This window comes from Dipodomys spectabilis, unplaced genomic scaffold (genome assembly GCF_019054845.1).
Source record: "Dipodomys spectabilis isolate Male_0828 unplaced genomic scaffold, ASM1905484v1 ptg000075l, whole genome shotgun sequence".
In the NCBI taxonomy this organism is placed as follows: Eukaryota; Metazoa; Chordata; class Mammalia; order Rodentia; family Heteromyidae; genus Dipodomys; species Dipodomys spectabilis.
The window spans coordinates 4,356,813-4,500,991 of NW_024870752.1; the positions used below are offsets into that span (position 1 = coordinate 4,356,813).

Here is a 144,179-nt window from a genome sequence, read left to right on the forward strand (position 1 = left end):
CTATAAATCCATAGCTATAAAAGCAGCTTGCTGCTGGTACATGAATGGGCCTGAGGACCAATGGAACAGAATTGAACACTCAGAAATGAATCCAGAGACCTATAGCCACCTAATCTTTGATATGGGAGCCAAAAACACAGGGTGGAAGAAAGACAGCCTTTTCATCAAATGGTGCTGGACAGATTTGGCTACACTACTGGAGACAATTGAAGGTAGATCCTTATGAATCACCCTGTATCAGAATAAGTTCCAAATGTATCAAACACCATTGGATTTTGTATCACCATCTATTAAATGGTGATATCTAGGAAAAATTACCCACAATGCAATGTCCTATAGGATATTATAAATTATGAAATACATTTCCTTCTTGAAGCAATTTGAAATTGTTGGAAAAGTTAGTTAGTCTTTAATTTCTTGATCTACAAAAGTGATGGATGACCTGTTTAGGACTGCCTTTCTATGGCTAGATCTATGGATAACGCCATTCTGAAAAACAGTCTGAGTGAATGGTTTTCCTACAGCTGTGATTTTTTTTGTCATCCTTTATCATATCACTGAAGAGTAGATGAGTTTTCTGATACATTAGATTAGAGGTAGTATTCAAATAAATGGTTTCATTTCTAAAAGCATAGCTATATGACTAGAAGCTTTATAATCCCAATTATATAGATTCAGTAACTTGACTAATGTGTAGGACTGAAAGTTGAAGAGACAGAATTTTATCTAGGCCAATCAAAGAAGACACTATACTGGAATGATGCTTCAGTAGGAACTATCATATCAAGTAATTTCCTTTCTGCTTTAAAAACCATTTCCCCTGTTAACTTTGGGTTAGTGGTCACATAGAATATGATCACCTTCTAATTTCTATGTTACATGTTTATGATCAAAGGTCCTTTTTTGTTCTGTTAGACAAATGTAAAAATGTATAGGCCAGATATCCATCAGTATATGAAAATATCTGAAATTATTAATGGAGGAGGGAAAACAAATAATTTTACCCAATTGTTGAAAAGTTCCTAAACTTAACCATGGAGAGTGATTTAGTTTAGTCTCTGGTAAGAGTGCTGGATTGCATGAAGCAGATAAAACTGCTTTCACAATGGTCTGAAAGTAAAGGAGAGAGAGAACAGGGCCATGCCCAAAGTCCACTTTAGGGCTACCCCCAAATAAACTAGAGACTCCCAAGAAAGCAATGGCTTAAAAGTTCATAACCCCTTCCCCACTCTGAGTCCAAGTCTTTCAACATATGAATATTGGAAGGCCATTTGGTTTGAATATTATTAGATCTGATAAGTCACATATGAATTGCAAATATGCATTGCTTGTACTAAAGCCTCTTTTTCTTAATGTAATTAAACAAATTATATCGAGTTCTGGTTAGTGTGAGATTATACCCATGTTCCCTGATTCAGGTATGTGTTGTATTAGATGTCCTTATGCTGGAATGCCCAGTGCTGTGTCTTCATTTTTCCTTCTCAATCGTCTGTCTACTAAATCTAACCCAGAGTGGCATTGTATTAGTTTGTCCTAACACCTTACTGTAATTTATTTCAATATACTTCTATTAATTTGTTCTAACATAATGAAACCTAAATTAATCCTCAGAATTACTAATGCTTTTCACATGCTGCAGTTTTAGAAATTCTGAAATAGATAAAAAAAACCTGTGAAAGTGAATAATTTAACAAGCTAGGGATAAAAAGTGTGTCCATTTCTACTTAGGAAAGAATCTATTGTCCATAAGACATCAGGAAGACTATCGCCTAATTAGTTTCATATCATGCATAAAACATAAGACAGACGTTTGGAGAAAGCTCACATTGGCTTGTTACTATGTGATAGCATAGTCAATTATTTATTCCTCTAACCTGTATAAGTTATATTTAGCCTGATAATCAAGTTCTAAACCTGTAAAAGAAGGCAATGACTCCTATAATAAAATTTAAATAGACCTATTTGCTTATTCATTTCTATTCCTAGTTCCTATGTTCTCAGATACATTATGAAATTTGTTAATTTCCTACTAACCACTGCCAGCAAATTGTTTTACATAGTGCTTCTTACTAACTTGACAATTGGCTCTTTATGTTTGGGCAAATAAATTATGTGAATAATTCTTTGTGTTTAAGGAAATTATTTGCATATACTCAAAATTGGTAAAGTGCTTTCATAGACATTATTATCAATGGTCATAAAAATAGTGAGTGAGTTGGAAGTGTGTATTGTGTGTGTGTTTGTGTGTGTGTGTGTGTGTGTTTTCTTCATAAAGAAATACTCCTTTGAACAGCCTTTCTCAGCTGGTCTTGAATTATTCTGCAGAATGCTACACAAAAAACTTCTTACAAATTATTTTATCATATAGCCTCTTATGTAGAGCACTTCAAATAATTGCATCTGAGAAGTGCAGGGACTTCAGTTACTTCTGTTTTATAGTAAGCTACAAGGAAATATTTATTATTTAAATAACTATAAAGCTAGAAATTGTTCCTTCTATTTGTGGGCTAGCACGCTTCTTGCAGTCAAGTAATAAAGCACTTTTTTCCCACTAAAGATTATATCAATCTTCACAACAGTTTAAATAGATCTTGGAAACAAAAGATTTCCATTAGTGTCTTTATTATGGGTCTATACTAAAGAAGATGCATCTGTCTGTAACTAAGGAAAAGGGAAATAATGCCATATTTATATATGGAGTTTCTGTGAAATAAAATATCAGCATTGAAATAACTATGAAATGATGGAATAGAGATATTTTAGTCACAATTTTGGTGTAACCTTTATGTGGTTCAAAATTCATCTCAATAGGAAATGTACTCATTAACTTGCTCATGTAACTTTAACACCTCTTACAGTATTTTTATAATAAAAACATACAAAAAATGAGATAGATAAAAATAACCAAACCCCCACTAGTTCTAGAGGATATATAACACAAAACTGTATTTATTTCAAGCACAGTTTTTAGAAAGAGAGCTACAGTTAATCAAACTATTTTATGCAAATCATGAGATCTTTGTTTCTCTGGGCCTGGGTTACTTCACTTAATATAATTTTTTCCTAGTCTTTCCATTTCCTAAAAAATGGGGTGGTGCCATTCTTTCTGATGGAGGCATAGAATTCCATTGTGTATGTATACCACATTTTCTTGATCCATTCATCTACTGAGGGGCATCAGGGTTGGTGCCATATCTTGGCTATGGTAAATAATGCTGCAATAAGCATAGTTGTGCTGGTAGCTTTAGTATGGTCTTGTTTGTGATCATTCAGGTAAATGCCCAATATGGGATTCCTGGGTCATAGGGGAGCTCTATGTGGAGTCTTTTGAGGAAACTCTGTACTACTTTCCAAAGTGGTTGAACAAATTTACACTCCCACCAACAATGCAGTAGGGTTCCCTTCTGTCCACATCCCCTCCAGCATCTGTTGTTATTAGAGTTCTTGATTATAGCCATTCTAACTGGGGTGAGGTGGTATCTCAATGTTGCTTTGATTTGCATTTCTTTTATGGCTAGAGAGGTTGAGCATTTCTTCATGTGTCTATTGGTCATCCTTCTTTCCTCTTCAGAGAAGTTTCTCTTTAAGCCTTTTGCCCACTTATTTATTGGGCAGTTGTTTGAGGATTTGTTTTTGGGGAATTTAATTTTTTTGAGTTCCATGTATATTTTAGATAGGAGATCTTTGTCCATTGTATGGCTAGTGAAGATCTTCTCCCAATCCGTGGGCTTTATATTGATCTTGCTAGTTATGTCCTTTGCCATGCAGAAGGTCTGCAATCTCAGGCAATCATTTGTCCAACCTTTATTTATTTTTTTTTTTGATTTGTTGTGCTTCTGGGTCTCTATTAAGAAAATTTCGGCCTGAGCCAAGGAGACCTAGGGTTTCTCCTGTTCCATCCTGTAATTTTTTAGGGTGTCTGCTTTGACTCCGAGGTCTTTGATCCATTTGGAGTTGATTCTGGTACGGGGTGATATATAAGAATCTAGATTTAGTTTTCTATAAGTGATTAACCAATTTTGCCAGCACATTTACTGAAGAGGCTGTCTTCCAACCTATTTTTTTTTGGTCCCATATCAAAGATTAGATGGCTGTAGGCCTGTGGGTTCATTTCTGGGTTTTCAATTCTATTCCATTGGTCCTGAGGTCTGTTCTAGTGCCAGTACCAAGCTGTTTTGATTACTATGGCTTTGTAGTAGAGGTTGAAATTTGTTATTGATATTGCTCCAGCACTGTTCTGTTATGGATCGTTTTTGCTATTCAGGGTATTTTGTTGTTCCATATGAATTTTAGGATTGTCTCTTCTATTTTCTTGAAGAATCAACCCCAAGATAAGGACTCAAATTGTTTTTCTTTCTTGTTATTGTTTCTAACATATTTATAAGATAATTTCTTTGTTGTATTATATTGTACAGTATAACCCCTGTTTTCAATGTATTTGATGTTGATATAATTTGTAGATGGGAAGGGAAAAAACAAATTGTTTAAATAGGGATACAGGTGGACTCATTGCAACAATGAGATGCACAAGAAGTTATGTCGAAAAACAAACTTTACAACTTTGGCGTGGGGAGGGCGGGTGAGATCAGAAGGAATGGTAAGGGGAAACAAAGGTGGAGGCAACAATGCTTGATAAGAAATGTACTCATTACCTTGCTCATGTAATTATAACCCCCCTGTACAGTATTTTCACAATAAAAAACTTGTGAAAATAAAAGAATATAAATTGCAGTCACTAGTCAATATCATGAATCATTTTCTGTCACCCTGTCATAATTCGGTTAACACCAAATTCAGTACAATTTTTAAAATATTACAATTCCACCACATAAACTGTGCATCAGAATCAAATGGCTGACCATGAATTCAGGGGGAAAAAAGAAAAAACAAGAAAAAAAAAGATAAATCAGGTTGTTATCCTGTGATCTTTGTGAACTAAATAGAAAAGTAACAGCCAACATGTATTTGGTGGCTGAGGATAGAAGAGTAATAAGACAGCTTTGGGATGCAGGCAATCAGTTCATACAAAAAAAGCACAAATATTATTATTATTATTATATTTTTATTGTAAAAATACAGTACCAAGAGAGAAGAACTATAGTAAGAAGAAAGTTTCTGTCTAATCACATATTTAGTATTTTTTTCTGGTTGGTGGAGAATTTAAGTTAGAGAGCACTTAAAATCATCATGATGCTACTGAATGCATAAGAGTAAGATAATGAACTAGTTCTCAGTATTAGCTAGTCCATCATTTTTTAAAATTTTCAAGCATGAGATCTCATGATATTAAATCACTATTTCACTGGAAATACTTAAGAGTTATATCAGTACATTTGTAAACAGGCTTTTTATATTTCTTTTAAGGAAAGATGTATTCCTGTACTAAAATACCACAAGGTCCTGAATTTTATCAATGTTGTGTCAAACTTAACCCACAACACATCTGATGTTATGGTAATAGAAGCAGATTAGTTTTTTTATAATGTTTAAATTGTTGAAATAAAAATTAGATTTCGTATCCTTGAAGCCACATACATAGAAGCATTTGTAGCTAATATCACAAAAATTGAACAAAGTAGAAAAAAGATATGTTGAATACAAAGATGAGGAAATACATAAAATGAGTGAAAAGAACATAATGCCATTTTAATAGTTTGGGTATATTTTTATTTTTGGTTTTGCTTTGTCTTTCTGAATTATAGTTATTGATGGATGTATGCATTTATATTTTATTCAAATGTAGTATTTCATTGTGAGTTTTATTATTCATACATTTATATTTGATGAATATATTTAAAATCAGCAATTTGTCATCATTTGATGGATTGTTTCTTTGAAAATAATTTAGAAGTGAACCAAACTGAATCTGTCATATGTTTATATGGATGCCAAATAGCTATTTACTTATTTCCATAAATATTGGGATTCTAGATTAAGCTTCACAGTTGTCAAATATTTTAGAGGAATATGCTATGGGGAGAGATTCATGAAGCAATCCAAATATCTTAGAAACCAACTTCAAAATATGGTGCCATTGATTTTATTACTATTTCTTATTGCTGTTATTTGACAGCTATACCTAAATGGAAGCACTGAAAGATCTCAAGTTTTTTTCTAAGAAACTTATGTAGAAATTGTTTATACATTTCTGGGGATTTCCATTAACATTAATTTCCCTTCACAATAAGGTCCTCTGTCATAGTTATAGTCTCTATCAGCTAAGTGCCTATTTGCTGAAATTTGTCTGAAATATCCTGGCTTTTTATTATTTTTCATTATTGAAATGTAGCAGATACAAGAAAGGGGACAGGAACAGGGATGGGAAGAAGAAAGGGGAGGCTGGGTGTGGAGGGAAGAGGAAGAGAGGGACTAATAATTTAGAACTCTGAACATGAAGCTTTATGCTCCTAAACTCTCCCTGCTAATGGGTGTCTTCTAAGCAATTTCTGTAGCACTACAAGTCAGCCCATGTTAGAGTGCATTTACTACTTTGTTCTAGTTAATTATAGGACATATTCAAAGAAAAATAAAATTGGAGAAAAAAGTGTACTTTGGGAAAATGTGATTTTTTTTTGTGAAAATACCATACAGAGGAGTTACAATTACATGGAAAGGTAATGAGTACATTTCTTACCAAGCATTGTTGCTTCCTCCTTTGTTTCCCCTTACCATCCCTTCCCATCTCCCCCCATCCAACCCACCACATCAAAGTTATAAAATTCATTTTCAGCATAACATCTTGTACATCTCATTGTTTCAAGGGGTCCACCTGTATCCCTATTTAAACAATTTGTTTTTCCCTTCCCTTCCACAAATTATACCAACATCAAATATATTCAAAACAGAGATTATACTGTGGGGGAGGGACATACAAAACAAAAAAAAATCATCTTATAAATATGTTAGAAATAAAAATATATTTGAGTACTTAACTTGGGATTCATTTCACTTAACATCAACTTATCTGACCACTTGTCTCAGACATATACTAGTTACTGCAAATAAGGGAAAACATGGGACCTATTTTTTGGGGGGCCTGGCTTACTTCACAATATAATTTTTCCTAGTTTTTCCATTTCCTAACAAATGGGGCAATGTCATTCTTTCTGATGGAGGCATAGAATTCCATTGTGTATATATACCACATTTCCTTGATCCATTCATCTACTGAGGGGCATCTGGATTGGTTCCGTATCTTAGTTATGGTAAATACTGCTGCAATAAACATAGTTGTGCTGGTAGGTTTAGTATGGTCTTCTTTGTGAACATTTGGGTAAATGTCCAAAAGTGGGATTGCTGTGTCATAGGGTAGCTCTATGTGGAGTCTTTTGAGGGACTTCCATACTACTTTCCAAAGTGGTTGAGAAAGTTTACACTCCCACCAACAATGCAGTAGGGTTCTCTTCTGTCCACATACCCTCCAGCATCTGTTGTTATTAGAGTTCTTGATTATAGCCATTCTTACTGGGGTGAGGTAGTATCTCAATGTTGTTTTGATTTGCATTTCTTTTATATCTATAGAGGTTGAGCATTTCTTCTTGGTCATTTTTCTTTCTTCTTCAGAGAAGTTTCTCTTTAAGCCTTTAGCCCACTTATTTATTGGGCAGTTGTTTGTTTGAGGATTTGTTGTTGGGGAATTTAATTTTTTGAGTTCCAGGTATATTTTACATATGAGACCCTTGTCTGTTGTATGGCTAGTGAATATCTTCTCCCAATCTGTGGGCTTTCTATTGATCTTGCTAGCTATGTCCTTTGCCATGCGGAAGCTCTGCAGTTTCATGCAATCCCATTTTTCCAACCTTCTTTGATTTGTTGTGTTTCTGAGTCTCTTTTAAGAAAATTTCGGCCTCTGCTAAGGAGACCTAGGGTTTCTCCTATTCCATCCTATAATCTTTTCAGGGTGTCTGCTTTGATTCTGAGATCTTTGATCCATTTGGAGTTGATTCTGGTCAGGGTGATCTATAAGGATCTAGTTTTAGTTTTCTGCAAGTGGTTAACCAATTTTGCCAGCACCATTTACTGAAGAGGCTGTCTTTCTTTCATTCTATTTTTTTAGTTCGCTTATCGAAGATTAGATGGCTATAGGTCTGTAGGTTTATTTCTGGGTTCTCAATTTTATTCCATTGTTCCTGAGGTCTGTTCTTGTGCCAGTACTATGATTGCTATGATTACTATGGCTTTGTAGTAGAGTTTGAAATTTGGTATTGATATTCATCCAGCACTATTCTTTCTGTTAAGGATCATTTTTGCTATTTGGGTCTTTTATTGTTCCATATGATTTTTTCGATTGCCTCTTCTATTTCCTTGAAGAATGAGGTTGGAATATTGATAGGTTTCTCAATAAATTTTTAGGTAACTTTAGGAAGTATTGCCATTTTCACGATGTTGGTCCTTCCAATCCAGGAGCATGGGAGGTTTTTCCACTGTCTAAGTTTTGTTTTGATTTCCTTTTTCAGGTTTTTAAGGTTTTCATCATACATTTCTCAATACAATAAAGGCTGTATATGACAATTCTACAGCCAGCATTATACTTAATGGTGAAAAACTAAAGCCATTTCCTCTTAACTCGGGAACAAGACAAGGATGTCCACTGTCTCCACTTCTCTTCAATCTAGTATTAGAATGCCTAGCTACCGCAATAAGACAAGATGCAAACTGAAAGGGATGCAAGAAGAGAAAGATGAATCAAAACTCTCCATCTTTGCAGATGACATGATCTTGTATTTAAAGAATCCTACTGACTCCACTTCCAAATTACTCAAGCTGATTCAAATATTTGGCAAAGTAGCAGGGTATAAAATTAACTCTCAAAAATCAATGGCTTTTCTGTATGCCAACAATGAGAAAAGCGTGGTTGAAATCAGGAAAGCAGCTCCATCCATAATAGCCCCACAAAAAAATAAAATTCTTAGGAATTATCCAAAGAAGTGAAGGAAATGTTCTTTTTAAAAATATTTTCATATTTTCATTTATGAGATAGTCCTTCAAAATGTAAATTATTGTTTGGTCTCAAAAGTTTACAGGATAGCTACATGAAAAAGAAGATTTTAATCTAGTCAAAGATCAGATCATAAAAACACAGATTTCAAGAACACACTTTAAAATACAGTTTTTTATAATTGTGTATATGAGCATTCTGTTTCTAATTATATGTGCCAAAGTAGAAATGAATCATGTTTGAATTATGCCATTGTTAAAGTCCTTGTGCCATCCATCTTTAGGTCTACAACAAGCAGATGAAATCTTTCTCCAATATTAATCAACAGAAGCTTTCAGATGACTTCAGATACAACTTAATGAATAAATCTATCTGTATTATTTTGAATTTGTTTTTCTGTATCATCTGTCTGTTCTATGTTTAAAATAATTCAGGTTTGACAATAATAGTCAAAAGAATTCTCTGTCTTATAAATGTGTAGTTTTTGATGATATATATCTCTCCATGATTCTGACATAGCAGTAAAAGTTGTTACTATTGGATTGTATGTCCAAGCCTGGTCTTTCGCAGGTACATGTAATAGAAATGATGCCCTCAAATGATGCCCTTGGAGGGCTGAGTTCTCAATTGGTTCTTGGACAAGATTAATGTGTTCCTTGGAGATTACCCACCATTACTTAACATGAAATAGTTTGATAAAAATAATAGAATCTTCCCCTTGGAAGATCCTGAAAACACTCTGATTTCCTGTCCTGCTGTATATTCTCTCAACCAAGTTTGTATCGTCCATTGTGAGATAGTTCCATAGATGAACAGAAATTGGTGCCTGGTTCTCAGACCTCCAAAGAGGCTGTTAGTTAAATGAGATTTATTTTGATATAAATTTCCTAGCCTCACATGTTTTATTATAACAATGAATAATGGACTAATACAGTTGATATACCTGGGTTATTCAATTTATTCCTCTATAGCTCCATGAAAACTGTATCATTTTTTACCCTCAGATGGAATAATATGTCATTCTAAAACATTAAGTTTCAGGTAAGAGCCCAGAAAGCTGTAATTGAAACTATAAATTACATAATCAATATTTTTCATCATCTGAAAAGTTACAGACTTTTGCAAACAAATGATTGATATGGACTCATTCCAGTGGTTCAATTAATTAACATAAACAAATTTCCTGATTTGTTAACTTGGGAGAGCTTGGTGGAAGATGGGAATTCAATTACAAGGTGACTACTGTGTGGTGTGATCGCCTGTGAATGGCGAGTAAGGATACAGAGAGCATCAACTAAAAGACTAAGAGGAAGCAGTTGTGGAAAGTTGGAACTCTACCTAGTTCCTTAGTCTCCTCATTGAATTGTATAGTGTACCTTGCACTTATTTTAAAATATCCTACCTTATATTTAGTAAACAACAGGAGAATTTTGTAAAAATATCACCTGAATAGTTCAAGAACCCACTAAGGAAGTGATAAAGAAAACTGAAGAAAAACATGTGCTTTTCTTCTCTGAAGAAATATGAAGGAGCCAGAAATTACACCAAATGGGTTAGAAATATTGAAAAATCTGAAATTATATAAACAATTCCACTAAAAAAATAAAAGAAAATCAGTGGTAATTTTATTACTGTTCCAATCTCAATTTTCATTATACTTTTAAGTGGCTGATGACATCTTGGACAATTTATACACAAGTGATACAATCTAGAAATGTACCCATTTTAGATTTTCCAGTTTATTAGAATATATATTGTTTTAAATATTTCCCTCTGATCTTCTGAATTTCATTGGTATTTTTTGTAATATCACCTTTGTCATCTGAATTTTATTAATTTTGTCTTCTCTTTCCTTCTTTTGGTTAAGGTTTTATTAATGATGCTTCTTTACAAAGAACCTTTGGTTTCAAATTCTTTGTTTAATTTTAGTACCAATTCTTTTAATTCATACATTGGCTTTTTCTATCTTTCTTTCTTTCTTTTTTTCTATGACTTTGAGGTGGACCATCAGGTTTTTATATCTGTGATGGTTTCTTTTTTTCTGTTTTGTTTTGTTTTTGTTTGGTCCTAGGACTTTAACTCAAAGCCTGTCGCTGTCCTAGACTTTATTCCACTCAAAGCTAGTGCTCTGCCATTTGAGCCATACCTCTATTTCTGGCTTTTTTGCTAGTTAATTGGAAATAAGAGTCTCAAGGGTTTTCCTGTCCAGGCTGGCTTTGAACCATGATCCACAGATCTCAGCCTCCTGAATAGCTAGGATTACAGATGTGACCTGCTAATACATGGTTCTTGATTTATTAATGTAGGAAGTCATAGCTATAGAGTTTCCCATTAATACTGCCTTTCCCATATCCCAAATATTCTGATAAGGAGTATTTGCCTTTTTACTTGATTCTAGGAATTTCTTAATCTTAGTTAGTAATGTATAATACAGAAAAAAGAGAAAATAGGAACTTGAAGAACACTAAAATGGGGGGGGATAAAATAATAATGTAAAATGTACAAGAATTAATTTTGGCATATAAGGGAAAATATAATTAAATTATCCAATTTAGAGAAAGTGATGGCTTGGAACAGTTCTATAATGATGGAATTGGAAAAATCTGTCAGGAAATAGCCTTGCTGGAATGTGATTAACATAAATAATAGGCATAACTCTTCCAGAAAGATGGTTTTCAAAGTATACTTTTAGGTAAAATCTTACCATACTCAGTATATTTCAATGCACCATTTCATGATGCATATTGTTTCAACTTAATGGTTTACTTCCAAAGAACTATGTATGGAAAGAAAATGGTAACTAGGTTATTTTTGAATAGAGATTTCTGGCTGACAATATCTCACCAGTGACCCTAGTTAGTATGCCTGGTAGTAAATCACATTGACAACTTAAAAAACACTTCTTTTGTCTGTTATTCTTCCTTTACAATTCCATAGCTCCATTATCATGATGAGAAAACACAGGCAATTCAAATTAAGTAGATCAAAGTCATGAAAGACAAGAAAAAAAAGCTGCTATTTGGTTTCTGAAATGGAGCAGCAAAAATTCCATATGTATTGTGTAATGAATTCAGAATGAATAAAGTAATTGTACAGTACAAAAGACAAGAGTCCTTTAACTGAAACTACGGCACTTGGAGGGGAGTGTAAGATTTAATATTTCATATTCTACAAATGAGGGGATTTCCTATACTTATGACTAGAATATTTTGCAGGGATGAAGAACCAGAAACTGAAGGGACAATCAGTCCAGTGCTGCAGAAATTCCAATTAACAGCGAAATCTTCCAGCCTCTAGATTTCTTTTCTCCTTCCACTTAAGTACTGAGTTGAACACTCAAGTAAAAAAGAAGTATGTGGTAAAACAAGGAAAATTAAGATGTGTTCTTTCCCTAACATCCAACATTACCAATGACATCTTACACTTGAATGATAATTAAATGTGTGACTGAGTCTTAAATATTATTTTTAATTTAATATATATGTAAATATATGTATATAATCAATGAGATATGCTACATCTAATATTCAGTCATATCCAGTACACACATTTTCAATAATAAGTTTTATTGAGAGAAGGCTTTAGAAAATATAACCTGTCCTCTATATCTTTGTAGAAGAGGAATAAATAGATATATTATCATTACCATCTTAGGTTTCTACTGTCTCATAAAGAAATTCATATTTCTAAGGGTACCTTCATTCTGAATCAAGCAATTATTTGCAATTCAGCAGAAGTCAGATAGAAGATGCGATTTGTTAATGTCACTGATTAGCATCTGACTCTTTCTTATAGTTTCGAAGGAATAAATATTTCTGCGGGTATGCCATTAGTATTACAAACTTTAAAGTGTCAACTACCTAATGTTTTGCTGAGACAAACTAAAAGTTCACATTTAATTCTTTAGGTGTCCAGAGTCCCTGTAGAAAGAAATCAAATGAAATTATACATTTGTCATCAGACTTCAAACATAATTATTGGTCTTTAATTACTCATAAAAATTTAGGATTCTAAATTTCAAATCTATAAGATGAACTGCCTTAGTATTACCTCATGACCAATTAGTATTAAGTCTCTGTGTCAAGAAATGTTTTGTTGGTGTGTCTGTTACCACATGTGAAATAAAGACTCTCAGCAGTGTTGCAACTTGGTTTCCACTACTAAACAATCAGCACTGAAGTGGATCATACGTCATTATTTATTCTTATGATTTTAATCTTAATCTGGAATAGCATTCAAGATGGATAGTTTTACAACTGCTAACCAGATTCTCTCTATTCATTGTACCATCAAAACCACTTAACCCTGATACAAATATTGAACATATCACTTACATTTTATATTTTGTCAAATATTATTAATTGGCTCAAATACAAGATTTATACAGGCAGGTCCTATGTAAACTCTATGATACATTCCATATGGTCAACTATGCTTCTAGCAATGTAATACTATAATATCAACTTCCTTTCTCTCACTATTTAATATCTGTTACAGACATTTATCTCCATTCCTAGTTGGAACTTACTGTTTGAAAATGTTTAAAAATTTGTATTTCAATATTTTTATCTTAAAAATAGTGTCATATATCATATTAAAGAAAGTATAATTTCTGTATGACAAATTTAAAACATTACTTATGCATTATACTTCGGTTGTGAATGTAATGTTCTTCAACCTCTACAATTTCACCTGTTTGACATTCCTAATGAATAGAGTCTGAAAAATATGTCCAAAATTCTGTAGACTGTAATTGATACATGACATGGGAAATTCTATGTTTGGATATTGAAAATATTATTTGGATAAGAGAAACAATAACTCAGGAAAACTTTCAAAGTAAAAATAAGAAGCAGCTGTTAATACAAGAAATTAACCCTGTCAGTGTCATTATATAAATTCAATGTTGAATGTATCCAAAAGGTTCATGAAAAAAGTCTTGATGGGATATATATGAGGATTGTGCTGTGCTATATAAAACAATATTGAATAATTGAAAAGGATTAAAAAATCCTAAAAATAACAAAATATTGAACAATTGAAAAGACTTAAAGATCATAACTAAGCAAAAGAATGTTGAGGCATAATTTTCATATTATTTTGGTCACATCATTAATATTAGGATATACAGCTATATTTCATATATTATTTTATGGTTTTTATTTAATATAAAATAGAGTTTTCTACTTCAAAAGTTTTTAATTCTTGCTTTAGAAAATGCATGCATCAAGGGCAGGTGGGTCATGTAAAATTCTAGCTACTGAAGATGAGATCTGAGAATATAGGTTTTAAGCCAGCCTGGGCAGATAAATCCCAATTAAGAAAAAATAAGTTTATATGCTCTGAGAGTAGACAAATATTTGCATGCAATACTGCCATTCAAAGAAACAGCATTAGAAACATCAAGTTGTTAGGATAGATATGTAATCAAATGAGTCCATCTAAGGATTACTTTAAATTGGTTACACACTCTCAGAACTGAAGTTGAACTATGGCTACATCTATTTTAAATACAAATAACATGAATTAGTAATATACAAATGGAAGGTGGTTATCCTGAGAGGAAACTAACTCCAGTGTTGAAATCTTGACAAAATAAATGTGTGTGAACTGTTTGCTTCCACATACTTGAATTATTTTATAGATTCAAAAATAGAGGTGTCAATGAATTTATCTTAATCATTGTGTTCCTGTGATAAATAGGATAACTTCACATGTTTTTATTGATGGCAGCAAATAATATGGGTAGTTCCAATACAGAATTCAAAGTCAGTATCCTACAACTTTTTCTCTATATTAATTTCAGGATTCTTTTGGTTTTCACTTGAAGATCAAGTGATTAGTTTACAAACCTTTTCTGTGTTTGACTTGTCTTGTTTTCTTAATGTTCTATATCCTCTCCAGGAAACAGTCATGAATAGCCCTTTGGTTTGTCCACAATTTTATTCATGAGAGCATTAATATTCATTTTATCTGTTTTTGCTTTAGCTCAGGTGGCTGGTTGATAGTCAAAGAGTATCTTAACTCTGGAAATGGAAATGGCTTGCTGCATTAGTAAGATCATCTATAAAGTATATATACACATGTATATTTTCCTGACTTGTTTCCTCTCCTTCCTCTTCCTCCACTTCCTCCTCCTCTTTCACCTCCTGTTCCTCTTCCTTCATCTCCTCCAATTCCTCTTCCTTCTCCTTCTTCAGCTCCTGTTCCTCCTTTTCCTCCTTCTTCTCCCTTCTTCTGAGCTTACTAGTTTCATTTTGAAAGGAAAACAGCCCTTCACCAATAAACAAATACTCATTTATTAACTTTATAATTATTACTATTTGTCTAATGCCATTATCTCCATAACTCAATCTTCTATTTTGGTTAATTTACAGTTAAATGTAACCAGTCTAGCTATATACTAGTCATGAGCTATCATGTCCTAGTTAGCATTCAAATTATTTAAAATTATATTTTAGGGTGGGGGGCAGGGAGGATTGGGTGGGAGGGCAGGGGGAGGAAGGAAAGGGATGGGAAGGGGAAACAAAGGAGAAGGCTACAATGCTTGATAAGAAATGTACTCATTATCTTGCCCATGTAATTGTAACCCCTCTGTACAGTATTTTCTCAATAAAAAAATGAAAAAAATGAAAAAAAAATTTAGATATGCGGTCAATATTATTTATTATTATTATTTTATTATTTCATTATTTACTCTCATGTTATCAAATTATTTAAATTAAGGAAATTAAATTTTTCTTAATTTCAATAATTTTCATTTTTGTGTTTTGTTTGTATTATTTTATTGATTCTATGCTCTTGGTTTCAGGTGTACATTTTTGTTCATTTCTTTTTATTCTAAAGAATCCCATTTAGTATATTTTGGTGGGATTTTATTTTAATATCTCCATCCATATATATATATAATCTATCTACTTATCTATCTATCTACCTATCAACATAATATTCTGCTTATATCATTATTATATTTACCCACCTCCTCCTTTTGACATCTTTAAAACAGTTTGTTATTCTAGTATAAAATGTATATTACTGACTTAGGTAATTATTTGCTGTCATAACATATTTGATTTTTAGAGATATACTAAACGCCACTCCCATATCTAATCTTGTCTGTTCACCATTTTCTCTATCAGTTGATGGCAGCAGCTTCCTTGAATTGACAAATACAATAAACAAATGCATTGTGGTCATCTTGCTTTTTCTCTGTTTTCTTTCTTTAACATTTGCTATCCCTCAAAATATTGTTCATCTCAACTTGTGTCATATTCTCTTCATGTCCACTGTGACGCTTCCTCTATGTCTTCTCATCATTTCTTTTTCTTACAAGCATGGACTCCCACAGGTATCTTAGCTCACAATGGCAAAGCACGACTTATAAATTGAAAAAATAATGTTGTAGATGCATAACACTGTCCAATGGATTCCTACTTCTTTAACCCCAAAATAATCACAGTGGCCCAGGAGACTGTGTTATCTACCTTCTGTTTACTTGCCCTTTGGGCCTCATCTCTACCTATTCTCAGCTCTGCTCACTCTACCCATCCTACCTACTTCCATGTTTTTCAAAACTAGAAAAAAACATTAAAATTATATACTATTTAATATTTAAAATGTTTGTGAATGTTGTTAAAAATATGCTACCTATAACTATACTGCTAAAAGAAAACTGACACTAAATCTCAATTTTTCTTGTTTGTATTAAGGGAATAAATGAGTCAGTATGAGAATACTTATAATATTCTTTATTATATCTCTGTGCATAATGCCATTTATGTTCTGTAGATTATATACCTCCTAGAGCTTTATTGCTAATCTCCCGTAGATTATTAATAAGTTTTTTTCTCTATAAACTAAGAGTCTTTTTCATGGAGCCTTCCTCAAATTTGCCTTGTATCTCCCTTCAAAGTACCATTAGTTTCCACTGATACCCTCATGAATGCATCCTACACTAGTTAAGACTGGGGTCTTATGACTTAGGGACATTTGTGCAAATCCTACAAAGAGGAAAGGTAATCCCAAAACACAGAAGATGGGTCAGATGGTGAGGCATCAGTTCATACACCTACAAAGAGATAACTGAGGCCATTAGAAACCAGCTGAAATGCACCCAGTGTTCCCTTCTTGGAGGCTTTGCATGAAGGGTCTTGCTGAAGTCAATCAGCAAATGACTCCTTGTTATTATAAATTGCCCAGTTTGGAGTCCTTTGTGGTGTCAGCCTTAGGGCAGTGTTAGAGGCAGTTTTGTCAAAATCAATACATGTTCTCAAAGTCTATGATCTGTGCATGCAGGCAAATTAATATGAATGACATATTAATATTGACCATTTGTGAGACAAATATCTTTGTTAGAGAATGACAGAAGGCAATTACATTAAGCATTTTGGAAAAGAAATGTACATGTATCAGTTATTGCAAATAAGGGAAACCATGGGACCTATGTTTCTTTGGGTCTGGCTTAGTTCATTTAATATAATTTTTCCAAGTCTCCATTTCCTAACAACTGGGGCCGTGTCATTCTTTCTTTTTTTTTTTTTTTTTTTTCTTGATCAATTCATCTACTGAGGGCTATCTGTCTGTGTTGTTTTCGTATCTTAGCTATAATGCATAATGTTGTGATAACCAGACAAACAGAAAAGGTCAAAAGCTATGTACATATGACCATACAAAATGATGTTAAGTGAAATGGACCCCAAGATAGAGACACAAGAGGTTTTATCTTTCTTGCTATTGTTTTCAATGTACTTGTAATGTGATTTTTTTTGCTATAACTCCTGTTTTCATTGTATTTGGCTCCAGTGCCCTGCATCTTGTATATAAATTTTTCTAATAGGAGGAGGGGAAGGGAAATAAGAAACAAGGATACAGGTTGCCCCTTATAACAATGAGATGTACAAGACACTATGTTGAAAACAACTTTATGACTTTGAGGGAGAGGAGGGAGGAGTTGGGGAGATGAGGAGGGAATGGTAAAGGAAAAAAATAAGGAGGGGTAACAATGCTTGATAGGAAATATACTCATTACCTTACTCATGTAACTGTAACCCCTCTATACAGCATGTTTGCAATAAAATATATATATTAAAAAGAAAACAAAAATAAATTTACATCAAATTATTTATAGCCGGGCACCACTGGCTCACGCCTGTAGTCCTAGCTATCCAGGCGGCTAAGATCTGAGGATCGTGGTTCAAAGCCAGCCCTGGCAGAAAAGTCAGTGGGACTCTTATCCCCAATAAACCACCAGAAAACCGGAAGTGTCTCTGTGGCTCAAGCAGTAGAGCACTCACCTTGAGCTGAGAAGCACAAGGACAGCTCCCAAGCCCAGAGTTCTAGCCCCACGACCGAAAAAAAAAAATACATATATGTATATATGAAAATTAAAGTTAACAAACTAAGTTAAAAACATTTTTTTGGGGGGGGGAGGGATCCTAAGGTTAATATCCTTTGTTTAAAATACCACCTTGTAAGGTACAAAAAGCAGAAAAATAATATGAAAATATCAATCTGAAATGAAAACATTTATATTATTTTGAAAGAACATGAAATATGGTTCTTCCAAATCTGGTTGAAAAACAGACACATAAATCACTAAACCAAATTATTTAAAATTTGCTGATTTGCTTTTGCAATGTCTCAGTTCTATTTTCTGTCATATTAAAATATAAATGTTATATAGTTTATTCTTTAGTTCTTGCTTCAAGCATAATCTATTATTTAATTCTCTAAATGTCTCTTTTTAAAGCATGTTGGTCCACTGGAGTCCATTCTATCACAGGTTTGCAATATGCAGATGGCTTGGCAACATTATTATAGTAAGGTTAACCTCTAAATATTCCTTGACTAGATAAATGAGGCTACATAGAAGTTTCTTTGTTCTGTATTACTATACCAATTATATGCCCCTTTGTGTCTCAGTTATGTCCAGTCAAGAATAACTTCTCTTTGTAAAAGCTCCATTGCCAATGAGAAAAGCTGAGTTTATACCCATCCCTGTTCTTTATGTCATAGTTAAATGATGATTTACTGTATCATCTTGAAAATCAAGGATGCCAGAAATTCATGACACTAAAGATAGTGATTTTAAGAGAGTGGTATATTTCATATCAGTAGTTTATGTGTAAAGATTACTACATTAAGGTTTATGTGTAAGGATTACTACATTGAGGTTTGCACACTCTTTAATTTTATCAAAGGAAAACCATCTCAACTATTTCTTATGGCCTCAGCGATTTACTGTTATGATAAATTCTGACACTAGTTTCAAAATGCATGTGTCAGCAAGTCACAGGAAAAATATCATAAGACTCATTAAAAATGTATTAAATTTAAGTAATAAATAAATAATAACATACACCTTAGTATCAAGGTATTTATAAATAGCTTTTGATATTTAAAATAAGAGTTTAGGCACTGATAACTGAAGATCAAATAGAAGATTGAAATAATGTGAATAAGGGTAAAAAAAATTTGACCAGAAATGAAATTACAGCTCAGTCATGATGATTAGACATCTCGAAAATAAGAATATTTTCAGAAGGGTTTTATTTGCAGTAGAAATCAGTGACGATTGTTGATAACCCAAACAGGCATGAATGAATGACAGAAAGCTGTGGCTCTGAATTTTAGAGCAACTGGTGTCGATTTGTAAGACAACACTTTCAGAAGATAGACATTTAGCTTAAGACATTAGTAATCTGTAGGGATGGAGGCCAAGGGATCCTCCTGCTTTCTCTTATGGAAGCAGAGAGTACAATGTTGCTTACTGGAGCCCCATATACTAAGGAAAAGGAGAGATGTTGGTCAGAGGTTCCAAGCTTTGTTTCCTTGGATCAAGTTTTATTAAGCTGTAATGGGCAGCAGGCTAACTACAGTTTATAACAGTACAGTGTAACTTTCAAAATAGTCGAGAGAAAATTTCAAATGTTTTCGCCACAAAATCTGAAATTTTGAAGTAACAAGTGTATTCTTAACTTGAATTAAAAAGTTTTTAAAAACTCTTAAAAAGTCTTTTATATGAAATAAAGAACTAAAAGCAAAATAAATATTTTAATATAAAGCATACAGACAAAGAATTGGATTAGTTTGGATTAGTGTCTTTCCTCTAATGTGGGATTCTACTGGCAGTGTCCGGCGGTGAGTAGAAATATATAATTGGACTTTATGGTTCCCGGTATTCATGCTGGTGCTATTGTGGGCTAAGGAAAGCCTGCCAAGGATCAGTGTCAATATTAAGACAGTAAGTGTTCGCTTTAACAGCTTCCATTCCCCAACCATTGGTGCCACCTCTGAACAAGTTCCCCACTAACCACAGGCCCCAAGTTTGTCAGAAAAACATACAAGCTGAGAAATGTTCATTCAATGCATTTGATGGTGAAGGAAGTAAAGAGGGCGCTGAGATGTACACTGGAGGGCAAGAAGGGAGGAAATCTGGTCCTCTGTGTCCTGATCTGGGCGCTTTCAGGTGCTACCCAGCATGGGGCCATTCCTCAGGATGTTTGAGACTGGGAAAATGGAGTCATCCATTAGATCAGAGCCCAGTGCTTTTAGTCTCACCAGGCATCAAGCCACATGCAACAGGAAGGCCAAGTGATCTACTTCCTTTCTTTTATTCCTCTGCACAAATCCACAGGCTCTCTCCTTATCATCGCGGGCTCAGATCTCAGACAGTCCCTTAGGAGGATTTCCATCTCAACATCTCCTTCTCTACAACTGTCTGTCATGGCTCCCTCTTACCAAACACTGTAAAGATATCCTCAGCTTCTGTTGGCTCAATTACTTCTTTTTTATTTTATTTTCGGGTGAATAGAGTAGTACATTCTCTAATAATGCTCATCTATCAAGAACACTTTGAAATATGTGGAGTGATGAAGTGGATTTCTTCACACGGAAGAGACACTGCCAGCCCCAATTCTGCCATTGGATGGAAGGCTTTTGTTAACCCTTTTTTTTTTTTTTTTTTTCCTGTTTCTAGGTCTTCCGTCCCTAGTCAGTTAACTGCCTGGCTTATCTCATTGCTATGATTTAGTCACCCCTTCCCTGTTTGGAAACCAGCACCGGAGATTAACTTTTTTAGGGGTTGCCTTTTTTCCCATGTCTTGTCTGGGTCTCCAATATGCTTCTTTTTAATACTCCTCAGAATAAGGTCTGTGCTTATGATTTGGCTTCTTGTTACTCAGTCACAAGGAGGTAGCTTCCTAAAACCCATCTGTGTACACCAATAGCCAAAAATTAGCACTGCATTTTTTAAAAATCTCTACATTTTTAACTCTTTATCTTTAAATTCAGTGAATTGCTTAAAAAGCTATTTTATAGAGTTGATCCATGGTTCCATGAGAAAGGGAAGGTTATAAAAAAGAGCAGACTTAATAAATAGGTCATAGCAAAAATAAAAATGAAGAATTTACTTTGTTTTCACTGTTTAATAAACTCTACCACTTCAATCACAGCTTGAATTTATTATTGTTTTCCAAGTAATTTTGGTCTGAGTAATGGAAATGAAGGATTAATGCTATGCAAATAATTTGCCTAGTAACTTCTCCTATTCCCCCAGCTCCAACTATGTCTTCATCTACTGAGTTGACACACCTACTCTGTCCTATGTTTTTATACCAGATGATATGTATTTCTTTCACTAATACCTTAAACTTCTCATTATTTTTCCTTTTCTTCTACAATATATTAAAATATTTGCAGTACCTCTGGCAAGTATTTTAACATATTGTAGGAGATAAGGAAAATATATATGAATATATAAATATATATACATATATATTTGAAGTCTAATATGAAAATACCTTTCAATACTAGTCCTGAAGGTCAATTTGACCAATGACTTAAGGCATGGCTCCTTTTAAAATGGGTTGAGTGAGAATATTGAAATTCACTCAGAAACCTGTGACTTACTTTTAACTTTCAGGAAAGTGAAGCTGATCATATTATTCATTGCCTGTAATCTTGGCTACTCAGGAGACAGAAATGCATAGAATCACACTTCGAGGCCAGCCGAGACAAAACTTTGTATAGATCCCATCTCTAGCACCAACTGAAGCATAGTAGAACATGTTTGTATAACAACAGTTCTTCCATGTTCTATATTCAATTTATGCTGAAATAGATTTTACTTGGTCTCAAAACACAGTGTCAAACAATATCTTACTTTAGTGCTGTAATTGCTGTATTTCAGCATAATATTCTTCATATATTGTTTGTGTGTGGCTTATTGCACTCTGTTATATCTTCTGAACTAAACAATGTTCTAAAATAAGAAATGAAATAACATAGGAAATTAAGGAATGACTGTAAGATATGTTATTATTCAGCTTGATTGTGAATCAACCATAATTAGATTTGAATTCACATGTGTTTATTTTATTGGAGTATAATTCTGTGTATACCAGGAACTTGGTGAAGCATGGACAAAAGCCTGAATGAAATCCTGTGTTTTGTAGCATGCTAAAAGGCTGCCCAATCTCCTTATTCAAACACACAGTCATTCTGTAAGATAGTATTCAGGTTGTCTTGAATAAAAAATATGCAAATCTTGATAATTGTTTTGATGCCACTTTTAAACTCAGAAACATGAAGTCTCATTAAGAATACAAATTTTCATGAAGCTATTACACTAAGCAGTATAGACTAACTGACTTGTAACTCAGCTGTTAGCTTCCACAAATGGTGCATGAAGTGGATTAACTGAAATCTCTGCTTTTGATTACATTATTTATTATTTGCATCTCTGGATCACTGTAAAATCAAGAGTAAATGAAGCACACACTTTTGCGGAGGGGGGTGGGGAGGGAGACGGGAGGCAGTTCTCAGACTTGAGATCAGGTCCTGAGTGTTCTCCTTGGGCTTTTTGGTTCATGGTTAATGCTCTACCTCTTGAGTCACAACTCCATTTCTGTTTTTTTGATAGCTAATTCAAGATTAGATCCTCACAGATTTTCCTGCCTGGTCTGACTTACAATGATTTTTAGATCTCAGTTCCCTGAGTATCTGGGATTACAAGTGTGTACCACCTATAAATAGTTACAATTTACATACTTGAATTGTAGCTATTAATTCTACAGAATGTGGAATAATGATTCACTGTTGAAAGAGGTGCATTGTCTGGGCTGGGAATGTAGCTCAGTGATAGAGTGTTCACCTCATATGAATTAAGCCTTAGGTTCAATTCCTCAGTACCACATAAACAGAAAAAGCAAGCCACGTTCTGGTGGCTCAGGCCTGTAATCCTAACTACTCAGGAGGCTGAGATCTGAGGATCACAGTTTAAAGCCAGCCTGGGCAGGAAAGACCATAAGACTCTTATCTCCAATAAACCATCAGAAAATTGAAGTGGCACTGTGGCTCAAGTGGTAGAGCACTAGCCTTGAGTTGAAGAGCTGAGGGACAGCACCCAAGACCAGAGTTCAAACCCCAGGACCAATCACAAAAAAAAAAATCATAGAGAGAGAGAAGTGTTGTAAAAATTATAAATTTGCTTATGATTTAATTATGTCCACACAGTTTCAAGTATGAAAATAATTATGACTTAAAATGTCAACAAAATTATCACCTCATAAAGATGAGGTATATTTGTCAAAATTAAATGACTAAGACTTGCAGATTCTGTATTGTTCTTTTCTTTCTGAAAATACTGTTAAAATAAGGAATTAAACAAATCAAATTGTCCAAAAAGACCAATCAGTGTAGGAAATATGATCTTAATTATATCTGTTTCTTGTCTTGATATGTTCCATTTGAGAAAAATGAAAATATGCAAATAATGATCTTTAAAATACATGGATTTCTTTCCAATTAAAGTAATTAAGAAAGTACTGAGACATGAATATCATTTCCAGTACACTATATACATGCATTATGAAACTGTCCATTATAAATTAATACATATATACATGTATATGTATTATATGTAATTTGATGATAAATGATTAAATGATATTGAAATACCAAAAGGGTAGCAAAACACAGTTTAATGAATGAATTCTGGCATAAATCATGATGTCTCTACACCAGAGACAACGAATTGTATTCCTCAGCATAGCAAGCAAGCATGACCATCACTAAACAATCATCCTTCGGCCATCAGTGTTTGATGACTTTCAGATATACAGGGCAACACACATTGAGAAAATTTACTGACATGTGCTAGTCTTTGAAGTTGTGTGCTCTTTAATTTGAAAAATCCATTATGTTCAGAAGCTTTTGACTAAAGCCTAAAACAAAATTGCATATATTTTATAGTCTTCTAAAAGTCTTCACACCTAATTACTCACGTGCACAGTCTCTCCTTTCAAAAGTTACTGTTCAAAGCTTGTTAATTACTATTACCAATAATTTAAATGAAGAAAAATGAAGTATCACTTAGGGTACAGATGTTGCTGAAGTTACTCAATGATGCACAAACAGATATTACTTCATGGGCTTCAAAAAAGAGTAAAAAGGCATACTAAGACATTTGCACAGACTAAGCCAAAAATTAAAAGCTTCAGGAATTATTCAAGTTTTCCATTAATTTAAGGACATGCTATATTCTGTGCCATCATGTATTACAGGCTTTGATTCACAAATTCATTGTATTTATTAGCTTTTACTTCTGGGATATAACACTAGAGATCAGCATGTGCAGTGAAAATTAACACTCAATTGAAATACTTACACTATTAACTGGACCATGGACACTACAATATATTTTATATGATTTCTAAACAAACTAAAACGTCAAGCAGAAAATGTCTGCATGTGTTTCAATGTTTCAAAAATACCATCTTCAACATTTCAATGGTTTCTTTGTGATTTAAACATATTAAAAAGCAAATGAGAACCATGTCATTAACTGTAATTTTCATTCATTGTGAGATGATATTTTTGTGAGGACCATCCTTATGAAACTATTCACCATAAAAATTACAAATGGAAGATATAAAACATATGAAATTATCAGATTTTTTAGTTGCTAATATGTTATTTTATAAGCTCTAAGAATTCAGTTTATACACTGCCTGCTATTCTCTTATCTTAGCCAGATGACATTGGAATGCAGTTTAAATGAAGATTAGTAGTTAATAGAAGCCAGGCAAGAAGCAACATGATGTATGAAACATGGTTCTCCTTGCCATTCTTGGTAACTTAGCTACTGATCAACAAACAGTGGCAACATACTTGATAACCCAGAGAAAGGTGGAGGTTGTTGAGAAATAGTCTTCCCAGTTACACAGTTAAGTGTATTTCTTTGATTACCTTGCCTATGTAATTGTAACCCCTCTGTATGGTATTTTCACAATAAAAAATTAAAACAGATTGAAAATAATACTTGAAATATATAAATAATCATTATAATAAATTTAATGTATTTTATAAGAGAGACTTCCATTCCATTGTAACAATTGTATTTTCCTTTTGAATAAGAGGGGAATATATAATGCACTATTAAACAAGAGTAACATACAAGTTCTATGATTTCTAATGTAATTAAGTGGCACTTTAATAAATTTTATCATAGGAAAATTGAGTAAAATCTTTCAAGCATTTGGAAACTTGTTAGTAAGCTAATATAAATAGTCTTAGTAAGGCTTTGGACAAAATAATGTATATTAGCTTATTTATGTTTATGTAATTTACCCTCTTTGGGGAAAAAGGAGTGTACTAAGCTTGGAATACAGGACTTTTTTGAGCTTACTAGACAGTCACGACCACCACCACCCCCCTTTTTTAATTTTTGGACATGGTCTCATATATTCAAGAATAGCCTCAAACTCCATATATAGCCAAGACTGGTACAAGACATGGTCCTTCTGAGTAAGTCTATTGGCAACAAGCATTACAGACACTTATCACAACTCCTGGCTTATACTAGATTTATTTTGCTTTTGTCTTTTAATAAAATGAAACAGTAACTGGAAATCCATAGCTATCCAGGAGGCTGAGATCTGAGCATCATAGTTCAAAGCCAAAGCCAGCCGGGTTTAATAAGTATGCAAGACTCCTATCTCCAATTAACTACCAAAAGGGTATATAAGTGGAATTGTGGTTCAATTGTTGGAGCACTAGCTTTGAGTAAAGAAAGAATAAAATCTCAGGAAACATGTCCAGGTTCTGAATTCAAGCTCAGGACAGACAGACAGGCACACACACACACACACACACACACACACACACACACACACACACACACACAGATAAACTACAAATATCATATTTACTTTATCAAACAAGTCAGTTTTATTTAATGGTTCTTTTTTAGTAGAAATTTACTAAAATCTATACTAGTAATTAGCAAATTAATATGAGCTCCTTCAGCTTCATTTTGTTATTTTCATGTTTAAGAAACCAGTTAAGAAGTGTAGCTCTTACTTAGAGTGATCAATATCATGTTTTACCAAGGAAAAAAACTTATTTTTTAAAAATTTAATTCTCTGTAACTTTAATAATGTGCATATTTTTCTTGTTCCATAGAAATAGATTTTCCCTCAGAGTAATCTTTGTCAAGAAGCATATGTTGATTTATCTCTTCAATGCTGAGTCACTAGATGATATGTTGCAAATTGAATGCTCTTTATTAATGCTGTTTAAATGGGGTATCTTTTGTGGTTGGCCACAAATTATTATTTAAATCATTACCTGCTATTATTTTTGTTGGGCTTTGGATTAGTCTTTCTAAAGAATTATACTATTTGTTTTCTCCATAGAGTGAATTCATTTATAATCACTTGGGTAGCACCCAGCATGTTTACTTACAGATTTATAGGCATATTTTAGCAAAACACAAATGTGGGAAAACATGTAGCCTTTGTTTCTCTGGGTCTGGATAACTTCACTTACTATATTTTCCCTAAGTCTTTCCATTTCCTTACAAATGGTACAATATCATTCTTTCTGATGGATGAGTAGAATTCCATTATGTATACATAATACCACATTTTCTTGATCCATTCGTCTATTGAGGTGCATCTGGGCTTATCCGATATCTTGGCTATGTTAAGTAATGTTAAAATAAACATAGTTGTGGTGGTGGCAATAATACATCATTGTTTGTGCTCTATTGGATGAATGCCCAAGAACTGAATTACTGGGTCATGGGGTAGTTCTATGTTTACTTTCTTGAGGAACCCCCATACTGCTTTTGAGAGTTGTTGACTCACCAGCAATGTAATAGAGTTCCCTGGTCACATCTGCACCAGCAATTGTCAATGATAGTTTTCTTGATAATGGCCATTATAAATAGACTCAAGTGGAATCTTAGTTTCATTTTGATTTGCATTTCCTAAACTGCTTTATTAAATGGCAAATAATTCATTGCATAACCTAAAAATTAAGGAAAGAGTGGGGTGGGAAGGGCTGGTGAGTGTTTAAGGGGTGGCAGGTGATCAAGAGATTATCCCTTATTGTCACGGTATTTGATTTTCGTACCCTGGGTATTGTATATACATTTATCTGAATTAGGGAAGGGAACAACAAATTGGTGACCCAAAGGACAAAGGGTGAACCAATGCAACAGCGATTCTCACAATACAATGTGTTGGAAATGAACTGTGGGGGGATTGAGGGGGAGGGGAAGTGGGAGAAAATGAGGGAAGAGGTAACAAATTTGACAAGAAATGTACTCACTGCCTTACATATGTAACTTCAGCTTCTCTACACTCCTCTATACTCCTCTATAAAATTATTTTTAAAAGAGCCACTCTATTCATAAACTCCTCTGGAATTTCAACTCCTTTCTACAACTAGTTAACGGAAAAAATATTTTAAAAATTATGTAATTTAAATATATCTTTACCAATGCTGTGTAGATAATAATAAGAAAATAGTTGCAAGTATATTTCTGATTAATAAACAAAAGTGGTGAAACTGGATAATATAGCACATATAAAAATAACAATTATGCTTCATTACTGACTATAATGAGAATATTGGTCTTTTAGGACTAACATAATGTTAATACTTAGGTTGTCTTTCATTCATTTAACATTTTTATTGCAATTATTCAATTTTCCTTTGATGTTAAACCATGCACACATTGTAACCTAATGATAACATCTTGATAGAATTATGATTGTGATATAACATTTATATAATATATATTATAATATAATAATTGTGATATGATTATAATTATGAGAATAAATTTTATTTATATATTATAAGTTATTTTCATGCTAAAGTCTTATGTTTAATGATTAAATGTTTATTGGATAACTAGAATTAATAATTTCCACTATAACTAATTCCATGAATGAATTTGTGCATATTTCTAACAAACAATGTAATAGAAAAATCTGAGAACCCCTGGAAATTCTTCAAGAACCAATCTGTTATCCTTTCTCAATTTAATTTTATTTTTTACATTGTAATGTTATTGTAGAGGTGTAATACAGAGGGGTTATAGGTACATGATCAGGTAATGAGTACAATTATTTTGAACCAGGTGTCCCTTTTCCTCATTCTCTCCCAGGTCTTCCCTCCTTCCCCACCCACAAGATGTACAGTTCATTTTCCATAGAGTGTACAAGAGACTGTTTTTAGTTGCTGTTGTTGCTGTCTTTGTTTTCTTTTCCTTTTATCTTGTTTGTTTGTCTTGGGGTAAGGCGGGGGAACGTAGAAAAATGGGACAAAGAGTGAACAAATACCAAAGCAATACTCAGTGTGAAATTTTATTTTTTTTCTTTTAATGTAAAAAACAAAAGTTCCCAATTAGGAAATTACCACAATTTATATGCATGCAAACCTACAATCATATGGGCCTTTGCAATTTTCTCCATTTCTTTACTATTTGGAGTTTAGGAAAAAAATAAGGAGCACATGATTCAAATAGAAAGAGCATCTTTTATCTTCAGACAGTCGTGTGTGTGTAAAATAATAATAATTTTATGTATATTCAAAGAGCAAGTGCTATTTGGAAAACATGAAAAAAGAATGAAAGCAGATCAAAGATGTCAGCAATGTGCCAGAAGTTATTCATTAATTCAGAACTGACACTGTAGTTTAAACAGATCTACCTGTCTAATGGGGCATACCATTATGGATATGTCAGATGAAAGACAAATTTTTCTAGAGAGACTCAGCAACAGTTTTTGTGAAGCTAAGCATGCAGTACACAGTGATATGTGTTACATGATATGTGTGCATCCCTTAGCACATTGATGTTGATTTTCCTTATTTATACAGAATACAGAAATATTATTTTCTGAGAGTGGAAACCAAAGAAAACCAGGTCAGATAAGGATACAGATAAATATATTTAACAGAATAGGGAAAAGTCTGCTTATGCATTCACCCTGAACCCTTGCCTCTTTCCTCTGAGCAGTTACAGTTTGCAATTATTTTTGTGACTTTATGGTAAAAAGAAAAAAATATTAAAATTATGTTCCACCTGAATATAGAGGCTCATCTTTATGACCTCAGCATCTCTAGAGGCATATTTGGAAGCAGCACAGTTAAGGTTGGCCCAGGCAAATAAGCAAGCATGGCCCCATCTGCACAGGAATACCCAAATGAACAAAAAAAAAAAAAAACAAGAAACTCATGTTGTGGTACACACCTTACATTTCAGCTATTGCATTTACATACAGTGCCCGCAGTTTCAGAAACACAGAATCTAGAACACTTCAGATACATATGAATTGAGCGAAGGCTCCAAGCTCAAGTGGTGGAAGTGTGCTCTACTGGCAAATAAGTTTAGACCAGAATATACTGTGAATGCATACAAAATGTTAACTGTTTTCTAAGGGATAGATATGCTTAAAGAACTCGATCATTTCCTTTGTTTTCATTGTTTTTCCTTGTAATATTTAAGCTTGTTTTAAAATGATGACATGAAAGGAAAGGAAGCATTAGATATCATGCATTCCCCTTGTTTTTCATGTTTTCCCCTGTAATAGTTAATAAATTGTTTTAAAATAATGACATGAAAGGAAAGGAAAGGAAGTATTAGATATCCTTTTATTTATCCTTCTTATTTATAAACAAGTGATAATATGAACACTCATTAGATCTGTGTGGTGTTTTTACAGTTCTGATAACAATAAATCCAGTGTACCCTTCTTAGAAATGAAATAAGACTCAAGTAAATTTGGTGATAATTCATATCAGTTAAAACATTATATACAGTGACAACAGAGGATATACTTAGCCTGAAGAATATACAAAAGAAACAAAAAAATCACATAGTACATTAAAAACAACTACAACAAAATAAAACCTCTTGTGTCCATGTCTTAGAGTTCATTCACTTATATGGTCATAGTACATATCTATTGAGCTATTCTGCTCCTCTGCTAAGATTATCTTAAAAGTATTAGTACCCTATTATTTTACATACATTTATCTGAACTAGGGGGAACGACAGAATGGTGAGACCAAGGACAAGGGGGAACTATTGCAACAGTGATATACACAAGGCAATATGCTGGAAATGATCTGTACAACTTGAGGGGAGGTAATGGGGAAGAGAAAATAGGAGATAAAAAGAGAGAGAGGGAGTAAAAATTTTTCAATAGTTTGACAAGTTGGCACACAGCTATTGAACCTTTGCAATTCTCTCCTAAGAACATCCTCCTTTGTTATCATTGTATGAATGTTTAGAGTGATGTTTAATTGAGCATGTCCAAATATAGTTATTTGGCTTTTACTGTCCATTGGGTTTACTTGTAAATTTATATTCACATTCTAGTTATTTCAAATGAGGAAGCCACCCAGTCTATGTTTCGTTGGGTCTGGCTTACTTTGTTTAGTATAATTTTTCAAGTCTTCCCATTTCCATCTAAATAGGACAATGCCATTCTTTCTAATGGAAGCATAGAATTCCATTCTGTATACAGCACATTTTATTGATCCATTAGTCCACTGTAGGGCATCTGGATTGATTCTTTATCCTGACTATGGTAAAAATGCTGCAATGCTGCAATGAACGTGTTCATGCTGGTTTACTCCCTTCTGACACCGTTTTTGATTTCTGTATCCTTTGTCTTGTATAGAAGTTTATCTGATTTGAGGAGGAGGGGAAGCACAGCAATGGTGAGACAAAGGGTAAACCAATTCAGCAGTGAAACCTGGTAGACACTATATTGGAAATGAACTATACAACTTTGGAGGAAGGAAAGTCTGGAGGAGAAAAAGTGGGAGAGAATGAAGGACTGGGTGACACTATTCAAAAGGAAATGTACTCATTACCCAAATCATGCAACTGTAACCCTTCTGTACGTCAGTTTTACAGTAAAATTAAAAGAAAATGTAGTATATGTACACAATGGAATTTACTTATTTCATAGAAAGTATGGTATTTTTGTCAGTGATGTAAGTTCAGAGAAGCAAAGAATGCCTGTCTTCCTTCATATACGGGAGCTAATTTTTTCTTATAACCTTATAAGCAAATATATTGGAGGGTATGCAAGTATATGCAAATATTCTAATGGAAATATGGTAGATTCAAGGGAGTACTCCAATAGTGTAATTCCTTAAAAGGCATAATCGAAGTTCAGCAAAATAAACACCAGGAAGTGGGTATTTGGAAGGTGTGGAATGGGGTCATGGGAACGTGGTTTAGAAATAAAGAGAAGAAGAGAGGGTGGCTGAAGCCAGTAATCTAATACATATCCTACAAAATTAAGAGGAAGTGTGCCTGGGAATCTCATAAGCGTGCATTTTGATTCATATTTTAGGGTTACATTTCAGACATAGTAAGTTGTGTAAAAAAAGTTTCTCAGTGAGTGTGATGCATTTTTGTCTTCAGTAGTCATGAAAGAAGGAAGGCATGGGAAGGGGATGATTGGGTGATAATATTGAAAGGTGTGACATTGATCAAGATGCATTTTATTTATAAACTTCTTTGATAAATGGGAACTCCTTTGTACAGCTACTTGAAGATAATTTTAAGAAGGAGGTACCCTACCTAAAAAGATGAGAATTATAATTTATGTAAATAGTTTATTTTATTTCTACTTGGAATGATATTAAAAGGAACCACAAATTGGAAGAGAGAAAAACATCCCATAAAAGAGGATGAGCAGTTTACTTTTTAGTGCTGCTATTTCCCCCTTCCCTTTCTCTAGGCATTTGAGGGAAATTTTCCAAATATTCTATTACAAAAAAAAAAAAAAAACAAACCAAAACAAACCATAAACAAACAAAAAAATAACTGGATTCAACAAACTCTACCATCAGCTAGGTCCTAATACCAGCTAAGGATCACAAAAGAGTATACATTAATTTAATGTAAGATAAATCCTTCTAAATCATTGTCCAGGAATGTATGCAGAAATGAAATGGACTGTTCAGTAAAAGGCAAAACAAAAGTGACTATTATTTGGACTATTGGAATATATAGGATAGCTGTGTTCTTCCGGAGGAAGCGGGCTAGAAGAATAGCTAACCTTAATTACTAAAACAAATATGTGAAAATAAAAGACACACTGCCATTAACGTCAAGTGTCAGTTTTCGCAATAATAGAGAGCAAACATATTCCACATATCACTGCTAACAGGGAGTTGGAAAACTCTGATATCTTGGGGATATTTTTAGACAATATTAGATGATTTTTTGCCTCAGCTCCCACTAAAGGACTATGGTCATAACCTTTGAAAATGTGTCTGGGAATCTCATAAGTGTGCATTTCGATTCAGGGTTACATTTCAGACACAATAAGTCAAGTAAAAAAAGTTTCTCAGTGAGTGTGATGTATTTTTGTTTTCAGTAGTCATCACCATGTTTCTGCTGTTGGCCAGATGCTCACAGACACACATGGAAATGTAAACACCATGTATTGACTTGACTAACCTCCATGGTAAACAGCAATGTTGAATTATATAAAAACGTTTCTACCCACAGGGAGAAGCATAAAAGAGCTAATATCTCAATTGCACAGGAGGATATGAATAAAATATTCTTAAAATAGGAAAATTATTTATATAAAGACTATTGGTTGAAATATGAACAATGTCATCTTGAAGAATTCACTGAGTTTCATTGTTGCAGTTCAAAATAACTACTTTGTCAATACCCTTAATTCAACAAGGGAATTTATAAAAGTTCATGGCATTAAATTATGTGAAGCAAGGAATTGTAAGTTAGAAACAGTACATATTTTTAAACACAGTCTCCATTTTCTTGATTGATTAACCATGGTAGACATCAATTGATCTGGACAATAGTCATCAATTTGAAGTAAAAATTATATTTTTGGATCTATATGTAAGTCAGCAATAGATATCAGATACCTGCACGTGAATAAATATGAATAACTATTATAAACTATCTGTATTAATAGCAAAATAATTGAAAGATACATGTAGATTAGAATATATGTGTGTTTGTATATGTTTTTATTTATTTATATGTCTGTGTTTCTTTATAGGTGTGGATTGATTTCATGTGTGTACAGTGAAAGCAAATAATACAATTTTTTTCATTGTATTCTCTACAAAAAATATGTATTTTTTACTGCCTTGATTGTAAATCCACAAAGGAAAATAATTTAACCAAGAAAATTTCTTTATTTTCTCTGGTACATTTTAATAGTATTCAACATGTGTCATTTCTTTTCTTTGGCAAAAGAATAAGCAAAATTATAGGATGTTTTAAGACAATGGTTTGTGTTGGTTCAAAACCAAATTTCAGTTAAGTTCCAGACATTTCAAATTAAGCATCATTTAAATAACAACAACATAAATAATAATAACAAGAGAACTAACATCCATATGGTTCTGCATGGAGTAATAAAACATTTCCTTTCAACTTTGTTTGCTTGATGTATCCATTAGCCAACTCCTTACGGCACAAGATACAAAATTCCTTTTTCATCTTTTTGTGCTAAGCAAAAAAATAAAACTAGAAGATACACAATTTTCACCCTACATTCTTTCTTTGACATTTTCTGCTTTAAGCCCAGATGTATGTAAACAAAGACAGATGTCCTTACTCATAATGTCAAGTTATGTTTCTATTAATTCTTCTCAAAGTGAAATTGTGCTGTGCATCATAGTGTGGGGGTGATAGAAATCACACATTTTTTAACATGTCTTGTAATACATCATAAATCCCGATTATTTTTAGATGAGATATCTTAACTACAGATGTAAACATAAATGGTCAGACCAATTAGTTTTCACAGTGAAAAGTCTTAGAAATTGAATTTAAAAAAAAAAAAGAGAGAGAGAAAAAAAATAAAAAAAAAACCAAGTTTTGGCCTAATCATTGTTTAGAATAATGTTCATGTAATCTGTGATCAATTTAGAACCAATGATAGAGTTATAGTTCAAACTTTGTATACAATCACCTATCTATCTATATCTATCTATCTATCTTTCTGTCTATCTATCTGTCTGTCTCTTATCTGTCTTCATCATCATCATCATCATCATCATCATCATCATCATCATCATCTATGTATGGATTTACCTATTGTCTGCCTATGTATCTTTTTGGTTGTCAGTCCCTCTCTCTCTCTTCTCTGTTTTCTCTCTGTCTCTCTCTCTCTCTTTATCTGTAAATCATATAGGTAAAGATATATGGTGATATAGAGCAATTTTCAATATTTATATAAATCACAAAGACTTTTGGGAATCTAATCGATCTTGTTTAAATTCTTCTGACTTTATGAATCAGATCTTATGTTGAATATGAGGTACTATAATTTTGCAATTACTGTTTATGATATTGTAACTATTTATTATTTTTTCAATTTTTTCCTAAAGGAATATAATGAGTATGTATTGTTTTCTCTATTCTGAAACTTGCTTATAATAATATGCTTATAATATATAATATTACATATTATATGTTGCACTACAATATATAATATATTTATAATATATAATATGGTTATAATACATTATGAAATTATTTACAATCCAGATAATTAGATAAATGCAGATATTATTGAAATTAATATCAACACTAATTACAAGTCCTTTTGGTTGTTGATGTTTTAGTAGTGATGTTTGAATTGAGAGCATCTTGCTTGCTAAGCTGGTGCTCTACTATTTGAGCTATAGTCCATTTACCCTTTTATTTTTTAGCTAATGTCTCTAGTTTTCTGCTTTTGGTTTTTTGTGTTTTGGTTTCTTTTGACCCTGGAGAAGGCTTAGATAAAGATATTCCTATGCATGGCCTTTCACATCGCTTTCACTATGTGTGTACACCACCATGATCGGCTCACTGGTTATGTTCTCACTAATATTTTAAACCTGACTGGCTTGGATTTTGATCTTCTTTGTTACAGGTGTAATTGGAACAAATTTGAGCAGTCATGTCTGACCACAATGAATATAATTATATAATTTCAATTCTATCTCCTTGTCTCACCACTACATACACTTTTGCTAGAAGAGCCCTCTAAGATGGGGGCTGGGAAGGTGGCTCAGTGGTAGAGCACTTGCCTTGCATGCATGAGGCCCTGGGTTCGATTCCCCAGCACCACGTAAGCAAAAAGAAAAAAAGCTGGAAGTGGCGGTGTGGCTCAAGTGGTAGAGCACTAGCCTTGAGCTGAAGAGCTGAGGGCCCAGGCCCAGAGTTCAGGCCCCACGAATGGACCTAAAAAAAAAGAAAAAAAAAAGAATCTTCTAAGATGACAGTGCTCTACCACATGATATTATCATCAACTGACATCAAAGCCTCATACTTCTCTCAGGTGTGAAGAACAATTTTCCTCAGGGTTCTGTCTCACAAAGCCATCTGTGTCCTTAGCAGCCATACGATTCTAGGACAAGCAATCTGAAGTCATTTGACAAGAAATTTGAAGGCACTGGAAAAACAAAGACTACAAAAGGTACATCTAAGTAAAAATTCTTGAATAATATATTTATTTACCTCTATATCATTTACTCATTATTTAAGAGAGGCATGAATGTAAAATGTTGAGTAAAGCATAATTTTTATTTATGAAAAAATCGCCTGCTTTCAACATGCACATAAACTATGAGACAATCAATTATCGGTGCTCATAGAGGTTTATCTGTTTAGACAGAGCTCTCTTAATGACATTTTGCCTTTCAAAATAGACAGTTCCCAGTGACACATGTGCATAGCAAGAAGAAATTATTCGCTTTTCTAATATATTAACTTCTTAGTGTTATATCCACTAATTCTCCAAAACAATGACAACAATGATTTAGAAAACACTTCATAGATTACCTCAGAATCAAAAGAAAAGGAAAGCAAACATCAAACCTGGAATTTGAAAAAGTAAAACAAATTATCTCTACCTAAGGTATCTTTTCTTTTTGCTTCCCAATGAAATACATATGTAACAATTTTGACATATGTGAATAGCACAATAAATACATCAGCACCTATCTATTTAGAGACTTGGTAAAGAACCTATTAGTTTCCCTTGTAAGAAGGTAGAGCCCTATGCTTGTGAGGGCTTTTGTTAGTGGTTGAAGTATGATTTGGGCTCTTTATTTCAGATAACACTCTTGTTTTTGTTGCTGTGTATTTTACTGTTTAGGAAAGACTTATTTTCAGTTGTAAAGTTAGCAAACATTATGTGCTGAAAAAAACTTGAATCAATACAAATGAGCAAGTCACATTCTTTTGTTGTTGTTGTTGGTCATGGGCCTTGAACTCTGGGCCTGGACGCTGTCTCTCAGCATTTCAGCTCAAGGCTAGCACTCTACCACTTGAGCTACAGGGCCACTTCCAGTTTTCTGGTGGTTTATTAGAGATAAGAGATTCACAAATTTTCCTGCCTGTGCTGGCTTTAAATCGCGATCCTCAAATCGCAGCCTCCTGACTAGTTAGGATTAGTAGTGAGCCACAGGCACCCAGTTTAGCAAGTCACATTCTTATTTTTACTATATACATAAATGTAGAGAAAATAATAGAACACTTTAGAACATAGAGATGAATTTTTCACATATACAAAAATTTGAGCTGCAAGATTAGAATTTTTCATTTAAAACTAACTGCAATGAACATAGTTGTACTGGTAGTTTTAATGTGGCCTAGCTTGTGATCATTTGGATAAATGCCCAGGAGTGGGATTGCTGGATCATAGGAGATTTCCATGTTTAGTTTTTGAGGAACATCCTTACTGCCTTCCGTAGTGGTTGAACCAGCTTACACTTCCACTAACAGTGTAGTAATGTTCCCTTTTGGCCACATCCTCACCAGCGTCTGTTATTATTTATTTTCTTGATAATGGAAATTCTAAATGGGGTGAGGTGGAATCTCAATGGGGTTTTGATTTGCGTTTCTTTTATGGCCAGCAATATTGATTATTTCTTCATGTGTCTATTGGACATTTTTACTTCCTCTCCAGAGAAGTCTGTTTTTAATTCTTTAGCCTACATATTGATGGGGTGGTTGTTTCTTTGGGGATTTGTTATAGAGGGGTTATATTATATATTATATTATATTATGTAGAGAGATAGAAATTATATTACATATATAGGTATATTTTTTATATGAGACCCTTGTCTGTTGTATAGCTAGTGAAGACCTTTTCTGAATCTGTGGGCTTTCTATTTATTTTGCTAGCAATGTCCTTTGCCATACAGAAGTTCTGCAGTTTAATATGGTCCCATTTTTCCACCTTTTCTTTAATTTGTTGTGTTTCTGGATCTTTATTTAGGAAGTTCAACCTGCATGTTTATTACTACTAAGTAACTTTCATTAATTAATTAAGTTGTAGAAAATCTTAGAAACTCTAAAGCAATGTATCCCTTGTCAGAAAGAATTTTTAATAGGTACAAAAATATTTAAAGCCATTTAATCTCTCTCAAGCAATAAAAAGAGACCTGTGAAAATGTACAAAATAAACAATAAATGTTTACTTTAATTCATGTACAACATAAGCTATAGAAGTGCTTTGTTATGACATTATTGTAAAATATTTACAGTATAACAATATAGCGTTTGTCTGTAATTAAAATATGTTTACAAAAGTTATTGTGGGGAAATGCAGATGAATCTGGGCACTAGTGGAAGGCTCATTCTTGTAATTCTAGCTTCTCAGTAGTCTACTATCTAAAAAACAGCAGTTCAAAGCCAACCCAGGCAGAGAAGTCTACAACTCCATTTCCATTTAACGAAATAAAAGACAAGCACCAGTTGTGCTTCAAGTGGTGGAGCTCTAGCTATGAACAAGTTATCCAAATAAGCTCAAGGTCTTTTGAGTTCAAGTGTCAGTACTGCTAAAACCAAACATAACAAAAATGTAGACAAGTAAACAAGAAGATCATCAATAGAGTCAGGACAGGCTTATTAACAAAATATGAAATTAATATCTCTAAACATATTAGGACAAATTATGGAACAAAATGCCCTCATGTTGAAATATATATCAGAAGTGTTCAATTTCACCTAGTACATTTGGTTAATTTATTTTGATTAGCTAATATGCCCCTAGGAAAAGGAAGAAGTTATTTCCCTAAAGATAAAAAATATATATTATCTTGCTGCTTGTTAATATTTCACAGTAAATTAAAGTAACATCTTATAACTGGACTAGAAATAACCTTGTCAAATCCATCTATGTAATGACCAAATTACTGCTGAGCAAATATCTTGTAAGTGGAACGGCAGAATGATATAGTACTCAAATGAAATTTTATAAGGAGCAGAAAAAGCTATGTCTGAATAAAGTTGCAAATTTGCCACTTGACACCTGTGCTTGGTGATGACTTTAATATTACAAGGCTTTCTGTGGCACTAATGGACTACGTCATACACATTTTTCTTTCTTTAATATAACTGGGCATAAATCTTTTACAATCTTGGACTGTTTTTCTATCACAGATCACCAATGAACATACAGAATTTGAAACAAAACAAAATATGGATAAGTCAGTGTACACAATTTTTTAATAAGCATGTATAAAGCAGTCAGCTAAGGATCACTATAATAATCTAGTAACATGAAAGTCTGATGCTGTTGACATCACCATTTAAGGCCAGCATATGTTCAAAATATCTCAGTAGATACCTTCTCACGGAAGAGCTGGAGGTGATGGTACAGCTAATAGGAAACCTAATGTATTTGGACTGGACAATACCCAGGTGAGAGTTTAGACAGGAAAGAGACTAGATATCTATGCTGAGTCATTTTATGAAATTAAGTGAAAATTATATGCATAAAGTAGTTAGGGCAATAAAAATACTCTGTGTAATGGCAACTTTTTTCATCTGTGAAATCACACAAAATACACAATAAACAGGGTGAGGTATCCAGGGAAGATGTGAGGAGGTAAGTGAGAATTGCTTGTTATCTTTCTTTATCTGCTCAATATGTTGCTATAAATTATCAAGTTAATCAGTTTAACGGAACTCAAAAAAATTAGGCAAATAAAGCATGCAACCCGGACATGAACTATATGGAAATTTGAAATTAGAAGCTTGGATCCTTCAAGGACTACCATTTAGAAATCCATTCCTCTATGTGAAACACATAAAAGTATCCTGTATTATCTCTATAGGTATGAATTTACTACACACAAACATTTACTTTTTTTTTGGAGGAGGGTCCAGTCCTGGGGCCTGAACTCTGGGCCTGGGCGCTGTCCCTCAGCTCTTCAGCTGAAGGCTAGCGCCCTACCACTTGAGCCACAGCACCACTTTTGGCTTTTTTCTTTTTGCTTATGTGGTACTGAGGAATCGAACCTAGGGCCTCATGCATGCAAGGCAAGCGCTCTACCACTGAGCCACCTTCCCAGCCCCCAACATTTACTTTTTGTTATAGAAATTAGCACTAAATACACTTTTTTTAATGATTCCCAGGACAATGGAAAGTAAGCAGAAAAAAATTTATTCTGAAGAGAAGTATCTCAGTTAAAGGCCTAGGAAAGGCTTGCCGTGTGTTCTCCTAGTTGAAACCACTTAAGGTTTTGTATAACATGGACAGTGGTCTGACTCACTGTCCTTTTATAATTAGGTCTTTAGAAAGTTTTTTTATTGTTTGTAGATTACAATATGTGATTGGCTATTAATTTCTAATCATTTATTTTGCAAGTCTCAGTGTCATGGAAGATTATCAAACTAGAAAGCTAGTGAGGGGCAGAGGCAAGATATCTTGAAATAATAACTGCTTACTATTTGGTTTTGGTTTGCTAAGCAAAGATGTTCTTCAGAAATTCTGGGTTCTAGTAATCTCCCTTTTCAATATCTTCTCACTCCCTGCTCCTTATTCTAACTCTGTGTGTGTGTGTGTGTGTGTGTGTGTGTGTGTGTGTGTTGAACTCGAGGCCTGTGTGCTTTCCCTGAGCTTTATTGCTCAAGACTGGCTCTGTACCACTTGAGCCATAGCTCTACTTTGGGCCTTTTGGATATTTAATTGAAGACAAGAATTGTCAGAGATTTTCTTCCCAGGCTGGCTTTAAACCTCAATCCTTACATCTCAGCTTCCTGGGTAGCTAGGATGACAGGAGTCAGCCACCAGCAACCAGCTCAAATTCTCTCTTTTTAACCTACGGCCAATGTCTATAACCTTGAAGACAGTGAACAATGGCTGAAAATGGGCTATCGTATTCTCTTCCTATGCCTTGTCTATGCCACACAACTTATTTTCTGCCATATTTCTTTCCTAATAACCTTTCCTATTACTTTTGCTGTGTTAAATTATATGAAAGTATTTTATTTTGTAAAATGGAATGATTATTGCTGAAAGTAACTCAAGAAATATGATTTAACATTTTTATGACACATCCAAGGACATATTTCTTTTCTAAATGAAAAAGCAGTAGCTCAGAATTTTTTGAGGAAATAATTAGAAGAAAGTGCTGATCCCCTTGGGTACAGATGTCTGTGCCACAAGAAACAGGGCCATCTGTGTGTACTCTTGCTTGATTATTCTGCGACAATTTCCTGATGAATTAAACACAGCTATGTCTACAGTAATCTTAATAACATTTTCAAGTATATTAGTCATTTATTTTGTTTTCAGGAAACATTTCTATTTGTTGTGGAGTTTCATGTCCCCAGTAGTTTAATCATATATTTAAGCAAAAAAAAAATCATCATCATTATTCTCTGCATTTGATTGCTTTGACACATGATTCAAACTTATAATTCATGATAACTTAATTGTATTTTCCAATAAGTTCCTAAGTAATAGTATTCAAGTAATAACATTCACATATGAATTATGATGGGAATGATAGTATATCTTTTAATGTATACAACTGTCTTCTTTGCAAGTTCTTCATAAATAATATTCACAAATAATAGCCAGTAAAGTAAAGCACCTTTAACAACTTAACCCATTGAAAGTGTGTAAACAGTTTATATCATACTGTGCAATTAGAATTAGCAAATATTATAAAAGATTTAAATTTGAGTTAGTGGAACTGGGACTCGACTCCTCTCACACGGTTCTCTTCCCATTATACTAATTTGTTTGTGGCAAAAATTGTATTTATGTCTCTCTCCTACCTATTTTTTGCTGATTTCCATTAAAATGACATTGTTCTGTGCATAATTTTACTGCTATTCACTATGTTTCTGTACTGTACTTGACAGACTCATTCTTGATTCAGTATTCCAATCATGCAAAATGACCTGTGACCATATTGTCCACTGGCAAATAGAATGTTTTTTAAGTGTTTTGTAATTTCCCTTCCCCTCCCCAAATTAGAAAATGTATATACAAGATGCAGGGCACCAGAATCAAATACAGTGAAAACAGGGGTTATACCATGGTGGAAGAACATAAAAAAGAAACAAAAAAAAAATCACAGTACATTATACATACCTTAAAACACCAGCAAGGAAGATAAAACCACTTGTGTCCCTATCGTGGGGTTCATTTCGCTTAGCATCATCTTATATGGTCATAGGTACATAGCTTTTGACTTTTTCGGCTTCTCCAAAAACATAGGTCTCATGTTTTCCCTTATTGGCAAATATAAGTTTATTCATTTGATATTTCTTGCGACAACCTTATGTATGCAGATGGTAGTTTTCTTGAACATTCAATACCTTAGTGAAAAGTTCTTTCAAACTATTAGATCACTTATTACATACTCACATAAATCCTGAAGTCACCCATTCTTATTATCTCAGATATATGCTTAAATAGCAAATTTTCATTCCAGTTTATTCAAAAATGTGAATTTCTATTTTCCCCTCTTAGGTATTTTTAAATTCTCACTTTCTTCATGTATTAGTAAATTGTTTTCTTGTCTTAATAAATAATAAATTGTTTTTGTTGTTGTTGTTTGTTTGAAGAAGCTTCCTTAGGTTGTCAAGGCTGACCTTGAACCTGAAAACACAGCTCAAGCTCTGGGTGATTGGGATTATATGGATACACTATCATGAAAATAATTTATTTTTAATTTTATATTTGACAAGTACTTGTGCTTTACATTATTCATATAAACCAACATATGTAATGTATGATACGTTGTGACTTTCTTTCACTTGTATGACCTGGGTTTTTTGTTTGTTTGTTTGTTTTTGACTAGCAATCTGTATCTTTTTTTCCCTTGCAAAACTGACTCAAACCACTTCCATGCTGGCTAGGGATTTGACATAAGTATTTATGTGTCTATTCCCTTCTTTGTGAATTAATTTTGCCAGTGTATCCCTTCCTTCTTCTCACACCTACAACTGACCAGGCATCTGCTAGAATCATTTCCTAGAATCAAATCAGCAACATCCAACTCACTATTTATTCTCAAATTGCAAACACATTTTCAGGTCTAACTCCTTCAACTACATCTTTTTAAATAGTGAACCAGCTGGAAATTAAAAGTGTACTTTGCCATAAAAATATTTGGGTACAATAGACTATTTAAGATCCATGAATCCAAATCTCTTAATGAAAAAAATAGAGTTCCTTTAGTGTTTGTTTGTTTGTTTTTGTGATCATGTGGAATGTCTAGATTTGTCTATGAAGATATTCAATAGCTGAAGAAGAGAACTTTTCAAGTGCTGGAGGAGGAATGTATTTGTTATATAAGATCACAACCCTGTCACTTGATTATTTCCCCTTAGAATTACCAAAGAATGTATCTTTGAGGTACTGAAGTGGAAAAGGGAGATTTAACACTTGTGAAAATGTGCGGCACAGCAATTATCGACATGGTAGATATTTTAGTGGAAGGAGGATGCTTTCTAAAATGGAGTTATGTGGTAAAATTGTAAAATGAAAGAATTAAATTATAGAATGAAATTATATAGAATTATAGAATGAAAGATATTAATTGTAATTAAAATATTCAAAGACATGAAATCCAAACTTAATATAAGCAACAATAAAATCCAAGAAAACATCAAGATGGCTTACTTCTCAGAACTTTTTGAAGATGAATAAACACAGTTTTCCTAAAGAAGTGATAGCTAATTAAAGTTAGTGTAAATTGAATTATATAATGAAAATCTAAAATACTGGTGAATATAAATTTATTTTAAGGATAGATTTCTTTCTAAGTGTTCTTACTACTCAACATATAAACACATAGAACACAAGAACATTTTTAGAACTGACAAAAATGTTTATTATAGTGGAGATGATAATAATCCATCAAATTATGTATAATATTATGAGACTTTTTTTGTAAACCAATAATATTTCAATAAATTTTTAAAAACATAGAAACAACTCTGAAAACTTTTGTATTTCTGCTTCTACGTACAATCCATCATACCTTTCTTAGAGCAAAAGTCCAAATCTTCTTAATTCAGAACATTTTAAATCCAAATGATATGCCTAGATTTCCACACATACTCATGAAAAAGAAAGAAAAACTACCAAGGATTTCAAGTACATGTTTACTACATTATCTTTACTTAACAGTGATCAGAGCAACAAGAGGTCTATCATAGATCTTGGAAGAAGTAGAAGCTCGTGATAGCCAATGGTAAGGATGTTTAGTTTATTTCTTTATGGATTTGAAACTGAAGGTTCACATTTTCACTGTAGATATTTCCCCTAGACCAACATTTAAAAATGTGGCATTAAGATACTAGCTATAGCAGGACACTGGTGGCTCATGCCTGTAATCCTAGCTACTAAAGAGGCTGAGATCTGAGGTTAGCAGTTCAAAGCCAGCCTGGGCAAGAAAGTCTATGAAACTCTTATCTCCAACAAACCACCAGAAAACCAGAAGTGGCATTGTACCTCAAGTGATAGAGCGTTAGCCTTGAGCTAGAGATCTGTGGGAGAGTGCTCAGGCCCAGAGTTCAAGCTTCCCCACCCCCCAAAAAAGATAATAGCTATAGATAAAAAAATTAGTGCCTGCTTTGTAATATACAATTTGTTAGAAATATATATATATATATTAGAAATATATATATATATATATATATATATATATATATATATATATATATATAGCATGATTATGCCCATCATGCCTCTTTTTAAGTTGCTGTCCAATCTAGGAAAACATTAGACACATGAAATAAACAACATCAAACTTAACCAATTATCAACTTGGGATTCAGCAGCAATGTTACCTGCTTTACCTCACAGCAGTATAAATTTTCTTTCTACATGAACAAGTGTGTCAGCAGGGATGGCAACTTGGAGTTTCATTGATTGTTACTCTGTTACATTTCTCACATTATGCTAACTGGGTCCACAGTGCCTGGCTGGCATTCTACTAAGTCAGCTAGAAAAGAAATGCCTTCAAGGAGTTACCAAACAGGTGGACACCTGATTTATACCCATAATCCTAGCAACTTGGGAGTCTAGGATCCTAAAGACCAGTCATCCAAGCCAGCCCATGCAAAAATTACCATGAGAATCCATCATCAAATAACTATCAAAAGGACAGTGTGGCAGGGCACTAGTGTCTCAAGCCTATAACCCTACTTACTCAGCAGGCTGAGACCTGAGGATCGCAGTTCAAAGCCAGCCCAGGCAGGAAAATCCACGAGATTCTTATCTCCAATTAGCCATCAAAAAACCCGAAGTGGTGCTGTGGCTCAAGTGGTAGAGCACTTGCTGAAGTATTCAGGGGCAGTGCCCAGGTCCAGTTAGGAGGTGTGCTTAAGTGGTAGAGTAGCAACCCAACAATCAAAGCCTAGCAAATACAGGCTTGAGTTCAAACATCATTAATATCTAAAATGAATATATGAATGTGAAATGTGAATAAGTTAAACATATATTAAGTGTGCATTTCTAACCCTGAACTCTTTAGACACAAATGACTGTGGCTTCTGGGAATGTGCTTTCTCTAAAATAGGACAGATTATCTTTTCCTCTCACACACTTTATATATTCATGAAAGAATCACAGTTCTTGGAGGAGATTTTAGGATTTTATTTGGAGAAATAAAATACCTTACCTGAGGGTATTATTCAGACCCATTTATTGGGTAAAATCTGGAAGTGGAAATTATTTTTATAAGTGAGATTCAGTCTGTAAGCAAATGAAACACATGAGGAAGGAGGAGATAAATTACCACTTTCAGCAGATGACCTAGCATATTGAGATAATAATGGACAGGGATCTGACATTGGTAGAACCTGATAAGGTAATGATGGGAGGATCTGATAAAGCTTGGTAGGAGAAACATGCCACGATATTCCACTGTGTTAGAGAAAGGTTATAACTTTCAGCCCTGATAATATCTTCTCTCTTTAAAAAAATCTGGAATACTTCTGGGTAAATGTAAACACAAATAATTGAAAAGTCGTCTACTTCCTATATCCATCAGTTCATAGAGTTATTTATGGCTAGTTTTAATCTATGTGCTAGAGTCCAAGGTCAAACACATTCAGAAGTCACAGTAAATTATCTGACTAAATGTTACAGGCTCTCAGGTGACCTTTCTCCGTTTTTTCTTAAGCTTTTTTCCTTAGTCTCCTAGATTTCTTGCAATTAACTGACAGGAAAAAAAAAGGTATTGGCTTGGGTTAAATAATTGGTTTGTGCATTAAGTTGGCACTAGCTAGGATGAGCTTTCATCATTTTATATCTCCACTGACAGTGTCCCTAAATGACCACAATAAGAGAAGTCTGTTCATTAGCTAGAGCTCAGAATAGTGCACCAAACAAGAGCTGAAATGTGCGTGTGCAATGAATACTAGACAGTGAGAAACACCTTGACTAATTTTATATGCAGATCCTAAAGAAAAAAACACGGGACAATTTGATCAAAGAATTCTAAATAAGATATTAAAAAATGAGTCCATGAGAAGGCATAAAAATAGTTTTCTTTTGGATTGCTAGTTAATATTATTGTTTTATATTATCAGGATTATAAACCTTCCATTATTATGAGGGTTAGGAGAATTATATCTAAAACTGTATATTTATTTGGTCATTTTGCCCAGGTTTTGGTTATCAAATATTACAGTAGAAACAGATGACTTTATCTTTACTTTCAGCTTCTGTGGCCATTGGTTTTATGTGAATAGAGTCCTGGGAATATTCTAACAGCAGGTCTAAAATGAATGTTCTTTGCTGTGATCTACTCTCCTGTGCAGCACTTCTTCATGTGCTTCAGTATCTTGATTTCCTCCTCTTTTCTTTTGTGGTATGAGGCCAATAAAGGCATATTAGTGTCTGATTGCCTCAATCCCCCTTCTTATTTTCCTTAACCTTGCCCTTGACTTTGCCCTGCAGTAAATGCTTTCTCTGGAAAAGATTCTTGACAAAACCAAAATGGAAATCGGGCTCCTACTAGAACCTTGTGTGATGCTGTACCTAACATTTTCAATAAAGGTATTTTTCAGTTGCATATAAAAAAGAGAGGTTGACAGGACTACAGAAATTGTATGTCCTACCTTTGTATAAACTTAACCCTGGACATACAAGGTTTCTCATACTTTGAGGTCTTCAAAAGAATCTATATAAATCCAATGCTTCTCCTTGTAATTCTTGTTTTCTTTGAACTTACTAAAAGTTTAAATCCCTGCAGCAGTGCTAGGCAGGAGGGCTCCAAACAGACCTTTGCTGTTTTAATAAAAGGAACTGAAAAAAAAGGATAAAATAATGAAGTAAAAGCACTGAGATATAACTGTGTGAGTCTAGGATATTTTTCAAGGAAAAAAATGTGAAATAACAAAGTAGATATTAAAACCTGACATTCTTGTTATAAAAATATACTCTTTTTTCACTTTAGGTTAATTTTTGGTATTTTTGTGGGAAACTGAGTTTTGTAAAATGTATGTTTTTTAATTTATATTACCATATATCATAATGAGAGCAAATTGTGCTCTAATTTTTTTTATAATACCAAATGTTAAAAAATGTTCTAATCTCTGTAGGTACTGAAATCATAGACACTGTAGGGGAATTGTGTTATTATAAAAATAGTTATAGAAATTCTAGCCTTATTACTTTTAAATCTTTGATCTATCCAGCCAAATAGGTTAATAAAATCAGGAATTGAGGGTGGATTTTTCTTCCAGTAAAAAGGCTAAAAACAGATTAAAGGTAGACAATTCTGAAGCATTATAAGATTAAAGGACAGTCTGCAGCTTAAAGTCAAGTTTTCTCCACATAAAATTCCAACAGCGTAGCATTGGAAGTCCTGGCTTGCCATGTTTCTGACATTTTCGAAAGTGAGAATTATGATCACAATGTCTTGGTTGGATACTTTAGAGAAAGCAAATGTTGTGCTCGTTTTTCCTCAAAGAAGCAAAACTAATGATCTCTCAGTGAAATTAACCAACGTAAATGGTACAAGGAGAGTCACCATAAAAAACATTACAACTGGAAAATGAGTATATGATGGGATTTGAGAGATTGCAGAATCACAATGCTAGAAAAGGTCAATTTCAACCCAGGTTGAAGAATTCATCTCTAAATTATAATTTCAACTCGAGTTTTTGGTATTGTCTGTATAATTTTATATGTGATTTGGTAAGGATATTTTTTTTTATTTTATACTTCTTTCTATTAAAAGTAAGAAAATTTACATATTTTTCTCTCTTTTTAAACATAAAGAAATATCAGATGATATTAGTTTGATGACAGATAACTGGCTCAAAAATCATCAGAAATTCATACTACTTTTATATCAAATTTTGATTTAATATTTATAAATCTATAAATTAAATTTATAAATCTGAAGCATGTTTTTATCAATAGATGCTTATTTACTTGCAGTTAGAATAAAGAGTAAAGTGATCACTTTAATCAACGTTCTATTACCATGAAACACTAACTTAGCAAATTGATTTTAGTGATTCCATTGTCAGTTCTGGACCCCTGAAACAGAGATCATTATGATTAGGGCATCTAAAGGAGACGTATTTGGAGCCCAGACACAATGACATAAATACCTTACACTGGGATCCACCTACTAAGTTTCTGAGTTGCTTCCACTATCACCACCCTCATGGCCAAGATTATCACACTTGAATTTTTGTTTTCCAAATCTAAATTTTCATAGATCAGCAGAAAAATATTCTCAGTAATCATGTCACATGATCATTTCATAGACCAGCAGAAAAATATTCTCAGTAATCATGTCACATGATCATTCTGTTTTTCAAATTTAGTCTTCTTGGCAACAACCTTAGGACATGTCCTGTCCCAGAGTTATCTTCTATGCTTACATGATAGTTCTGACAAAGGTTCAGAAGTATGATAGAAACAGAGACACCTGTATTTATATATTCCTCATGGAATATCACACATTTTCACACTGGTGAAAAATGTTCACAGAGTATTTTCTTGCGGGTAACAGGTAATTTGACATATTCCAAAAATACATGGTTTCTTACACAAACATGAACTTCCATTAAAATTGACCCTAATATTCAGAAGACACAAGATTGAGTATAATAATAGACTGATAGTTATTTAAATTACATAGTCTATATTTTATCCTAGATCTTGGATAAAATGGAGAAAGATAAAAAGATTAGGTTGAAGGTAGATAAATGAGAATGAGATTTCACTGGATGTTTTGCTTTTACAAATGGATTAGACAAATTAATGCATTGTTTGGTCTTTATCTGCTATTTCTCTACCTTCTGGGTCAGTCTTCTGGTACTATATATATGAGTACCAATGTTTTCTATAGTGGCCTAATTCCAAGAGATTGTATTTTTACTCATGTCTGAAAACAGGTCTTGTTAGGGCAGCAAAAGCAGAGAGCTAGCAGGGTTCATTTGTGAGAATATGGTTGTCATAGCAATATTTGTGCTAAAAGATGTGTCATAAACTAAAATGCAGGGAGAGCAAAAGAGGTTTTTGAAATGTTCATTGAATCTTTGTCAACTTGGACATCTCTACTTTCCTCTATGTTCCACAATTTTGGTTTATACATTGGTCACTTCTTGTACTTGGAATATTTTGGACATTAAATGAGTAGGTCTTCCTTAATATTCAGGTATTAGTTAAATAAAGTAATCTCTAGCCACTACCTGTAAGTATCCACTCAGCCTTTCTGCACACTATATTTTAAAGTCAATTACCTGCTTCCTTATCTTATTCATATATTTTCTCTCTTTTAAAATTGTGTGTTTAATGAAAGTGATGATTGCTTTCTTGTCCATTATTACGTGCAAACTTCTGATGATTTCTGACAGAGAATACTGTTTATATGAATATTTTGTGAAGGGAATGCATAGATGAAGGCCCCTTATAGATTGATTATGAGTACACACATATATAAGAAAAAATGTTGACTTGCCAATAGAAAACTTAGAAGTGGAAAAGAGATCAATTCTGCTTTTAAATGTGTTGATAGCTATATTTTAGATCTCTAGACTTTCATGATTTTGTATAACTCAAGGTTTATAATTATTGAATATCAACTCCTCTGACTTTCTCCCCTAAGATTATAAAATGATATCTGTATTTCTAGATTAATTTCTTATGTTGTTCCAAATATGCAATTACTCAAGAGGCTGTGGCAAACAGGTAGCAGGTTTCAGAGTAGTCAATGTTATATACCAGCAAAAGCTTTCACAATGATCAGAAAATAATCAAGATGTAGAAACTAAACAGTGTAATATGCATACAATGGAGTGTTTCGTGGATTTTCAAAAGGAAATTCTGCTGTCATAGGTAATATTTTTATCACAAGAAATACATTAATTGTAATCCTAATCATTGATGCATTGGTATTTGGAGAGATCTTTGGGCAGCACTAAGATCCTAAGGGTGAAGCCTTCAGACAAGACAGAACTTGCTTTATCTTCCTATGTCTGTACATAATACATCCCAGGAACCCCCCATAAGCAGTATTTTGATGTCAGATGTCCATGTATCCCAAACAGCTAGAAATACTGTTTAAAGTGTGCAGCCATAGGATCTTGTTATAGAGCCTGAATTAATGTAAACACTTGGTGTTTGTTACATCATAGATAAACCAAGAAAGTATTGTCCATAGTGAAATAATCCAGGCTAAAGTGGTAAAATGCCTGCCTAACAGATGCAAGACACCTGTCTGACAGGCACAAGAATTCTAGCCATGGTACCTCCAAAAGGAGGAGGCTAAAATGCTTGATAAGATATGTACTCATTATCTTGCCCATGCAATTGTAACCCCTCTGTACAGTATTTTCACAATAAAAAAAAGAAAAAAAAAGAAAAAAATTGAGAGCTTTAAAACTAAAATTACTTAAAGACTCCATTTCTATAAAGTATTGAAAAATTAGGTAAGACAAAATAATTTCACTCTTTTTTTTTGTTGTTTTGTTTTTTGTCGGCCGTGGGGCTTGAACTCTGTGCCTGGGCACTGTCCCTGTGCTCTTCAGCTCAAGGAGAGGCTGTCCCACTTGAGCCACAACGCCACTTCCGGTTTTCTAGTGGTTTATTGGAGATAAGAGTCACATGGATGTTCCTGCCTGGGCTGGCTTTGAACCACGATCCTCAGATCTCAGCCTCCTGAGTAGCTAGGGATTACAGGCATGAGCCACAGGCGCCCGGCTTAATTTCACTCTTAAAGAAAGTTAAAATTTAGCTGGCCACTAGTGGCTTATGCCTATAATCCTAGCTTCCCAGGATGCTGAGATCTAAGAATGGTGGTACAAGGCAGCCACAGATAAAAATGTCTGTGAGACTCTTACCTTGAATAAACCACCAGAAAACTGGGAGTGGCACTGTGGCTCAAGTGGTAGAGCACTAGCCTTGAGCTGCAGAGGTAAAAGGACAGCTCCCAGACCCAGAGTTCAAGCCCCATGACTAAAAGGAAGGACAAAAATAAAATCTTAAATCTTAGTTATTTAACTACCTAGAACAAATAATATTGAAATCATTTAAGTGCAAGTATTGAGTTTATAAAAATATATAACTAAATTTTGTTAATTATTATTCATTTTAATTTAGTTTTAAAAATCCTGAGATGTTTATATATTATTTATTTATTTATTTATTGTCGGTTGTGGGGCTTGGGCTTGAACTCTGGACCTTTGTGCTGTCCCTCATCTCTTCAGCCCATGGCAAGCACTCTACAACTTTAGCCACAGCGCCACTTCTGGTTTTCCATTGATTAATTGGAGATCAGAATATCATTGACTTTCCTGCTGGGCTGGATTTGAACTGCTATCTTCAGACCTCAGCCTCCTAGCTAGGATTACAGGAGTGAGCCACCAGTGCCTGGCAGATTTATAATGTTTATGTTAAATATGTATATATGGGTCTTTATTTCCTTTCTTTACAACTGTTTCAATATCTAGAAAAGAAAGTGAGATATCTTCTCTTGTTTTGACTGTTGTCCAGTGGAGGTTATTTGGGCCAGGTAAAGGCTTGTCCTGATGGTTAGGTGTAAGTAGGCTAGTAAGTAGAACTATCCCTTCATTATTACTTATATTAAGATATTCTATTACATGTTAATAAATGTCCACATAAGATCATCTCTGTACTAATTCAAAATATTGATATGCCAGAGATATAATTTCATATAACATATCAGAAAATAAAGATTATGGGTAGCTGATGTAGATTTCATTCAAGTAGGATTTTTTTTTCTTTTTTTTTTTCTTTTTTACTGTCAAGGTGGCGTACAGAGGAATTACAGTTGCCTAAGTAAGGTAGTAAGTACATTTCTCATCAAACTTGTCACCTCTTCCCCCATTTTTCTCCTATGTTCCCTACCCAATAATCTCCCCCCAAGTTGTACAGATCATTTCCAACATATTGTCTTGTGTATATCGCGGTTGCATTGGTTCCCCCTTGTCCTTTGTCTCATCATTCTGTTGTTCCCCTTCCCTTCCCTAATTCAGGTAAATGTATATATAACACTAGGTACCAAAATGAAATACAATAACAATGATATACCATAGGGGGCAGAGCAGAACTTACAAAAGAAACAAAATAATCACATAGTTCATTTAAAACAATAACCTCAAAAGAAAACCTCTTGTGTTCATATTTTAGAGTTTATTTTGCTTGGCATCATCTTCTATCATCATATGTATGTACCTATTGAGCTATTCTGCTCATTTTCTAAGTTTATCCTAGACATATTCAAGTAGGATCTTATTGTTAGAACTCGTTTGAGTAAGGCCAATAAACAAACAAACAAAAAAATCTCAATTTTCCAAGATTTTCTGAGTACAGACTTAAATTAGAGGAAAAGCAATGTAGCTTTCTATTTTGCAACATGTGTTTACGTTTATTTTAATTCTAGGGCTGTGCTTCTATCTTTAGTGTCTGACATAATGGCATAGGAAACAATTATGTAAACACTGTGAAGATTACAGGCAAGCAGCAGCCTACAGTAAAGGCAGGTTGGGTTAAGTCAAAAGTTCCAACACAAGTGAATGTCTGAGGTCTGGATTTGGTAAAAATCATTTGATATGCTTGATACAACATAGCTCTCTCTAAGCAATACTTTGTTTTTGATCTTGGTCTTTCATTACTTTCTTTAGCTTCCCTCAGTCCATTCATGATTCTGCTGATGATCCCCTGTCAGTTCCTAGTCATCCTTGCCACACTGGTGACAAGCTATAATTGAATTCCAAAGAATTCTAAGAGTTTGGGCTATAGAATGATAAGTCACATGGGGTAGACCTGCAAATAAATCCAGTTTAAATTATGCCAAACTTAACTATAGCAAGTTTTTAAGATTCACTGCATTTTAATAATTTTCTTTAAAGAGAATACTAAATCCTAAAGAGGTTTGTTATACTTGCATATATTCTTAAAATGAATGTGATTCATAAAATGGAAAATTCTAACCTATTGGCTAGTTTCTCTAATTATAGAGATTTCTCACTTAAAGTTAAATGATAGGTGCTCAACTCAGTCACTGTAATTCAATATTTAAGCAAAAGAGTTTTAATCTCCACTCTATATTTAAAAACAAAACAAAACAAAAAACAGAATACTTACCGCCAAAGAGATAGCAGATATAATTGTCCTTCCTGATGGATTAATCAAGAATATAAAGTGGATTTGTTAAAGATAATTTAGTGAGAAAATTGCCAAAGAAGATTCCTACAAAGGGTATATTATTGTATGTGCATAAACATATTTTAGACTGCTACCATTTGTCTTTTTTTCCTCCTGGCAAGATATATGACTTACTTGCAAAGTTGCTCTCTACAAATTATGGTAAATAAAAGAAAATAAGGATTTGCTACCAATTTCATTGATACTTTTATGGATCTTAGTACCAATGATATCTCTAAAAATTCATATTTCTGGAATACTTAAAATATTTCCCAGCCAATATTTCTTGAATATTGAATAATACATGAGTTGAAGGTTTGTGGTGAGAATTACCAAAGCTGATAATGTTCTAGCTTTTTAATCAATGCAGCAATAAGGACATTTCTGTCTTCCCAATGAATACTTTAAATACAACTCACAAATGACCAATTTATTTTTCTTTAGGTGTAAGAACCATATAGTTGGGTCTGATGTTAGAATATGACCAAATATAAGTAAGTGTAGACCTTTTAAATGAGAAAATGTGTGCACAGTTTTGAGATACAACACTCTCCACAGTTTATCTTTTTGTATGATGTTGGTTTACTGTATTTTCTACTGAAATAGGCAAGAAGTTCAGTCATTTCTTCCATCACCTAAGGATACCAGTTTTGTTAAGGTGCAGTCTTGTTAAGATAGAAAAAATATTTGTACAGCCAACAAAATTAAGAAAAATGAAGGAAAAGTTGGGTTGGAAGGGATGTGTGTTGATAAAGATAAAAGTGAGATTTACAAGCATAAAACAATACACAACAAACAAAATATCTATATATAACTTTAAAAATTTCATACATATTTACTTTTGTGCATCTGCCTATCTATCTATCTATCTATCTCTAGCTAGCTAGCTAGCTAGCTATCATATCTCATCAATAATCTTTCTATTTTCATTTGTAGTAAAGCAAATCCAGAAAGATGTTGCTTTTAGCCATTCAACAGACAAGGGTCTCATATCTAAAATATACATAGAACTCAAAAAATTAAATCCCCCAACAACAAATCATCAAGGAAACAATTGCTCAATAAATAAGTAGGCTAAAGAGAAACTTCTCTGAAGAGGAAAGAAGGATGGCCAACAGACACATGAAGAAATGCTCAACCTCCCTAGCCATAAAAGAAATGCGGATCAAAACAACAGAGATACCACCTCACCCCAGTTAGAATGGCTATGATCAAAAACTCTAATAACAACAGATGCTGGAGGGGATGTGGACAGAAGGGAACCTTACTGCATTGTTGAGAATGTAAACTTGTTCAACCACTTTGGAAAGCAGTATGGAGGTTCCTCAAAAGACTCCACATAGAGCTCTGCCATGACTCAGCAATCCCACTTTGGGGCATTTACCCAAATGATTACAAAGAAGACCATACTAAAGCTACCAGCACAACTATGTTTATTTACAATAGCTAAGACATGGAACCAACCCAGATGCCCCTCAGTAGATAAATGGATCAAGAAAATGTGGTATATATACACAATGGAATTCTACGCCTCCAACAGAAAGAATGACATTGCCCCATTTGTTAAGAAATGGAAAGACTTGGAAAAAATTATATTAACTGAAGTAAGCCAGGCCCAAAGAAACATAGGTCCTATGGTTTCCCTTATTCTCAATAACTAGTATATGTCTGAGGCAAGCAGAAACAGTCAGATAATTTGATGTTAGGTGAAATGAACCCCAAGATCAGGACTCAAATGGCTTTTCTTTCTTGTGATTGTTTCTAACATATTTATAAGATGATTTCTTCGTTGCATTGTATTTCCCTCCCCTACGGTATAAGCCCTGCTTTCACTGTATTTGAAGTTGGTATAAAATTTGTAGAAGGGAAGGGAAAAATAATCCTTTAAATAGCTATACAGGTGGACCCATTGCAACAATGAGATGTACAAGACGTTAGGTTGAAAACGAACTTTACAACTTTGGTTGGGGGGGGGAGGGACGAGGATTGTGTGGGGGGACAAGGGAGAGGATGGGAAGGGGATACAAAGGAGGCGGCTACAATGCTTGATAAGAAATGTACTCATTATCTTGCCCATGTAATTGTAACCCCTCTATATGGTATTTTCACAATAAAAAATAAAATAAAATAAAATAAAATAAAAGATGGATCATTTACCTTCAAACATTTTCATGCATCTTGACTTTAAGCATTATTCTTGTATATTCAAAGTAGAATATTAATGTTTTTTATTTAAACTAACCTCTAGTATTTCTACTATTTGTTACAGGGAGCATAAAGATTGCAACATATCTTTATGTTAACTTCATACTAAAAGTTTACTATCAAACTATATAAATTAACATAAAAATACCGTGGGTGTGGGTGTGGTGGATGGGGGACTAATACACACTGTTCTAGGATATTAGAGGTTCATGAATATCAATGGAAAGGTAAAAGTATTCTTTGTATTGTTTTGCTTGGCTTTGGGGACAGAAGGTTTAAGTTCTTGACTTGCCTTGTGGAGTAAATTTTCTTTCTGTAATTTGCTTTGGTGAAAGAAGAAGGAAGAAGGAGAAGAAAGAAGTAAGTCTAATAGACTTTACATCTGAGGCTCTTCCAACATCCATGAAAGATGCCAAGATGCAATATTTTGGAGTACTTTTACTGATCCCTGCTATTAAATGTCATATGTGTTATTGTTGCTGTTGCTATGATTACTAATAATTAATGTTAATGCTAATTGAAAGAATTAATTTTCTATGAAAAAATTGTTATGTGTACTTTAATGTAATTCATAAAAGATGAAAAGTAAATCCCTAGAATCTTCCAACATCCATGAAAGATGCCAAGATGCAATATTTTGGAGTACTTTTACTGATCCCTGCTATTAAATGTCATATGTGTTATTGTTGCTGTTGCTATGATTACTAATAATTAATTTTAATGCTAATTGAAAGAATTAATTTTCTATGAAAAAATTGTTATGTGTACTTTAATGTAATTCATAAAAGATGAAAAGTAAATCCCTAGAATCCATGTGTTAGAATTGTTTATTTATTTGCAAACTATTTGATTAATGATGAGATAGAAATAAAAATATTTTATTTTTATTTCACCCAGTCTGAAAAGCTGCTTTAGATTTTGGTGTTGGTTCTCTTTGTTTCTTCTCTTTTGTTAAATTCTATTCTTTCTACCACTATTTAATTGTAGCTAATTATCAAATAAATATTGCTACTATATAGAACATGTTCCCTTTCATCTTCAGTTACTTTACTTTCATTTGATCTTTCTCTTTTATTTCTTTTGTATTTTTTTTATCCTTATTGCTTTACGGTTACATCTAGGTTTCTATTACATAAGTTCTGAATATTTTTAGATATTATCAGCCGGTAGAAAGCATATTTACGAGCAGATACTTCAGAGATCTATTTCATTTGATTATCTTCTCTGTAGCCTTAGATTTCCTCTAAAAGCTTTCAAAACAATAAATGACTTGTTTCTGATTTTCTCCTTGGTCAGATACCATACACAAGGTAATTTTATAAACATTTATTCTAGATACTTCCAATTCTTGTGGATACTAATCTACCTATAATGAATATGGTGAAATAGCAGTATGTACTAATATTAAAACTTTCTGGAATTTATTAAAAACTGATCATACATAAATATTCAACCATACTTGGCCTATCTTTTTTTGTCCCCTTTCCTGTTTCCCTTCATTCTTCCTTTTTCCTCCCTCTTTGATCTATGTGCACTTTACTGTAGGATATAATTTTGTTTTTTGCTTTTATGGAAGATTTTCTTTGGTCTCCTCGGTTTCACATTTAGCGGGTTTAAAAAGAGGATGAAGAATGATTACCTTGAGAGATAATCTTCAAATTTGAAGTGTTCAATTTTTGACTTTATATTTGTTTAAAAGATATATGTATTTAGTAGAAACAGTATTTAAATTTTGAATTTTGATTTTTTAAAGCTATTGATCTGTGGTTAGGTACGCTCACTACCACAATGTTGTATATCACAGGTAGCTGTAGCTCCAGTCACTCTCAAGTTCATAAGGGGAAACAACAGATTCTCTCTTCTGTGTTGTGAAGATCTATTATCTTCATTTTAACTTATATGTTGTCTGCCAATGAATATGTAGGATATAACTCTACTGTACACAGAAAGCATCTGTATATAAATACAGATGTATATAAATGGAAGCACCCAAGTGCATACAACATAGGATAAATATATGCACATATATATTCATGGTACTTGTACTTTTGAGAACATGAGGATGCCATGTTTTCTATACACTCCAGTGTTATAAAATAAAGTCCTCCATAAACTCTAGTGACCCCCATACACATGGGGGGAAATGCATTGTACACTGTTGAAGTGAACGAAATTCTTATTTGAAAGTATGCAGAACTCACTAACTCTTTAGGCCATTTCTTGATTTTAACTGAAGCAAATAATCATGCTGAAATGCTAATACATCTTTTATCAGTAAGAATATGAAGCGAATTCTTTCACTCTTTCAAGGCCATTCCTAAACAAATTATCATGCTGAAATGCTAATACATCTTTTATCAGTAAGAATATGAAACCAATCCTTTCATTTTTCTTTCATTTTTATTTATATGTAATAACAGTAACCATTATGAGTCTATATTAGTAGATAGTGTACTTTGGTAATATCTACACCATTACCCTCTACTGTCCTATTTCCCCTTCACATTACTCCTTTCTTCTTCCACTTCTACTTCATTTTTTTTAATTCAGTCTTTAAAAAAAAACTGTACAGGTGATATACAGTGGGGTTACAATTAGGTAAGTAAGGTAATGAAGAGATTTCTTTTTGAATAATATTACCAACCCCCTCATTTTGTCCTGCTCCCCCTACCCCAAACCCTTCTCCATATGTTGTAAGGTTCATTTCCAACATAATGTCTACTGAGTATCACTGTTGCATTGGTTCACTATTTGCCCCACCATTTCTGTGGTTCCCCTTCCCTACAAAAATCAGATAAAGTTATATAAAAGACAAAGGATACAGGAATAAAAAATAACAACAGGGAATAAACCAAAGAGGAAAAAATAAGAAGAAAAAGGAGAAAGAAAAACTGCAAACAATACACATGCACACTCACAAAATTCTTGTTTCCATTTTTTGAGTTCATCTCAATAAGCATAATTTTATATAGTCATACCCACATAGTTATTGAGCTATTATATATATACATATATACATATATACATATATATATATATATATATATATATATATATATACTTAGAAGTAGATGTATGGTAACTAAACTTTATAGTTTTTTGAGGAAAAATGCATATATGCTGATTTTTATAAAAATACATATATGCTGATTCCTTGGCAGGCTAATGTATCTTCTCAGCATCAGTACTTTAGGGCTATTATGTCTTTTGTACACTTTCCAGAATCTTTTATTGTTGCTTGTTTTCTTCCTAAAACTATTATGATGAGATAAGCTGAAATTTTGGCAGAGTTTTCATTTGCATTGTCTTGGTGGAGAAAGATGTGATCATCCTAGTGCCTGAAAACTGAGCTTGAGCTTTTTTGATCAAAGCTGGCACTCTAACACTTGAGCCGTAGTTCAACTTCCAACATTTTTTTTTCTGGTTTAAATTTTTTAAACATTTTTTTAATTGTGAAAATACCAAACAGGGGTTACAATTACATGAGCAAGGTAATGAGTACATTTCTTATCAAGCATTGTTGCCTTGTCCTCTGTATTTCCCCTACCATCCCTTCCCTCCCATCTCCACAACTACACTCCCCCCCACCTAAATTGTAAAGTTTGTTTTTCAATACAGAATCTTGTACATCTCATTGTTGCAATGGGTCCACCTGTATCCCTATTTAAATAATTTCTTTTTCCCCTTCCCCTCCTCAAATTATACCAACATCAAATACAGTGAAAACAGGGGTTATACTGTGGGGGAGAGACATACAAAGCAACAAAGAACTCATCTTATAAATACGTTAGAAAAAATAGCAAGCAAGAAAAAACATTGGAGTCCTTATTTTGCCTAACATCAACTTATCTGTCCGTTTCTGCTTGAAGTGTAGATGAGTCTCAAGGACTTTCCTGCTTAGGCTGGCTCTGAACCATGATCTCAGCCTCTTGAGTAGCTAAGATTACAGTCAGGAGCCACTTGCGCCAGGCTCCATCTTTAATCTTATGGTCCTTTCAGTGGGCCCTTTTCACATTCCTGACAATTCCAATGCAGACAAATTTCTTCCTTTTCTTTAATAGCTGAATGAGATTTGCAGCAAAACATCCGTAATTTAATTCTTTTTAGAATCAGGAATTAAATCTAGCATTGTTGCATGATAGATAGCAGTGACTTATGGAGCTATATAGCAGCCTCTTACATTAGTTCCTCATTAATTGAAATTTATTATTAGAAATGAAGGTTTCAACATCACTAAAATATTATTTTAAATACTTAGCAAAACCCAAGTATATACAGATCCTCAATAATTCTTGCTGTTAAACTAGGTGTGAAGACAAATATATGTGTGCATATGTCTGTGAATGTATGTGTGTATGTGAGAAAGAGACAGAAATAATAGAAAATGACTATTCTTTGTTTTACTTCAAGGTACTTTTTCATTGAGTCCATTTTGTATGAGTGGAAACTGCAATTCAAATGCAAATTACCATTTTCAGTTTTATTTCTGATTTTCCAATCCATAGGTGAACTATTTGTATGGTTTTGAACAATGAGAGCGTCATTATTGCTTGCTAGGCTGAAACAAATTTCCAGGTTTCTTTCAGGTTCCAAGGTGAGTGTTTCCAAATCAGAACTAATGCTGAGAGGTCATGCACTATAATTAAAATAAATACATCTTCCCAATATAACACATTATGTTTCATCTTTTTACCACTATAACATGTCAAAACAACCTATCAAAATTATGTCAATGTCTATATAAATATATTTTTAAAGTATATAAACAGCATTGCATGTCCTTTATATTTGTTTAGACTTACCCTGCCAATGTAAAAGTTTTACTGTAATTTCTGATTGTGATGCTTAAAACCTTCATCCCATCACATGTACTTCTACAGTGACACTCTCCTTCTTACCCTCTATTCTCTTTTATTAGCTCAAAGTTAACTGGATAATGAAATCCCACCCCACAAATAGATTCAACCTTCCTGAATTAAATCAGTTATTTGTCACGAAACTTGGCTAAAACTAGTGAATATAAAAATATCACTTTTAAACTCTCCATTGATGGAGTATTTATATACTATTATAAAACTGCAGATTATTATCTATATATCATTAGGGGTCCTAATCTTTGTGACTACTTTTCCATCAGAGGAAGAAGACCATGTTTATATCACTTGAAGAATTTTAACCTGTTTCATCTTCCTAATCATGTAATATAATCATGCAATCTCTATTACTTTAATGAATTTTCCTCTATCAAATAAGACAGAACATATATTTACCTATTAAATCAATGAATGTCTCTGAAATTTGCTTCCAATGTCCACATTTGATATCTCATTGCCTTTCATAACACCACAAGATCATTATCCTTCATCTTAAGACATATGTTTTTTGGCTTCCGTTAGGAAGAAAATTCAAAGTTCATTTTAATGAGTGTCTCCCTAATTTCCTCTTAGTGTATTCTCATCCATTGACATCCTACTTCTTTGCTACACACCCTTTTCTCTATTAATTTTGAGTTGAAGACATACATTTTTTAATATAATTTACCTTATCATTTTTTAAGTTTGTCAGAACTTATTTTATCATAGTGGGTTTGCATTTTTGTGTGTATACTAAATATTCATAGTGCTTTCACTGTGATAATTCACATATGCATATATAATAATTACATTTGTATCTACATTATTGCTTTTATTCAATGGCTTTTTGTGAGTTATGTTTTGCTATCTCCAGGTAAATATTAAAATATGTTTCACTATTGTTCAGCCTCTAACATCTTTTTTTTTTCTCCTCCAAAAACTCACATAGACAGAGACAGACACATGTGGAGAGGGGAGAGAGACAGAGGTAAAGAGAGACAGAGAGACAGAAACAGAGACAGCGAGACAGAGAGACATTGACAGAGAGACAGAGAAAGAAAGAGAGAAATTCAATGTGTTTTGCAAATATTTGTCTAGATAGCTTGCACATGTGAAAAAAATGACATTTGTCTTGAATCTAGGTTACTGCACTTAACATGATATCCAGCTACACCCATTTCCCTGCAAATGGGAATAATTTGGTTATTCTTTAATTTTGAATAGGTGTCCATTTTGGGTGTGTACATTTCCTGTCTTATATATCTATTGTAGGGTAGGTACCTGGGCTGTTTCCATAGTTTGCCTCTTCAAATAGTTCAGCAATGAACATGGGAGTATTAGTAACTCTATAGTATGTTGATTTACATTACTCTGTGCATATGCCCTATAGAAATTATGGTGGGATCATGTTAGAATTCAGACTTTTGAAGAACCATGTCAATTTGCATGCTAGTAGTGTCCTTAGTTTACATTCTTATTAACATTTTGTTAGGGTCACTTTCTCTTTTATTTTACCCAGAGTTTGTTATTTGTGCTCTTAATGATAGTCATTCTAATTAGAATTATATGAAATAAGTTCTGTTGCATTTCCTTTATGATCTGTGATATTGAGTGTTTCTACATATATTTATTATTCATTTTTACTTCTTTGTGAATTATCTGTTTAATTCACTTTACCATTTATTAATTGGGTTATGGATTGTTTAGGAGTCTAATTCTGTAGTTTCCTTTAGATTCTTTTTACTGATCCTTTGTCAGAAGTTTCTTGAGTAATAAAAGTTCCAGAGTTCTAGCATCTTCCTATTTCTAATGTATAGATATAACTCTATTTGAGAGATAAAATCACAGCAGCTTTCATAGGAAAACAATGTAGTTTTGACTTATGAGATTTATTGCACCTTTATATAGCATACATTAAAATGAACACTAATCATCTACAGAATGGGATAATGAAATGCATATGTTTTTTAAAAGCCAGCGAAAATAACTTCAATATCAGTCAGATGTTGGAAATAGAAGATAATAGCATCAACCTCCCTCATGTATACATTTTGTAATAAAAAAAAAGTAGCCCTAAGAAAAAACATGGATTACTATAGCAAATAGAAACCAAATGTAAATTACAGAGATACTCAAAACTAAAAAATAATCAAGACATAAACATTAACATAAATTATGAGAAGACACACCCTTACAATAAATGTGAATGGATAAATAACTAAATCAAATAAGTATGAGCAAAATTAAAATCACCAATGATTTAAACGACAGTCTATTCTAAAGAATGGAAAATTGAAAAAAATGAAACTCATTTTTATGATAAATTGAAAAGATTCAGACCTATGGATTACAAGCAACATATGCTATGTGTACGCAGTTTCAAACAAAGAAATGATGAATGGAAGTAAAGAATGAAATAAAGTGAAAGGAAGAACAAAAAGAAAAGTTAAGCATATGCCCATAATAACTGATTCAAAATTGAAATTTTAAAATTTTATTTGGTAATATAGAACATCATCATACAGATTACTATAGAAGAAACCTGAAAATGTTTATAATAAATAACACTATGATTAGAAAGAAAATGGAAAATAGATTAAATCAAACATAAATATTAACATTTTAACCCAATCCCTGAAAAACAAATTACTTAGAAACTTATACAAAATGGTAATTTTCCCCAATAGGAACAATGCATGTCAGAAGATAATGTAATAACACCTGAAAATGCTGATGATATTATAATATTACATAAAGAATTTCTTATGGGGTTAAAATATCCATTACATTTGTGTAATAAAAGACAATCAAATGCTATGAAAGTGAGTCAACTACAGAACTGTACTACAATAATAATGGTAAAGAACACAATGCAGAATAAAGGGGAAGACAATTGATAGAAACCAAATCTATGGAACACAAAATTTGTGGATTGAAAATGTATAACAATGCCAAATTTATAAAAGGTGGTAAAAGGCACATTTATATTGAAAGCTCTTAAAATTTGCAAGATTTTATATGACAATGACATTAAATAATGACAATACAGTAAATATATTGCGATCTATGGAACACTGATTGCAAAAAAATGAGCTATGTTAAAAGCTACAAATAGTGAATAATTGAACATGATGATTGTAATATAGTTAGATACACAGAAGTAATAGAATCAGAAAATGATTCTCCTTTGTGACAAGTCAAATCCATCAAATCATTACCTTTGAACAAACTGAAACTACATGAACATGTAATTTGTCCAAGCCATAGGAATGTTATGCATATGTAAGACAATTGAAAAGCAGTAAGAGACACATGATCCAACATGGAGTATGTATATATCTACTGGTTCCTATATGCAGGTAACCAGTCACTTTGATAAATCCAAATCATAGAGGAAAGGATATGAGAAGGAATTTTAAATGAAGTGTATTTCCTTGTATTACAATTCATTTGCATAATTTAAAAATATCACAAATAAAACATTGCATACTTGTAAATATGGCATGAAAATGAGGATTACAGGCGTCCAGGACCACTTGGTGAGCAGAGATTTCCATTTGACTATTAGAAAATAGAAAAATGTAAATAATTCCAATTATTAATGCTTCAAAATCTTTTTCAAATTATTAGAATAAAGCTCCCATTTTACTTCACAATATAGATATATAGATATATCTATGTAGGTATATACAGATATAGATATAGATATGTATATATAGATATAGATCTATATCTGTGTCTATATAGATCTATGTCTATATATCTATATCTGTGAAGCCGATGCTTACTGACAGCTAATGGGTTGAAAACCAGGAGCACAGGTATGTCCCCCCATGTACACACATGATGACCTCTGAGGCCTTTGGAAAGTGGTTGTTGCATAAGGGTAGAGCCCTCATGAATAAGATTAATTCCCTTATGAAAAAAGACCCAGATCTTCCTTTCTCTTGGCTCTCCTCCATGAGAAAATATGGGCAGAAACAGCCTATCTGCGAACTAGGAATCAGGCTTTCACCAACCACCAAATCTTTCCGATGCTTGCACTTGCAGATTCCAGAAATATGAAAAACAAAAAATTATTGTTTATGTAAAAGATAGAGAAAAGGGGTACTACGAAGGGCTGTTTTTACACTTAATATGTGCAAATGTTAAAAATTAAAATTTTAAATCATATTGAGTTTGAGATAAAATTAATTTAAAAAATTTGTCTTGTGCTTAATTTTCCTCACAAAATAACCTGAATTTTATTTAGATAGTTACTTGTATTTGCCATGAATGTCTCTGCCTATGGTATATTCCAAGTTAATTATTTGGTATTGATTTAATCTCAAGGAATGAGTTAGATTTTCCACTTGAATAAACTTTTTCTTAGCTATTAAAGAATTCCTAACTATACCTTACTATATTTATAATTTTCTAAAATATATGTTTAGGCTTCTGAAATTTGCTTGCAATAAATTAGTTATCAGATTTCAGTTCACATTTGTATCTTATTTTCAATAAAATATGAATTTTGTTATATGGATAGAAGAATGTTTACATGAAGTTCATTTGAATCTGAATAAAACTTTTGTTTACCACAAAATATTTATGTTTTCAGAAATGAATGGACTAACAAGGCAAAAATAAATTGGAACTTGAAGTTTGTAAATAATTATCTCAATTTTCTATATCACATGAATATATAAACAAAATCAGAGAAATAAAAAAGTCATTCTGGCACATATATCCATTCTTAGATTTTAGAGTTTTAATTTCTTTATCAAAAAATAATTATTTTTGTATTTCATTTTACATGCCAGCATAATGTAACTTCCTGGTTTTAATAAAATGACTTATAAAGTGGCTCAGAATTGTGTGGACATCAAATGCCTTCTAAAACAGAGTACTTTTATTAGTTGAATGCAAACGGATCAAAACCACATGACAATCATTTCCTTTAAATGAAATACACATGCTAAAAACACAAAAGCAAAAAGTCCAAGGCAGAAATCTTATCAATGTAGCCTCTGAATTTGTACCTTTGATACTGCCTTTTCTCCTGTAATGAGAAAAGAATGCAGACCAACATGAAGAACTGCACTCTTCTACTTACATTGAAGAGCTACTTAATGAAGAATGTAAAGTAAATGCATATAGCTACAGGTTTTCCATCTCCTCAAAACACTTCTAAGTTAGGCTTTTTAAAAACCAGTATTTCCAGTTCTTTTTTGTTTTGTACTTTTCTACATGTTGGCAATTATCACCATATCAAAACAAATGAATGCGAAGAGCACATTTTGGAGCGAAGAGAAATAAAAATTCCTTAAAGCAGAACATACCCTCAGTATTTCAGTTTCAGATTTTATTTTTTGTGGGGAGAAAGGCATTATAGATTTTTCCCCCCTGTGGAAATATTTTTTTTACTGTTTTGCAAAATGGATATCTCCATTTGTATACTTCCTAATTCAACCTTTTGAGCTGAATCTTGAAAGAAATCTTAATGTCAAATAAAAACATGCCTATATTCTTGAGATGCATATCAATTATTTCAACTACCCCCACCCTAGCATATTATAGTTTCTGGCAGATACTAAGTCTTCACTTCAACAGGTAGTTGATAAGTTATTATTTGCTGTTTACAAGTCCCCCTGTCATTCCTTTTTAAAGGACAATATTAAAATAGCCTTTTCTTATTTGACCTGCCATGGAAGGTTTTGCATCCATAAAAATGATTTTCAGAAGAGTGAGGGAAGAGATGTTTGGAGGGACGATGGGAAAGAATGTTGAAAATGATGCCACTGCTTAAGATAATAGAGTATTCATAAACTTCAGCTCCTTTGTACAGTCCCTTGAGCAAACATTTTTAACAGTAAAAAAAATGATGCTTAATTTTGAACTAACTATAATTGACAAGGGGAACAGAGCTGGCTATACTACTTGAGATGCTCAGTGCAAGATCAACAATGCAGACCTTACATTGTCCAAGATGAATTAAAATTTAACAATGAAGAATAAAAGCATCATTCTAGGTTGTTAAGATAATAGGACACTATCCTAAAAAGGGAACTCTGTCCTATGACGAGTAACTTGTCTGTGAAGTATACACACACACATATATATATATATATATATATATATGCATGTTATATATGTGTGTATCAATACATATACACATGTCACAAGCTAGGTAGCTATGTAGCATCTATCTGTGAGAGTATTGTTTCGATTGTCTGACAAGTTTAGAATCTGAATACCCTTCCAATGATTGCAAACTGGAAAGACAGGGAAGTCATTAGATCCTCAGCCCAAGAATTTGGGAGCTTCAGAAGGAGAGAGAAGCCAGGCAGGCATACAGTCCCAGTCTAAGTCTAAAAGCTTGAAATACTCCCGATAAGTTACTGATGAAATTCTGCATTTACCTTTTTTTTGCAAAGGCTAACAAAGATAAATCTAATGTGGCATGGACCGAAACATGTCCTCTACCATAAAGTGTAGAATGTAAGAGAACCGACCTTTTTTTCTGAAGGCCCACTGTGGCTTCTTCCTTCCCCTTAGTCTGCTGGATGGTGCTCATTCTCTTTTATGGGAAATCTTTGCCCCACAGTTCCCTGACTCAGACTTCTTGGAAAAACATATATATGAAGTTGTTTTATTATACTTTGTAGGCACACTCATCCTGTCTTGGTACTTTTCATTCCTGTCAAATTTACAATAAACATTATTCATCCCAATCATGCTTGATGAAGTGCTCTCCTTGAGCACAATACTTTTTGAAAGGTTTCAAAGAATATTTGTCTTTTACTTCATTAATTTTACAATGAAGCAGTAGCAAAAGGAAGTATCTTTTTAAAATGTTTTAAATTATTTATAACATTTTATAATGATCCCATGTCCAGTTCACACTTAAATATAAAATGTTAAGGTAAAGTGTGTTTAAAGCCATATAGTTGATTAAAGGATCCGTGGGCCTTAAGTTTTCCTGTAAAATAGTGTTTTAGTCTGGCTCAAGTCCTCATTATTATCTTTGAATGTCATCATGTATAGTTTTTCTTTGTATCTTATTGTGCTTATGAAACACACTAATTGGTTATTTCCCAAGTGATTTTTTTTTAGTATTTGACATTGCTGAACCTGTAAATGTGGCCTGAAAATGATCACTTTAAAAATACAAAGTTATTTGTGATATTATGAACTTCAAAATCATTGGTATTTAATTTCAGTATATTTTTTCTGACTTGTTAGCCTACACACATAGTATGGTAAATAACACAATATTATTTGATACATTTTCTGACTTTATGCTATCTGGAAAGAATGAATTGAAATGATATTTTACACTCCAGTATTGTCTCTATAAATTAGTAAAACATCTGTGAAAAAATACGTAAGCTAGATTTTTTATTTCTTTCTTTTGTTATATGTGGTATTTGAGACATATCTATATCAAATATTTACAAGTTGTGCCTCTGTAAATCAAATTTAGTTGAATCTCATATTTTATCTACTATATAATCATGTGTTTATTTAAGAAAATATTTATTGACATTGTTAATGTTTCTGGAATGTGAGCTTATAGTAGGTTTCTTCTGTTTCATAGACTAACCATGTAAAAGCACAATTAATAATCATTTTGCAATTTTAAAATAATCTTTTAATAGTTTCAATTGAAAGAAAAAGGTTTACAATTTAACTTAATTTTGGCTGAAAACAATACAATATAAATTATGGTACTGCAGGATAGAAGATCCTGGGTTGAAATTAAAGCATGAGCTACAAATATATGTTTGCTTTTGAAGTCTAGAGAATCGTTCCTTTTCTATTTCCTAAGTTTCTCCTACATTTCTTCATGAATTATGGATTGCTTCTCTCTTAAACAGCAAACTTACTTTCCTTGGTTTTCTTTGGTACTGACCTACACCCCTGATTACAGCATAAACACTACTTGTGAAATTATATATATATATATATATATATATATATATATATATATAACTGTAAAGAGGGGTTACATTTACATGAGTAAGGTAATGAGTCCATTTCCTATCAAACATTATCACCTCTCCTTCCCTTTCCCCTACTATTTCTTCCCTCCCCACCTCCCCAATTCCTCCCTCCCCCCACAAGTTGTAAAATCCGTTTTCAATATAGTGTTTTGTACATCTCATTGTTACAATGGGTCAACCTGTATCCTTACTTCAGCATTTTGTTATTTCCCTTCCCCTTCCCAAATTAGAAAAATGTATATACAAGATGCAGGGCACCAGAATCAAATACAGTGAAAACTGTCATTTCTTGTTTTTATGCACCCACTAGCATGTGGTTGATTTTTTCACATAATCCAGGACATTTTTCCCATGCCTAGGCCTTTAATGACATTATAATTATGTTTATATATAAGGCATATTGTCACAGAATTTTCCACATATTTCTGGAATTCAGACGGGGACATTAATGGTTTGAAGATGGACTCTGGAACTAAGAAGGATCACTGTAGATTGTTAGTGATTGATTCTTCATAGGTGTAAATCCGGTTTACCCAATGAACAGCAAACAAGCAGCATCCCTCACTGTCTGAAACCTGTATCTCAGGGGACAGCTCCTAATATTGGCAGTTTTGGTTTCCCAAGTAGTTGCAATGTGCAAGATGACTTCACTGTCTTTGAGAACAAATATAGTCAAGTAACTATTGGAGACTATATTGTTATTTCATCATGATGTTTTCTGTTGAGATATAATCTGTATACCACAGAATATATTCAATTAAATAAATATTAAAATATTTTTTAAGGATTGTACAACAATTTTCACTGTTTATTTCCAGAATATTTCAATCATACCATAAAAAGCCTTGTATTAATTAACATTCACTACCCATGCCATCTTTCAAATCTAGCTTTGGAACCTAATAATGCATGGTTGTATAATTTTACCCATTTCAGACATTATTAATTAATAAAATTGTGTAATGTATGATAAAAATATGTCAGCCAGGAAGCAAATCTAGTATTTTATAAGCCAAAGAAAACCTGAATTATAGACATGTTTCAGCCCACAGAGCCTGGATGAACAGGAGACCAAAAAAAAAAAAAGTTCAGGCAAAAGGGGATTAGAGTCCTGATAATAAAAGGTTAAAAACATCAAGTCCTAAGAAAAACCTATGGGGATAAAAAAAGAGAACTCATCTGAAAATGAGCTTGTACATATTTTGTGTGGTTTTACAAGCACATATACACACTTTCAATTTCTTAAAAATATGCAAACTGTACATGCTGTTATAAAATATTTAAGAAAATTAAGTGGAAATAATGGTGAGTCAGCAAGATTGAATGAGTTTAGTACTGAAGATAGTAAACAGCAGTATTGATGACCTTTGTTCTTTTATATTCATATAAGACAGTTTACTGAGCTCTTGTTACTCCCGTAACTGATATTGCCCATTTGACCATTTAATGGGCTGCTTCTCCAACTACATTATCAACAAATTTTGTTGGGTTAAAGTTCCTACTAAAGAGGTGAGACACATATTGGCATGGCAAATATATTCTGTAGTCTGAAATCCATCCCTGCACTTATTTCAACTGCTTCATAATATAAAAATCATCTATCATCTGCCAACAAAAATATCAAACCAATTAACATTTCCTGCATAAACTCTGAGGATGAGACATTGAACAATTGCTCTAAAACAGATAATTTTTGCTCAGTTATAGTCAAAAATTGAATAACCCTCTGGGATAGATTAAAAAAAACAATGTTGTTATTACAACCCTCCTAGCAACTTAATTAGTAGCTTGACAATGATATATGTGAAGCATACATGAACTTTATGAGCAAAGGATTAAACAAGAGGAAGAAAGGAATATCATCTTTCATTTTGTTTGTTTTTGTCGGTTGTGGGGCTTGAACTCTGGGCTTGGGCGCTGTCCCTGCGCTCTTCAGCTCAAGGAGAGAGCTCTACCACATGAGGCACAGCGCCACTTCCAGTTTTCTACTGGTTTATTGGAGATAAGAGTCTCCCAGCCTTTCCTGCCCAGGCTGGCTTTCAACCGTGATCCTCAGATCTCAGTCTTCTGAGTAGCTAAGATTACAGGCATAAGCCACTGGTGCCAGGCTTCATCTTTCACTTTTGAAGTATGAAGAACGTAATTTTTGACAGAGCAGTCTTAAATTGGTATTGAAGTAAGGTTGGACCTAATTATGGAGAGAAGAAATGAGACATTGAAGGTGATAATCTGACATAAAGATGATTATTAGTCATGGGTTTTTCAGAAAATGATTTTTGCCAAAAATTATTCTTTTGTAATGTTTCAATAAAGTCAAACTTGAAAATACTCTTTAAAAAATCGGCACAGCAAAAATATTTTATAATGTCCTTAATTCACAATATTTTAAAAATCAGAGTCAATTACTTATTTGGTAATAAATTGTTGGCACAATGCCAAATCATTAAAACAGAAACTTCACTGTATTGACAATTTGAACCTATTTTTTTCTGTATCTCCTCCTCACATAGATTATTTCCCTCCCAAAACCAAACATTTGTCATCATACTCTGGAGATTTTCTTTCTAGAAATCATCATTCTTCCTGTATTCTCAGCCAGCATGAATTGCTACTCATGAAATTTTTGTATTTGCTGTAAACCAGTATTTGGAACAAAAATGGTTTCTACTCCAATTTAAACATAATGGAACCTAAACTCATTTAGTTCTGTCAAAATCTCATTATCAGGCTTGTCAGAGAAAATGCTAGAGATAAGCACAAAACATATTTGTAAATTTTAATTGCTATTTATTTCAAAAGTTTCAACTGTGTATAGAAACAAAGGAAAGCAATTAAAATATCAGCAGAAGTTGGCAGAGCAGAAGAAATAGCAATTGTCAGCCACAAATGATCAACCAGAGCCTGTTAATAGGAAAACGTGTGCCCGGTGCCATAATTATGTGAGAGAAGAGGATAAATAACAATGTTCCTCATGAATTGAGACAGTAGGGGAATTTCAGCCACATTTTAAATATAAATATGCACGTGTAAATTCCTGCATAGGTATGTCTATGTGCATATGTGTGCATGCATGTGTATACATACGGCAGGTATCTATTTTATTTTATTTATCTTTTTTGTTAGTCTTGGGGCTTGAACTCTGGACCTGGGTAATGTCCCTGAACTCTGCAGCTCAAGACAAGCATTCTACCACTTGATCCACAGTGTCACTTCTGATTTTCGGTTGTTTTATTGGAGATAAGAGTCCCATGGAATTTTCCTGACTGGGCTGGCTTTGAACTGTGATCCTCAGATCTCAGCCTCCAGAGTAGCTAGGATTACAGGTATGAGCCACCAGCGCCAGGCCAAATATCTATTTTAATGGCAGCTTTTCTTAATAATTTCAGCAACCTACAAAAGGAACAATGTTCACTATTCTCTTGCCAATCTCTAAAAATAGTCTAGGATTGAACAAATGGTAGTCTCTGAAATTCCCTTGCCAACATGAAGACATTTGATTTTGACTCACATCTAATGGATGTTTACTTGTGGATCTCTACTATGTGAAAGGAGATTCCTGAGTAAGTTATTTCAGGGAGATGAAGATGTGGTCACAATTCCATCCCTTACAGAGCCTTTTTTTCATAAACAGCCTACTTCTGTGCTGACAATTCTCAATGTTGAAATGAAAGTTATTTCCAGTAAATGATATGATTATATCAATGCTTGGTAGGAAAGATTCCTGGCTAGTAAGCTAGTGGACTTCCTTTAGGAGTTGCAATATTGCAACTACTGCCCTCATGCCATCATAGTTCAGAATAAGGGCAAATTTTACTTGTGCCAGGAATTGTGGATCTATAGGTACTGTTTATTTGTAAAACTGGGGAAGTAGCAATTTAAGGCATCAAATATAGTATAAAATGACACAAGCAAACATAACAACAATCTGTTATAAACTGAAAATGTAAGTCCTGTTAAAAATGGCATCTCATGACATATTCATACATGAATACAATGCTCTTCAATCTTAAGCATCCTACCTCTCTTCTCCTTCACACTCACCTCTTATCTTACCACATGGATAGGTAGATAGATAACAGACAGATAGATAGACTTTCTGTGATAGCTATCTACATTCAGTCTTCTAAATAAGGATATCTACTTTCTCCAATATCATTTTATAAAAGATATTCTTTCTTTCTGTGTTTCTTTCTGAAACTTTTGTGAAAAAGTAGATGACCATAGCTACATAAAATTGAATTCTGGATTCATAATTTTATTACTACTGAGTGTACTTATGTTATTAATTCATTTTTGTGCCTGTAACATGCTATTTTGTTGTGAATATGCCTCTGATTTTTTGTTTCTTCCTTACTCATGTAACTGTAACCCCTCAGTACAGTGTCTTTACAATTAAAAAAATAAAAAAACCACAGTCTTTTTAAAATAATATTTGTTTATTTGCTTATAATAGAATTTGTAGTGATATTTGAGGAAACAAAACTAATGTGAAAACATATGCTTATATATAAAGGAAAATATTTGTAAATCATCTATTATTTAAGAATTTTCTAAAATTTTATTGTATGGTGAATGATAGAGGAATTACAGTTACATGAGGTAATGAGTACATTTCCTTTTTTTTATTGTGAAAATACTGTACAGAAGGGTTACAATTACATGGGCAAGGTAATAAGTACATTTCTTATCAAGCATTGTTGCCTCCTCCTTTGTTTCTGCTTCCCATCTCTTCCCATCCTCCCCAACCCCCCTCCCCCACCCTGGCCAAAGTTGTAAAGTTCGTTTTTCGACATAACTATACATCTCATTGTTGCAATGGGTCTACCTTCCCCTCCACAAAGAATACCTACATCAAATACAGTGAAAACAGGTGTTATACCAGGCGGGGGGGGGGGGGGGGGGGGGGACATACAAAGCAACAAAGAAATAGCTTATACATATGTTAGAAACAATAGCAAGAAAGAAAAACCATTTGAGTCTTGATCTTGGGGTTCATTTCGCCTAACATCAACTTATCTGACCGTTTCTGCTTGTCTCAGACATACACTAGTTATTGCAAATAAGGGAAACCATGAGACCTATGTTTCTTTGGTCTTGTCTTACTTCACTTGAACAGTATCACCTACCCCTCCTTCATTTTTTCGTGCTTCTCCCCCCCACTATACTTTCCTCACCCCAAGCTATAAAGTGTCTAGTGATTACCTATGGCTCTGTCAGAAATAATGACACTGCTCCATTCATAAGTAAATGGAAAGATTTGGGGGAAAATATATTAAGCAAAACAAACCAGACCCAAAGAAACATTGGCTGTATGGTTTTCCTCTCAAATTAGCTACTATAATATTCCCAGCATATTTTCGTTGTTGTTGTTGTTCAGCATTGGTTTTCCTGGTTTTATTCATTTAATTATTTTTGTAGTTATGTGTTTCCATACAAAGTTTAGGTTTTTTTTTTCTATTTATATAAAAATGTTATTGGAATTTTGATATATAGAAAAGCTATTGATTGTTGTAATTATCTTAATATCAAATTTTGATATTAAGAGAAATCTTTCCCACATGTCCATAGCACCCTACCCAATTTCCTCAAAACCAAACAAGAGCATTTCAAACAATACAGGAAATCCTATCCAAGCTGGGATCTCAGTTTGGGCCCCTTTACCAATAACAAGAGAACTGTTTCCTACATGATCTAACAGGAAAGTAAAACACACAAGCACCCAGTCTACCAGAGTCCAATACTTAAGACTGTTTACACATTCAAAGTTAAAATAACTCCAACTTTTATAGCTATACATATTGATTTAAAGTAATTTAGTATAAAAATTGAAGATTTTTATATAAACTCTCAAATGTTTTTCAGGTGAGATGTAAACAATGTCTAATGAAAAAGTTTCAATATTTCAAACAACAAATTCACAGCATACACTGAATTTTCAGCCATAAAACTCACTATTTTCCTACATTCACTAACACAGTGGAAGTCCAGGCCCAACGAATGGTTGCTTTTAGAAGGGTTACTTCCATACAGGTTGGAAACACACACTCAGAACTAGAAAGGGGCTAGACTCTCCCTAGCCCTCCTTCAGCCTTTTGAACACTCCTAAAATTCACCAGACAGAAAAAGGGACCCTCACTTGAACTCAATAGACACCTGCTGTTTACACTCAGGGAACAAATCATTTTCAAAATTCAGTTCCTCCATGATAGTTGTTCTGTGCCTGTGTATGCTTGTCTTCTTTGTGAACTTTTGGCATTATTCTCCCATCTGTGTTGTGATGTTAAGAAATTCAATCCCAACTGTATAAAAAGTACAGCCCAGGGTCTTAATTTAAGCTACAGTAAATGCCTTTGCTGAGTCAGGGGATCATAGGAGGCCCACACAATTTAACTGAAACTCAGAGGCCAAGTTTTATTTTCTTTTTAGGCCTCAAACTTTCAGAAAGAGTTCAAGGCAAGGGTGTGATCTAGGCTGCTCTAAAACAAATCTAACATTCCTTTAAAGACCTTTCTGGTTCTTCCCACTGTTGACATTATTGTGGTCAACCTTGTAGGTGTTAAGCTGAGCTCCTTTTGCCTGTCTTGGGATTTTTGGATTTTGGTTTTGTATCCAATATTCTGCTGAAACTTCATGATATCAAGGAGTCTTCTTTTGCAGTCAGTTGGATCTTTTAAGCATATGAGCATGTCTTCTAAATGCAAATATTTAATTGCTTCTTTTTCTATTTATATCTGGTTTATTTATATTTCCTGCATTATTATCGTGACTTGAAATTCAAATACTATAATGAGAGAACATGGAGAAGGGACAACCTCACCTTCTTCCTGATTTTAGGAAAAATGTTTTAGAAGGTTGTGATATGAGCCATTCAGAGGAGGGCACACAGAGGAAACCAACTTCCAACTTGGATAATCAGGTAATTCAAATAGTGCTGGTGATCAAACTCAGGGTCTTGTGTATATCAGGCCACTGCTTTACTACTCTCCTTCATTCCCAGTGTAAGGCTCATTCACTCATTAGTGAAGCATGATTGAGCAAATTAACCTGGGTCAAGAATTTGAAGATACTTTTAATATAGAGAGGAAGGAAACATTCAATTGGGGATCTCCAATATTCGTCCAATCACAGAAATTATAGCCTCTGTTTAACTGCTGTCCTCAAATCAGAATATACTCCAACTGCTTTGGAATTCCTATGATCTCACCTACGGAGCAGCCTGGCACAACTGGAGATTGGTCATCAACGGTGGGGCTGACTTACATTTTGAAGGAAATATTTATCCATTGCTGCAGAATATAACTGAAAACCAATTGGTACCACCTGCTGTTTTCCAGCAAAAAGGAGGAAAAGGCAGGAAGAAACTGAGATTATTTGCAAACCTTCACAAATCCTTGTGAAATCCTAAAATGTCATCTTGTATTCAGTGTGTTGATAAAAATAAAGGGATCTTTCAGTTTATATCCAAAAACAAAGAAACACTTGTGGCCTTGGGGGAAAAGGAAAGGCAACATGACCTATCAGAAAATGGCAGGAGCCTTGAGGAATTATGCATAGATCGGAGAAATTATTAAAATCCGGAGAAAACTCACATACCAGTTCAGAGATAACATCCTCAGACACTTTCACTACCTCCTTTTTTGGGGAAAGAGATGTTCTACTCATAGGTTGTCCAACCAAGTCAAAAATATCTCAGTTTAAATAACTGGCATGTTAGTTGCAACTATGCCTCTGCCAATTACCAGACTAAACTACCCAGTATGCTAACTATACTCTGCTATTTCCTGGTCTCCCAACATCAGAAAACACTACAGACTTCAGGATTGTTTTCCTTAAAACAAGCGCATCTCACCTTCCATATTCGTTAAGTTCCACATCAAGAATACAGGTTGACCCATTGTAGCAATGAGTGTACAAGAAACTGTGAAAACAAACTTGACAACATCGGGGTGGGAGAGGGAGCAGTTAGGAGGTGGGGAAGGAAGGGCTGGTAGGGGAAAAACAAAGGAGGGGGTAACAATGCTACATAGGAAAGGTACTCCTTACCTTACTCGTGTAACTATAACCCCTCTGTACAGTATCTTTACAATACAATAAATTTAAACAACCATGGAACAAAATATTAAAAACTAAATTGTAACTCTTTTAAAAAAGTATTAGATATTACATCCTCAGAGTTACGTGGGCTCTAAGTTTGTCAAAGAATATTATTATTGGGGCTGGGAAGGTGGCTCAATGGTAGAGCGCATGCTCTGCATGCCAGAGGCCCTGAGTTCGATTCCTCAGCACCACATAAGCAAAAAGAATATTATTATTATTGATGGCTAAAGATGAAAAGATCCAAAGGAAATTATTAAATGTGAACACATGATTATATCAGAATATACTCTTTTTTTTTTTTTTGTCAGTGGTGGGGGGCTTGAACTCTAGGCTTGGGCGCTATCCCTCAGCTCTTCAGCCAAGGAGAGCACTCTAGCTACAGAGCCACTTCTGGTTTTCTAGTGGTTTATAGGAGGTAAGAGTCTCATGGACTTTCCTGTCCAGGTTGGATTTGAACTGTGATCCTCAGATCTCAGCATTCTGAGTAGCTTGGATTATAGGTGTGATCCAGGGGCACTGGCTTGAATATACTTTTCTTATATAACCATCACCATTATTCTGGAAAAGACAAATAATTTTACTTTTTCTATGTTTATCTTATTCTGTAACTTCCCATTTGCGTTTTCTTCATTTAATTGTGATTAATTTAAACTTTCATATGTATTTCATTTACAGGCTTATTTTCCTTTCCTGCATATTTTTTAACATTTTTTTCTTTTTATTTTTTTTCACTCTACTTAGGTATTTAACATTTTTCTCCACTAGAAAAACTTACAGATGTCAATACATTGTTTAATTCATATTACTTGCAAAACCTACAACTCTGTTCCTTATTATCTCATTTTGCTTTGAGGCAATAGACTTTCATTGTATATGTCTTCTTCATATATGGGTGCTTGAAAAACACTGGACTTCTGAGTAAATTGCTAATTATCATTAAGTTAATCCTACATAAATGTATTTATGTTAGCCATACTCTTATTATTAAGTGAACATGCAGTTAATAGTTCTTGATAAGTAACTAGAAGCCATTTGATCATGTTTCAAGATAAGAAAAGCCATATGAAAATAGAAAGGTACTGTGGGTATTCCCTTTGAAATCCGAAAGGCCTGACAACCTACAGATGTGGATTAGAGTAATATCATGTGACTAATCAAGTCTGTCTTAGTTGAGTGATTTTCTTTCTTTCTTTTTTTTTTTCGTTCTTTTTTTTTTTAGTTGAGCGATTTTCAATCCTCCTCAGTATATAATGGGAAAGATAACAAAACTAACTAAATTCAAGACACAGAGAATAAAGTATATGGCCATAATAAACCTACTTCTTAAGATGCTTCTATAGAAGATAGAAATGAACTCTAAGTCAATACAAACAATCTTAAACAAGTCTCTCGGCAGAGAGATTTTCAATTTCTCCTTTCCATATAATGGAAAGATAACAAAACCCAAGGCACACAGAGTATAGTATATGGCTGTAATAAAACTACTTTCTATAGAAGAGAGAAATGAACTCTATGTCATTAAAAAAATCTTAAACAATTACAACATGTTAGAAAAAGGTTGAATAGAAAATCTAACCTTGGCAAATGTAAATTTCATGATCATAAATCAAGCACTAAGCTGGTTGTAAAATGTTTGGTTTTACAAATGAAGAGATGACATCAAGATTGAAAAGCTTTAGAAATCTTAAAATAGATTTACCTAAACACAATTAAACTGATGGTATTTCTTTTTCTAATTTGTCAGTGATCAGATATATGCATGCTAGCTAAATAAATATTTCACCTCTGGAATCTTTAGAGTGCTGATATTTATTTATGTTAAGTTTTTCCTTCTTAAAGGCATAAGTTTGTCTTGCTATCCACACATTTTATTCCTTGAAGCTTAATTTTGAAGAAAACTAAAAATTATAGTTTTTGTAAAATAAAGTAAAATGTACTGAAACAGCAAATGAAAACCATTCTAGTACAACCCCACCCCTTAGAGAGGTGAATGAATATTATAGCTATGCAACAGTAATCACCCTGACCAAAAGCACAGATGTTATGATGCATCATTTATATTCCGAAATCATTTTTACATGTCTTTCTCCTCCCACAATAAGGTTATCACACAGACTAGGTCTCCAAACAGGACTATTTATATGTTAGCCTTTAATCAGTAATAGTGGCTAGTTTACAATGTAGTACCATGGTGACCGAGAGATGTTTGACAGATCCAAGCATGCTACAACCACCAAAATATGCCTTTGTTTACATTTAGTACTGCTCATTGGAGATTAGTTTCTACACACTGGATTTTCATTCTTGATTTTTCAACTATCTTTATGGCTTTCAATTGGATTCATTTTCTCTCCAATCTGGAAGATGGGAATTGAAAGAATAATGTTCTTTACAAAAATGTAAAATATAGACAGACTAAAGCTTCTGAAAGACCTAAAAAACAGCCAATGGGTATTTGTTTTAGTAATGTTTTAGCCTGTTATCATAGCTAGGCTGGATTTATAAAGGAGAGTATCTGAGTCCAGGATGTCTAGGCTATAAAGATAACCACACCAGAAAGGTCTGGGGGCACAGCTAAGGGGGTGAAATACTTTCCTGGCCAGGACAATGCTCTGAGTTTTTCAAAACAGCAAGAAAATCTTTCAGAGCTAATTAACACAAGGGTGGGTGGAAGTACTAGGATTTGAGAAAGTCCATTTTATTTTATTTTTTCAGTTATGGCGGGGCTATCATATAACTACTTCTAAAAATAAATTAAACTCTTGGGAAGGATAATTGGTTTTGATAACAGAAAGTTCACACAATTCTTTTCACCCTCTCAATAAAATTACTAAAGTCTTCTGATTCTCAAGGATAAATTAAGGTAGAATATTTACATGATGGGAAGTTTGAGGATGTTAAATAGTTATAGGAAAAAAAAAACCTGGTCTTTTTTTTGGCATAATGAATCCTTTCTGTAAATATCTTCTTATCTTAGTCATGTTTTATTGACTATTACTGAAACTTGGATTTTTTTTTCCATCTCCACTCAACACCCTGTCCTGATCACTAAACAGTTTGGAACAAATTGTTTCAGAAGCCTACTAAAATTGTTTCTGTCTTCCAAACACTGTACTTTGTAGGTAAACATTTCAAATGTTTCTTTAAAAAATTAAAATCTGATTTTCTTTAACTTGTCTGTTTAAAAACAATGTACTCTATTGCTAAAGACCCAGGTAATTCATGTCAGACACTAAGTTAACCTTATCTACCTTTGTTGTTTATTATTTGCTGTTATTAAATGCACAGACTTTATGTCTACCTAGGTGATTTGCTTTTATTCCAATATAATTTTATTTCATTATTTCTTTTTCTAACCCTTTACACAAAATTTACAGGCTTTCTCTTTTTTTTTTTTTTTTTTTTTTTTTAATTTTATTTTATTTTATTTGAGAACATACTGTACAGAGGGGTTACAATTACATGGGCAGGATAATGCATACATTTCTTACCAAGCATTGCATCCTCCTCCTTTGTTTACCCTTCACCTCCCTTCCCAGCCTCCCCCCTCCCTCCCACCCAATCATACCCCCCCTCCCCCCCCCCCCCACCGACATTGTAAAGCTGGTTTTGACATGACATTTTGTACTTCTCATTGTTGCAACAGGTCCACCTGAATCCTTAAACGACTTGTTTGTCCCCGTCTCCTCCACATGTTATACTGACATCAAATATAGTGAAAGCAGGGGTTACACTGTGGGGGAGGGACATACAAAGCAACAAAGAAATAATCTTATAAATGCGTTAGAAACCCATGCATGAAAGAAACAAAAACATTAAAATACATATTTGAGGTTTTGTTTTCCTAACATCACATTATCTGACTTTTTCCGCTTGACTCATACCTATACTAGATATTGCAAATAAGGGAAACCATGGGACCTATGTTTCTTTGGGCCTGGCTTACTTCACTTAATATAATTTTTTCCAAGCCTTTCCATTTCCTAACAAATGGGGAAATGTCATTCTTTCTGATGGAGGCATAGAATTCCATTGTGTATAAATACCACATCTTCTTGATCCATTCATCTACTGAGGGGCATCTGGGTTGGTTCCATGTCTTAGCTATGGTAAATAATGCTGCAATAAACATAGTTGTGCTGGTAGCTTTAGTGTGGCCTTGTTTGTGATCATTTGGGTAAATGCCCAAAAGTGGGATTGCTGGGTCGTTGGGGAGCTCTATGTGGAGTCTTTTGAGGAACCTCCATACTGCTTTCCAAAGTGGTTGAACAAGTTTACATTCCCACCAACAATGAAGTAAGGTTCCTTTCTGTCCACATCCCCTCCAGCATCTGTTGTTGTTAGAGTTCTTGATTTTTGCTGTTCTAACTGGAGTGAGGTGATATCTCAATGTTGTTTTGATTTGCATTTCTTTTATGGCTAGGGATGTTGAAAATAGAAGAGGCAATCCAAAAATTCATATGGAACAATAAAAGACCCCGAATAGCAAAAACGCTCCTCAACGGAAAGAATACTGCTGGAGGAATATCAATACCAAATTTCAAACTCTACTATAAAGCCATAGTAATCAAAACAGCTTGGTATTGGCATAAGAACAGACCTCAGGACCAATGGAATAGAATTGAAAACCCAGAAATGAACCTACAGACCTATAGCCATCTAATCTTCGATAAGGGAGCTAAAACAATAGAATGGAAGACAGACAGCCTCTTCAGTAAATGGTGCTGGCAAAACTGGTTAACTACATGTAGAAAACTAAAGCTAGATCCTTATATATCACCCTGCACCAGAATCAACTCCAAATGGATCAAAGACCTTGAACTCAAAGCAGACACTCTGAAAACATTACAGGATGGAATAGGAGAAACCCTGGGTCTCCTTGGCTCAGGCCGAAATTTTCTGAATAGAGACCCGGAAACACAACAAATCAAAGAAAGGCTGGACAAATGGGATTGTATAAGGTTGCAGAGCTTCTGCAGGGCAAATGACATAGCTAGCAAGATCAATAGAAAGCCCACGGACTGGGAGAAGATCTTTACTAGCCATACAACGGACAAGGGTCTCATATCTAAAATATACTTGGAACTCAAAAAATTAAACCACCCAACAACAAATCCTCAAAGAAACAACTGCCCAATAAGTAAGTGGGCGAAAGACTTAAAGAGAAGCTTCTCTGAAGAAGAAAGAAGGATGGCCAATAGACACATACAGGCTTTCTCTTATCCACGCCTGCATATCTGTTTATCCTCCACATTTGACTATCACTGAACCAACTAATTTTTCCCAAAATCCAGTTCTTATCATCAAATAATATATTAAACTTAGTAAGAGTTCCTATTATCTTCCCCATGTATCCTTTGCAAGATTTATTCTCCTTGTTTTGATTTGTTTAGTTCACATAATTTTTCTTAGCCATGTAGTTTGGTTTGGCAATTGGATGATAAGGAAATGCTTATTTCTTACATACTTAGACTTGGGCTGGGACATATATGTCTCTTATGAAATTATGATGATCTATTAACTACACTACAAGTTTTAAGAAGTAAGTAACATGCGGAGAAGATAGGAGAATGACCCCTGGCTTGGAGTCAGCCTCTGAAAATTTCAGGAAAATACGAACTCTGCAATCCAGCTACCCAGCAGAGATAAAGAAGCACATGCTATTGAATATATTGCTATTTGTTTCTGTGTGTGTGTGTGTGTGTAAAAGAAGTCTATCTATGTATGTATCTACTGAGAATCTATCACATACATATTTTTCTATCTATTAATGTACTTAATGCTTTTATTAAAGGCAGTCAATCATGAATGTTCAACTATAGAATAATATCAGAAATGTATTTAACTCGATATTAGGAATATATTTCTATAGCATTTATATTTCTAACATATATTCAATATAATGTATATTATAAATATTAGAAATAAATATTAGAAATATTAGAAATAAGTTGATACAAAATATTTTATTTGGCAGAGAAAACATATGTCCCACCAAGACATATTTTTAAAAACAAGTTTGCATGACCCTGTTTCTGTATCCCAACTTGTAACCTAGAATTAAAGTTAGAATTGAAAAGGAAAAGAATGTTGGCAGTATACTTACTAGTCTCGACTGATTGCTGTTTGGATAACTTTAAGTGAAACTTAATACTTTGTTATTTCATCTTTAGAGATTTATATGTGAAACATTATAATGATTTGTCATTTGTTGACTTGATTTGTGTTCATTTACATATTGTTTAGCATAAGGTAAGGGTTAATTATCTGAACCTTCATAAACATTGCGTGGTGAATTCACTAAGACTTCATGCACCCATTTATCAATGAACAAACAACTATTTATGATAAACTGACCCTTAACAGATACAGAAAAATAAACATATCTGATCCTTGGCCATTAATGTATTTCACAAAAGGTTAAAATCCTGTCATATAAAGCAAAATCAAATTCCATTATCAAAGATCCATATAAGTATGACTACCTGCAGATATTTTGGGAGTTTACCTTACACTCCATAAACCACTTTTTTATAAATACATTCTCCTTGTAAAATGATGAAAGGAATATTGTCTACATAGAAATTAAATATTTATATTTCAGGAAGAGATAAATAGATTACAAGGCCAAAAAAGTGAAGTAAATTGCAAGTGAAAGAATATTTTCCATTCTCTAATCATAACTGTTTTCTTTTTTTGGAAATTTCTTGTGTTATAAGTTTGTTATTGGTATATTAAAGTTTTTGTTTCAAGTAAAGTTATTTTTGACATTGAGGAACTGGCTTGCATTTCGGTTCTCAAATGACTAATCTGAATTTCTTCAATATTGTTTTGTAAAAACAGAAAAATGAAATAATATTACACAACAGTGTAGTGCCTTTAGAAGGATAGAAAAATACACTTGGAATTTAGATTTCTAAAAACTTGATCAGGTATTATCTAGGTCCAATTAAAATGATGCCTTTTTTTCCTCAGGTTTGGACTGAAATCATTTACTGTTTTTAAGCCTTTTTTTTTTTTTCTCTGTCGGTCGTGGGGCTTGAACTCTGGACCTGAGTACTGTCCCTGCGCTCTTCAGCCCAAGGCTTGTGCTCTACCACTTGAGCTACAGCACCAATTCCTCGTGTATTCTTTTGTTTTGATATTTCCATTGAATTTTCTGTTCAAAAAATCTGTATTTGAAACAGATATATATTTTAATGATCAGGTTATTATTTTTTTAGTATGACTTCTCCAGAATGATTTTTATTGTGATTTGAGAAGATAGTATAACAATTTCCTTAATGTCTTTGGCCTCATTCTTCAAAAAATTTTTTATTATAAAAATGGTGTACAGAGGGGTTACAGTTACATGAGTAAGGTAATGAGTTCATTTCCTATTGAGCATTATTACCTGCTCCTTTGTTTTTCCCCTACATCCCATTCCTCCCACCTCCCCGCCTCAAGTTGTAAAGTTAATTTTCTACATAGTGTCTTGTACAAAATCTCATTGTTACCATGGGTCAACCTGAATCCTTGTTTCAGCATTTTGTTTTTTCCCTTCTCCTCTCCAAATTAGAAAAATGTATATACAAGATGCATGGTACCGATGTCAAATACAGTGAAAACAAGAGTTATATCATGGGGGAAGAACATACAAGAGGAACAAAAAAAATCACATAATGTATTTTAGATACATTAAATACAATAGTATGAAAGAGAAAATAAGTTGTGTCCCTATCTTGGGGTTCATTTCACTTAACATCATATTATATGGTTATATGCACATAGATTTTTGACCTTTTCTGCTTGAAGCCTTTAAGTACAAGTTAACCTAAACTCAAAAGAATAGCTTGCTCTACATAGAAAATAATTTTATAATTCTGCTTGAGGAAAAAATGTATATATAGTTTGAAGAAAATCAAGGCATATGTGAATATAGTTATTTTAATATTTTAAAATACATATATTTAGGATATATTCAAATTACTGCATCATGTTTTTTTGTTTGTTTTTTTGAGTCCCGTCATGGGGCCTGAGCTCTGGGCCTGGGCGCTGTCCCTCAGCTCTTCAGCTCAAAGCTAGCACTCTACCACTTGAGCCACAGCGCCACTTCCGGCTTTTTTTTTTCTGCTTATGTGGTGCTGAGGAATCAATCCTAGCGCCTCAGGCATGCAAGGCAAGCGCTCTACCACTGAGCCACCTTCCCAGCCCCCATGTTTTCTATTAGAGTTCCTAATTGTAATTGTAATTGGGGTTGGCTTAAAATACAAAATATTTAGAAAGTGTTGGACAATATCATCTGATGAGAGTTTCATGGGCTTGTGGAAAACCCCATGTGATCACTGTTCAAAGTAAATGTTTCTTTTGCATTAGAAAGCCTCCGTTCCTTTCTGGGTCTTAATAGGAAGACATATGACTTTCAATGGAAAACTGTGTCCAAAAAGGGGGAAGCAGAGTGTCATAATGTACATGAGTAGAAGTAGAATTACTATCAATTCTTCCATCACTCATAACAACTGGAATCCACCAGTTGTTGATATCTATCACTTATATATATCCCTAGGTCATTGCATCAAATAGGGCATGCATCTCTTATAAATCATCACTAAAGTGACAACTCATTAAAAATATGCTGTTATAATCACGTAGAAAAAATTTTGTTCATGCAATGCTCAATAACAAAGGAAATGACCAAACTAATGTTATTCATACAATATTTTACTCTACCAAATTCCAAAGAAGCACTTATTCTACCAAATTCTTGACAAAGAAATTTAGAGATTTAAATCCAGACTCTAATGTTTATCTTTTTATTTCCCCAGTAAATTTGAGTTAATAAAACTTTAGTTTTAAACATTGCTTATATATTCTAATTTATCATTTTTATCATAAGATTTTATTTTTCTTACAATTAAATGTATAGAGGAAGAAATATAGTTTCTGTTAAAAGTGTTTATGTACTTTAGAGTTATGACTCAAAAATTATGTTTTAAAAATGTTTATATAATATTATAAAAATAAAAATCAAATAAAATATAAATATATATTGATGTATATAAATACATGTTTTCTTACATTGTATATATTTTCTCATATAAACCCTAATTTTTCATACAGAGATGCAGCATCTCAAGTAAAATATGTTTAATTTTTTTAAAGGTACACATTTTATATTGAAAAAAAATTTTATTCAACCTAAGAAATAGAGAATTATTTCTTAAGATTCTATAATATGAAGCTAATTGTATTTTAATCCAAAACTCACCTAAAGCTTCTAAGTGAAATGCCTTGGAGCATTGAACATTAATGGTTCAGGTTGAAAAATTACTATGCATTTTATTTCTGTTGTAATAATACAGTGCAAAATATTTTTAAAAAACTAACATTTAATTCAAACACATATTTCCTTTTATTGCAAATGGTAAAATCCAATAAGCTATCAAAAACCAAATGATCAAATTGTAAGCCAAGTTTTTGTGATGAAAACTAAATGGTAATCAAATCTAAATTTACATGTGTTTTCCATAACTAGTTCCATAAATATGAAATGAAACAGTTTTTATTAGTTGAGATAAAGAGCTTTGAATACAAAAAAATGTGATTTTGTTTTTAATTCACTGTAGAATAAAGGTAACACCATTAATATGTAATAATATATCAAATGCTTCTAAATGGTTTACTGTATAATGATGAATAAAGTTTAGATTATTATTTAGAAGGAAAATTACATTAATGTGAAAACTGAATCCTAAATTTAAAAAAGTCCGACTTTCCTACATAATCTAGAATAGATAAACGTTAAAATAAAATACAATTAAAGCAAACATTATTTTCATCCATATATGTAACATAATTTTTTAAAACCAGTATATCTAACTTTGTCAGGTAAAAATTTCAGCAAAAATATCTATCAAGTTAAAGATAATTTACATACAAATAGATGTTTGAATCCCTGAATGAAACAGAGCTAAATTAACATTACAAAATATGCTTACAAGCATATTTCTTATAGGATTTAAAGTGTAAAAGTTCATGCTGTTAGATTCTTTCAAAATGGGCACAAAGAAACAACTGGTAGAATGGATTTCCCTTGATATTTATATTACAAGTGATGAAATATTCTCCTCAAATACCCAGATACCGAATAAGAACTGTTTCATCATTGGACCATTCCTTTGATCCAGAAGAATTGCTTACACCAGACAGTTAAAGGATATTCTCAGTCTGTAGCTAATGGAATGTAACAGGAGCTTAATGACTCCCTTCCAAGTATCTCTGTGAGTTGTATTGGTGAATAATTCCGAAAGAAAGGAAATTAACTGACTATTGGGTTGTCCTTGTTTGGGGGTTCAGGAAGTAGACTGTCACTTAGTAAAGATGATCATATTATATCCTGAACCTAACTCAGAAATAGGAACTAATGTGCTCATATGTATGAGGTCATTGCTTTGCTAGTGTTATTTTGTTTGTATTATTTTGTCAGTCTGTAGTAAGAACCTTAGCTTGGAATGATTTGCAGCTCAGACGTTTTTGTCATTCCTTGTTAACATGAAGAGAGAACTGAGCTCACAAATACACATTCTCAGACCCCTGTTCTTTCTGTTACTGGCAATGTTAGAGTTAAAAGTCTTTACGATCTGTTCTAAAGGTTTTAATCATGGAAGTCATGTTTTGAGTTTATATCAAGTGGAGAAAAAGGGACTTACATTAAGGTACATTCTAAATACTCAAGTTTGAAAAGACTATTTTCAATCTTTTAAACAACTCTGAGTTTCACAACTTGTAAGCTGCAATGTGATGATACTCCATATAAATACACCTGGGTGGTTTGGGAGTCTGTTTTCAGGATGAGAAATGAGACAATATATTATATTTTCATGTGTGGAATGTCTTAGAAATATATAAAAATACATCCATTCAAATTCATCTCTGTAAAGTTAGAAAAACAGTTTTATACACATGTAATTCAAAGCCATCTGCTTGTTGTTAATTAGCTGAAGGCAATGGGGTGTGTTGCTATCTTTCCTAAAGCCCTTTTAAAACAGTTTTGTGGTCACTAGACTGTTTGAATAAAAGACTAGTTACTGACTCAGTGTGTGTGATCCTCCCACATACTATTAATACATAATTATGTAGTTTGTCTCAGTTATGTCTAACATCCTTCTACTACTTAACTAGTAGTTAAGAGTTTAAATTTATTCATCTCTTTCTAAATGTCCTTAGCTTTCCCTATTGCCTTCATTGTATAATTAAAGTATTGCAACATTCTTTGTATTCTTTGTATTTTTTAGCAAAATATACAAGCCCATTACAGGAAGATCACATAGTTTGATGAAAATTACACTGATCTCTCTTTCTCTGTTTGTAATGAATATACACAGATTTCATACTTAGAGGTGTCATTTATGCATAATGAAAAACTTGTAATGTGCAAGGATTTTCATATGACAAACATGAGCCTAAACATAATAAAGAGCTGCTCTTCATGACTCATGTCTACAGGAGAAGAGTTTCCACTTCTCCAAATGCTGTTTGCTTCTCTACTCTTATACCAATGAATCAGTCTTGGAATTCTCCTCCACACCTGCAGGCCTTTATTATAATAGTTTCATGTTTCATAGTTACTCTAAAAGTCTTGTTGTTTAAACAAGACTTTAATTATGACATTATTTAAAAATAATGTCATACATGCTCGTAGTTACCTTATCTGAAAGAAACAAACTCACTTCATGTATTGTTGAGAAAATCAAAGTAGCTTAGTAAAACATACTTGTGGAGGAAGATGGGAAAGGATGGGAAGGGGAAACAAAAGAGGAGGCAACAATGCTTGATAAGAAATGTACTCGTTACCTTGCTCATGTCATTGTAACCCCTCTGTACAGTATTTTCACAATAAAAGAAACAACATACTTTAATAGCCAGTTGTTGTCTGAAGTAAAAATGGAATTTTGTAAAAATTCTAGTACTGTAAGTCACATTGCAAACCATTACAGAAAAGGTGGATTCAGGCTTTTCATTTGTATACAGTGGATCTTTGAGCAATGTTAACTTAGGAACCAGGAATTAATAAAGTTAAACAAACAAACAGCCATGATGAATATTTTATTGTTGATATATTTTCATTAGGACTTATCTTACATTTTCCTTTTCTCCTGCACTGCTGAAAGGTGGTAACTGCTTCTTTTCTCTTCAGAGGTCCCGGCTACGTTGCACAGTGCACCCCTTTTTTGTTTTTATTTTTTTAAGATGAGTGGAAAGGTCAACACTGTGACAACAAAAATATTGCCTCAGTATTATAAGGAAAATAGTTTGGACTTGGCATCAATTGAAAGTGTTCTGCTGATAAACAGAAGTGGGAGGACCACATGTAAGGGGAAATGAGGGCACTTGAGATCTTGGCTCTGTCTCTTGTTCTGCAGTTCCAGTAGTTGAATGCTGAGTAGCTTTTGTCCCATGGTGTGCTTTCCTTTTTCATGGAAGTATCCCAGCATAATAAGCCAAAGTTAATTCTGGCAGAAAAGACATCCCTGTGGGATCAGGTGAAACTCCAGAGCAGTTGTTCTCTACTGGCAGAATGTCTGCTTAATCTGTTAGCGCAAGATCAACTCTAAACACAGGCTTTCAAGATCACTAGAGCAAAGGAAAAGTGCCAGAGGGCTTGCAATAGAAACTAATAGACTTGACCCAATAGTGATACTCATTACGTCCACTAATTAAGCATTGATTAGAAAAGATCATATGACCCGTAGCTAACATCCAGGCTATTGGAAACATAATAACCCCAGAACACCAGCCAGACAGGTCAATCTGCTAAGAACACTAAACGGCTCTAGGACATGTTATCATTCAGTCATGAGAGCAGTTATTCTGACGTGTCAGTACATGCTAAAAACTGAGCCAGATATATTTGGGAAGGGACTAAATGACGTAGTTATTGATCTCTCTGAAAGAACTCAGATATGACGAGATAGTATAATATAAATAGAATAAATAATAGAGCAGATGCATGACATTATTTCTGTTTTTTACTGAAAAGTGTAGAAACAGACAGAACTCTGGGTTTGGGAAGCTTGCTGATGCTTTTACCTTCCAAACTAAAGTTTCCATGGAATATGATATTTAAAATGTCTTCTGTGAAAAAGATAAATAATAAATAAATAATTTGATAAATTCATGAAGAATAGACTTCTAGAGAGTATTTTTAAAGAAAGCTGGAGGGAAATTTGAAGAACTTTCTCAAAGGCAATGAAGGACCAACAAAGGCCAGATATTTGTCAAGATAATTGTCAAAGAGCAGAATGTAAATTGAGGTCTGAAGAAGGCATTCTTGTTGCTTAGGAGGATATTGTAGTTTTGGGGGGAAATGCCAACTTCCAGATACTAATCAAATCATTTCCTTAGAATTAAAGCTTTTTTTTCCTTCTTTTCTTTTTCTAATTCAGTGTCTGCTAAGAGTGCTCAACATGAACTTGAATGTCAAATCTCTGCCTTACTTTGTTTAGAGATGGGACATTGTTTGGCAATGAGATGAAGTTTAAGCTCTTCAACAGAGGCTTTCTGCTGAAATTGGAGAAGCACGCTCTTCTGTCAGTAAAACACAGAAGGGGTTTTGTGTGAGGCCACATAAGCATAAAGCTGGCAGATGCCCTTAATTTCAGTAGCTTAAAGTTTTCCGTCTGAACAAAACATTCATCATAGGGCACACAATGAGGACTTCAAGTGTCAAAGGAAGAGATGGTTGGATGATTGGGTTGCCATTTCACCAAACAAAATAGACTACTTTCATTCAATTTCAGTGTAAACATCCTTTATTCTTAAATTTCGTGACATTATCTCACTTGAAATAAAACAAATAACAAAGCATTGATTGTAAGTACTATTTTTAATTACTGTCTAAATAAGAAATAAGTTGACAATCAGCTAAAATTGTCAATATTTTTTTTCTTGGCGATTGAAGTGAATTTTAAGAAAAGGGTAATTATTTTGAAAAAATGTATACTATTTTAAGTGAAAGTTGTCAAGTATCACATGACTTTGTAACTCTACAGGATGGTGATGATTAAACAAAATGAAACTGTGGTGGGTACATTTTTAATTACTTGTGAGTTCTGTAGTAACAAGGCTTTTACATTTTTCATGTGTTACAAGAAAGCAAAGTATGGGATTTCCTATATAAAATAATTGTCTCCATAATTTCTTTTCAGTTCTAAATGTAATAGCATTTCTGCATATAATGATTTAAATTTATCATTTCTGATGCTTGAGTAAATGCCACAATAACTAGAAAACAGTATCAGTAGCTAATATTTCTTTATTTCAGAAAAATATAATTAATCTATGATCCAATTATTTATATTTAAAATTAAACTGTTGTGATATTTTAATATTCTAAGTCATTCTAGTTACTGTTTTTATTCATTTATTCATTCATTTTCCCTGTATTTATTATTTTATAAACAGTATTGGGCTTGGAACTAAGAGCATTGATACAGTGTACTTCAATCCTTGAGCCATGCATTCAGCCCTTTTAGTTTCAGTTATTTTTCAAGCAGGGTATTATTGCTTTTGGCCTAGGCAGGCCTACATTATCATTTTCTATGTAGGTGGAATGACAGGTGCAGATTAGCATTCCCTTGGTTTAGGTGGGTGATATCCCATACACTTTTTGATCTGGGATATCTCAGACTGTCATCCTCAAAATCTCTCCTTTCTGAGTAACTAAAGTCAGAGGGAAGAGCTCCAGCTCCTGGATAACTTCACTCATTTTGATTTTCCCCTTTTTGTATATCATATATTTAGCAATGATATATTTCCTTGTATTTATCCCCAGAAAAATAAAGTTTATTCTTAACTTCTAATGTGTCAAAGCATGCCATTATGTCTTCACGTAAAAGTTTAAGCAGAAATATTGTTAATTTGCTAAGTTGAATCTCCTAGCATGTACACTTCTACTATTCTATCACTGCTATCGCAGCTTTTAGTAATTCCAATGTATTGTCGAGATTAACCTTCATGGAATCAGATAAGATTCTTAATAATACTCTAAACTCTATACTTATATTTGAACCTCACATGACCTACGTAACATTATACAATCTGTCAAGATGATAGAATCAACTAACCTAGAGATAACTTGATTCATCATATGTGTTTCAAAAAGCACAGAAATATATTAAGATTTTGATGAACTATAGCCACTTTACTTAGTGATGTTAACTTTAAGACAAAGCAAGCTTATTTGGAATAAGACTATAGAAATGTGAAAATATAGAAAAGGATCTATGACACTTTTAAAGGTAAAATAGCTGTTCTGGAAATAGGGACTTTTATTTTTTATTTGGTTTGACCTGGACTATGGTATTATTTAGCCTTCCCATGTAACTGGAATGACCTACATTGGCCAAGCTATAGTTTGAGATGGAATCTTACTGTCTTTATGCCTGGTAACTTTCTCATCCCTAAGTATTTGTTGAGGTTTTCAGTTAAACCATATACTAAGAATAAATGTATGGCAGCTTAAATAGCAACATACATGTGGTCTGGAAGAATATGCAGCTTGGGGCTGGGAAGGTGGTTCAGTGGTAGAGCGCTTGCCTTGCATGCCTGAGGCCCTGGATTCTATTCCTCAGCACCACATAAGCAAAAAGAAAAAAGCCAGAAGTGGCACTGTGGCTCAAGTGGTAGAGCGCTAGCCTTGAGCTAAAGAGCTGAGGGACAGTGACCAGGCCCAGAGTTCAGGCCACACAACCAGCCTAAAAAAAAAAAAAAAAAAAGAATATGCAGCTTTGATTTGGGGGAGGAGGGGCTGGTACTGGAGCCACATCCTCTCACTTGGCAGTTCCTACTCAAAGCAGAAGCTCCAGCATTTGAGCCATACCTCAACTTCCAGGTCTTCATTTTAATTGGATGTGGTGGACATAGCTAGCTAATATCAGGGCTGAAATGCAAGGAGACAGAACTGGTTTAATTAATTATGTGTTATCAAGGTGGGAAATCCAAAATATGCTTATTTTAAGTAAGTGATAATTAATAAATTATAAATTGGTAAAATCAGTCATCAAACTATTTGCACCTGAATTTCAAACACTGTGTTTTTAGGATTCTATCTTTCTTGTTGAAACAACAAGAAGCAACTTAAAATTGAGTGAGTTTCTCATGAAAAACTACTATGACAATTCTTGGGTCAAAATTCTGCAAGTTTTAACTTGGTAGGAGACACTATTATCTATATTCTTGCTAAAATAAACTCATTCAATATGTGAGGTGCTTTTAACAAAGATATTGCTTGTAGATTTTTATTTATTTTATTTATTTATTTTTGTTGGACATGGGGCTTGAAATCTGTGTCCTCCATACTGTCCCTAATCTCTTCAACTCAAGGCTAGCACTCTACCACTTTGAGCCACAAAGCCACCTCCAGTTTTCTGCTAGTTAATTGGAGATAAGTGTCTCATGCACTTTCTTGCCAGGCTGGCTTTGAACCATGATCATCAGGTCTCAGTCTCCTGAGTGTCTAGGATTAGAGACATGAAACACTGGTACCACTGGCTTAGATTTTTTTTTTAATTTTTAAAATTAGTATGCTTTTACTCTATTCTGTGTTTTATTAACATTCATTCATTTGGCTTGAGCAGAAGAGCTCTTGTGTGTTCTTTTTTATTCATGGCTGGTGCTCTAACACTTGTACAACATCCATTTTTCCAGCATTTTGATGGTTAATTGGAAATAAAATCTCAAGGACTTTAGTTCTAAAACTATGTGCAAGTCACTATGCTCGAGATACCAGACTCCTAGTAGATATCATAAAGCTGAGCCTATAACTGTCCAGCAACAATATAGCATTTCAATCATGGCAGACTCATATGATTTTGCAGAACAAAGAAAGCTATTACCTAAGAATGAAAATTTGGAAAACTGTCATCAGATTTGAAAAAGTCTTTCATCACGGGCTGGGAAGGTGGCTCAATGATAGAGCGCTTGCCTTGCATGTCTGAGGCCCTGGGTTCGATTCCTCAGCACCACATAAGCAAAAAGAAAAAGCCGGAAGTGGTGCTGTGGCTCAAGTGGTAGAGCACTAGCCTTGAGCTGAAGAGCTGAGGGACAGCGCCCAGGCCCAGAGTTCAGGCTCCACGACTGGACCCAAAAAAAAAAAGAAAAAGAAAAAGTCTTTCATCACAGTATTTCTTTTATTTTTCTCCTAGAAGCAAAAATTCATAAAAAGACAAATGAGGAAATCATTTATGTTCCTTTGAAATACCTACTTTATTAATAATTTAGTGAAGAGTGCACAGAATTGGGGTGTAAAATGCATTTGTGTTATCTTTAAATAGATTTATGAAGGAGTTCCCATTGAACAAAGGAGCATATGATTACAAAGTGTCTTGATCAAGTAGATTATACAAAATGAAGAAAATGCTCTCAGTAGTGAAATATGTTTACTTTGCCTTTCTATTACAGGCACATACAGAAAATTAAACTTGGAAATATTTAAATTTGAATATATACATTTTAAAAACGTTCATCTATCTGTAGTTTATTACTATAATATCATGATGCCAAAGTATAATACATTATTTATCTATTTAATCTTAAACACAGGGTGCTTGTTTCACATTCTCTAAATAAAGTTACTAATGATTATTGAAAATTAATTAAGAATATTGCTCTATTTTAAGTTTTTTCAAAAATTTATCCAGTTTAAATCATAAAAATGTATCTATCTCTATCTATAAGCAGATAGAGATAGATATTCACAAACAAAACTTAAAAAAGCAACACCACGTTCTTTATGTGTACACATTTTTCCTATCACACATTTAAACTATTTAGTTTGCATTATAACAGGCTTGTGCCTAGGCCACTATCACTATTAGCAAAATAGATGTATGCAAGGCTTAATTTTACAGAAAAAAGTATTGTTTACATAAAATGTCTAAGAACATGTCTATAAACGAAAGACTTCCTTACTGTTTGAAAAATCTGTTTTTTACTGTAGGCCCGTTAAGCCTGTATCCATTACAGAGTACAATAGAAGTTTTTGATGTCATCCTTCCTAGCACAATTCCACATATTATGGAAATAGAATACAGCTTCTTTCAGAAAGCTATTATAGCACTGATATCCATATCAAAGTCTACTTCCCTAATTTCCTTTCCTTGATAAGATGTCGACTCATTTTTGATAAAAACTGTGCTGATCAAATGCTGAGAACATAATAGTGCTATATTATCTCAGGCATCCAGAAGGGAAAAAAAATACTTTCAGAAATACAATGAGATTGTGTCTCCTATATCTTGCCTCTTCTTCATTTTTGGAGAGAATTTTCCCACTACACTTTTCAAAATGAAGACTCATAGTACAAAATTTCTCACTAAATCTGGAAGATCTGCAAACTATTTTCTATTTTTAGTCTGCAACAGCAACAAGAACATGGTATTTCATGCATGGTTTATTGTAGTTCAAAGTGTTTTTGAAGGGATTACAAGTGATGACTAAGTGTTAAACAACACCTTGTAAAATGGTTCTGGTCAAGGTCTTTGCAAATTATAGTTATGATTTTATCATCACCTAACTCATGTAATCCATCTTGCAACTTTGTTTGGGAGACACAACCCTAAATTTGACATAAGTTAAAATAATCTTAGACATAACTTAAAATAATAAAGCTTCAACTTCAAAATCTACTTGGCTAGCTTCCAATTCTATTTTCAGAGCTCAGGCTCCTGAGTAGGTAGAATTATAGGTGTGAACCACCAGCACATACTTAAAAAATAAAGTTTATTTATATCTAGACAATTATGGCTCATGCTTGTAATCCTAGCCATTCAGGGAGCTGAGTCCAGAAGATAGTGGTCTAACCCAGTCAGGTTAGAAAAAGCTATTAGATTCCTTATCTCCAAGTAATCACCAAAAATACAGAAGTGTAGATGTGGCTAAAGTTGCAGAGAGTTAACTAGCTTTGAACTATAAAAAGAAAAAAAAAAAACTAAACGAAAATAAATAAAAATAAAAAGCCCAGCAAGAGCACTCAGGCTCTTTTTAGTTCAAACTCAGGACTTGTACAAAAATAAAATATAGTAATAAAAACAAAATTTAAATTCAAAAATGTATAATAACGTACTAGATTTTCAGCAGCATGTGAAGCAAGATTTTTCTTTCATTTAGGCTTAGAAGTGGAAAAGGCAGGACATAATAATGTGAATTTTGGTAATCAGAATAATAAAAAAAATTTATGAAGAATTTCTTACTCAAAAATTTTTATTACATTCATATTGTGCTCTCCAAAATTGGCTTTTACAACTATGAATTTTTGTAATTTCATATAATTCAATTTTGGAGTTTAAAAGTTAATGAATTTTAAGGCATATTTATGCAAATTTATAGGGTAATGTTTCATTATATATTGAAATACTTATGATGAAATATTTCTGATGCTTCAAAATAAGCAGTTATGTGAACCATATCACATATAATGTAACTTTGATACAATTAAAATTAAAATCATTTCTATAGAAAAGTAACCCTTTATAAAAACATTAGCAGAATAATTTATCTAAATATAATTTACAAGGTTATACACATATATTTTCAATTTAAAACATTGTAAAATAAAAAAATCTCAATAGCTAATTACTGATGTACAGCCTGTGATCATAATTAAGAGCAATTCACAATTTATGCATTCATACTACAAATTGACATATAAAACGATACATGTAATTAACTCTTCAGCTTCACCACATCATCTTCCAACAAAATCTGGTTTTACAAGGATCATTCACTGAAGCCAATTTTCTTTCAAGCTATACCCAAGAATGTCTTTTATTAAATTCCAAGACATTATTGTGCTAAAATTAGACAAATTACATATCACATCAATCCTGAACTCTCATTGCATATCAAATGAGATCATGTAATTCTTTTGGGGTAACTAAATTTCCTCTAAAATACTGTGTCTGAGAGTTCACATCAGTGCAATCAACCATTTTTCCCATGATGAGAATCCAGTTGTTAATTATAACCCATTGTTAATTGTGAGACATTTCTTGCTGATTTTTATGATACTTATTCACCCATTAAAAGGCAAATGAAAACATAGTTCAAATCACAACTAAAGTCTTTTACCATTCTAATGTCATTTACTCTATTTTATTAAGTATGGATAATCTAAAGATTTTAAGAGTATCTATATATATTTAAATATAATTATGATTAAAAACAAAAAAATAAATATTCTGTGAATGCACTTTTTTGTACTTTGCATTTTACTCACTTATCTATACATGTCAACTTGGATTTATTAAAATTCTGTAGGCTTGAAAGTAAAATTTGCATGGGTGTTTGGTAGTTATCTAGTTATCCTAAAAAAATGTGATTTTCTTACAGTTATCATTGTAGAAATCAAGTATTTATGTTCTGGGAAGAAAATGTCTTGAGAACAGTTTCTTGGTTAATTCACTAAGCTGTCCAACGAATATATTTTACCTCAGTAATTACATAAAATATAATGAACAACAGTAAAGTTTTACACAACAAGCCAAAAAATCTAAATCACATCACTGTAAGAACACAATCAAATCAGATGCCTTTCATGATCCATCACTGAGGCTGTATATGTGTGAGGAATGAAAGAAGAGATGTTGAATAGGAGGGTGAATAGGCAAAGTTACAAATCCCATTAACAACTTTTCATAATTTATTTTATTTTCATTCACAGTAAAAGAAAAACTGTTTTATACGAAGATGAAAATGCAGAACCAAGTTGAAACAGCTGGATTGTGGAAGGTTCAGGAGTTTTCCTTTCATGTTCTCCACAGCTGGTGCCACTGCTTAAACAGGTCTCATCCTTTCTTCAGATTTCTAATCTCAGCCTAGGGTTGAGCAGACAGGGCCTGTAAATCAGCAAGTTTATCACTGCTTAGCAGCTTCTATCACTGGAAGTTTGGGGCATTTTCTGTCATATACAGGAACAAGATGGCTGCTCCACTTTCAAATCCACTTTCAAATGTTTGATACCCGGCTGATCATTGGACATTTGAAAATGGAGAAATGTATCATCACCATAATGAACTATACTCATCTTGTAAGATACAGGAATACTTCAGGATAGATGGCTGGATGCTGAAGCACTAACCCAATGCTGGGATTAAATTATGGGGCTTGTGTTAGCATCCTAGCGAGCTCCGTTGAGCTGGACTGCACTACAAGAGAACACTGGTTTCCTGAGTTCAGACACCTCGATGCTGCAGAAAAGACTGTTAGCGCAGACACTTTGAAAACACTGTTTTGAAAACACAGATTGAGGTTGTGCAGGGCCACCAGGTTATTTATTTTTAATGTGTGTGTTCAGATACATTTTTGATATGAGGAGATTTCACTGTGATATTTTTATACATGGAGTTCACTCCCGTCTTCATTTTTGTTCCATTGTTCTTTCTTCTTCAGCCATCATTTGGTAGTTTCTTTATACCATATCCAAATTGGTGTGTGTGTGTGTGTGTGTGTGTGTGTGTGTGTGTGTGTGTGTGTGTGTGTGTGTGTGTGCCAGTCTATCTATCCATTGGTCGTTCGATCTATCACCTATCATCTAACTACATTTTATGTATAAATACATATGATAGATAGAGAAACAAATCATTCCTTAATCATCTTCACCCTTCAGTTGCTCCTCTCCTCTTTTCATCCTCCCAGTTGCTCCTCTCCTCTTTTCATCCTCCCAGCTCATACTTTCCAACAGATCCCTTCCTACATAGTCTCTCCTTGAGAACTTGCAACCAGTAACAGCTGAACTAGAGCCTGGTAATTTCTGTGAGTAGTAACTGAAGTTGTTCGAAGTAGAATTAATACAATCTGAAACCTAAATAGGAAACAAGAAGTCGAGGAGGGAATCCCTGTCCATATAGAATAGAACACTGTCAGGATTATCAGGAATCAGAGGTTCTGAGGCCTTCTGCTGGTTGTCCTTTCACATCTATCTTTCTTCCAAGGCACCCAGGAAATAACCTCTTGCAGTCCTAATGAACATCTGTTGAAATCCATTAGGAACATCTGTTCCTATGAACACAGCACTGTTGGCAAAGCTGACTGTAAACAATCATCTCTTATTCAGTTCTGGATATGAAGACAGTAAGATGGAGTGGGGCTTATTTTTGGAAACATCAAAGAAAACTCTGAGTGTCTATGTTTTAGTAGAAAATGTATATATACAACAGTGCACCCTGACATATCTCCATCATAGTTTGTTTTATATTGCAATTGTCAATGTTCATTCTTTAAAAAGAAAGTTTAGTAGTGCTAGTGATGGAACTCAGGTAAGTGCTCTATTGTGATATACACCTGAAATCCAATATCAGTCCATATGTTTGCTTGTGCATAAACACACACACACATACACAGACAAATAAACAAAAAAAACATACACACACAGGTACTCTCAACAGTTTTCTAAAAATTCTAATCATTGAAATTTGTTTAGGGCCCAGATTGCAGTGGTCGTGTTTTCTTATAATATTGATTTTTGAGTGAAAGTATTCTATTTAGAGTATTCCAAAGACTTTAAATCTTTGGGATGTCATTTATTCTAGCCATTACTATGTTTTAAAAATCTTTGAACCAGTAAGCAATTTTAATTTGCATATTAATAAGTAAGAAGTAATGTTACACTTACATAATGATAATTCTAAGAATAAAAAAATTGATAGAGCTCAAGGTATGTTGTGCAAAACATGTATTGTTTCATAACTAAACTATGATCTCATGTGCCACATTACTGTTTTTTCAATAGTAAATTCTGTTTCCAAATATTCTTCTTCATGATGTTAACACAAAAAAAGCTCAAAATAAAGTACTGCTTCATAAATGTTTGAATGACAGATGCAAGGTTATTCATCAGAGAATTCTAAAATATTATATACTATTCTGTCTACTATCTCCCAAAAATTTAGACTACCAACTACTGCAGGATCAGAAAAAATGGTTTTGGAAAAGTTTAAGGAACATTCATCTTTTGTGTGTGTGTGTGAGAATACTGTACAGAGGAGTTACAATTACATGGGCAAGATAACAAGTACATTTCTTATAAAGCATTGTTGTCTCCTCTTTGTTTCCCCTTCCCATATTCCTCCCCTCCCCCCACCCAATCTGCCCCCCCCCCACCAAAGTTGTAAAATTCATTTTTTGGCATAAGGACTTGTACATCTCATTGTTGCAATGGGTCCACCTGTATCCCTAGTTAAACGATTTGTTTTTTTTTTCCCTTCCCCTCTACAAATTATACCAACATCAGATACAGTGAAAGCATGGTTTATACTGTGGGGGAGGGACATACAAAGCAACAAAGAAATCATCTTATAAATATGTTAGAAACAATTGCATGAAATGAAAAAAAAACAAACAAAAAAACCATTTGAATACTTATCTTGGGTTCATTCCCCTAACATCAACTTATCTGACCTTGCTGCTTGACTCAGACATATACCAGTTATCACAAATAATGGAAAATATGGGACCTATGTTTCTTTGGGCCTGGCTTACTTCACTTAATTTTTTCCAAGTCTTTCCATTTCCTGACAAATGGAGTCGTTCTTTCTCATGGAGGCATAGAATTCCATTGTGTATATATATCACATTTTCTTGATTCATTCATCTACTGAGGGGCATCTGGGTTGGTTCCATATCTTAGCTATGGTAAATAATGCTGCAATAAACATAGTCGTGATGGTAGCTTTAGTGTGGTCTTGTTTGTGAACATTTGGGTAAATGCCCAAAAGTGGAATTGCTGGGTCATATGGGAGCTCTATGTGGAGTCTTTTGAGGAACCTCCATACTGTTTTCCAAAGTGGTTGAACAAGTTCATACTCCCACCAACAATGCAGTAATTTTCCCTTCTGTCCACATCCCCTCCATCATCTGTTGTTGTTATTAGAGTTCTTGATTATAGCCACTCTAACTGAGATGAGGTGGTCTCTCAATGTTGTTTTGATTTGCATTTCTTTTATGGCTAGAGAGGTTGAGCATTACTTTATGTGTCTACTGGCCATTCTTCTTTCTTCTTCAGAGAAGTTTTTCTTTAAGTCTTGAGCCCACTTATTTATTGGGCAGTTGTTTCTTTGAAGATTTGTTTTTTGGGGATTTAATTTTTTAAGTTCCAGTTATATTTTAGATATGAGACCCTTGTCTGTTGTATGGCTAGTGAAGATCTTCTCCCAATTTGTGATGGGCTTTCTATTGATCTTGCGAGCTATTTCCTTTGCCACGCAGAAGCTCTGCAATTTCATGCAATCCCATTTGTCCAACTTTTCTTTGATTTCTTGTGTTTCTGGGTCTGTATTAAGAAAATTTTGGCCTGTGCCAAAGAAACCTAGTGTTTCTCCTATTCCATCCTTTAATGTTTTCAGAGTGTCTGCTTTGACTCCGAGATCTTTGATCCATTTGGAGTTGATTCTGTTGCAAGGTGATATATATGAATCTAGCTTTAATTTTCTACACGTAGTTAACCAATTTTGCAAGTGCCATTTACTGAAGAGGCTGTCTTTCTTCCATTGTATTTTTTTAGCTCCTTTATCGAAGATTAGATGGCTATAGGTCTTTAGGTTCATTTCTGGGTTTTCAAGTCTATTCCACTGGTCCTGAGGTCTGTTCTTGTGCCAGTACCAAGCTATTTTCATTACTATGGCTTTGTAGTAGAGTTTGAAATTTGGTATTGACATTCCTCCAGCACTGTTCTTTCTGTTAAGGATTGTTTTTGCTACTCGGGGTCTTTTATTGTTCCATATGAATTTTTGGATTGTCTCTTTTATTTCCTTGAAGAATGAGGTTGGAATATTGATAGGTATTGCATTGAATTTGTAGATAGCCTTGGGAAGTATTGCCATTTTCACGATGTTGATCTTTCCAACCCAGGAATATGGGAGTGTTTTGCCACTTTCTGAGTTCTGTTTTAATTTCCTTTTTCAGGTTTTTAAAATTTTCATCATAGAGTGTGACGGACCAGCTTGGCCGGAGCACTGGAACTGACCGGACAGGGATCTCGGGATAGGTCGGCAAGGCGTTGGCGAAGTGACAAACAGACCCAGACTCAAAAGAGTTGCATGTGAGTGTATCTTTATTGAGGAGAATTAACATTTTTATACAGTGTGTGATTATGACATAGATTCTTTATTTAAGCAGGTAATCAATTTTTTTAATTTAAATTTTTATTTTTTGTGAACATACTGTACAGAGGGGTTACAATTACATCGGCAAGATAATGAGTACATTTCTTTTCAAGCATTATAGCCTCCTCCTTTGTTTACCCTTCACATCCCTTCCCAGCCTCCCCTCGCCCCCCACCCAATCCCGCTCCCCCCCACCCCCCCCACCCCCCCACCCCGCACCAAAGTTGTAAAGTTCGTTTTTGACATGACAACTTGTACTTCTCATAGTTGCATCAGGTCCACGGTTTTGGAAAAATTAGGAATCCATGGAACATTCCTCAATACAATAAACCTACAGCCAGCATTATACTTAATGGTGAAAAACTAAAGCCATTTCCTCTTAACTCAGGAACAAGACAAGGATGTCCACTCTCTCCACTTCTCTTCAATCTAGTATTAGAATGCTTAGCTACAGCAATAAGACAAGATGCAAACATAAAGGGGATCCAAATAGGGAAAGAATAAAAAAAAACTCTCCCTCTTTGCAGATGACATGATCTCATAATCAATTTTTTAAAAAGACAAAGCATTGATGAAAATTGATGACTATCCCACCAACTGTTTAAGCTAAGTGGTGCGAAACAAGTCTAGCATATTTTTTAATAGAATGCATCATCTATTCAGCCTTTCTATGTTTAATAATTAACAAACCTAAGACAGGGCTGTACTTATATTGTACTCTTTTTATTTTTTTAATATATTTTTAAGTCCCTTTGAAACCATCCTAAAAACCACTTTCAGGTTAAGTCAGGCACTCTCCGTTTCTTATGATTTTATTTTTTTTTAATTTTTTGGGGGGGTCTGGTCGTGGGGCCTGAACTCTGGGCCTGGGCACTGTCCCTCAGCTCTTCAGCTCAAGGCTAGCGCTCTACCACTTGAGCCACAGCACCACTTCCGGCTTTTTTCTTTTTGCTTATGTGGTGCTGTGGAATCGAACCCAGGGCCTCAGGCATGCAAGGCAAGCGCTCTACCACTGAGCCACCTTCCAGCCCTCTTATGATTTTAATCCCAATATTCATACACATAAATTTCTAATTGTTGTTTTAAACTATCTTATTGTTGTTTAAATAATAAACACCACAATAATCTAGATCTACCTAACCTTTGTACAAAATCTAATGAGTTTTAAAATACTCTTTTTCCTTTTACGTTTATCCAACTATTTTCATCTTTATAAGCTCCTGTATAAGGAAATGGTTTATCAGTTGGTTCAGGAAATATGATGTCACTAACTTTATATTTTGTGTGAAACCACCATCTATTCCCTATAATGTAAGTTGGACTAAACTTAATGGTAACTGTTGGGAGAATCTTTCTTTTTCTTTTATAATCAGAGGTCCCTTTTTTTTAGAACGCTCTGAACTACTGGGAAAACTCTTTCTAACTTAGTTTAATTCATTGATTTTGTCTGTTGGACATATCTGGAAATTTTAAGTCTCTATATTTACTATGCATGAGCTGCAAAACCGCTTGTAAAGTTGTAGGAGTTTCTGGAGGCAGCGTCACATCAGATGATAGATTGATTGGGGCATTGCCCACATTTAATCTTTGGTCTTAGTCTTTATTACATAGAGAAGCCCTCTCTATTGGACTGGAAAGATACAACACGCTCTGTTCGCGGATCAATAGAAAAATAGCCAAAATGAGAATAAAGGCAACGAATGTACAGCCAAGAAGAATATAGTAAGAATAAAGGTAGAGGCTATAAAGTTGCAGCCAAGTGTATGGGAAGCCTTGAACCAACACCTCCTTCCTGACGGCATGCTTCCTTGAAGCTTTTTCTAACGTGATCTCTCACGCAGACTCCGCAGGAGGTGGCGTGGCAATAGAGTCCTTCACTTCTTTGGTTAAGTTGATTCCTAGGTATTTTATTTTTTGTGGGGCTATTACAAATGGAGTTGCTTTCCTAATTTCAGCCACACTTTTCTCATTGTTGGAATATAGAAAAGCCATTGATTTTTGAGGGTTAATTTTATACCCTGCTACTTTGCCAAAGTTTTGAATCACCTTGAGTAATTTATTTCCTCTAAACTCAGGAACGAGACAAGGATGCCCACTCTCTCCACTGCTCTTCAATCTAGTATTAGAATGCCTAGCTACAGCAATAAGACAAGATAGAAGCATAAAAGGGATCCAAATAGGGAAAGAAGAAGTAAAACTCTCCCTTTTTGCAGAAAACATGATCTTGTATTTAAAGAATCCCATGGAACATTCATCTTATACAATGAATTTTTAATGTGTTTAAATAAAAGAACATAACATAAAAAATGAAATATATGCTTTAAAAGTTATGAGACTTAATCTTATCTTGTTCAGTGACTATTTTTATATGATTTGAGAAAATAGTTTGTCTCCTTTAGAACTCAATTTTGCATACCTGTAATGAATACAAAGACTAAACTAGATTTATTTTAAATAATTTCAATAGCTTCAAAATTCTTAATGGTTATATTCATCAAGAAGCATAGCCAAAATTTTATATAAGAGTTATCCTATTATAATAATAAAATCAGGTCACAAGGCAATATTCTTGAAGAATTAAGAGAACAAGTTTGGGTAAACCAAGTTATCCTACAATTCCAGCTACTCTGATGCAGATATTAGAAGGTTTAGGCAAGAAACAAAATTAAAGGACCTGGCAACGTGAAGAAGACAAGGATTTTTCTAATTTTATGCCAATATAATTTTGAAGTGATTGCATTAAAACTTTCCCAGGACACATTTCATAGAAATTAAAGTGTTTTTAAGATTATTTATAGTTAAATGAATTTGTTCAACATAAAGTATCAATATGTGTCCTTTGTTTAAGATGTTCCATCGATGATAAAGATACCATATTTTTAGGCTATTCATACAACCTTCTTCTACAATTGTGACTGATAAATAGACAAACAAAATATTAAGATACAAATATACTCACTCTCTTTCTATTCAAGTGACATTGACATTGTACCAGACAGTGAAAAAGCAGGCGTAACATGAATTATATCAAAAGGTGATTCATCAATAATGTGGGCTAAACTTCTGTTTGTCATGCATTTTATGATCTATCTGTCATTTATTTTATTTTTACTTTTACTTTGAAATGGGGTATTTACTCTGGACATTGCAAAAATATTTATTGCTACTAAGAAAATGTTTTATTTGGGTAACCCCTTACAATCCAAATGCTTGTGTCAGTAGCAAACATTTATTCTTCCCAAACCAGTTCCAAAATGGACAATTACTTTCAAGGGTTTTGGCAAGTATGTATTGTGGACAGTCGGTTTTGCCAACTGTCTTTCCATCTGCTATGCCTGCTTCCTTCCAGTGCTTTCCCAATTAGCAGAAACACTTCAGAGTTTCCAGTGGCTTCCTGGGGGGGAAAAACATATTTAAACATTGTTCCAATGGTGCACATCAAGCGTTTTCAACAATACCTGCTAACTAAATCTTTACCAGAAAATATCACATATTACTTGAATACTTCTGAAAATAGCACATATTTTCATACTTTTCCTTTTCAAATAAATATTTAACTGTTAAATACTGTTGAAATTTTAAACTGTCAAACACTGTTAAAAACTATATATATATATACATATATATATGAAAATCAACACTTATTAGCAAATGTTAGTATTTGTTTTTCCAACTAGATTTCCTCTCCATGAAAATTTGTAGCATGTCTCTGACAGAAATATCATGCATAACAAAACTGGATCAAATCTGCAACCAATCCATTGTTTTTTCCTGTTTTTAATTATAATTTTGATTGTTATTTTAAAGGTGATATACAGAAGTGTTAAATAAGTCAGGGCATGAAGACATTTAGTTTTGAACAGTGTCATTTCTTTCTTCATTTCCTCCCTCATTTCCTGACTGTCTTCCCCTACATAGTTCATTTTTACATAGTTCATTTTTAACATATATATACATAGTTCATTTTTAACATATATATATACACACACATATATATATACATATGTATACATGTGTATATATATATAACAAATATCTTAAGAAGATTATATTTATTAATCTGTTGCTGTGAGGAAGGAGCATCCAATCACTTTTCTTCTCCCTTAGAGCTCTTAGGGAAATTTGGTGATTGTCCTTTGTTAAGCATTTAAAGGAGATGTGTCACTGAACTTGTGTCACATTGCTATCTCACCTTCCCCATACATGATAAGATTTACCTTCATTTCTGCCTATCCCTTGGACTCAAGTCCTGGATGTCCTATTTTATAAATGACCACAAGTTCCACTTCAACTGTTTGAATAGTAATAGATGTAGGAAGGCATGAAGGATGAGGCAAATGAAATCATGGTGCAGGCTACAGATGCTGTCCTTTTTCTACCTGTATGGTGTAAGAAAACAAGCAAATGGAGCAGTGAAGATTCAAACACTAAATCATACAGCACATTTTTCAGACTTTTTTCCATGAATTCCGTTCTACCATAAACAAACTTTAAACCCAGCAGTACATTAGTTTGCGATATCTAGAATCATATAGTTTGATTCAAAAATAAACAATTCCAAAGTAAATCCTGACCAAATATGCTAGATCATAAAGATAATTGCTTTTGCCACAATAATACAGTATGTTTCTCTCTTGGTTATTTCTTCTAATCAGCCTCTGAATTCTTGTTAGAGTAAAATATGGATACATTTTTGATGCCTAAGATTTGCTTAGCAAAATTCATGTCTTTAAAATCTGATCAAGTCTTAAGTTCTCAAAAACAACAACAGCAACAACAACAAAAATAACAAAAATCCTCCAAAATCAAATATCCTCCTTGTTCCCATTAAGTTAAGGGATTTAATTGTAAGTATGTGACATCCTTAAAATATTAGCAATCTCATTTTGATTATGAATATGGTTGAGGTTCAGTTTTACCTTTTTTCTTTAAATTTTATTTATTTATTTTTTAAATCCGGCTACCACAAGAATCCTAAAATGGGCAGATCATTTCCTGGGCATGATATGTAACCGTATTTTAAAAATAACCGTTGACAGAGGTACAGCATTTGATGGGGTATTTCCTTAGCACTGGTCCTGATTTGAAAACACCATACATTAAAACAGAAATGAAATGCCAAAACACTTGATGAGTGTGAGTTCAGATATCTCTGGCTTCTTACAAATTTAAGAAGATAAGATATTTGGAATCTTGGTGTTTTTTTAAAATAATTCAATAGTATTATAACACTTTGATACACAAAGAATATCTGATCTTATACTAATTGGAGAATAATGTGGAGAAGGCATCCATTTAAATGAACATGGAAAACAGAGAAATACCAGAGTCTGAGTAAAACGTATATGAGCCAAGCCCACAAAATAGGCCAGGTGGACTGAGGAAGTGAGGCGTGCCAACACAATGAGCCAGATGGAATGCAAATAAGGAACCGAAATACTAAGGTCATTCCTGAGCTGAAAAAAAAAATTAAACATGAACATCAAAAACTGCACCTCGTATATACATTGTTCTAATTTGGGGAAGGGAAGAGAAATAACAAAATGCTGAAACAAGGATACAGGTTGACCCATTGTAGCAATGAGATGTACAAGACACTATGTTGAAAACGAACCTAACAACTTCTGGGTGGGGTCGGGGGAGGGAGGATTTAGAGAAGTGGGGAGTGAAAGGATGGTAGGGGAAAATCAAAGCAGGGGGTAACAATGCATGATAGGAAATTTATTCATTACCTTACTCATGTAGCTGTAATCCCTCTGTACAGTATCTTTACAATAAAAATATATTTTAAAATACAGTCAATAATGTCCATAAAATGATATCCAGTCAACAAAATTCTCCCTGCATAGAAGCCTGTTCTGAGCCCCACAGCAGTGCGGAAGGAGCAGCAGCAAATCTATTCTCTGCCCAACTTCAGAAGAGAACTGTATGTTAGTTATCACTATGACCTAGCTGTCTGCCAAAACTCTCTTCTCTTTTATGGGTAGCCTAGAAAACTTTGGATTCCCATTTCTCCATCTTGGTAAATTTTTTTTTTTTTTTTTTTTGTCGGTCGTGGGGCTTGAACTCTAGGCCTGGGCGCTGTCCCTCAGCTCTTCAGCTCAAGGCGAGCGCTCTACCACTTGAGCTACAGCGCCACTTCCGGTTTTCTGGTGGTTTACTGGAGATAGGAGTCTCACGGTCTTTCTTGCCCGGGCTGGCTTTGAACCGCGATCCTCAGATCTCAGCCTCCTGAGTAGCTAGGATTACAGGCGTGAGCCACCAGCGCCAGGCCTTGGTAAATTTTTTTTACCAACCCAAAGCTTCAAAAATATCCATGATAAGAATTTCAAGAACCAAAATAAGTATCCAGAAATAAAAATCTTCTACTTAAACTACCTTTTTATTTAATATAAGCCAATAATTTGGAGGCAGTAAGCTTTAATCAGTAAAGCTTTACTATAATTAAGGCTTCCATTTGTCTATAAATTTAAAATACCTTGGAGAATATAATTTTCATAAGAGCTACTCATCTGAGAGCCCTCATATTTCTCATCAATTTAGTTAGCAACCTTTTTTTTTATTCTGCTACAAAGTCTCCTTAATTAAAAAAAGACAAGAAAGGAAAAACTTACTTCCAGTACAGCTAGTACCTCCTGTTTATATGTGTAAATTCAAATATGATATAGAATGTAATGTATCTGCATTTCTATAAATACATAAAATGAAAGGTTTTCCTTTCAAATACTTGTCAGATCTATAAGTTATACTTTGCAATTTAGTGGAGAATTGCAGAAAAGTATGTATTCAATCTTAGGCAAAAGCCGAAACAGAAATCTTTTATCATCTGTTCCCAAGCTACAGAGTAATTCAGCCTATAGAAAAAAAAAAAGAACGAAAATGAGATATGCTTATGTAGGTTGCGTTACTCCTGCTGGATGTCAAGGCTCTTACAAGTGACCCATTTTTACTACAAGCTTGGTATTTTATAAAGAAAACCTACCTTATAAGGCCCTGTAACAATAGCTAATTGTGGGTTCATAAAATAGTATTCTATAAAGTGACTTGATTGTGTCGTTAAAGCGGAAAACAATGTTGATTGATAAATATCTTGAAAAATTCTGACTATGGCATATACCAATTAGACACAATACATAGATGTAATAGAAAATTCAATTTCTGAAAGTGTTTTAAGTCATAGTAAAAGCTATTCCTAAGATCCTTATTCGTCCTATAGTTATGACTGCTATGATGGAATCACAAGACTCCACTGAAAAGCTCTTAGAAAATTATCTTTAGGCAATACTAAAATTTGGAACAGAAAAAAATATTTGATAATTAGTTTGTGCTAGTACAACTCTTTTCTTATTGTGGTAAAGAAAATGTGCATGTAACACAAATGAAGCACATTTTTTTAAAAATTTGGATAACAGAATATCAATCTATTTATGATTCCCATTGTTATTTCTTTCTCTCCTTTTTCTCCTCTACTTTATAAGATGGATATTCATTTTGTCCTGGCTTTGAAAGGTAATCTTAGATTCTTACATGTTAACATATAAAAAAGGTGATATCTAATATTTCATGTATTAAAACAGATGCAAGTAGTCATTTTTAAATTTGTCACTTAAAAGATATATCAATAAATTAAATATGTTATTGTATTAAATATACAAAGGTATATTTAAAAATATCCTTTACTAAAGTTTATATTTATGAGTATGTGTATTAAAAAACCAGCTTTCAAATAAACAGCCTAATGAAAAATAAGAAGAAAATTAAGAACTAGCCAAACCCCATACTAGCAGATCAAAGTTAATAACAAATTTTAGAGAAGAAATTGACAAAAGAGAGACTTAAAAACCTATAGGAACACTCAATAAAACATGCACGTGTTTTACTTATAAAGAATTCCCCTTTTTCAGGTTTTTAAAGTTTTGAGGTCCTTTACTTCTTTAGTTAAACTAACTCATAGGTATTTTATTTTTTGTGGGGTTTCCCTATTTCCAATAAATATTATATGTCTGGAACAAGCAGAAAAGGTCCAAAACTAAGTACATATGATCATATAAGATGATGCTAAGTGAAATGCATCCCAAGATTGGGACATAAGTGATTTTATCCTTCTTGCTTTCGGTTTTAATATATTTATAATGTACCATGTGATTTTTTTGGTTTCTTTTGTATGTTCTTCCCCCATGGTATAACCCCTGTTTTCACTGTATTTTATTCCCATGGCCTGCATCTTGTATATAAATTTTTTCAAATTTGGGGAGGGGAAGGGAAATAACAAAAAGCTGAAATCACTTATTGTAACAATGAGATGTACAAGACACTACCTTGAAAACAAACTTTATAATTTCGGGTGGGGGAGGGAGGAATTGGGGGAGGTAGGGATGGAAGGGATGGTAGGGGAAACAGAAAGGAGGAGGTAATGGTTGAAACAGACTCATGTTACTGTATTCATGTAATTGTAACCCCTCTGTACAATATCTTTACAATCTACATATATATATATATATATATATATATATATATATATATATATATATATGAAAGAATCCTCCAATAAAGAAAAGCCTAGGAAACAAAATATGAATTTTAAATTCAGAATTTAAGTACTGAGATGATTGTATTTGAAATTTGATTTAATGATATTTCATTGAACACAGAATTTAGGATTACAGAATCCAATCTTTTTTTTTCTTGATTCATTTTTATGTAAAAATCTACCACAATCTAATATTGAACCTTTATGATTTTTATGATATATTTCAATAATTTCTGTCTTTTTTCCTGTAACTAAATTGTGATGTTTACCTAGACCTAGAGCTTTTTTAAGTAGTTCTTATGTTGAGTTTTGAAGCTTTGTAAATTCTAGGAAAAAGTGTTTAAAAGCCATTTATGAAATAATTACATTGTGTCTGAAAACTGCACACAAGTGCTTTCCTGTAACCACCTGGGAAAACTCACATGGTGGGAGTTTAAAAGTACAAGAAGATGGTAATGACATCTTACATTGGTTACACCAAAGCTTTGCACTTTTATTTAGAATCAGGTACAGGGAGGTAAAAAGATACTATTCATTTTAGAACAAGGTTAATCTTCAGAAGGAACCAGATATACCATACTGTCTAGGAATTGTCATGCAAAATTAATCAATTTATGAAACAGTTACTTATATTCTTGCAAAGCAAGCGCTCTACCACTGAGACACCTTCCCAGCCCAGTTATTTATATTCTTAATTACTATATTAATCCTTGCAACTACTAACAACATGTTTCAATTATTCTTTGGATGTGAAGGAGTTTCTCCCATATCAGCTTTTGTTCACTGTAGCATTACAATTACAGCATGAATTTGGCATTTAATGTTTCCACCTCTTGATAGAAAATAATGCTGTGATATTAGAGTTAATTCTAGGTGTTGGAGCACTAACTATACTATTTACAAATATCTTGCAGCATCAGAATGATGTGGAATGAGAATCACAGGGCTAGAAAAGTTTAACTTACAGCAAGTGGGAAAGCAGGCCATGAGGGAGTGAAAAAAGTTTCAGCTCTGATGTACTGGACCAGACATTCTCCATTTTAGCTTCTCTTTGCCTGTCTCTGCTCTTCCTCTCTGACTGTATCCATCATTAACACTGCTACCCTACATTCTTGAAATGGTTTTTCCATATGAGTAATTCAGATATCAAGAGTGTGTAATACACTGCCAAAACCATCTGTTAGAATTTAATGTTGAATTTTCCACTCACATTATGTCAGGAGTTTTTAAGGGAATCTTATTCTTAGTCTCTGATCCATGTAAATCAAGAGATGACTATTTAAAATTTGTAGAAAACTGATGAGAATTATACTAATAGCAATAATATTCATGTATTGAATATCTCCTTGTTGCTTGGAAATTGCTTTTAAACAGATCGTCAAGTAGTTCTTTGACAAGATGATAAACTTCTTTTCATTCATGAGGAAATGGGGGCTCATCTAAATATATTCAAACACATACCTGGGCACTGATAATATTAAGGAAATATGTTTCTTTACCTAATTGTTACCTAATAATGTTCTTAAATTTTAAGTCAATAAAAATTGCACTGAAATTATCAAATTTACATTATAAATGTTATGTAAAATTGGGAGCAGATCAAGACCTGATGTCCTTTTCATCCCCTTAAATGTCATTTATTGGGTGATTTTGTTCAATGTCTTGAATCACTTGTATGACTATGGCAAAATATGCCCTTACATTTCTTACTAGGGATAAATATATATATATATATATTTTTTTTTTTTTTTTGATCGGTCTTGGGGCTTGAACTCTGGGCCTGGGAGCTGTCCCTCAGCTCTTCAGCTCAAGGCTAGCGCTCTACCACTTGAGCTACAGCACCACTTCCGGTTTTCTGGTGGTTTATTGGAGATAGGAGTCTCAAGGTCTCTCTTGCCAGGGCTGGCTTTGCACCGCCATTCTCAGATCTCAGCTTCCTGAGTAGCTAGGATTATAGGCGTGAGCCACCAGCGCACGGCTTAGGGATTATATTTTTAAACATTTATAATGTTTTGCAATTCAGGGTTTCTGGAATTTCCTTTTAGTTTGGTATTCTAACTTGAACTTCTTAGTGGCCATAGTATACCAAGCTTGGAAGAATATGAAAGACAACTTTTTGAAATGTGGATAATATGTGAAAATTAAGAGACATAAAATATTCTGATCTATGAATTTATTTTCTATATGGTAGTTTACTGAGAGTAGAGAAAGTCTAATGTTTAAATTTAGGAGGAGGTAGTTAAATGAGAGCGAAAAAATTGCTGAAAATTAATTAAAAAATAAGATACCAGAATGTTAGGTAATATAGAGGATGATAACTCAGATCAGTAATAATGCCATATTCATTAAAATAGACGTTATGAAAGTTTCCGAGAAATGAGACTTGTTTTTCAATGACCAGAACACTGAATCGTTGCCACAAAATGGGATTTCAAAAATATAGTAATAATAAGATAAAAACTAGACTTGTCACTAAGAAATGTGTAGGAAATATATTTCATCTAAATGTTCTGGTATGTGAGATATTGGTATTATAATAATGATGTCTTATAAAAAATTACAGTGAAAGCAGGGGATATTATACCGTGGGGGAGGGACATACAAAGCAACAAAGAAATAATCTTATAAATGTGTTACAAACAATCGCATGAAAGAAAAAAAAAAAACATTTGAATACATCGTTTAAATAGGGATACAGGTGGACCCATTGCAACAATGAGATGTACAAGTCGTTATGTCGAAAAAGAACTTTACAACTTTCGTGGGGGGGGGAAGGAAAATTGGGGAGGAGGATAAGAAGGGATGGGAAGGGGAAACAAAGGAGGAGGCAACAATGCTTGATAAGAAATGTACTCATTATCTTGCCCATGTAATTGTAACCCCTCTGTACAGTATTTTCACAATAAAAAAAAAAAAAATTACAAGCAAGCAGGGCACCGGTTTCTCATGCCTGTATCCTACCTATTCAAGAGGCTGAGATCTGAGGGTTGCAGTTTAAATCCAGCCTGGGAAGGAAAGTCTGCGAGAACCTTATCTCCAATTAACCATCAGAAAACGGGAAGTGGTGCTGTGGCTTAAGTGGTAGAGAACTTGCCTTGAGTTGAATTGCTAAGGGACAGTGCCCAGGCCCAGAGTTCAAGCCCCACCTCCCAAAAAAACCCCAAAATTACAAGCATGTCACTTAAATTAATATGGCAGAGTAGTTTTTGCTAAGAGTTGAAGATTATGGAAAATTATATATGATATGTCGAGAATTTCCTTGTCTCTTGTTGAATGGCTAAAATTTTGAGGAAAATTTTCATGAGTAGATTCAGATTTTTTATGAACTAATTAGTGATAGCAGTAATGGTAAAATCTGATGCTATAAAGAACTTATATTTCAAGGTGTAGGTAAGGAAATAACATGAGGAGTCATATAATCCCTCTATTGAAGTTTTAAAGTAGGCAAGTATACCTAGTGCTGTGGGTTTTTTTGGAATAATATCTTTGTACCCAAATATAAACCCATATGTCCTGCAGAATATATGAATTTTTGGGCTCATGTGTCTGGGAGTAAATAGAGATCTTAGGTCTTGCTTTAAAGATTCTCGTCCTTGCTTGTATGTCTGTGTGAGGTACAGAGTTTCTGTGTTTCACCTGAAAATTTGCTGAGGATAGAGGAGGTGGGGACATACTAAGAAAATGCAGATTTCTAGAATTACGTACCTCTGGGTGCAGTCACCATATATTGTGTTACTCTATCCCTGAATTCTAGAGAATTCCATCAAATTGTTTTTCTAGATATCTGGATCACTGATTATTTAGTGAGTAATTAATATATATATATATATATATATACATATCTTCAGCACAATTTTGTCACTTAGAAAAATAACATGGAAGTTAATGTTATTAAGATAAAACATGGAAAAAAGCAGTGTCATAGTATAGTATATTTAATAGTATATATGGTATACAGTATATAATATATACAGTACATATACTATATATAGTATATATTATATACTATATAGTACATATAGTATATAATATATAGTATATATCCAAAATTATTGATATTCTCTTCTACAAAATAAACAAATAGTTATAAGCCAAAATAATTTTTTATCAACCTAAATCAGGTGATTCTTCCACATACCAAAAACGTGGTGCATTTTATTCAACATAGGTTAGATGTACACTACAAAACCTGTGTCAATTAAAGATTTGATATTCAGACTATAGTTACTTGTTCTAATGTTATATAGGAAAAAGCCTGTCACTTCTTTGGGTATTATTTTAACAAAGAAGCACAAAATATCACAGTAAAATAACGGAATATTGTAAAAAACATATATTATGTTTAGTACCAATAAAGTTTTAAGAAAACTAATTTCAGAATAAATAAACTCTGAAGCTTGATTATGAGTATGAGTTTAAAGAAAAAAATAACCATCATTCTTTATCTTAAGTACAATATTTTAAGTCAATGAAAGTTGTACTCATCCTTACCCTTAGTTGTATGTTGTGGTAGGAAGAAAAGCTCAAGGTGACTTAACATATGGCATAATAAATTTGTCATACTTTTGGACAAACTTTTATTTTGTCATTTCAGAAAAAATACCTCCTATGTTCCCTTGTTGAAATCATAAAGTGAATCATAAAAAGATTGTGTGATGGAAACTGCTTACACAGTCATATTCCTGCCCAAATGGAATTTTGCTGCAATATAGTTTTATCTCTTGATTAATGTTCCGTCAAGGTGGAAGTCACATTGTTTGTGATTTCTATGCTTGATAACATGAATCATGCTCATAGCAAATGCAAACGTTCAGAATGCTATCTGTTTGTTGTGCTTTGTTTGATGAGGGACTCTGCAGTGTTCAATTGTGACATAAATCTTCTCTCTACTTAGTACCAAACTACCTTGAACTAAAGTTCTGATGGTAATGGTAGATGATGAAAGAATATAAATAGATGTTTCTGTCTGCTGATGTCGGTATCTTTGTTTCAAAAACAGTATTCATTTAAAAGCATAAACTTGTCTAAAAGCCTCCTTGTTTCTAGTATTTTGTTTTTGAATATTTTTTTTCTAAAATAAACTGAAATACATTATTAACTTGCTTTTTAGGCCATATTTTTTAAATTCTTTTAACATAAAACAATCAGAAAGTCTGACTAGAGTATTCTCTATATTATTAAAAGAATAAATGAGAAAATGTTGGTTACAAGAATCATTACCAGAATCATGACTATCTAAATTGGTATTATTTTTAGTAGTATTATCAAATTATTTTATTATTTATTTTTCTTAAGTTCTATTTTCAGGAAAACATTTTGGCTGTTCTTATAACACTTAGAAATGAAAATTTATGTGAATTTGTAAGAAAAAAATCTTGTGAAGAATTTTGCTTCACTCTCTGTGCTCTCTCTGCTCTCTCTGTTCTTTTCTAGCTCTTTCCTTCTCTTTCCCAGCTCTCTGCTCTTTTCTACCTATTTTCTCTCTTTTCTAGCTCTCTCTTAGCTCTTTCACCCAGCTCTCTCTCTTCCTCTCTCTTTCCCAGCTCTCTCTTTCCCAGGCTTTCCCCACTGCGTGGAGGACCAAGATGGCCTGGTGCAAGCCTGAAGGATGAATAAACCTACCCCTTACCTGAAAAAAAAAAAAAAGAATTTTGCTTCACATAGAAAGCTGGCATGATCAAAAATCTGAACTTATTATACCCCGATTTGTATTTTTCTTCCACTGTCAGAAAAATCCTTATCAACACCTAAAGTGTTGTAGATCTCAAACATCTGCTGCCATACCTTTGTGGAATTTCATTTCCTATACATAATTCATAGGAAGCATCAAGTATTTCTCACTTTTTGACTGACCTTTTCCACCACATTATATTATTATATTTATTATTTTAGCATTCCTTCCATTTTGACAAATCGTTCTCATTCTTGCCATTATTTTAGAATCTTTCATCAAATAGCATTCATTTAATAATTCATCCATCCAATTAAGATCATGCATACCAATTATATATTCTCATGCTCTAGACTTCTCTTACACATATAAAATAAAAAAAAAATAATGGGACTTATTCATTTGTTGAGTGGGAGTTGCCATTCAACTAAGAAGTTTATGAATACAATACATGTTGATCAATGCATACCATCATTCTTCCCTATCCCTTCCTCCTAACCCTCCCCTCCCCTCAGTTTCCTTAATTTTGTAGGACATACGCTGAATGTTATAATTACACTCTTCCCTATTCCCCCCCCCTCACTCTCTCTCTCTCTCTCTCTCTCTCTCTATCTCTCTTTACTTCCACACATCTTCTTGATCCCTATTCCACTTTCCAGATACACTTTTTTCTGGTCTTTATTTTGATGTGAGTCAGCCTCTCTAATAAATTACACCCTTTGAGTTCTCCCCTGAAATCTACCATATCTCAGGTAATACATTTAAACAGACTTGGGGGAAAATATTTGTTCTCAGCTGGTGTCATAAATGGAAATCAGAAAACAAAGGGCAGTGAGAGTGATTGTTAATTCTTTGTGTTCAGAGCACAGGGACTGCTGACTGTCAAAGTTAGGAGCATCCTACAGCATGTAGGACAATGGAAAACTCAACCCTATACTCAGAAAGCCTATATTCTTATGAAGATGTCCTTAGTGTTTAGCATAAAATAATGCATATGGCATCATCCACAAGAGTTTGTTAAATATATTATTGTGCTCTGAAATGAAAGGATGTTAGAATTTACTATTGTTTCTGAATTTGAGTACCATTATTGTGCCACTGTGATTTATGAAGTCCTCCATATATAAAAGGCATACTGCACATGGTTCTACTTGTATGCCATAGGGAATTCTCACAATGGTTAGGAATTGTGCTATTGCCATGCATTGAACTCTTACTTACTTATAAGGCAAAAGTACATAAGACTCTTATCTCTAATTAAGTACCCCAAAAGGCCAGAAATGGAGCTGTGTCTCAACTGATAAGGTGCCAGTCTTGAGTACAAAAACTCAGTGACAGCAACAGTCCAGATGAATCCTCAGACCAACATACAGAGAGAGAGAGAGAGAGAGAGAGAGAGAGAGAGAGAGAGAGAGAGAGGAAGGAAGGAAGGAAGGAAGGAAGGAAGGAAGGAGGAAAAAAGAAAAACAACAAGCGTGCTATTATAAATAGCATGCCTTGGTTACAAATAAGTATTTTAGGATGTGTGAATATTCCAAGTAATACAATTATAGAAATAAAGATTTATTCAAATATATTTAATTAAGATCTATGATTATAATTTACTTAAGATAATGAACTCGTTCGTAGAGGACGCACATCACTTACAAAACATTCAACTCAGAAATTCATTGTTTACTCTTTTAGATACGTTTTTCTAAGAGGATATAATATCGCATATGAGAAGCATAACACTGTAAAATGAAATGTATACTTATTTAAATATATCCATTCCCTTCCTCTATCTCTCTTTACTCTTTTCATTAGTTATTATTTACTGTTAATTTGCCAAACTATGCTAATCATTTATTATATCCACATGAAAGACTTGCTAGCATAAAAAGCAATGCAGAATAAGAAGGATAATATTTTATCAACATAAGATAAATAAGAAATTGTCGATTTTTTTTTCTTTTTTTCCTCCTTATCTTTATTAGTTCCAAATCTCTTGCCACAAAAAGTAAAATGTAAAGCTGCAAAGTATCTTGTGTTCTTAGTGGTCTAACTTGGTGCCTAGAGAGGAGGAGGAAGAGAAGGGGAGGGACATTTAAATTACCTACATTATTAATACAATTACTTTTATTAAATTAAAAGTAGAATAGCCTAACACAATGGTAAAGAGAATACAAAGTTTTAATGATAAGACTTTAAATATCCAAATAAGAGATAACAATTAACCTATTAACAATTTGGATTTTAGTTTCAAAATAATCCGTTTAAACATTTCATTAATACTGTTTATATTTAAAACATTCAATACTTAAAAATGAACTGTGCAACAATATATGTGACAAAATATAAAATATGCATCTGTTAATGTCAACGTAATTTATTTGAATAATAGAAATTTAAATTCTCTCCTTTCTAATTAGAATTTGTGAATTACAGAATTTTTTCCACTGAAACTGTTAACTACGGAAAGTTAAAAACTTTTTCTCAAAATTTGGAACTGCTACTCCTAGGAGAAAAAAAGATTGTTAACATCAACATTCAAATTTCACAAGCCAACCAGATATAAAAGATTGAATGTATCAGCTGTAACTTTTTAAGGAATCTCCTTACATTCTCTTGAGTAATTACATGTTTTCAGAGTGTTAGAGAAAGAACACTTACATCTGATGCTATTGGGATATGTTTTAACCTGATTAAAAGTCTAAGGATAATAAAACTAGAATGTGAAGTTATATTTGCCTCCTGACTACTATCAGTTTTGAGGGCAATCATCCATCACAAAGATAAAGAAATGTTCTCAGAATATTTAATTTAAGGAAATCTGCAGTGTTACACTCTGTGACAACTCCAGGGAGTTCTTAGGAAGATTAGATATTGCAGATGAAAATAGTACACAAAAATTTACCTTTTGATTTTTTTTCATTTTCCAACAGAGATACATATACACATAGACAAACACACACATCTATCATCTATCTGTCTATCTATCTAAGATTTATATTCATATCTTTTTTTTTTTTTTTTTGTCGGTCATGGGGCTTGAACTCTGGGCCTGGGCGCTGTCCCTCAGCTCTTCAGCTCAAGGGGAACACTCTACCACTTGAGCTACAGCGCCACTTCCGGTTTTCTGGTGGTTTATTGGAGATAGGAGTCTCACGGTCTCTCCTGCCCGGGCTGGCTTTGAACCGCGATTCTCAGATCTCAGCTTCCTGAGTAGCTAGGATTACAGGCGTGAGCCACCGGCGCCCGGCTATATTCATATCTTAAGAAGAAGGTGAATATGTGAATATAAATTCATGAAATTAGTTTGGTATATTGGAGAAAAAATAATAATGCTATATTTTAAATGTAGCACCGTTCTTTATAAATAATTCAAAATGTGTTTTTCTTGAAAATCTGAAATAGAAAATCTAGATGTAGTTATTGTATATTTAATATGCATAAAATGTATCTATACATGAATGCATGAAAATGCATATATAGGTAAGCATGCATGTATAAATGTGTATATGCACATAAACATGCCTCTGTCTATGCATGCATGTGCATAATTGTATATGCATACATATATGTTCATATAAATACATATATGAATATATACATATGTTTGCGTATATGTATACATACCTATATTAGTGTTTAAGTGTCTGTACACATATGTATACACATGTATAGGCATGTACACATTATATATTCATATGTACATATGTGTATATGTATGGAGTATAAATATATTGTATATGTTATTGTACACATTATGTATGTACCCAATGTATCATTTGATATTTTATGTCTACAAGCATTTTAGAAAATGATAGGGATTCAGTAAATGTGTCCTTCAGCTTGAGTTATTGGCTTTGATGAAATGAGAAAATTGGGGTTTCATTTTATGTGAGATCTTAAAATGATCTATGGAAACACTGGCTATGTAACTTTGAAAAATGATATATTTAAATCACCTGCTCTTAAGAGGATACAAGATTTTTAAAGTTGAGTGAAGTTCTATATTTAATCTGTTTCCTATAATATACTCTCAATACCAGACTTTTTGGGGGGAGGTCCGGTCGTGGGGCCTGAACTCTGAACTACTGTCCCTCAGCTCTTCAGCTCAAGGCTAGCACTCTATCACTTGAGCCACAGAGCTACTTCCGGCTTTTTTTCTTTTTGCTTATGTGGTGCTGAGGAATCGAACCCAGGGCCTCAGGCATGCAAGGCAAACGCTCTACCACTCAGTCACCTTCCCAGCCCCTAATATCAGACTTTGTAAATATGGATTTATTGAAGTATAATTGTCATGAAATAACTTCATACTCCAAATGAATTAGAAGTATGACTGTGCATACAATTCAAAATTATCAACACTGAATATTATATCTACCACCCTGAAAAGATGTTTTCTGCCTCTTTATAAATCTTCCTTTTCTTTCTTTAAAGTGTATTTATTGTTATTGTAAAGGTAATGAACAAAAGGGTTATGGGTACATAGGTCAGATAAAGAGTACATTGAACGAAGTGATCCCTTCCCTTCCTTTCTTCCAGTTTCCCTCCCATCCTCACACGCAAGTTTTATAGTTCATTTTAAACACATTATCTAGTATTACCACTGTATTTGTCCATCTTTTTTCCCATCATTTCTGTGTCTCCCCTTACCCTCCCAAAGACAGATAAATGAACAAGCAAGAAAACAAGAAATAAGGAAATGAAAATTAAAAAAGAAAAATAGAAGAAAAACCATCTTGTTTCCATCCCCAAACTTATTCATTCCTATCCTTGATTGCTCCCTATCACTAGAAAGCAGTAAGTATATTCTAAAATTTTAAACATATAAATTGAATTATTCAGTATAAAATCTGTGTCTATTTTCAAACAGCTTTATTATTTTGAAATGTAACCAGGCTATCCCTTGCATTAATTATGCATTAATATTATTGCTAAATAACAAATCTTCAAAAGTTTAAAATACATTTATCCTGTACCTAGCAATTGGCATTTGCATTGCTTCTAGTGTGTTGTAAGACCACGTAGACATAAAATGTTATAACCTAGCTATTCTGTAAGATATAACATTACTTCATTCCATTTGTATTTCCTTAATGATTAATGTTGCTGTGCAATTTTTCAATATGTATTATGAAATTTGTGTCTTCCTATGAGATCTTAATGTTTTAATATTATTATATACAGTGGATACTTAAACCATAGTGACTTCAATATAATTAAGCAGGCCATATTTTTCATTAAGATTATTTTTCTACATATTTAAGACAATGAATTTTTCATCTATTGACTTATTTTATTTTGTTCGTCATGCGGCTTGAACTCTGGGGTTGAATGCTGTCCCTCAGCTCTTCAACTCAAGGCTAGCACTGTACCATATGAGCCACAGTGCCACTTCCAAATTTTCTAGTGATTTATTGGAGATAAGAATCTCAAGGACTTTCCCGCCGGGGCTGGCTTTGAACTGTGATCCTCAGATCTCAGCCTCCTGAATAGCTAGGATTACAGGCATGAGCCAGGGCGCCAGGATCATCTATTGACTTTTAAAAATAAACATTTTCTTTTGCAATGAAATTTTATACAAATCAAACAGACAGCAAAGACATTTTTATATACCCAACACCCATCATTCCCTAGTACCATCTCACAATTCTCTGTCACATTTGTCAAGATAATTGAATTCTGCTATTTAAAATCCATATATTATTCATATCTCAGTTTGTACCCAATTCCCTTTTCTGTTCCAAATTCTCATCAAAATACCCTTTTGCATTTAATTCTTAATTGTGTCTGGGCTTCTCTTGTTTTTTATTGTAGCTGAAACTTCCCTTTCTTATATGACCTTCTGAGTTTTGAGAATTACATACCAGTTATTATTCAGCAAAGATTTGAATTTTCTCTCATAAAGCATCAGAGGTTATCAATTTTTGAGATGAAGTACGTCTATCATACATTATTAATATGATGTACAACCAGACATCACTATCACTATCATGAAAACTTTTAGAGGTTATAACATTGAATGATTCATATTATGAGAATGCTGAATTATTTTTAACATGGATACAATTGGGCTCTAATTTCTCAGAAAATTTATTTGAAAATAGAATAAAAAATTTTATTTAAATTTGTCAGTTTACAAACGAAGTATAATTGATTTTAAAAAGGACAAAAGCATCTAAATAAGTGATCTGCTATTAGTATAACTTTCTAAATTTAGTTTTATAACTAATACAGAAATATATATATACACACTCATACATATAAGTATTTCAAAATTTAAAAGCATTATTTCTATCCCAATAGAAATTTGAGAATTATTCCTAAATCTTCCTTAAATTCTGATTTTTTTGTTTGTTTCTAATGATTGTTTCTAATGATTTAGATTACTTTGATTTTCATTTAAAGCAAAATACTAGGGTATGTGGCATTACAAATATGATTACTTGGTACAAGTTCTGCCGACCTAGATTTGAAGGTGAAGACTCTTAATTGCTGTTGGATATTTACTGAAATCTGCTTAATCAAAGCTTTAAGATGTACCTCATTTTACTGATTAAAAGTAATTAAATGTTTCTTGTTTGCCAGATAATCTAAAGGAAAACAAGATGGAAATTTCAAATGAGACCTCATGTGTATTGCTAATGATGTGTCTATTCTAGGCCAAACATCTGATATTTAAGTTTAGGGAAAAAATAAAAATACCAAACAGACTCAATCTTATTGGGTATGAATTCATTTCCTGAAAAATTATGTTTAATCACTATCCTCACTATGTTTTTTAAAAAAATCTCATCTTTATAATTCTTAGTATATTGAACAGATATATTCATATTTCAATCTGATAACATTTATTTTTTGCGCATTCAGGAAGTAATTAGTTCATGAGACTGGAGATCTCACCATGAGATCAATGACTTCTTAAGAAGATATAGAGAAATGCCTTCATTCCTTTTCTTTCCACACATTGAGAGGAAGGGTGTCTGCAAACCAAGAAGAGCCCTCAGTCAAAACACCCTTCAGAAGTATGACAAATTCCACTGTACTTGGTTTTGGTACCCTGAATCTTGTGTGTGTGTGTGTATTTGTCTAATCTGGGGAGGGGAAGGGGCATAACAACAAAGTGCTGAAACAAGGACAGAAGGGATGAGGTGGGAGAGGTGTTGGAGGGGGGGGGAGGGAAGTGATGGTAGGACAACAAGAAGGAAGGGAAGGGGTACCAATGATCAACAAGTAACATACTCACTGCCTTACTCATGTAACTGTAACCCCTCTGTACAGCAACTTTACAATAAAATTAAATTAAATTTAAAAAGAAATATGACATTCATTTCCCTTGTTTAATCCACCCATTCTTCGCATCCTGTTAGAGTAGCATAAGCATCCCCAGATATGTACATTCTGATGGCCTTAAAATTATAATTGACACCCTGGTCTTCATGAGAATGATGGTTATTAAAGCATGCTATTCATTAAATTAGTATCAATAAGCATACAGAGACAAAAAACTGAATAGGAAATTTTCATTGGATGAATGTGAGAGACAAGTAGTCTGTTACTTTCTTTTTTTTTCCCTAGCTTTCTCTTCAGTAGTGTAACAATGGAATTTTAAGTTTAAGATGGGATGATGACCTCTGAAGTTACAATCAGTCCTTGTTTTCTTTGTGCTACTATTTTTATTCTCTTTGCTGTTCAATACCTTGTACCTGGTGCTTAACAAGAAATACTGATTCCAGGTATAGCCAGAGCAATGAAAGGTTGGAACTATCTAAGGAAAATACAACATTTAATGTTGTAATTCAGCATGACACAAGAGAAATTACTTAGGTTTTTTTTTTTTTAGGGGGGGGGGGGTGTCCGGTCGTGGGGTCTGAACTCTAGGCACTGGGTGCTGTCCCTCAGCTCTTCAGCTCAAGGCTAGCACTCTACCACTTGAGCCACAGCGCCACTTCCGGCTTTTTTTTTTTTTCTGCTTATGTGGGGCTGATGAATCAAACCCAGGGCCTCAAGCATTCAAGGCAAGCGCTCTACCACAGAGCCACCTTCCCAGCCCCGTGCTTAGTATTTTTTAAGACCTAGTATACTGAAGTTACTCTGTCATTCTGTGGTCAAGACCTGCTCACAGCCTGGTACAGAAAGGACCAGAATTTTCACTAGTCTCAGTAATAATACCCTGGCTCATAGAACCTGGCAGAACAATAAAAAAAAAAGAAAAGCATGGGATGGAAAGATGAAAAGAAATAATTCAAGAACTTACACACAAAAAATTTCATCCCATAGACTGTCAGAATAACATACTGAATGACTCAAATGGATCTGTACTTCTGAAATAAGGCAGAGATCTAAGCCTTTCTGTAGAGACTAACATATCTAAACAAGTTTATCTAAAATAAAACCATTCAATTTAAAAATTATTAGAAAACATTTAAAACATATGTCAAGGGTGACATCTTGTTTTGAATATATTAACAGGAAATATGAAAACATTAACATATATATAAAAATGGATCATTAAAAATATCCAAACAAAAAGCAACAAAAATGATGTTAATTCACTATATATTATCAAGTTAATAATTTTAGAACAATGGTAATAGTTCGAGTAGATGCTTTGTTGTTCAGCATGTTCGAATTGTGATATATCTTAAATATTTTATCCTGCTACACATGCAAAAATGAAATTATCAATATATAGGAAACTCTTCAATGAATAAAACAGTGAAAACTGACCTTGAATATAAATGTAAATTATTTTCCTTATTAGCAGTTATTTGCAAAAGAAATAACAACAATTGGAATCCTAAAAGTCCTATAAAATTTACAAAATTTTGTTAAGCATTTGATTGATTCGAAATACATGCAGCATATAGACAGTTCAATGATCACAAATTCCTTTTATATTTACTAACAATGACATCTTGTTTAAATATCTCTATTTTCAAAATCATTAACCTAAAAATCATGTATTTTATTTGTTGAATGGAAATGTTCATTTCTCTGTTACAACTATAACAATAATCAACTAATTCGCTAAGTAAATATGTGTGTGTGTGAGTGAGTGTTCCAGGAATGCATTCAACTGCTTAATTTTTCTTCATTGAGATTTTTCTTTTTTACCATGCTTTTATGTCTTGAATAATTAGCAGATGACTTTGTATTCTGTATTCCTGACATAACAGAGGCCATAGAGAAGGATTTTCCTTAAGGACAATTATTTCTTTTTTATTACCTCCATTCATATCTCAATCCAGTGGAACAAAGTCTCTGAAACTTTGACTCCAACAAAATTACTTAACAAACTTACCAACAAAGATATCCAATATTCTTCCTGTTGCTCTGTAGCATTTGTTTATATTGATCATTTTCCACTCACTGCTTCTGCAGCAATATGTTCCAGCTTTGGCCTTGAACCTTAAAAATATACTGTGTAGGACTGGGAAGGTGGCTCAGTGGTAGAGTGCTTGCCTTGCAAGCATGAGGCCCTGGGTTCAATTCCTCAGCAACATATAAGCAGAAAAAGCCAGAAGTGATGGTGCTGTGGCTTAAGGTTTGCTGTGAGCTGAAGAGCTGAGGGACAGCATCCAGGCCCAGAGTTCAGGCCCCACAACAGACAGAAAGAAAAACATACTGTATATTTTGATAGCTATTCCTTTTCCTTTCTTGTCATACTATTTATTTTTGTCAGTAGACCTCCACTGTGATTTAGGTTTGCATCAACCTTTATGTCACAAGCTCAACCTTTATGTCACAAGCTTCATCTTAATCTTCAGAATTATTTGGAAAATTGCTCCTCAGACATAATCCAGAGGATGTCTCACACAGGTGTCTCAGACTTCTCCAAATCTCTAATGATTATTCATTATGAATAATGAATAATTATTTTGTAGAGTTTGGCATACATCTAAAATTAAGGCAACTTCTTTAAATACACTACTACTTAACATTCCAGGTTAATGTATTCAAAAGTAAATTTATCATTGTTCACTATCACTAGTTACATTTCAATAAAACTAAGGCATACAGATAATAGTGACAAGTTCTGAACTTTTATTTAATGCTTACTTTAAATCATTGAGTTGATTAACCTCTACAATGAACCTAAAGATAAAAGGCTTCTTCAAAAGACTGAGAGAGACATTTTGCATGTGGATAGTCAAATAAATTCCTGTCAGAAAACCTAAGGGAATTCTTGATTTTCACATTATGCAATAATTTAAAGCTTGCTGAAGATTAAATCACTGGATTATTTTTTCACCCCAAGAAATCTATAACCTAACAGTAAATAATTATGGACAAATAAGCACACAAATCAATAATGTATAGTGCTTATGACCACAATTTGCTCTATAACACATACAATAGAAACAAGGTGAATTTTGACTTCACAAATAGAACAAGAGACATTCTACAGAGCAAGAATCTTTAAATGATTACTTTAAAAGCAAATAATACAGGCAATCATAAAATATTTCACACGGAGGGCAACATAGAAATGAAATAAAAGCATTCAGAGTTAGCAAGTTGATGCATGTACATTTAAGGTATAGTATAAATGGCTCAGGTATGTCAGAAGTCTAGAAAAATCAGGAGCTCAGTTGGGAATGGCCTTTTGTGCTAAGGTACTACATTTGAATTTCATTCTGGAAGGATTGGGTGGTTTCTTGACATCATGTCAGAAAATGGCATGTTTTTCAAATCTACTTAAATATAACTCTGACCAACCTGGGAGCTCCCAAAGAGATAATCATGCTCAGGTTGAGGGGGTCTCTCGATTCCTGGCAGAATTCTGGATATTGCAGGCACTTCAGGCAGGAAATACAGCTCATTAAATTCTGCCTCAAGGGTTGCTGAAACTTTGTCTAAAGATGTTATAGAAACACAGCACGCTGAAGCAAATGATTACTTCAGCCTTATTCAATGCCGTTCACATTCTGAAAATGTCAAAATACTATTATAATCAATGAGAAAAGTATGACTGTACAAAAATGTATGTTCTATACATAGCAATAACAATGACAATTAGGCCATCCTGAACACCTGTGTAGATATTCATGATTAATTCTTCCTCTACCTCCTTCTCCATTCATGACTTTTTATATTCACTTAACCTCTAGAAGCCACATATAAAATGGGTAGACTATTGTTGCTCTTTTAAAAATATATGTACTGTAAAGGTGATTTACCGAGGGGTTACAGTTACATAAGTCAGATAATGAGTACATTTCCTTCTGAACTGTCACCTCCTCCTCTTTCCCAGGTTTTCCCTTTTCCCTCTCTCTCCCTGAGTGTATAGTTCATTTCCAACATGGTGTCTGTTACTATCACTGTTGAATTGGTTCACCCTTTGTCCCACCATTTCTGTGCTACCCCTTCCCTTCCCTAAATCAGATATACTTATATACAAGACAAAGGGTACAGAAATCAAAATATTGACAAAAGGCTATAACCCAAAGATGAAAGGAAAGACAGGAAAAAAACCTGCAATTATACAATTAGGTGAAATATAAGTTTTAAGTAATTATTTTGTTAGGCACATGGAATCATTTATTTACTAAAAAGAAGATGCTTAGTATTATAATAAATATACATTTAGGGGAGGAATGAGTAAGAATGATGAAAAGAGGTGACCTGATCGAGATATATTGTATTTTATAAACTCTTTTTTAAATGGGAACTCCTTTGTACAAGTACTTAAAGATAATAAAAATATATTCATCTTGAGGAATTTATATAATAATTTTACTGGATATGTTCATTTTTCCATGAATAAGTAAAAATTAATAGAATGAAATTTGAAGAGTTAAACTGAGATATTATCCTGAGTAGATAAATGATATCCTACTACTAAAAGAAGATAATATCTACAATGAATTTACAAAGACAGCCCCAGGATTCCTTCTGGAACATTTTTCTTAAGGTTCCATATTCCTTGATATTTTAATGTGGATTCTTCTATTTGCCTAGAAGAATTGGTGAGACTCAATTTCAGAACTATTGAAAGGAAAATTCACATGAAGTAAAAATGTTAATTTGTTTTCCCATGTGTATAAATGTATATTTTTTTCATTCTAATCCTAAATGTTTTGCACTCCCCTCATCAAAATATAATTGAAAATAACATTTGTTTTAATTGGACAAGGACCAAATGCCTTTTCAATTAGCAACTATTACATAACCAAGTGGACATATTCTGTATTAAATATTATAGAAAAATTTCCAAAAACCAAAAACTGAGATGGATATTGGGTTTTGAACACCAGGCCTTGAGTTTGGGATGCAATTGATCTACCACTGGAGTCATGGCCCTGTTCCATTTTGCTTTAATTACTTCTCAGACAAAAACTTAACTTTTTCTTTTCCCTCCTTCCCTCCCTCTCCTCCTCTCTCTTTCCCAGAACTGGCCTTAGTCTGCAATCCTCCGATTTACACATTCCATCTAATTGGTATTATAGACATGTACAACTATAATCACTTTTTATATTATTTTATTGGCAGTCATGTGACTTGAACTCTGGGCCTGGGTGCCCTTCCTCAGCTCTTCAGCTCAAGGCTAGCACTCTACCACTTGAGCCACTTCTGGTTTTCTGAATGGTTTATTGGAGATTAGAGTCTCACAGACTTTTGTGCCCAGCTGACTGAACCTCGATCCTCAAATCTCAGCCTCCTGAGTAGCTAGGATTACAGGAGTGAGCCACCAGTACCTGTCTTATAATAACTTTTTTTAGGTAACTTCTTGGTAATATTTTGCCAAGGCTGGGTTCAAACTTCAAGTTTCCTATCCCATTTTTCCCCTAGCATAGCTGGGGTTATGGGATTGAGCCACATTGTCTGGCTGTTTGTAATTATGCTTTATTCATAAAATATTACAGTGTTTATTATGTTCAACACTGAAACATTGAAGTAAACATATTGTATATATTTTATTTTACTATTTTTGTAGTGCTGGAGGCCTCAATTTTCTTAATGTTTACCCATCAGTGTAAGAATCTGTTACAAACTGATCTCAAAAATCAACTATTAACCAGGATCCACTTCCGTTTAAACTGTACTTCTTGCTCTACAACAGTGGGAAGTTGTGACGCATTGAGCAAATCATGTTTCCTTCCAATGAGTTTGATAATTATTTCCATTGCTCAGAAGCAGAGTTAAATCTCATTCCTTTACACGCATCTAAACAAAGCTAGATTTGGAATAGAATTGATTCATAATGGTACAGGGATAATTTGGAGAGATTATTCTGCATAGCTATTCATTCCTCAGAGGCCGTTTCTACTGAACCTACCAGTCACCCTCGCATTTCTCTCTGGAGAGAGAGATGGGTACCATCACATGACCGAGATGCTCCATTCCATACCTGTCAGGGTGTTTGATGTCTGCCATGCTTTTGTAGTGGCTTTTACTCTACACTGTAGCTGTGTGTTCTCATTGTTTGCACCATCATTGGCCACATTGGAGTGTCAGTGCTTGATTTTCTTTTAATTCCTCTCTCTCACACACACCCTTTCAATCAGGAACGTTTAAGATACTTAGATTGCAAATAAGAGGTAAAATTACAAGTCCTTCCTCAAAAGGAAGGGAGAAATTTTTTTTTTTAAATGTACCTGTGAAGTTTGAAAAAGACCCCTGAATATTCTGACGACAGCAACAGCTGGACAAGTATCTTTCAAATTGTCAGTGTTTTGAATAGTATCAGCTTGAAATCACAGAAAATGCTTCCAGTTTTTTTTTTTTTCTGAAAAGACACTTTTTTATTATGAGAAATGAGAATACGAAAGGATGTGTTATGATTAAAGCATTTGAACCTTAAGATTCTAAGGAAATGGTGAAATTAATATAACTAAAAGGAAAGACACTGGGAAAAGAACATGGTTTAATTTTTTTTTCTTGTTCCTTTATCTGAGGTTTAAATTATGAAGACTACCATTTCCAATAGCACACACTCTGAGAAGGACAGATTAATGGAGCTTGACAGAAGCTTAGGAAATCTTCGCTGCAGCACCCAGCCTCCAGGCAGCACATGTCTAACCCATCTAGGACGGTTCATTGTCTTCGCTTCTCTAGAATATCTCACAATGCAGACACCGGAACCTACATTGAGAATTCCACACTCCAGTGGCCTGCAAGTTGTTTTCCGTCACCTGACAAAAACAACTTAAGTCTTAGCAAAACTTTTATCCATTAAAACAAATAAGTCCTTAGAAAACTGATTTGTTTATTCTCTCTCTCTCTCTTCTTTTGGAAACATATTCACCCAAACATGATAGACAGATAGATAGATGATAGATATTGTCAAATATGAATTATTAGCTCAATAACTTTCCCAAGAAGAACTGATTATAAAAATAATATTTATGTAAATATTTTTAAATTTGAGATTTGTTTTTTCATTCTTTATAATTACATATAACTATCTCTTTAAACATTCTCAATTTGTTCTTATGGATTATTTTTCAGCCTATGGAAAGCACGGTTACTGCTTATAATATGCTTTGGTGGTGCTTTATGTAGTATCTTATGGGAAACAAGGCATTTTATTAAGCTTTGTTACGAAAACATAATTTCAATCAGTTGTAAAAAAATAATTATTTTATTTTTGCATAGATGCAACTCTTTCCAAGAGTCTCAGGAGCATTGTTATAAATCTGTTGTGTTCTTTTTGTTAAGTTACTGAAGCATGACAGAAGCTTCTGTTTCCAAACAGAGAAATATATATTCTCGGAGAGGCAATTCTGCCAGTGAAAAGCTATTGGACGAAAACCTCACTTTTCAACTGTTACTTTAGCTGTCTGTGGTGATCTAGGAGCTGCAATCCTAATCCAAAAAAAAAAAGAAAGAAAGAAAGAAAAGAAAAGAAAATACTTTATCTGGCAACACATGTGCTATATTAAGAATACATGATGTATAATGAAATATACCTTGTTTTTCTCAATTGCTTTTTCCCTCTTTTTCCATCCCAAGCTATTGGAGGAACATCATGCTTAGTTGAAACTAAGGGCAGTTTTAATTACTAAGGGCAGTTTTAATTACTGTGACTGGTGTTTGATAAAATTGATTTTAGAGACAGTTGTGTCATGGAATCAGCATTGCAAATAACTACAAAACTTTGCCAGCACTGAATATGTTAAAAGAAACATACAGCCTCACATTTGTTAAGGAACCATACAAACAAATAGTACCATGTTTGTTAACCAAGGGGCCAATAGAGATTATACTGTCAAGAAAGTATCAAAAGGAATAGAATTTATAATTTATAAACGTGTTTCTTTTGGAGATTATATGTATCTGAGTAACAATATACTTAGGTTCTTTTTGAAATGAGAATAGAATTCAGTCAGTGGTGAGCAGAATGTTTCTATCTTTTATGGCTGTTAAAGCCATAAAATTAAAACAAAAATAATGTGTTTCTATGTGATAAGTTTGAAATGAGGTTAAATTTCCTGACAATACTTGTTAAAATAATATGGTTCCCAGAAATGTTTAAATTTCCTTTGAAGATATTATAAGGTTTCTGTTTCATGTGATTTCACACATGTGTTCCTTGCTTCTCTGAAATACTTCCTACATTTTTTGATTCACAATAAAGCTTAAAGTCAGTTTAAAAAAAGGTGTACTTTCATGAGCTCTTTATCACAGGCAAAGGGCCAAATATAGGACCAACAAGACACAAGAACACACAGTTACCTTTTTCTTTCTAGGAGTAAAATAATATAGAACAGAAACAAGAACAAAAACTAAGCATAAGTTGTTCATACATATCTCAGCCTTTAATTGAGAGTAATTTTACTCAGCATATGTAAAAGTAAATTAATTTATTTTAAACTTCTTAAAGACCAGAATTAAACCATAATATAAAGTGTATTGTTAATGTAATAAATTTATAAATTTCAACAAAAATATAGAATGAAATGAATTCAAGTTATGCATATACATAAAATCTTAAAGTATGTGTAGTATATATAGTTTGAGTTATACTCCAGCACTAAGTTTTTATTTAATTTTTTGAACTACGGTCCTTCTACCTTTGCCTAGATTGTCCTTGAACACACAATTTTCCCACCTCAGCCCCTTGAGCAACTAAGATTACAAAATTTTGCCACTGTGCCTGGCTTATTTATTTATTTGCTTTTAACATATAGGTAGCATTTGGGCATTTTCAAAAATATAATTTTTTTATTTATTTTGGTAGATTCATAAGGCTGTCTTTCAAAATAGGATTCGAACAGAATAATTGTGATATATTTCCTTCTATCACCTTAAAACATTTAAAATTATGTTTATGATTTCAATTAGTATTTGAGACTCTTTTTTTTTTTTTTGTGGTCGGTCGTGGGGCTTGAACTCTGGGCCTGGGCGCTGTCCCTCAGCTCTTCAGCTCAAGGCGAGTGCTCTACCACTTGAGCTACAGCGCCACTTCCTCAATTAGTATTTGAAAGATTATTTCATTATATGGCCAATAGAGTGAATGAAATGCATTCAGTGTGAGAGTTACACAAATTATTCCAAATTTGCTTTTCTCTGGATCACTTAATTTTCATAATTAATATGACCACACAACTGTCAGCCAACTCAATAAAAAAAAGAGGTTCTAAACAATAGCTACCTTACTATATTGCTTTGATGCTAGAAGCATGATTGCTATCATTTTATCTCATTTTAAGTGTAGTCATTACAAGTGGTATGATATAATTCATAATTTCTGCAGTTAAAGAGAAACTGGTTCAATGTTGCGTCTTTAACTTGAATTATTTACTTCTGAATTTTTGTACAAATTACAGTTTTGCTTTTCTTAGATGCCAGTGCTCACTCATCATCCTTCTAAATGTCTAAACTTAATATTTGGAAAATCCTCTGAAATCTCCTTTTTCACTATCCTCATAACTCTAGAGACAGGGAACATGATAGGCGCTCCTACTGATACCCTCCAAGGAACATTTTAAGAGTAAGGCACAGAATATTGAGGCAGACTAATTGTCCTACTTCCTAATATGCATCTCTGCAGCTAGTGGAAGGATAACTTAGTGAACAAAGCAAGATTATTGTTTCTACAAGATAATGTTCTACTGCTTTTTTAAAAAAAAAATTGATATTTACTGTCTATATTATTTGCAAGCAGCTAAGTCTAGCACCACACATATTTACATTATAGATTCTGTGCTAAAGTTAAGACTTCAAGAGTTCGTAACACTAGTAGTATTTAACCTTTTTTTTCTTTTTTCCTAAAAAATATAAGGGAATTTTTAAGTCTACAGCAAGAAAAAAAATAAGAAAATTATTTTTCAAATCTGGATTTGAATTCTTTTCTTTCTTCCAGAATTCCCTTTTTGGTTTTGGTTTTGATTGAATGGACAGACAAATCATAACAGGCATTAATACAATATAGCACTCTCCAAAAGCACTGTGCTGAAAATTAAGCACTGTTGTCAAGTAATCAAATACACTTTATTTAGATCATTGCAAGCCCAGAGCTGAAGTGTCTGGTAAAGATTTGCATGTAAGGAAGGTGATACTAAGAGCAGATCATCATCAGTACCAGTCTTCCCTAGCAAGACAAAGAGTTCAAGACTCAGAGAAAATGTTAAGAAAGAAGATAATGCTCAAAGAGTAAAACAATGGCAGTGAGGTCTTACATTAAGCATACTTGATTTTTTTAATTTAATATTTTCCAGGACCAGGGTTTGAACTTATTGCCTCACATTTGCAAGACCAACTTACATGTCTCTTGCGCTGCATTTTAGTCATGACTTCTTTTTATTGCTTATTACCGAATGTAGTCTCTTGCAATTTTCTGCCCGGGCTGGTTTTGAACCAAGGTCCTCCACATTTTTGTCTGCTGAGTAGTTAAGAATAGGTGTGAGTCTCCATTGGCCAGATCATAATACTATGCTTCAAAAACAAGCAAACAAAAAGTTCTTTTCAGAGGTGTAAGTTGCCTTAGGAAGTCTTGATATAGTCGCTGTGTGCTACAAAGAGAAAGAGATCATCCAAGAGTCATTAAAACATTATAGTATTGAATTGTACCTTTCTGTACTGAAAAAATAAAGTCTCCCAGCATGGCATTTTATCACACTATTACTACTGGTTTAGGAGGATCATCTTTTAAAGTATGACACTGCAGGACTAGATATTTATGAAATCCGACACTGTTGATTCTTCAGCTAGGTCCCCCTTTAAAGATTGTCTTCAGCGGGAAAAATCCACTTGCTCTGCTTTTCCAGAAAATCAAAAATTGCTGTGCTGTACCTCAAATCAGATTGTTAGGCTGAGTTTTAGAAAACCACTGTATGATGAAAGTCAAGGCTGAGACATAGGCTCTGTGTATCTGCTGCCTCTCTCTAACAAGGGTTTTGAAATGCTTATGTAGGAGGACTCTAAGATGAGGGCCAGACAAATGTCCTTTCAGAACAAATGAAAGGATGAAGGTTCATACTGGAGCATTCACATTGTCCACAGGGTGTGATGATTTGCACCTGTGATCCTAACACCTGGGAGAGAGACTGAGGCAGGAAGTACACCAGTTAAAGCCAACTTGGGTTCCATAGCAAGACATTTGTCTTAAAATACATACACACACATACATACATACTACATGCTACATACTACATACTACATACATAAAGCCAAGTATAGCTGGGAAGCTGAGATCTGAGGATCATTGAAGCCAGACTGGGTAGAAAAGTCTGAGTCTGTTATCTTCAATTAACTCCCCCAAAGCCAAAAGTAGAGCTGAGACCCAAAATGGGAGAGCATTAGGTTTGAGTAAAAAAAGTTCATGGCCTCTGAGGTCAAATACCACGACGGACACAATAAATAAATAAACAATAAAAAAAGCAAAACATTGCAATCTGCATAACCACCTTCAGGAAGTAAAGTTTCCATTCTCTGGAGAGGTCACGGATGACATGGTGCAGAATAAGAATTAGCGAGATCCTTCCTGTGTGTTCTGTCTCTCCACACACCACATCATAGAGCTCCTGCGTAGGTAGCACTTCGTATTCCTTTCCCACAGCTTAATTGAAAGTTTCTTCACAGCAATTTCTTCCAAGAGACAAATATCTTCATTTATAATTTGATGATACTAATCTCTTCAAAGTGAATGTTGAATGACCGATCCTTTAGAAACTATATGTTAGATAAATCACCTCATTGTGTGTATCCACTTGTGAACTATTCATGCAAAAATCAAACAAACAAAAAAAGCCACCACGAAATTCTCACATAAGTTATATGTCTTGGTGTGAAACATCACAGTTTTTAAGCATGTGAATAAACAATTTTTGGTTACCTGAAGCCGCAATGGATAGAGTTGAGAATTCAAACAGCATATACTTCTTATAAGTAAATATAACTTTTGTACTTACAGAGTTTGTCGGTTCTGGGGCTTGAATTCTGGGCCTGGGCGCTGTCGCTCAGCTTTTCAGCTCAAAGCTAGAGCTCTACCATTTTAGCCATAGAACCACTTCCGGTTGTTATGGCAGTTTATTGGAGATAAGAGTCTCATGGACTTTCTTATCCTGGCTGGCTTTAAAACGCGATCCTCAGATCTCAGCCTCCTGAATTGCTAGGCATGAGCCACCAGCGCCCAGCTCTCTTAAAGCTTTTTACGTAAAATTAAATTTTACAAAATCACCTCATGTTTTCTAAGGTATCTTAATTAAAGAAATACAATAACAATAGAAGAAAATTAATATACTGAGCATGTAGAACTTACTATATGGTTACACATATTGCACATAGAATGACACAGGTGTGAAGATGGGCTGGTATCCTCCATATAGATTTATAGTCTGGACAGATGGCATTGAAATGAAGAGGAAATGTTCAGATAACCCTTTCAAAAATAAGTCACTTATCATCTATTATCACTGGCATTATTCATCTCTTCCTGCCACTAATATCCACTTCAGGTTTTTACTCTCTTTATTGTGACCTGGGCTTTTCCAGGCAGGTTATAGGCAATAAAGTAACCACTAACTGATCACTAGCAGGCAGAGCAATGTTTCCTCAGGAAAAAAATATATATATATATGTATATATATATATAATAATAAAGAAAGTTTAATGCTTTAATGCCTAAAATTAACTGCAAAATAACTTAAAAGACTGAGCCAAAGCTTGTGCTCTTGTGGCTATGTCGTAGAACAACACCAGTCAACATGAAAATTAAGACTGATGGTGTTCAGGTACCATTAGTCACAAGGCCTGAACACCTTAGCACCAATAATGTAAGTCTTTTACTTACCTTTATTACAGTTCACATATACTGTTTGGTTTAGGGCATATAAAATATAACATAATGGCTGAATTGGAAAATTTAGGAACTTTTTAATTTAATAGGATAATCTGTAGTTGATGATACTAATAACAAAAAATAAATTGAGTAATACTTTTAGAGGCACTAATTATTACCAGCTCATGTAAAATTAAAGCTGAAAAGGCTTTACATCCATCGTATTTCCTAAGGAATGACTCTGAAACCATAATTCTCAACATGGCTGTTATAAACAGATTGCTGCAGAACAAGCCCATTGGCTGATTCTAAGGGATATAGGCTCTTATTTCCTATTCATTGTTGAGTCACACAAATACTGACTTTTTTGTAAAATGTGATGAGATCAGCTTAAGAACAAAGTGTTGGCACTTGTCAAATTCTTAGAAAGATTATAAAATTGTTCTATGAGTTTTGCTATAAAACTTTATTGTGGACTTGAATATTTGATCAATAATAATTACAAGTAGTAGTGGAAGAATTTGTCTTACTTTCAAAGAAATGGACTCATACTGAAAGGTTTATTAGGAGCTGGCCTATTACTCAAAAATAAACCATGACCTTCTATGTAACATAAGACTCACATGGAATAGAGACATGATACAAGGTGACTCTCTGACATGATAATATGAGAAAAAAAATAAACAAGTAAAATCACTGGTATTTTCTTTAAAACAGAAATAAAATAAATAATCACAGAAGATGTCTAAAGATCATCTTGCACCTTCAAATACGAAGGGTTATTTTTCACCAATTACAATCTTAAATTAACTTGAATAATAATAACATATATAAACAAAGACTCTTTGCCCACTTCCTATTTCCATCTTATCCATAACAATCCACTTTCTTACCCTATCTGCTACTCACCTACACAAGTCCAAGTCCTACAGTTTCTGGTGACTTGTGTGTGTCCTACCACTCTTCATCCAAAATGCAATATGGCCTGTGCAATTACACATCTCTGCCAGATAGTCTTTTACTAAAGGGCATTGATGCCTCACTACCCTCTAGTTCCAGTGCTTAAGTTCTGTGGTAAGAACTAGTGAGTTAAAAACCATTGTGAAGGGTAAACAAAGGAGGAGGCTGCAATGCTTGAAAAGAAATGTACTCATTATCTTGCCCATGTAATAATAACCCCTCTGTACAGTATGTTCACAAAAAATAAAAATAAAAATTTAAAAAAATAATAAAACCATATAGTTCAGTGATAAAATTTAAAGCAAATTTTTTTGTTTGTTTTAACAAAAGGTGAATATATGAGAGCACTGTAAGATCTTTTATTCCATCCTCTATCCATACTGATAATAAAATCCAAATTATCAGGAGGGATTATCAGAGTGATTAAGAAAATGTAGTGTTTGTATTACAGAGTTCAACAACTGAATAAACTAATTTATCTCTTACTTTCATCAAATCTTTCAGTCAGGCTTAGTTTAGAATATCAAAATCCTTAGTTTGTTGAGATTTTTTGAATATGTGAAAATAAAATGAAGGTTCCTTATTTTTTGGCTCATAGTTCATTCTATTTAATGTTTGACCATAGCTTGATTAAAAATATTTTGTCTAATCAGCAAAGCAGTTTGTATTTGGAAATATGAAAAACTGAAGGAAAATAAACCAGATTTTAGTACCCATCTCTTTCTTTTTGTTGGATCAGTTCATCTTCAATTTGCTAGCTGAAATCATCAAGGCGTCTACATACTGAAATTATTAAACAAGTATGTAATTTTGATAAGCTGGAGGTATGGCTCATACCTGTAATCTAGCTACTCAGGAGGCTGAGACATGTGGAATCATGGTTTGAAGCCAGATCAGGTATTAAAGTGTTTGAGCCTCTGATGAATAAATACAGGACACTTAGATGGGCATATTAAATTGTACCCCCTTATACAACTTTAGCAGTTCAGAAAAAATAAATTAAATTCAAAAATTAAAAAAAATGCTAGCTAATGTTTTAGTTTTACAACAAAATGTTTACAGATGAAGTTCTGTTACAATAATGTCCAGTTTTCCATATCCAAGTTCATTAGCATCTATTTTGTTTTTCATATAAAAGACATACTGTAGTTTAAAATCTAATATGACCTAATATGTATAAAGTTCTTAGAATTGTGCCAACAAATCTGTGTCTTTTTGTCACATGAACAGGCCTTTTCTGTGAAGAGGCCAAATAGATGTAGAGGCCCAGAAGAAGAAAGAACAACAGAAGGAGATAGAATAGGAGAGGGAGATAAAGTAGGAGAGGGGGGAGGGAACATGCCAGCTCTCCTTTTTCCAGGATTCTCAGTTGTGTATGAATAATAAAAATACAACTGATGCAATCAAGTAGCCAATTGGACAGGCAGAGATAAGCTGTCCAGAGAGTAAAACTGATCACCTTTCTTACACACGGAAGCACTATCATCGTTCTTCTTTGCTACAAGCTTAGAATGCTCCATAAAGCATTGAGGTTGGGGGGAAGAATAAAGAATAACTGAATATGAAGAGATAATGTTGGCTTTGTAATGTCATAGAACGGAATTAAGGTAAAAATGCTGCCAAGAAATGGAATCAATGTATAGAAAGCACAAATGAGTAAAAATAAAACCTATTAAATGTTAGATATTTCTTTATGACACTCTATAGAAAAAAAGTATTTCTTACAATCTAGTATTTGTGTGTGTGTTTTCTAAGTTTCAGTGATGCACAGAAATAAAAATGATCAATAGAACACCTAGAAATTTTTTAGAATGCAGGTCAAAGTTCATTAATATCATAAAACCTTTTGTGACTTTAAAAATAAGAAGACAAGTCTAACCAAACCCTCAGGACTGCCATAGCACTTGGACTGTATAGCATGTTCTTCAAGTTAGTGCTTATTGCTCAGTTCTCTGACTACCAGCTGCAGACTGAGAGCTCATTGAAGGCTTGCTTCTGTGTGTGCAAGTGTATAATTTTTAAATGATTAAGGAAGAAGGAAATATAAGATTAAATAATAATCAAAAGTCACTAGGTTTTCAGTCCTTGCTCTGTTCTTATAGAGTATAAGGTCCTAAGGCTTTGAAAGCTTCACTTAATCACTCTCAATGCATAAAAAAAAAAAAAAACAAACTACACTGAATTTATAGTATAATTTTTACTTCATTCTGATCCCTTTTCCAAGAACTTTTAACCTTAACTTTGATTCTCAGTTACTTCAAAGAGAAGATTTTAGCTATTCTCTGCAAATATACAGAGCACAAACTGATGTAATGTAAAGGTCGGCCATGGACTGCACAAACAATTGAAGTTAATTTATTTTTTGTTTGTTTGTTTGTTTTTGTTGGTCGTGGGGCTTGAATTCTGGCCTTGAGCACTGTCCCTCAGCTCTTCTGCTCAAGGCAAGTGATCTACCTCCTAAGCCGCAGCACCACTTCCAGTTTTCTGAGTGGTTTATTGGAGATAAATGTCTCATGGACTTTCCTGACCAGGCTGGCTTTGAACTGCTATGGTCAAATCTCAGCCTGCTGAGTAGCTAGGATTACAGGCATGAGCCACCAGTGCCAGCTTAGTTGTTTTTGGGTTTTTTTGTTTGTTTGGTTTTTAAAGATAAATCATCTCATTATGCTTAATAATTTTATATTTTCCCAAGATTAAGCTGAGATGTTTTGTAAGCATAAAACAGTTTCAAGTCTTTAAAGTTACTTTTTTAAAAAAAAAAGAAAACAAATCAGTGTATTTGTGGAAAAGTCTGAGTAAATTCCAAAGAATTCATGCCCAATGTACATACATACAATTGATGGAGAATACGTTTTTATTCCTTTATATGTCTATCTGTCTCACCAAGTCTAGATTAAAAAAAAAGTAACTCTATATGCTTTTACTAAGTGTCTACACTGCACATTTCACAGCTATGAGTCTTTGCAAGAGATCTAAGGAAGAAAACAATAACACAAAGGAATAATTGGAGAGTGCTATTATAGGAAACTTGTGGTATAAAAGAAGACCAAGCCAAGAGAAGGGAAGTAATGGAAAAGTACTTAGGATATCTACAGAAGCATTATTTCAAGATAATCCCAGTATAATTACAAAATTATAGTTAGTACTCAAATGACTTTTTTTTTACCATGATACACCCAACATATAAGTTATGCAATGTTGCACAATATCATGATTTCAAAAACCACTTTGTTCAAAGTCTTCACAATTAATGAGATTGTTTGGTGCCTGAATGCATACAGAAACCTCTCTGAGTTTTTATTTATCCTCATATGGATTTCAAAATAATTTGTAAGCAAAGAATTAAAAGTTAAGGATAAAAGTCTCAACTTGGGGATGGAAAGTTGGATCAGTGATAGAATGCTTTCCTCTCATTCATGAGGCCCTGGGTTCAATTCCTCAGCACCACATAAGCAGAAAAATGCAGGAAGTGGTGCTATGGCACAAGTGGTAGGGCGTTAGCTATGAGTTGAAGACCTGAGGGACAGCGCCTAGGCCCAGAGTTCAGGCCCCACCACCAAAAAAAAAGCCTCAACTATTCACAAGTCAGAGGATATTAATATATGCTTACATAAATGTAAGTTTGTTAAGATAAAACTGGCAATTAAGTGGATTTGCCTGAAGAGTTGTCATACTACAAGAATAAGGACTAGTTTCTACCACAGAGCTGAGGACAGCCAAGATACCTATGCTTGATATAGATTGCTCTGTAATCAACATTAGCATTTACAAGTGTTCCTGTCCAGAAGAATCTCAAGTCCTATTTCCTTCTGGATATAGAGATCATTATACTACAAAATAAAATTACAGGGCTAGAGACATAACTAAGTAGTAAAGCATTGCCTAGCATATCTGAGGCCCTGGGTTCAATCCTCAGTACTGTTTAAAAGTATTAATTATTAAAATTCAACGTGACCTCATGTCTTAGTTGATTTTTTATTTCTTAGAAACATACAATAGTCTTTTTGTACTATAACTTGCCCCTACCCCAATGAAATAGATTTTTTCAATTTTTCCTCATCACACTCTCCAATTTTTTTTCTCATGTGTAAAATTTGTTAAAAACTATCGAAATTCTATACATAAACACCTTCAGGCATTCAACATATTTCAATATCAAAATAGGGGTAGAATTTATTTTTCAGTTTTGGAGTTTTAATTCTATCACTTGACTTTTACTCCTTGAGTCACATGTTCAACCCCTTTTGCTGCCATTATTATTTTTTTTATTGTAAAAATACCATATTGAAGAGTTACACTTACATGGCCAAGTTAATGAGTACATTTCTTATCAAGCATTGTTGTCTCCTCCTTTGGTCCCCTACCTCTCCCTTCCCATCTCCCCCCCCCCCACCATTACTCTCCTCCATCTCTCCCAGCTCCACACACCCATTCTTAATCAATAAATTATATGAACATCTAAAGCCTTATCATTTTATATAAAAGATGTACACATTCTATAATGTTTACGGCAGCACTGTGTTATCTAACCCTGACATCAAATTTCAAAATAACAACTATATATGAAATCAAATAAGATTTTGATATAGTTTTGTTAAATACTCTTACTTTATTCCTTCAAATAAATCCGTAGATCAACATTGATTCTGTATTCAAGCACATGACTGACTATATTATGGATCTATTCAGAATAAGTGATTCATTGTTTTCCTTCTTACTTATTGTACTTTTAACAGTCTATTGTGTATCATCTTTGTAGCACACATTCACTTATATATGATATAAAAGGAAGGAATAAACAATGTTCTATAAATGCCTGAATATTTTAAAATATTGTCTTTGTAGGTCAATGAGATGGTGCCAAAGGAAATGAATATATATATGTATATATATATATGACTGTTTTGATATATCTATACTTACAACCTATATAACAAGCAAATATTGATGAGTTGTTTACTATTTGATTTTAATCCCTACCTACTCATTCAATGTCTTAATTATCATTCAGTTTTTAAGTGGCTTTGCTTATTTCAAATTTCCAAACCCCATAAACATCTTCTGAAGCCTATTCAAGTCTCCTCTGCATCTGATTGGCTATAGCTGACTTCTGCAGTTGTAATATGCAAATATAAATCTTGGAAAAAAACATGCAAAAACAGTAAGCTGATAGTTATACTCTTGTATATATGTTTGTTTTTGTTTTAAAGCTAGTTATTGATCATGGCATCCCTTATGTATCTACCAAAGTCAAAGTACCTTCTTTTTGTAAAAAATGTTATAACATGTATTTATACACACAGACACATACATATATCAGTTTAGCACAGAATGCATGGACTGCTGTACAGATCTGAGAATTCTGAGCAGGAAGTTATAATGCCAAAACATCTAGATTAATAGGAAAATATTCAATCAACCATGACCTGTCCAAGTATCTACACTCTTGGCATTGGGAAAGGAAAATGTTTAAATGATAAATGCTACTTTTCATTTTCCATCTGGCTGTTCTGGCTTCATGTAGACAGAGTCTCAGACAGTCAACACTGATGACAAAACAATTTCAGGTTTGAGATTTGGTTCCAGCCCACCCATGTAGATGTAAACAAATTAGTTCGAAGAAGAGAAACTGTTTAATGTCTAATCACATCTCTGCTTTCAGCCATGAGAAGTCTCTGATGATCTATGTTTCCTTCTCCCCTGACTGTAACTCTATCCTGTTTCACTGAAAAGTGTTTCCCTGGAAAGATACCAAGCTCAATTATCAAGACATATCAGCAATCTTCAGTAAGACTCCTGTCAGCCTTGGGCCCCATGAGCTGTGGAAGAAGCTATGATTCTCTGCAGAATGGTACGAAACTCATGATTTTACTGGCTGAAGTCTCCTTGCATTTCTTTAATGAATGAAATCCTTAGGATAAATTGGGAGAAATATGGTTATAATGAAATATATGAAAATATTATTTTTAGTTGATTTGATAAGGATATTCATTTTGGCTGTATGTAAGTCCAGAAGAATGTAATGTCAAATATTAAAGGTACCATATATTACTTAAACAAACCTAAAATATGGACATTAAATTTGTAGATGGTGTCAGAATTAATTTGAAGCAGAGAAATTTGAAGCAGAGCTAAAATCTCTGAGGAGTGAGTCAAATTAGCAGCATTTTTAAAGTTATGATGTGTATACTACCCTCCCCAAATAAACCATGCATACAAGTGGGTACATACTAGTATATCTAAGCTTATCTGTATGAAAATATGTACAAGTAGAGTTACAAGATTTTTTCCACACAGATACTCACACAACTGAGATAGCTTAACTGTTTTTCTTTCATGTGATTGTTTCTAACATATTTATAAGATGATTTCTTTATTGCTTTGTATGCCCCTCCCCCACATATAACCCCTGTTTTCACTGTATTTGATGTTGGTATAATTTGTGGAGGGGAAGGGAAAAAACAAATCATTTAAGTATGGATATAGGTGGACCCATTGCAACAATGAGATGTACAAGACATTATGTCTAAAAATGAACTTTACAACTTTGGTGGGGAGGCAGGGAGGTGGAGATGGGAAGGGAGGGGGAGATGGGAAGGGATGGGAAGGGGAAACAAAGGAGAAAGCAACAATGCTTGATAAGTAATGTACTCATTTCCTTGTTCATGTGATTGTAACGCCTCTGTACGGTATTTTCACAATAAAAAAACTTATTAATTAAAAAAAACAAAAAATAGAAGTAAATTTCATCAGTCTTATATTTTTTCTCACAGTCTCTTATCATTTACTAAAACAATATTTGCTAGGAAACTCATCTTCACAGTTGTCTTCAATCATTTTAACAGTAAAATATATTGGATTTAGCATGTTGGAGTTTCCATCAGGATATTGAATTTATCCAAATTTTACTCCTGCTGATAGCAATAGAAGATTCAGATATTTTTAGTTCTAGCAATCTTAATAATATGCACTCCTCTCTTCAGGGAGTCATAAAAAAGAAAACTGTGTCTTGATTTCTATAGCAAAACTTACTCTGTGATTGTGGTGTAGGTTAGCTAACTATAATTGATACTACAAAAAGCAAATTGAAATCTATATTTTATTTCAAATCAGTGGATAAGTTATCTCCTAACAGTTTATCTGCATTACATCATTTACAATATATAGAATGTCTCATATCCCTGTATGATTAATGATAAAGTTATTGAAAAATTAACATAAGATCTCTGACATATACTAAAATCCATGATTCTTTTTTCAGTCTACAAACTATTGTAGACATCACTTCTGAACTAGATCAAATAATTTTATTTTTAAGGTAATTAACATGCATGGTTTCTTACGTTTCT

The 144,179-nt window shown here is 33.5% G+C and overlaps 1 pseudogene; it reads left to right on the forward strand.

Moving 5' to 3' along the window:
- Nucleotides 1-75,247: 75,247 nt before the first annotated feature.
- On the forward strand, nt 75,248-76,100 carry LOC122110151 (annotated as a pseudogene).
- Nucleotides 76,101-144,179: the final 68,079 nt, after the last annotated feature.